The 144,179-nt window shown below is 31.4% G+C and overlaps 7 protein-coding genes, 2 long non-coding RNA genes and 2 pseudogenes across 25 annotated transcripts; 3 read left to right on the top strand and 8 right to left on the bottom strand.

Moving 5' to 3' along the window:
• The first annotated feature begins 38,591 nt into the window (after window positions 1-38,591).
• On the top strand, window positions 38,592-39,389 carry LOC145954396 (uncharacterized). Its single transcript, XR_014431608.1, has 2 exons — window positions 38,592-38,838; window positions 38,966-39,389. It is a non-coding gene; the product is annotated as an uncharacterized LOC145954396 (long non-coding RNA).
• Window positions 39,390-41,522: 2,133 nt separating this feature from the next.
• LOC145949214 (TOM1-like protein 5 pseudogene) lies at window positions 41,523-43,285 on the bottom strand (annotated as a pseudogene). The gene is made up of 3 exons (XR_014431863.1): window positions 42,706-43,285; window positions 42,542-42,627; window positions 41,523-41,688 (listed from the first exon to the last, which is right to left on the bottom strand). The product of XR_014431863.1 is annotated as a TOM1-like protein 5 pseudogene (transcript).
• A 16,675-nt stretch (window positions 43,286-59,960) lies between these two features.
• LOC145955068 (uncharacterized) lies at window positions 59,961-61,473 on the top strand (annotated as a pseudogene).
• A 9,916-nt stretch (window positions 61,474-71,389) lies between these two features.
• On the bottom strand, window positions 71,390-75,163 carry LOC109792744 (uncharacterized). 10 transcript variants are annotated; one of them, XM_083068498.1, is made up of 7 exons: window positions 74,364-75,163; window positions 74,208-74,282; window positions 73,675-73,805; window positions 73,205-73,237; window positions 73,054-73,108; window positions 72,042-72,160; window positions 71,390-71,669 (listed from the first exon to the last, which is right to left on the bottom strand). In XM_083068498.1, exons 3-7 carry the CDS (start codon window positions 73,707-73,709, stop codon window positions 71,633-71,635), a joined length of 279 nt encoding a protein of 92 aa, XP_082924624.1. In that variant the 5' UTR covers window positions 73,710-73,805; window positions 74,208-74,282; window positions 74,364-75,163; the 3' UTR covers window positions 71,390-71,632. The 10 variants fall into 10 exon arrangements, 3 of the variants coding, with proteins under 3 accessions (XP_082924624.1, XP_082924625.1, XP_082924623.1); XR_014431603.1 differs by lacking the exon at window positions 72,042-72,160 and having other exon boundaries at window positions 73,675-74,282; window positions 74,364-74,451; window positions 74,551-75,163; XR_014431602.1 differs by lacking the exons at window positions 72,042-72,160; window positions 73,205-73,237 and having other exon boundaries at window positions 74,364-74,451; window positions 74,551-75,163.
• Window positions 75,164-79,963: 4,800 nt separating this feature from the next.
• Window positions 79,964-83,733, bottom strand: LOC109811324 (mitochondrial import inner membrane translocase subunit TIM22-3). The gene is made up of 5 exons (XM_020375028.3): window positions 82,734-83,733; window positions 81,572-81,636; window positions 81,374-81,446; window positions 80,939-80,992; window positions 79,964-80,276 (listed from the first exon to the last, which is right to left on the bottom strand). The coding sequence occupies exons 1-5, from the start codon at window positions 82,894-82,896 to the stop codon at window positions 80,152-80,154; spliced, it is 480 nt and encodes a 159-aa protein (XP_020230617.1). The 5' UTR covers window positions 82,897-83,733; the 3' UTR covers window positions 79,964-80,151.
• A 134-nt stretch (window positions 83,734-83,867) lies between these two features.
• Window positions 83,868-86,831, bottom strand: LOC109811289 (V-type proton ATPase subunit e1). Of its 2 annotated transcripts, XM_020374983.3 has the most exons (4): window positions 86,681-86,831; window positions 86,382-86,523; window positions 85,404-85,451; window positions 83,868-84,270 (listed from the first exon to the last, which is right to left on the bottom strand). In XM_020374983.3, the coding sequence occupies exons 2-4, from the start codon at window positions 86,477-86,479 to the stop codon at window positions 84,204-84,206; spliced, it is 213 nt and encodes a 70-aa protein (XP_020230572.1). In that variant the 5' UTR covers window positions 86,480-86,523; window positions 86,681-86,831; the 3' UTR covers window positions 83,868-84,203. The 2 variants fall into 2 exon arrangements, with proteins under 2 accessions (XP_020230572.1, XP_020230573.1); XM_020374984.3 differs by lacking the exon at window positions 86,681-86,831 and having other exon boundaries at window positions 86,382-86,674.
• Window positions 86,832-87,411: 580 nt separating this feature from the next.
• On the bottom strand, window positions 87,412-90,684 carry LOC109811273 (cell division protein FtsZ homolog 1, chloroplastic). 4 transcript variants are annotated; one of them, XM_020374962.3, is made up of 6 exons: window positions 90,238-90,684; window positions 89,389-89,488; window positions 89,032-89,309; window positions 88,502-88,669; window positions 88,021-88,254; window positions 87,412-87,912 (listed from the first exon to the last, which is right to left on the bottom strand). In XM_020374962.3, exons 1-6 carry the CDS (start codon window positions 90,487-90,489, stop codon window positions 87,649-87,651), a joined length of 1,296 nt encoding a protein of 431 aa, XP_020230551.1. In that variant the 5' UTR covers window positions 90,490-90,684; the 3' UTR covers window positions 87,412-87,648. The 4 variants fall into 4 exon arrangements, with proteins under 4 accessions (XP_020230551.1, XP_020230553.1, XP_020230552.1 ...); XM_020374964.3 differs by having other exon boundaries at window positions 90,301-90,684; XM_020374963.3 differs by having other exon boundaries at window positions 89,032-89,261; window positions 90,238-90,683.
• A 953-nt stretch (window positions 90,685-91,637) lies between these two features.
• LOC109811285 (transcription initiation factor TFIID subunit 6) lies at window positions 91,638-98,886 on the bottom strand. The gene is made up of 12 exons (XM_020374978.3): window positions 98,469-98,886; window positions 98,058-98,144; window positions 97,711-97,812; window positions 97,507-97,615; window positions 97,121-97,212; window positions 96,905-97,042; window positions 96,703-96,798; window positions 96,301-96,425; window positions 95,372-95,504; window positions 94,732-94,857; window positions 94,524-94,635; window positions 91,638-92,216 (listed from the first exon to the last, which is right to left on the bottom strand). The coding sequence occupies exons 1-12, from the start codon at window positions 98,592-98,594 to the stop codon at window positions 91,852-91,854; spliced, it is 1,611 nt and encodes a 536-aa protein (XP_020230567.1). The 5' UTR covers window positions 98,595-98,886; the 3' UTR covers window positions 91,638-91,851.
• Window positions 98,887-103,117: 4,231 nt separating this feature from the next.
• Window positions 103,118-108,236, bottom strand: LOC109811328 (syntaxin-51). 2 transcript variants are annotated; one of them, XM_020375033.3, is made up of 6 exons: window positions 107,989-108,236; window positions 104,821-105,033; window positions 104,421-104,623; window positions 104,232-104,332; window positions 104,087-104,131; window positions 103,118-103,405 (listed from the first exon to the last, which is right to left on the bottom strand). In XM_020375033.3, the coding sequence occupies exons 2-6, from the start codon at window positions 105,027-105,029 to the stop codon at window positions 103,274-103,276; spliced, it is 690 nt and encodes a 229-aa protein (XP_020230622.1). In that variant the 5' UTR covers window positions 105,030-105,033; window positions 107,989-108,236; the 3' UTR covers window positions 103,118-103,273. The 2 variants fall into 2 exon arrangements, with proteins under 2 accessions (XP_020230622.1, XP_020230621.1); XM_020375032.3 differs by having other exon boundaries at window positions 107,984-108,235.
• A 5,758-nt stretch (window positions 108,237-113,994) lies between these two features.
• Window positions 113,995-121,711, top strand: LOC109811327 (putative BPI/LBP family protein At1g04970). Its single transcript, XM_020375031.3, has 6 exons — window positions 113,995-114,621; window positions 115,828-115,967; window positions 117,081-117,432; window positions 118,856-119,104; window positions 119,445-119,570; window positions 121,297-121,711. Exons 1-6 carry the CDS (start codon window positions 114,214-114,216, stop codon window positions 121,498-121,500), a joined length of 1,479 nt encoding a protein of 492 aa, XP_020230620.1. The 5' UTR covers window positions 113,995-114,213; the 3' UTR covers window positions 121,501-121,711.
• A 7,542-nt stretch (window positions 121,712-129,253) lies between these two features.
• Window positions 129,254-137,200, bottom strand: LOC145954394 (uncharacterized). 2 transcript variants are annotated; one of them, XR_014431600.1, is made up of 3 exons: window positions 135,757-136,663; window positions 130,376-131,058; window positions 129,254-129,456 (listed from the first exon to the last, which is right to left on the bottom strand). It is a non-coding gene; the product is annotated as an uncharacterized LOC145954394 (long non-coding RNA). The 2 variants fall into 2 exon arrangements; XR_014431599.1 differs by lacking the exons at window positions 129,254-129,456; window positions 130,376-131,058 and adding an exon at window positions 134,643-134,845 and having other exon boundaries at window positions 135,757-137,200.
• Between the last annotated feature and the right edge of the window lie 6,979 nt (window positions 137,201-144,179).

Raw genomic sequence — 144,179 nt, 5'->3', positions numbered from 1 at the left:
TTTATTCTTCTTAATTAAATTATATTATATATGTGTTGGGGTAGTAAGGGTGTCACAGTCAGGATAAATGAGCATCATCAAAATATCAACCAATAAAAGGATATTTCACCTTAACCAACAATAGGATATTTCACCTTCATTCTTTACTCATTTAAATCCCCAAGGTCAAACCTCCAGCTACAAATAATTCAAACTTTATCTTCTATGGCCATAGAACAATATTTATCTTCATAAATACGTGAAGAAATAACAACAAAACGAGTCCAAGATATCACAACTATAACATAGTTGATTATAAATATATTTACAATAAGTATATCTGTAAAAAGAATATATTAAGAATACCAATGATATAAATAAAATGACAATCATTATAAAATAATTAAACAATATAAAAGATGAACACCTTAATAATTATTATAGACAAAAATAATCAAAGGTTAAGCAAATAAATGAGGTTAGGGACACCCCACTAAATAAATATACATAAAAAAATAACATAAAAATAGTAGTAGACAAAATTTTAAAGAGATAAGGTTCTCCTCCCCCTTACCTGGATAAGTAGGAGCTAAAACTTGAGCAGAACCTCTCTAAATTTCCACTTCTGGCTGTATGATTTTTCACAGATCCCTGCCTCCTATTTATAGGCAATCTGACGCACCCGGAACGGCCCGTACTGATTTCGGAACGGCCCGTTCCGGAACGTTCAAATATGCGTAAAATTCTCAACTGGAAAGGCCCGTTCTAATATCGGAACGACCCGTTTTCAAAAAGCAGAACGGCCCGTTCTGAAACCAGAACGGCCCGTTCTCAATCTCAGCAGAACGGCCCGTTCTCCCTCCGGAACGGCCCGTTCTCCTTGTTGGAACGGCCCGTTCTGGGACCGTTCTCAACTTGAAATTTCAGTATATTTTTATTGCTTGGAACTAGGGGTGGGTAGATGGACCCGGGTCCGCGGACCGGTCCGTAAGCCCGCGGATTTCGCGGATAACGGACCCGTTTTTTTTCAAATCCGTATGATTATGTCTAATTTTTGAGCCCGGCCCGTTAAGTCCGCGGACTTGGCGGATTTAATCCGCGGGCTCGCGGGCTAGTCCGCGGACTTCACATTTAATATTTTTAAATATTATGATTTTAATATTAAGTTGTGTATTTATTTTTTTAAAATTATTATGACATTAAAATTATGTTTAGTTGGTATATATTTGTCATTTGAATGATTTTTATGACATTTTGATGTTTTTATTATTGAAAATTTGCTACTATTATTTAAGTATTTGTAATTATTTTTATTTTAATATTTTAATATTTAGTATTTTAAACCATTTTAACTATTGATAAATTTTAGTATGATAAAATTTAGCTTATAAATAAAAAATATTTTTTTCTTCTAATTTTATGTATTTTTATTTTTAAAAAATTTATTTTTTTGAACCATTATTTAGGCCCGCGGACCGGTCCGTTATCCGCGGATTTTGGCGGGCCGGATACGGACTTAAAAAATAAGTCCATTTATTTTACGGACCGGACTTATCCGGCCCGTATAAAACGCGGGTTTTACGGACCGGGCCTTAAACGGGCCGGACCGGTCCGTATACCCACCCCTACTTGGAACGGCCCGTTCCAATTTTGGAACAGCCCGTTCCAAGTTACCCTTTTACCCCTCAAACTTTAATAAAATTGCGAAAATGCCATTAATAATAAAATTACAAAAATATCCTTATTCCTTTATTAAAATTACAAAATGCCATTAATTACAAAAATACCTTTTAAAAAATTGGAGTGTTACAGCAATTATTTTGAATTACTGATAATTTAGATAATAAACAAAATTATATTTGATAAGAAGATAAAAACATTTTGTAATATATTTTTTATTAAATTTGTTTTAAAAATATTATATTTTAGTTTAAAGATATATGTGATAAATAAAAAATTAATCATATTTTAAATTTCTTTATTTTATAGCATATGTAAAAATTTGGATTAATTAATTATTTTTTAAGTAACATTTGTTTTTTAATTTTAACCTTTTTTTATTTAACAAATTATATGAAAATTTTTAAAATTTCAGCTTTCACCAAATTCATTACGATATTTTTAAATAAAAAATTTGTTATATGTCAGTTAAAAGAAATTACTAGAATATTAACGAAGTTTTTAATTTCTTTTTCTATTGAACATAATCCTAATATAAACAGCTCCAATAAACCATAAAATTTAAATTTCAAAACCGTAATATTTTTTTAATTTATCAAATTATATAAAAATTTTCATATTTCAAATAATATAGTTAAAAAATTACCATAATAATTATAATATTCATCAAACCTGTTTTTAGTTATCAAATCAATTATAATTTTTAAATTAAATTTTTTACATTTTCTTGTTACCAAAAAAAATTATAAATCTGTTTTATCAGAACATAGTTCTAATATAAAAAAAATTCTACTAAACCTTAACTCTATAAACATTTTTATTAATTTATTAAATTATCTTAAAACTTAAATTTGAAATGTTTCGGTTACAATTTTTTTTTACCAAAATAATTACGATATTTTAAAATAAAAAATTTGTTATATGTCAATTACAAAAACAAAATCAACAACTTTACAATTATTTTTGAATTATTGATAATTTAGATAATAAACAAAATTATATTTGATAAGAAGATAAAATAATTTCTAAAATATTTTTTGTTAAATTTGTTTTAAAAATAATAAATTTTAATTTAAAGATATATGTGATAAATAAAAAATTAACCGTATTTCAAATTTCTTTATTTTACAGCATGTATAAAAATTTGGATTAATTAATTATTTTTTAAGTAACATTTGTTTTTTTTATTTAACAAATTATCTGTAAATTTTAAATATTTCAGCTTTCACCAAATTTGTTACGATATCTTTAAATAAAAAATTTGTTATATGTCAGTTAAAAAAAATTACTAGAATATCAATGAATTTTTTAATCCTTTTTTATAGAACATAATTTTAATACAAAAAAAACTGCAATAAACCCTAAAACTTAAATTTATAAACCGTAAATTTTAAATTTTTTTTAATTTATCAAATTATATAAAAAAATTTAGATCTGAAATAATATTGTTAAATAATTACGATACTAATTATAATATTCATCAAACCTATTTTTAGTTATCAAATCAGTTATAATTTTTAAATTAAATCTTTTACATTTTCTTGTTACCAAAAAATATTACTAGATAAATAAAAAATTTATAAATTATTTTTATCAGAAGATAGTTCTAATATATAAAAAAATATACTAAACTATAACCCTATAAACATTTATTTAAAATTTATTAAATTATCTTAAAATTTAAATTTCAATTGTTTCAGTTACAAAAAAAAAATTCACCAAAATAATTATGATATTTTAAAATAAAAAATTATTATACGTCAGTTCCAAAAACAAAATCAACAATTATACCATTATTTTGAATTATTGATAATTTAAATAATGAATAAAATTATATTTGATAAGGGGATAAAAATAATTTCTAAATTTTTTTTTGTTAAATTTGCTTTAAAAATATTATATTTCAATTTAAAGATATATGTGATAAATATAAAATTATCGGTATTTTGAAATTCTTTATTTTACACTGTGAGAACCGTGACTCTCTTCCCTCCCATTCAACTCTCACTTTCATTCCCACTCTCTCATTCACTTTTTCTTCTTCAAACTCTTCCTACTCACTTGCTGATTTTTCCTTCTTGGGTGAGCATAGGTGCTGTTTAGTGGTGTTTGGAGCTAGCTGTGGGCGTGGAGCTTCTCTTCTCCTCCGTTTCTACTTTTTCCCGTTCAAGCTTGTTTTCATCTCCTTCTCCGTTTCTCCTTCCCGGAAGCTCGAAACTTCTCCTCCGAGGTAAGGGAAGCTAGGATTTTGTGTTGGTTGTTGTTGAGTGAGTTAGAAACTCACGGATTGTCTGATTCTTGGAGATTGATGGCTGTGTTTGAAAGATTTTCATTTTCAGGATTTCGTGATTTGATGAAAATTTGGGGTTTTTGATTTCTTGATGGAAGGTTGAACATTGATGATTTTTCTTGAGTTTTGGATGCATGCATGTTGTGATTGTTGATGTTTTTGGGTTGCATGTGGTTGATAGTATTGCATTTGAGTTGTAGCATGGTTTGGGTCTCCTTGGATTGCAAGTTCATGAAGGTTTTGAGTGAAAACGAAGCTGAAATCCATGGAGTTTTTGGAAGTTCAGAAATCCACAGCTATAGCCGTGGAATCACAGCTATAGCCGTGGAAGAAAATGCACTTGTAGGAACCCACAGCTATAGCTGTGGATTTGCAGCCATAGCTGTGAGAAGGAAAAATGTGATGGCAGAGACTTGCAGCCATGGCTGTGGTTTTTGCAGCCATAGCTGTGGAAAATTAATTAGAATGGCATAAACTTGCAGCTATGGCCGTAAATTTACAGCTATGGCTGTGGAAGGGAAAACTGAACTGGGAGAGAGTTGCAGCTAAAGCGCTGGATTGAGCGCTGCATCGGTGGGCCTTGATGACCGAATTTGGTCTTAAGGTCTTCATGAAAGTTGTAGCCTTGGATCTTAGCTTTCCAATGGCGTTGGAATCACCGAAAAATGAGTTCTAGAACTCCAGATATGGCTGTTTTAGTGAAGAGGGGTCAAGCTGTCAATATTGCTTATAGATGTTGCGGTTTTTATCATTTTTAACAAGGTAGATGAAGGAATTAGGACTTGGTGTCTTCATGAGAGTTGTAGGAAATCTTTTTATCTTTCATATGAGATAAGGATGAGTATGGTAGGAGTAGTATAACTCCTGATGCGCTGTTTTCTGTGAAGGTTGCCATTCCACTTTTAGTGATTTGGTTAAGTTGAAAGTTGTTTTAGGTGCTTAGGTGTATTGGTGTTGTTTGGGTGAGTAATTTGACAAGATAGATGAGTTGTAAACAAGAGGATTGGGTCGTATTATGTGTTGAACATGTCGTACGTTGTGAAATTGTTGATCATGCTGTTTTATGTTGTTAATGATGAATGTTATTGAGCTGAATGATGATATTGATGTGCTGCGCTGAGCGCGGCCCTTGTCGCGCTGAGCGTGAGACTCCTTGGGAGTCTCTGCCTCGAGGGCGCTGGGCACAATTTGGTTTGCGCTGGGCGTGAGACCAAGGGAGGTCTCTGACTGGCCTGCGCCGGGCGCAATCGGGTATTGCGCCAGGCGCGAGAGAGCTTTGGACTCTCTGGCTAAGTCTCGCCGGGCGCAGGCACGCTCGCGCCGGGTGCGCTGGCCCTGGAGCCCTCTGGTTGTGCCACGCCGGGCGCGACCATGAGTGCGCCGGGCGCGTATAAGGATGTGAAGTTATATGCTGAATTTGTTGATAATATTGTTTCATGCTGAACTAAGCCAAAATTGATGATGTTGAGCTGTGTTAGGTGTATGTTGCTGTAAGATGCTTAGATGTGCTGTAAGACGCTGAGTTGTGCTATGTGATGCTAATGCTAAACTTTATTGTTTGAGTCGAGCTGAATTATATGCTGATAATTGTTGAATTTTGCTGTGATTGCTGAGCTGAGATGTAATTGATAAATATATTGTGCTGACTAGATGTAAATGCTGAAAAATGATGTTAAGCTGTAATAGATGTATCTCGCTATGCTGAGCTGGGCTGTTATTGATAATTTTAAATACTGATTTATAATATGGCTGTGCTCTAGAATGATGAGCTAAGTTATGAGTAGTAAGCTGTGTTGAATACTACTTAGTTGTGCTGTATGCTGATTTTGCTGTGCTGTTTATTGCTGAGCTGTATGCTGTGTTTAGCCACTATTGTGGTGCTGTTATAGCCGCTATGTCGGTGCTGTTAGCCACTATTATGGTGCTGTTATAGCCGCTAAGTTGGTGCTGTGCTCCGTGCTGATAGGAGCTGTTGTAGGCCGTAAGGCTGAGCCGTTGTAGGAGATCTCCAAGCTGATATGCGTGACGACGCATTGTGTGTTTACTACTATCTATCGATGTGTAGTGCTGTTATTGTTGAATGATGTGAGATGTGTGTTGTTATATATATATATATATATATATAGCTGATGTTGTTAAGCTAATTGATGTTCTGATAGTTGTAGCTGTTTACTATTCTTAAATTTATATATATGTATGTTGTTTCTTTTCACTAGCTTACCCTTGTTGTTTCCATGTGGTTTGGACTGCGATGATCATACTATGTATGGGAGCAGAGCAGGGATAGGTTGGTGGCTTGTGGCAGGTCGGTAGCTGGCAGATAGAGCTTATTTCTTATGGATGTTTTGGTGTTTTAGCTACTTGGGGTAGTAGCTCTGGATGTATTGTTGTACATTTTGAATCTAGTCAGACTTGAACATGTATATATGTATATTCTAGACACTATATGTATACACTTTTTCTTTTCTGTCTGGTTTCAGGTGTGCGGTGTAGCGTGTAGTGACCAGCCGGGTCGTTACATACACCATGTGTACAAATTTGGATTAATTAGTTAATTTTTAAGTAACATTTGTTTTTAAATTTTAACATTTTTTATTTAATAAATTATTTGTAAATTTTAAATATTTCTGCTTTCACCAAATTTATTACCATATTTATAAATAAAAATTTGTTATATGTCAGTTAAAAAAAATTACTAGAATATTAACAAATTTTTTAATTCCTTCTTTGAAGTAAATAATTCTAATATAAAACATCTAATAAACCCTAAAATTTAAATTTCTAAACAATAAATTTTAAATGTTTTTTTAATTTATCAAATTATATAAAAAAAATTAAATTTGATTAGAATAATTATAAAATATTTAAAAAAAACTAGAGGGATTGTTTGTGTGACGTAGCAAGTTGGTGTTTTAGTAGCCCAGAACGGGTCGTTCGCAATCTGGAACAGGCCGTTCCAAGCTATTAAAATGACCTGTAAATCGTTGTTGAGAACGGACCGTTCTGGAGGGAGAACGGGCTGTTCTGGAGGGGAGTACGGGCCGTTCTGGACGGAGAATGGGCTGTTCTGGATGAGTTCCAGAACGGGCCGTTCTGATTTTAGAAAAGGTCGTTCTGCATGTGATTTTTGCACATGATGAAAGGGTGCAGAACAGGCCGTTCCGGATTCGGTACAGGCCGTTCTGGCCACTCCAGAATGTCTATAAGTAGAGGTTGTGGGCAGTTGAGGAGAGGAGGTTTTTAGAGAGAAGTTCTAGAGAGAAGGGCTCTGGACTAGAAAGCTTAGTTTTGAAGGATTGAAGTTCTAGGTTGAGCTTCGGAAAGGGAATTCTGCTTCTTGGCTATCCTGATCCAATCTTCAGGTAAGGGAAGCTAGTTCTTTTGCCGTTTTTGGTTGAGAATGAGCTTAGAAACTCATTAGCTGGTTGTGGATGAATGATTGTGGATTGAGAGTGAAGGAAAATTCATTTTTCGGGTTTTTCGGGGCTTGGGTGAAAATATGGGATTTTCATTGATTTGTGGTTGCATGTGTGAAAAGGTGATGTTTTTGAGCTGTGTTGAAAAAATGTGGACCTTTGGATGGTTTGCATGCGGGTTTTCTGGTTGTTTTTGCAGAGTTGGATAAAATTTTTGAACTTGGTGAATTGTTGCTGAGCTTCACGCTGAGCGCCGTTCTTCGCGCCGGGCGCGTGATCACCTGGGAACTCCATTTGGGCAAGCCTGCCGGGCGCAATGATGTGTGCGCCGAACGAGCTTGAGGATGGGGGTCCCTAGCTGGCTCACGCCGGGCGTGACTTGAACCGTGTTGGGCGCGATATCAGTTTATAGCAGGCTTTGGGTGTTCCGGTGTTGTGCCGGGCGCGACCACGTTTGCTCTGGACGTGAGGACTCCTTGGGAGTCTCTACCTTGGGGGCACTAGGCGCAATTTGAATTGCGCTGAGCGTGAGGCCTTGGGAGGTCTCTTCCTTCCCCGCGCCGGGCGCGTGAGACTCTTTGGAGTCTCTGCCTGGGCATGCGCTGGGCACAATCTGAATTATGCCAGGCGCGTGAGAGCCTTGGGCTCTCTAGCTGGGTCACGCCGGGCAAGCTGGCTCCTAGTACTCTCTGGTTATGCCACGCCGGGCGCGACCATGAGTGCACCGGGAGCGTATGAGGATGTGGAATCATATGCTGATAGTTGTTGAATTATGCTGAAATGGTTGATAGATGTTGTTTTATGCCGAACTAAGCTGTAATTGATGAATATGATGTGTTGCCTAGATGATAATGTTGAATAATAATGTTAAGCTGAAATAGATGTATATTGTCGTGCTGAGTTGGGCTGTTAGTGATGATTTTAAATGCTGAATAGTAATATTGCTATACTATAGACTGTTGAACTGAGTTGTGAGTAGTAAGTTGTGTGGTATACTACTTAGTTGTGTTGTATGCTGATATTGTTGTGTTGTGCTGTGCTGTAAGTTGTTTAGTTGTGTTGTTCTGTGCTGTAAGTTGTTTAGTTGTGTTGTGCTATGTTGTGAGTTGTGTTAGCTGGGCTATGAGTTGTTTGGTTGTGTTGTATATTGCTGAGCTGTATGTTGGTTATAGCTGCTAAGTCGGTGCTGTTATAGGCACTATGTGGTGCTGTTATTGCCGCTATGCGGTGCTGTTATTGCTGTTATGTAGTGTTGTGCTCCGTGCTGTTAGGAACTATTGTAGGCCGAAAGGCTGAGCTGTTGATCACTAAGACTAGAGGAGTTGTTTTCAAAATTCTCATCCCATTGTGTGGATTGAGTAGTTATGGTGCTCTTAGAGCCCAAATTTGTTGAAAACCCTCCCTAGAAAGCTGACCCTTGGAGTGGTAACTTGTTGTTCTCCTCTAAGTTTTTAGTGGTCCCGTGTGTGGGCAAGGTCGAGGCACACGTGTACAAAGCGACCACGGTATAGGGGCCAGGTTGAGCTATACCAATTACAAGCGACCAATACTAACTTATATGCGTGACGACGCATTGTGTGTGTATTATTGTTTACCGCTGTGTACTGCTGTTTACTGCTGTTATTGCCAAATGATGTGAGATGTGTGCTGTTATATATATTAAGCTGATGTTGTTAAGATGATTAATGTGCTGATTGTTGTAGCTATTTACTATTCATATATTGATATATGTATGTTGTTTCTTTTCACTAGCTTACCCTTTGTTGTTTCCATGTGGTTTGGATTGCGATGATCATACTTTGTATGGGAGCAGAGCAGGGTTAGGTTGGTGTGCTGAGGAGAGTCTGCAGCTGGCAGATGGCGTTTGTTTTTGTGGTTGTATTTAACTACTTAGTGTAGCATTGCTGAATTTATTTTGTACACGCTGACTCTAGCCAGATTTGGACCTTGTATATATATATTCTAGACACTATATGTATATACTTGTTCTTTTCTGTGTGGTGTTCTGGTGTGTTGTGCTGCGTGTAGTGACCAGTCGGGTCGTTACACTTTAGTGGTATCAGAGCAGTTCGAGTCTAGTGGATACTCTGTGGGGGTGGTTCCTTTAGGCTTTTGTTGTGCTGAGCTCTATGTTATGTTGCTTTGCTGTGTTGTTTTGTTGTGCTGATTTCTTCATTGATTGTTGTGCTGTTGATGGTTGTTTGGTTTAGTTATTGTATACTGAAGATGTTGTTACTTCTGTAGACAATGACTAGAACCAATGAGCAGATAGCCCGTGCCATGGAGATGATGGCTATGGCTATGCAACAGCAAAATACTTATTTTGCTAGGATGGACGCTGATAGAGTTGCAGCTAGTGCAGCAAAGCCCGTGGGGTCGCAAGAGAGCCGGGATCTAGCTGAGTTCCGGAAATGTCGTCCTCCATAGTTCAAGGGAGATGCAGACCTAGAGGTAGCTGACCACTGGACCTGTGAGCTGGAGAAGATCTTCACTGTTTTGGGATGTTCTCAAGAGAGGAGGCTGGCATATGCTATCTACATGATGGTTGGGGAGGCTGAGCATTGGTGGAGAGGTATTCACCATATGCTTACTGCTAGAGGAGGAGCTGTTGATTCAGCTGGTCAAGCTGAATCGTTGATGAGGGATGGAGCAGAGTGTTGTCTTCTGCTTGCTGCTATGAGTGTGGAGGCTGAGAGGGTCATTGCTGAAATTGATGTGGTGAGGGATTTTGTGGAGGTGTTCCCTGATGAGGTGCCTGGGTTACCTCCTGTTAGGGAGATGGAGTTTAGCATCGACTTGGTTCCAGGTGCAGGGCCAGTGTCGGTGGCTCCCTATAGGATGGCCCCTGCTGAGTTGGTTGAGCTGAAAGGTCAGTTGGAAGACCTACTGGAGAAGCAGTTGGTGCGGCCGAGTATTTCGCTGTGGGGTGCTCCCGTGTTGTTGGTAAAGAAGAAAGATGGAGGTAGTCGACTGTGTGTTGATTACCGACAGTTGAGCAAGTTGACCATTAAGAACAAATATCCAGTTCCTCGGATAGATGACTTAATGGATCAACTGAGGGGAGCATCGGTGTTTGTCTAAGATTAACTTGAGGTCAGGTTATCACCAGATCAGGGTGAAGGAGGGTGACATACCGAAGACTGCTTTCAGGACTAGGTATGGTCACTACGAGTATGTTGTGATGCCGTTTGGTGTGACCAACGCCCCGGCAGTGTTCATGGATTACATGAACAGGATCTTCCGACCATTCTTGGATAAATTTGTGGTGGTGTTCATTGACGACATCCTTATTTATTCAAGGACTCCAGAGGAGCATGGTGAGCACTTGAGGTTGGTGCTGGAGATTTTGAAGGCGAAGCAGCTGTACGCTAAGCTTTCAAAATGTGATTTTTGGTTGGAGGAAGTGAAGTTCTTGGGACATGTGATCTCAGCTGAGGGGATTGTTGTTGATCCGGCTAAGGTGGAGTCGGCGTTGCAGTGGGAGCGTCCAAAAACTGTCACTGATATTCGGAGCTTTGTGGGTTTAGCGGGTTACAATCGAAGGTTCATTGAGGGATTCTCCAAGATAGTAGCGCCTCTAACCCAGCTGACGAGGAAGGAGCAGCCGTTCTTTTGGACTAATGCCTGTGAGCAAAGTTTTGATGAGCTAAAGAGGAGGTTGACTACTTCTCCTGTGCTGGTGTTTCTCGACTCTAGTGAACCTTTTGATGTGTGATGCTTCTTACCAGGGTTTGGGGTGTGTGTTGATGCAAAACAGGAAAGTGGTGGCATATGCTTCAAGGCAACTGAAGAACCATGAAAGGAATTATCCTACTCATGACTTGAAGTTAGCAGCAGTTGTGTTTGCCTTGAAGATATGGAGACATTACCTTTATGGTGCTCGGTTCAGCGTCTTCAGTGATCACAAGAGTCTGAAGTACCTGTTTGATCAGAAGGAGCTGAACATGAGGCAGAGGCAGTGGATGGAATTTCTGAAGAATTATGACTTCCAGTTGATGTATCATCCTGGGAAGGCCAATGTTGTGGCTGATGCGCTGAGTACGAAATCCATTCACATGTCTAGTATGATGGTGAAAGAGTTGGAGCTGGTTGAGGAGTTCAGAGATCTGAACCTCTGTGAGGAGTTAGCTCAGGATCACATTAGTTGTGGGATGATTACCAGAACTAGTGAGTTCTTGAGGCAGGTTGGACAGGAGCAGTTGCAAGATGTTGAGTTAGTGAAACTTCTTGGGTTGCTGGGTACCGAGAAGGCTGTTGGTTTTGAGCTGGGCGGAGATGGAATCTTAAGGTACAAGGGCAGGATTTGCCTATCTCATGATGCTGAGCTGAAGAAAGCTGTGTTGGAGGATTTGCTGAGGGCTTGTGTGTTAGACCACTTGGGAAGCTGGGAGGAGGTCCTACCGCTGGTTGAGTTCACGTATAGTAATAGATTTCATGCTAGTATTGGGTTGGGGCCGTTTGAAGCCTTATATGGCAGAAGATGTAGGACTCCTCTGTGCTGGTATCAAGATGGTGAGTCAGTGGTTGTAGGACCGGAGCTAATCCTACAGACTACTGAGGAGGTGAAGCTGATTCAGGTGAGGATGAAGACTGCTCAGAGTAGGCAGAAATCGTATGCTGATAAAAGGCAAAAGCCTTTGGAGTTTGCTGAAGGGGAACGTGTGTTTCTGAAGGTGACCTCGACTTATGGTGTAGGTAGAGCGCTAAGGGCAAGGAAGTTGACACCGAGGTTTATTGGTCCCTATCAGATAATACAGCGTGTGGGTCTGATTGCTTATCAGTTGGCTTTGCCACCGTCTCTTTCAAACCTACACGATGTATTTCATGTACCCCAGCCAAGGAAGTATGTTCATGACCCTAGTCATGTGGTAGAGCTGGATGATGTATGGGTGAAGGAGAATCTGATGTATGAGAAGTTACCAGTAGCTGTGGTTGATCATAAGCTGAAGGAGTTGAGGGGCGAGTCCCTTGCTCTGGTGAAGGTGTTGTGGGATGCAGCTACTGGTGCGGCTACTTGGGAGGTTGAGCAGCAGTACAGGGAGTGGTATCCATTTCTATTCCCAAGTAAGTCTATTTTCGGGGACAAAAATTCCTATTTGTTGGGGGGTATTGTGACGTAGCAAGTTGGTGTTTTAGTAGCCTAGAACGAGTCGTTCCCAATCTAAAACGGGCCGTTCCAAGCTATTAAAATGACTTGTAAATCGTTGTTGAGAACGGGCCGTTCTAGAGGAAGAATGGGTCATTCTGGTTGGAGAACGGCCGTTTTGGGGGGAGAACGGGCCGTTCTGGAGGGGAGTACGGGCCGTTCTGGATGGAGAACAGGCCGTTCTGGATGAGTTCCAGAACGGGTCGTTCTGATTTTAGAAAGGTCCGTTCTGCATGTGATTTTTGCACATGATGAAGGGGTGCAGAACGGGCCATTCCGGATTCGGTACAGGCCGTTCTGGCCACTCCGGAATGTCTATAAATAGAGGTTGTGGGCAGTTGAGGAGAGGAGGTTTTTAGAGAGAAGTTCTAGAGAAAAGGGCTCTGGACTTGAAAGCTTATTTTTGAAGGATTGAAGTTCCAGGTTGAGCTTCGGAAAGGGAATTCTGCTTCTTGGCTATCCTAATCCAATCTTCAGGTAAGGGAAGCTAGTTCTTTTGCCGTTTTTGGTTGAGAATGAGTCTTAGAAACTCATTAGCTGGTTGTGGATGAATGATTGTGGATTGAGAGTGAAGGAAAATTCATTTTTCGGGTTTTTCGGGGCTTGGGTGAAAATATGGGATTTTCATTGATTTGTGGTTGCATGTATGAAAATGTGATGTTTTTGAGCTGTGTGGAAAAAATGTGGACCTTTGGATGGTTTGCATGCGGGTTTTCTGGTTGTTTTTGCAGGGTTGGATAAAATTTTTGAACTTGGTGAGTTGTTGCTGAGCTTCGCGTTGAGCGCCGTTCTTCCCTTTCCGAAGCTTAACCTGGAACTTCAATCCTTCAAAAATAAGCTTTCTAGTCCAGAGCCCTTCTCTCTAGAACTTCTCTCTAAAAACCTCATCTCCTCAACTGCCCACAACCTCTATTTATAGACATTCTGGAGTGGCCAGAACGGCCTGTACCGAATCCGGAACGGCCTGTTCTGCACCCTTTCATCATGTGTAAAAATCACATGCAGAACGACCCTTTCTAAAATCAGAACGGCCCGTTCTGGAACTCATCCAGAACAGCCCATTCTCCGTCCAGAACGGCCCGTACTCCCTTCCAGAACAGCCCGTTCTCCCTCCAAAACGGTCCGTTCTCAACAACGATTTACAAGTCATTTTAATAGCTTGGAACGGACTGTTCCAGATTGCGAACGACCCGTTCTGGGCTACTAAAACACCAACTTGCTACGTCACACAAACAATCCCTCTAGTTTTTTTTTAAATATTTTATAATTATTCTAATCATTTTGTTTTAGTAACTAAAAAAAGGTTTTATGAATATTATAATTATTATGGTAATTTTTTAACTATATTATTTCAAATTTAATTTTTTTATATAATTTGATAAATTAAAAAAACATTTAAAATTTATTGTTTAGAAATTTAAATTTTAGGGTTTATTAGATGTTTTATATTAGAATTATTTACTAAAAAGAAGGAATTAAAAAATTTGTTAATATTCTAGTAATTTTTTTTAACTGACATATAACAAATTTTTATTTATAAATATGGTAATAAATTTGGTGAAAGCAGAAATATTTAAAATTTACAGATAATTTATTAAATAAAAAATGTTAAAATTTAAAAACAAATGTTACTTAAAAATTAACTAATTAATCCAAATTTGTACACATGGTGTAAAATAAAGAATTTCAAAATACCGATAATTTTATATTTATCACATATATCTTTAAATTGAAATATAATAATTTTAAAGCAAATTTAACAAAAAAAAAATTAGAAATTATTTTTATCCCTTTATCAAATATAATTTTATTCATTATCTAAATTATCAATAATTCAAAATAATGGTATAGTTGTTGATTTTGTTTTTGGAACTGACATATAATAATTTTTTATTTTAAAATATCATAATTATTTTGGTGAATTTCTTTTTTGTAACTGAAACAATTGAAATTTAAATTTTAAGATAATTTAATAAATTTTAAATAAATGTTTATAGGGTTATAGTTTAGTATATATTTTTTTATATTAGAACTATCTTCTGATAAAAATAATTTATAAATTTTTTATTTATCTAGTATAAATATATTTTGGTAACAAGAAAATGTAAAAGATTTAATTTAAAAATTATAACTGATTTGATAACTAAAAATAGGTTTGATGAATATTATAATTAGTATCGTAATTATTTAACTATATTATTTCAGATCTAAATTTTTTTATATAATTTGATAAATTAAAAAAAATTTAAAATTTACGGTTTATAAATTTAAGTTTTAGGGTTTATTGCAGTTTTTTTGTATTAAAATTATGTTCTATAAAAAAGGGATTAAAAAATTCATTGATATTCTAGTAATTTTTTTTAACTCACATATAACAAATTTTTTATTTAAAAATATCGTAACAAATTTGGTGAAAGCTGAAATATTTAAAATTTACAGATAATTTGTTAAATAAAAAAAACAAATGTTACTTAAAAAATAATTAATTAATCCAAATTTTTATACATGCTGTAAAATAAAGAAATTTGAAATACGGTTAATTTTTTATTTATCACATATATCTTTAAATTAAAATTTATTATTTTTAAAACAAATTTAACAAAAAATATTTTAGAAATTGTTTTATCTTCTTATCAAATATAATTTTGTTTATTATCTAAATTATCAATAATTCAAAAATAATTGTAAAGTTGTTGATTTTGTTTTTGTAATTGACATATAACAAATTTTTTATTTTAAAATATCGTAATTATTTTGGTAAAAAAAAATTGTAACCGAAACATTTCAAATTTAAGTTTTAAGATAATTTAATAAATTAATAAAAATGTTTATAGAGTTAAGGTTTAGTAGAATTTTTTTTTATATTAGAACTATGTTCTGATAAAACAGATTTATAATTTTTTTTGGTAACAAGAAAATGTAAAAAATTTAATTTAAAAATTATAATTGATTTGATAACTAAAAACAGGTTTGATGAATATTATAATTATTATGGTAATTTTTTAACTATATTATTTGAAATATGAAAATTTTTATATAATTTGATAAATTAAAAAAAAAATTACGGTTTTGAAATTTAAATTTTAGGGTTTATTGGAGCTGTTTATATTAGGATTATGTTCAATAGAAAAAGGAATTAAAAACTTCGTTAATATTCTAGTAATTTCTTTTAACTGACATATAACAAATTTTTTATTTAAAAATATCGTAATGAATTTGGTGAAAGCTGAAATATTAAAAATTTACATATAATTTGTTAAATAAAAAAAGGTTAAAATTAAAAAACAAATGTTACTTAAAAAATAATTAATTAATCCAAATTTTTACATATGCTGTAAAATAAAGAAATTTAAAATACGATTAATTTTTTTTTTATCACATATATCTTTAAACTAAAATATAATATTTTTAACACAAATTTAATAAAAAATATATTACAAAATGTTTTTATCTTCTTATCAAATATAATTTTGTTTATTATCTAAATTATCAGTAATTCAAAATAATTGCGAAGTTGTTGGTTTATATATAGTTATTTATTAGGTATTTATTCATCATTCAAGTATGTATTCTGAGTCTAATTAAGATTATCTTAAGTTTCTATATAGAACACATTTTGTCATCAAACCTGTTTCAAAAAACGTCTACCAAAACAATGGCAAGAAGAAACAAATGTAATCGGTCAACAAACAAATCAACTAAGATACAACCAGTTGCTCGGAAGGAGATGAAGAAAACAACAAAACCGCTTCAAGAAATTGTTTATATTTCTTCCAGGTTCTTTCATTTAAAATTCGTTATTTAATTTTTTATTTTATGTGATTTTTAATTACATCTTGTAATATTTTTTTTTTTACAATTACAGTACAAGTGCTCATCAAGTATCTCAGCAAAAAAATGACAGAGATAAATATTATAATATCTCATATGCGTCATCTCCCATAAAATTTGTTGGAAGTAGGATTGATAAGGATGTGGAACAAGCTAGTGCTAAGGATCCACTAATAGATGTGAGACCCTCTTCTTTCTTCCTCCGCTCTCAACTCTCTTTCATTTTTCTACTCACTCAAATTCTCTCTTCTCCTCACAAACCCTGCTGCTTTTGGAAATTCCTTTTCTCTTCTTCAAGCTGAAGCCGTGAGTGATGGAGGAGGTGCAATTTCTCCAACTTAAAAGCCATTCGGAGCCAATCGTGTGCGGGTTCTCCTTCTCTTCTCCGTTCTTCTTCCCGGAACTCGGATTTCTCTTCACCGAGGTAAGGGAAGCTAGGTTTTGCTGGTTTGGGTTGAGAATGAGTTGAAAAACTCTTAAGTTGTTTAATTTTGGATGATTGACGAGCTGTTTTGATGAAATTTTCGTTTTCGGGTTTTCGGGGTTTTGGGGTGAAATTTTGGGGTTTTGATGATTCGTGGTTGCATGTTGAAAAAGAAGGGGTTTTTGTGTTGATTGACGAAAATGTAGTTCTTTGGAGGGTTTGCATGTGTTTGGGCTGTTGGATTGTAACGGGTTGTTGTTCAAAAATGGAGGAGGGATTGTTTGCTGTCACAAACGGCTGAGCCGTTTTGAACGGCTGAGCCCTTTGGGAGTTTCGTGACAGGGGAGAGTTTCTGGAACCAAATGGCTGAGCTGTTTTAAGGCGCTGAGCGCTTTTGAGGCAGAGAGCAAGAGGAGAATCCCTGGAGGTAAAGCGCTGAGCGCTTTGGAGGCGCTGAGCGCTTTTGTGCTTTCAGAATTGGACTTTGTAGTCTTCATGAAAGTTGTAGCCTTGGATCTTAGCTTTCCAATGGCACTAGAATCACCCAAAAAGGATTTTTAGAACTCCATATATGGCTGTTTTAGTGAAAAGGGGTCAAGCTTCCAGCTTTACTTATAGCTGTTGCGGTTTTTATCAGTTTTAACAAGGTAGATGAGGGAATTAGGACTTGGTGTCTTATTGATAGTTGTAGGAAATCTTCTTATCTTTCATATGAGATAAGGATGAGTGTGGTAGGAGTAGTATAACTCCTAATGTGCTGTTTTCTGTGAAGGTTGCCATTTCACATTTAGTGATTTAGTTAGGTTGAAAGTTGTTCTAAGTACTTAGGTTGATTGGTGTTGTTTGGGTGAGTAATTTGACAAGATAGATGAGTTGTAAATAAGAGGATTGGGTCGTATTATGTGTTGAACATGTCGTACGTTGTGGAATTGTTGATCATGCTATTTTATGTTGTTGATGATGAAATGCTACGCTGTAATGGATATATATGTATATTGTCGTGCTGAGTTGAGTTGTGTGTAGTAAGTTGTGTTGTATACTACCTAGATGTATTGGATGCTGATTTTGATGTGCTGCGTTGAGCGTGGCCCTTGTCGCGCTGGGCGTGAGACTCCTTGGGAGTCTTTGCCTTGTGGGCGCCGGGCGCAATTGGTATTGCGCCAGGCGCGAGTGAGCCTTGAACTCTCTGGCTGGGTCCCGCCGAGCGCGGGCGTGCTTGCGCTGGGCGCGCTGGCCCCCTGGTGCTCTCTGGTTGCACTGTGCTGGGCGCAACCACGAGTGCGCCGGGCGCGGAGATGTGACTTCACTAATGGATGTTAGAGGTTGTTTATGTTGAGTTCAAGTAAAAGCTGTTGATTATAATTTGATGACTTGTGGATAATGCTGCTTGTTGATGTTGAGTTGTGCCAGTTGTAAATTGTTGTAAGTTGCTATGTTGAGTTGTATCAGTTGTAAATTATTGTAAGTTGATATGTTGTGTTGTATCAGTTGTATGCTGTCGTAAGTTAATTTTGTTGAGTTGTATCAGTTGTATGCTGTTGTGAGTTGATATGTTGAGCTGTATAGTTGTGTTGTACTGTGTGTTGATATTGGATGTTGTAGGCCGAAAGGCTGAGGTGTTGTAGGCCGAAAGGCTGAGGTGTTGTAGGCCGAAAGACTGAGGTGTTGTAGGAGATCTCCGAGGTGATATGCGTGACGACGCATTGTGTGCTTATTGCTGATTATGCTGTAAAATCGATGAGTTGTATGCTGATGATGTGAGATGTGTGTTGTTATGGCTGAATGTTGTGGTATTTTTTAAACTGATTTTGTTAAGCTGATTGATGTGTGGATTTGATGTGCTGATAGGGGTATCTGTTTACTATTCATATATTTATATATATACGTATGTTATTTCTTTTCACTAGCTTACCCTTTTGTTGTTTCCATGTGGTTTGGACTGCGATGATCATACTATGTATGGGAGCAGAGCAGGGTTAGATTGGTGATAGTGGCAAGTTTGCAGCTGGCAAAGGGAGGAGTCTTGTTTGGAAGATGTTTGTTTGTTAGGCCACTATCTGGCTACTTTGGTTGTATTTTGTTTGTACACTCTAATTCTAGTCGGATTGGAACATTGTATATATTTATATTCTAGATCCTATATTTATATACTCGTTCTATTCTGTCTAGTGTTTCCAGTGTACTGTGGATTGTGAGTGTAGTGACCAGCCGGGTCGTTACAATAGACACTTTCAATAGCTTAGCCAGAATGATAGTGGATAAATATCCCAAATTGAAGTTCACGCTTTCTCCATCAGGACTTCCAATACTTATTGACAATAACTAACAAAGTTCTTCAACTAATTCACATCAAAATCCTTCAAGAGTGGATTGTCAAAATGAAAGTAGAAGGAGGTTGCTCGATCATTATGAAGCAGATAATGATTATTATATAAATTTTCAACCAATGCCTTCGTATATGATTGATGGAAGTATCGTTGGTGTACAAATACCAAAAGTAAGTTTTAATTATATATATATATATATATATATATATATATATATATTAATAATAATTACTAATTTTATTATCAATTTATTGTGTTAAATTAAATGTTGTTTACAATAACATATATTAAATATTTTTTTTTGCAGAAAATTCCTATTATATTTAGACCTCCTTCCAATATGAAACTAGACGGAGATGACATATATTTTGCAGCGTATATATTCATGCGCGACGAAGATAACGGGAATGTAATAAATTAAATTATTATTTTTAATATCAATAATTATACATGATATCTTTGGTGTAGGAACGAAATTCTTGTCAAATGCAAATCTTTTGTTGGAGATAGGAAAACATTAAAGACCCTTATGCCCAATTGTTGGTTGGATCAAGAGGTAAGACAAAACCTATAAATTATATAGCTATGATTAAATTAATTTTTTTTATGTCAAGATAATTCATATTATATTTATCAATTTTAGGTTATTAATTTGATGGCTTGTAAGCTTAGATTCTTTGAGAGCTTAACGGCCCATAAGTCAACAGTCGTGGAATATAATACTTGGTACTTGCCAACTACATTTGCGGTGAGAATACTTGTACAATATTTTAGATTTTATTATTAATTTTTTAATATATAACCTTCCGATTTTATTTCTTTTGTGTCATAATAGCAATATGCACTTAGTAAGGGTCATATGCCTACAAAAGCAATGGATTTCATCAAGGAAGAATTTATGGGAAAATTGAAGTTTATGCAAAAGGTTATTTATTATCTAACTAGTTTATATTTTATGTTTTCACATTTTATAAAATAAAATTTATAGGTGTAAATTTCTATCCCTATTAATGATGAGAAAAATTCTATTTGCATATTTTTATTCCTATCAACGACAATAACGATCATTGGTACTTACTTGTAGTTGATATATATGAAAGGAAGTTGTTAATATTATATTCCTTATCATGTGTTGAAAGAGACAAGCACAGAAAGCTACAAGTGCAGAAACTGGTATTTATAAACTATATTTTATAAACATTATATTTATCCATGTTACCTTTTCTATTCTAACAAATATTTTTATTTTTTTAAGGCAATATTCTTATATGAGATGCTTTTATCGGACAAGTTTTTTTTAAATGATGACGATATATTTGGATATCAACATGTCATATCAGACTTTCCTATCGTTGTGCCTAGAAATCTTGGTCGTCAAGAACATGGATCGTAAATCTTATTATTTGATTATATGTATTATTTATAATTAAGGTATATCATTAATCAAATAGATTAAACTTACATTAAAAAAAATTCATTGCATGTTAGTGGTGACTGTGGAGTTTGGGTTTGCAAATGGATGAAAGATTGCGGATATTCAAACGATTATCATGAAGTACAAATAAGTATATTATCTGTTGCACTATAATAAAAATTATATTTATGCTATAACATATTTTTGAAAATAATTTTTTTAATTGTCATAACTTTATTTGTATTATGTTTGATAGGTTAACCCGAGTACAAGAATGCAGATTGCAATTAATTTGGTTAATTGTTTTTATAATGATTTGAAGGAGGATATATTTCGAAAAGCAGTTCAACATTGGGATGCTAGCATGGCAAAACCTTGAAGAGTTTTTTTGGTTTTAAATGTTTTTAGGTTCTATAAATATAAAAATCAAAATCTATAAATAAAAACTAAAGAACCTAAAAACATTTAAAACCAAAAAAACTCTTCAAGGTTTTGTCATGCTAGCATCCCAATGTTGAGCTGTTTTTCGAAATATATCCTCCTTCAAATCATTATAACAACAATTAACCAAATTAATTGCAATCTACATTCTTGTACTCGGGTTAACCTATCACAAACATAATACAAATAAAGTTATGACAATTAAAAAAGTTATTTTCAAAAATATGTTATAGCATAAATATAATTTTTATTATAATGCAACAGATAATATACTTATTTGTACTTCATGATAATCGTTTGAATATCCGCAATCTTTCATCCATTTGCAAACCCAAACTCCACAGTCACCAATAACATGCAATGAATTTTTTTTAATGTAAGTTTAATCTATTTGATTAATGATATACCTTAATTATAAATAATATATAATCAAATAATAAGACTTACGATTCATATTTTTGACGACCAAGATTTCTAGGCACAACGATAGGAAAGTCTGATATGACATGTTGATATCCAAATATATCGTCATCATTTAAAAATAACTTGTCCGATAAAATCATCTCATATAAGAATATTGCCTTAAAAAAATAAAAATATTTGTTAGAATAGAAAAGGTAACATGGATAAATATAATGTTTATAAAATATAGTTTATAAATACCAGTTTCTGCACTTGTAGCTTTCTGTGCTTGTCTCTTTCAACACATGGTAAGGAATATAATATTAACAACTTCCTTTCATATATGTCAACTACAAGTAGGTACCAATGATCGTTATTGTCGTTGATAGGAATAAAAATATGCAAATAGAATTTTTCTCATCATTAATAGGGATAGAAATTTACACCTATAAATTTTATTTTATAAAATGTGAAAACATAAAATATAAACTAGTTAGATAATAAATAACCTTTTGCATAAACTTCAATTTTCCCATAAATTCTTCCTTGATGAAATCCATTGCTTTTGTAGGCATATGACCCTTACTAAGTGCATATTGCTATTATGACACAAAAGAAATAAAATTGGAAGGTTATATATTAAAAAATTAATAATAAAATCTAAAATATTGTACAAGTATTCTCACCGCAAATGTAGTTGACAAGTATCAAGTATTATATTCCACGACTGTTGACTTATGGGCCGTTAAACTCTCAAAGAATCTAAGCTTACAAGCCATCAAATTAATAACCTAAAATTGATAAATATAAAATGAATTATCTTGACATAAAAAATTTTAATTTAATCATAGCTATATAATTTATAGGTTTTGTCTTACCTCTTGATCCAACCAACAATTGGGCATAAGGGTATTTAATGTTTTCCTATCTCCAACAAAAGATTTGCATTTGACAAGAATTTTGTTCCTACACCAAAGATATCATGTATAATTATTGATATTAAAAATAATTATTAATATTAAAAATAATAATTTAATTTATTACATACCCGTGAAGATTATCTTCGTCGCGCATGAATATATACACTGCAAAATATGTGTCATCTCCGTCTAGTTTCATATTGGAAGGAGGTCTAAATATAATAGGAATTTTCTACAAAAAAAAATATTTAATATATGTTACTATAAACAACATTTGATTTAACACAATAAATTGATAATAAAATTAGTAAATATTATTAATATATATATATATATATATATATATATATATATATAAAATTAAAACTTACTTTTGGTATTTGAACACCAACAATAATATACGGAGAAAATTTATATAATAATCATTATCTGCTTCATAATGATCGAGCAACTTCCTTCTACTTTCACTTTGACAATCCACTCTTGAAGGATTTTGATGTGAATTAGTTGAAGAACTTTGTTGGTTATTGTCAATAAGTATTGGTGTGACACCCTCTACCCCATTATTAATATACAACAAATACAACAATAAAATATTTCTTTTCTTCTTTTTGGGTAAATAAAATCTTTCATAGTTGACAAATATTTCAAATATAACAAGGTAGAAGATTCACATTCGTAACTCATAAATCATAACTCCAGTGTAGAAATTATAAAAGAAAAGAAGTTAAGATTTTCAATACAATTTAGTGTAAAACAAGAAATCATATATATACAAATAATAATAAAGGAAATATAAATTAACTCCAGTAAAGGTGGCAGTGCCTCCTAGTTAGGAATCAATTTATATTTTCCAAATCATGTAATAAAATATAACAAGGATATTCATTCTGGTCTTTTATCAAGAACGTTCAAATTACAATTCTTAACATACATTTTCCTTGAATTATACATGTTATCTACGTTATCTCTTCGTTAGAAATTACAAAAGAAGAGAAACTAAAGTTATAAAAACAATAACATATTAAACTAAAATAACTATGCCCCGATGTCACATCCTATCAGAGCATGCCCAATTGAAGCCTTTAAGCCTCATCACCAACATTCTCATGATGCTGATCATCTGCAACACAATTTAAAACGTATACAAAACAACAAGGGAGTGAGAAACATCTCACTCAGTTTCAGGTGCAGAAATAACTGCTAGATAGCGCACACACACAACATATATAAGTCACATGTAAACAATACATAAATAGTCAATATCACATATATATACTCATTTATCATGCTTATGATGTCATGGACTCAACTCATAAATGCATGCATGTGGCGCCATACGGAAGATTCACAATTCATCGTTGGTGTCCCTAAGGTACACCTGGTTACATCACTGGTGACCCTAAGGTACACCTTGTTAGCATGTTACATCGTGGGTGACCCTAAGGTACACCTTGTTAGTCGTGGGTGACCATAAGGTACACCTTGTTAGCATGTTACATCGTGGGTGACCATAAGGTACACCTTGTTAGTCGTGGGTATGCGGCCTCAGCGGCACACCTGGAGTAATATATGCATATGATGCATGTCATACATTCATAATCTCATGGACTCAACATTTAACTTATTACATAATTTCATTTAGTACATCATATCATTATTTGTCATAGTATCATAATCATAGTTTGTCTCAATAATCCATTCTTAGGTCTCATGTCATTTGTCCATATTTCACATGGTCATGTCATCAATACTCCTCATAAGGTCCGCATAGGTATTCATAGAGAGCATTCTTGTTCATATTAAAACTCATTTATTATTAACATTAATTTCATACTCATTTATTACTTTCAACAAAGAACAAAGTATAATAAATAGAAAATCGGACAGAACAACGGCACCTTTAACAAAAACAGAGTAGAGTAAATAGAAAATCAAACAGAACAACGGTATCTTCAACAAAGAATAAAATAGAGTAAATAGAAAATCAGACAGAACAACAGCAAGGGATTGGGGGCCAATCCGACAAACAACTACCCAACAATTATCCCCACACCCCTGAGCGAGGTTCTCACTCCCCCCCTTACCTGGATAGGCGGAGTTGGAACTTGGGCAGGGTCTCCTCCTCTGGATCCCCTTTTTCTTCCCTCTCTTTCTTTCTTTCTTTTTTTCTCTCTCTCTCTCTTTCTCTCTCTCTCCTCTTTCTCTCTCTAAGATTTTCACTTCTTCTCCTCTGTACCAAATTTTCACCCCCTGCCCCTATTTATAGGCCTCCTGGCGCAACCGGAACGGCCGTACTGATTTCGGAACGGCCCGTTCTGGATCCTTCAAACGTGGGCAAATTTCTCAACTGGAACGGCCCGTTCCAAAATCGGAACGGCCCGTTCTCAAAAAGCAGAACGGCCCGTTCTGAAACCAGAACGGCCCGTTCTCAAACCCAGCAGAACGGCCCGTGCTCCCTCCGGAACGGCCCGTTCTCCTTGTTGGAACGGCCCGTTCTGGGCCCGTTCCCAACCTAAAATTTTAGCTTATTTTAAATGCTCAGAACGGCCCGTTCCACTTTCGGAACAGCCCGTTCCGAGTTACTCAAATACCCCTAATACCTTTATAAAATTACGAAAATGCCATCAATAATTACGAAAATGCCATTATTAATAAAAATATCCTTTTAAGGAAATTGGGGTGTTACAATTCTCCCCTCCTTTTAGAAATTTCGTCCCCGAAATTTACCTGAAAACAAAAATAGATAAGTTTCTCACGTCTTGCTTTCTAACTCCCATGTAGCACTTTCTTCAAAATTTCCTTATTGATGTACAACTCTATCAATCTCTCCAAGAAATGTCTAATGTTAATAAGTTCAAGGTGAGCAGACCTGGTAAGCCTATCCATTAATCCAAATAAGATCAAATTTCTTAAGAATATCATACATAACTACAACTAAATCCATAGATACAGAATCTTATTTTCAAATTAGAACGTCTAAAGGTTGTATTAAATCTGAAAGTTTTTGGTGTTCTACCTTAGCTTTCTAACATACTAAGCAAGCATACACAAATTCCTCCACTTCCTCCGTCATCTTAGGCCACCAAAACATCTTCTTAAGATATTGATACATCTTAGTAACTCCTAGATGAATACTAAGACTGCTCTTATGACCTTCTTCCAAGATTGCTCTCTTAAGTTCTAGCACATTTGGAATATACAACCCATCCTTAAATCTCAACACTCCATCCACTCCAAATTTAAACTTACTTTCTACACCTTGATTCAACTTCTCTACTTCTCTTTAGACCATCATGTTTCCGCTGCGCCACTCTGATACATTTCAGTAACTCTTAAATAAATGCTAAAAATATTCTTATGTCCTTTCTCTAAGATCATCTTCCTTAAATTTTGGGTTTACTAGGCACATAGATTATATCCTTGTATCCCGAAACACCATCAACTTCCACTTGTAAAAGGCTATTTATATTCCTACCAATCTTTTTCACTTGGGTCACTAAGAAAGAATCTAACTCCTGAGTCTTCTAATCTCATTATTAATCCTTTCAACATATTCAATTCAATGTTCCTAAGGGTGAGCTCACACATCATGCTTAAGTTTCTAATCTACTCAATCAAACTCAACCCTTATATCATCAAAATGATAGATAAATGTTCATCCTACTCAGGACATTTGTCACCATATTAGTTTAACTTGTATAATCTTCTCCAATGATTAGGCACCTAATTGTAAGTTCACTATGTACTCATACTCGGTCTTCAAGTCTTACCACTTTATTTATACTCCAAGAAAACTCTTATTCACTACCTTGTCCTATAATCTCACACCTGGCCACCAAAATGAATCGACTAATATGCTTATTCAATATCCTTTGAATAATCCATTCGTTAATCGAGTCATACATAGTCCCTTACTACTAGGAGTAATTTCACAAATCAAACTTAAATTCCTAACTTGAGCCAAAAGATATATCTCTTTGACCATAAAGAAAGATAAATATAGATATTTCCTATTCAAAGCATCGACTGCTATAGGTTTACCCAGATAACAACTAAGATTAAAATCTTAATCCTTACAATTTCCAACTATCTCTTCTATCTCATATTCAATTCCTTCGGATCAAACAGATATTTAAGATCCTTATAATCATTAAATATCTCAATAATGTTTCTAAAATCTCAAGCGTAACTATTACAACTTCTAATTCAAGGTAATTTCTCTCATGAATTTTCCATTTCCTATATGCTTAAAAACATAAGTTACTACCTTTGCATCAATAATCCACCCAAACATGTCTTCAAAGTCATCACTATATCCCACATAAGACTTACTAGAGTCAGGTAATATTATCACTAGTCAATCTTGCCATAAGAGTTAGAACTACTCTTATACTTACTATCTCACATAAAGACAATACCCCTCATAGTGAATGTAGTCAAAGGCAATGCTATCCTAGAAATTCTTTCAATAAATCTCCAATAGTAAGCCTCATAAAACTTTTATTCTCGCTAACTTGCTTAGATATCTCTCTGCTTAAACATAACTTCTACCTTAACTGAAATTTACAGGGACTAGAAAACTTAACATACAACCGTCTTGGATATATCTTCACCTTTAACTACAATATGATCATATCACATCCTAAGATCAATATCACTAACCATACAACATTCACCATTTGATCCCTAAGGTCTTCTATTCACATATCGACATACATGCACATCAAGTCATATTAGAATGCCTACTTTAAACCTTCATATATATCATCCATAAGCATGTACATGAACAACCTTTACCACATAGCATCATATAACCTTAAACAACCTCTCAATCTACACGAAAACACCTCAAAACATGTCAATTCTTATCCTTGCATTGCCTACTAACCCGAAAACATTATTATACAGACTAACTTCTATTTTTTAACAACTATCAAAGAAAACAACACATAAAGAGTTCTACTCATCCACGTGATATCAACCTATCACTAAGTGAATAGGCTACAACTCTTAGGGAGACATGAGATTTTAAAAAAAATCATTTCCTTAGCTAAAAATTCAAAAATCACCATAGATATATTCAATGCTTACAACTATACCTCTGATTACCAAAGCAGCTATACTGGAGTTCTAGACCTCCGTTTTACCTGATTCCAATTCCATTAGAAAGATAACATCCAAGGCTACCACTTTCCTGAAGACTAACAAAAATTCTAATTTTGTCAGTATAGCACTTGTACTGTCACAACAAAACATCTCCTACACCAGATAACAATAGTGTATCAACATCTAAAACCACAAAAATACCTCAATCCTTCCAAACTTACTCCTTTCCTCCTGAAATTCATATCAAAGTTTCCCACTACAAATCTAAACCAAATAACTCACCTATTCAGTACAAAAGGCTTAGAAAATAAAATTTTCATGCAACCATCAAACTCTAAAAATCATCAACACTTCAATCTCTCCTTAAGAATACCAAAACTCCAATTCTCAACATACCTCATCTTTGGATTCAATTGCTACAACTATAGCTTTCAAAAATTTCACCAATCATAAATTCTTAATACACTTTAAAATAAATCAATGTCTTACCCAAATCTAAGGCCTCAATAGTTCCCACAATATTAACAACACATTTCGTCTACCACTACTCGCACATATGCTTGCAACACAAGCGATATTACTCAACCACCACTTCTTACGTAAGTATCAAACAATTAAGCAATCATAAGAATGAAGAAGAAAGGTCATAATGGTATTAGCTGATACTATCATGACTATCATTCCTCTAATTAAAAAAAAAATAACTTAACAATATCAAACTTTACAATATCAACACAAGGAGAACATCATCATCATCATTATCAAAGCAAAACATCATCAAAGCAAAGCATCACCAAAGTATACGACAAACAAAACAATGTCAGAGTACACAACAGAATCTCGATAAGTCACGGCCGATTAGATCGACCTGCTCTGATACCACTAAATGTGACACCCTCTACCCCATTATTAATATACAACAAATACAACAATAAAATATTTCTTTTCTTCTTTTTGGGTAAATAAAATCTTTCATAGTTGACAAATATTTCAAATATAACAAGGTAGAAGATTCACATTCGTAACTCATAAATCATAACTCCAGTGTAGAAATTATAAAAGAAAAGAAGTTAAGATTTTCAATACAATTTAGTGTAAAACAAGAAATCATATATATACAAATAATAATAAAGGAAATATAAATTAACTCCAGTAAAGGTGGCAGTGCCTCCTAGTTAGGAATCAATTTATATTTTCCAAATCATGTAATAAAATATAACAAGGATATTCATTCTGGTCTTTTATCAAGAACGTTCAAATTACAATTCTTAACATACATTTTCCTTGAATTATACATGTTATCTACGTTATCTCTTCGTTAGAAATTACAAAAGAAGAGAAACTAAAGTTATAAAAACAATAACATATTAAACTAAAATAACTATGCCCCGATGTCACATCCTATCAGAGCATGCCCAATTGAAGCCTTTAAGCCTCATCACCAACATTCTCATGATGCTGATCATCTGCAACACAATTTAAAACGTATACAAAACAACAAGGGAGTGAGAAACATCTCACTCAGTTTCAGGTGCAGAAATAACTGCTAGATAGCACACACACACACAACATATATAAGTCACATGTAAACAATACATAAATAGTCAATATCACATATATATACTCATTTATCATGCTTATGATGTCATGGACTCAACTCATAAATGCATGCATGTGGCGCCATACGGAAGATTCACAATTCATCGTTGGTGACCCTAAGGTACACCTGGTTACATCACTGGTGACCCTAAGGTACACCTTGTTAGCATGTTACATCGTGGGTGACCCTAAGGTACACCTTGTTAGTCGTGGGTGACCATAAGGTACACCTTGTTAGCATGTTACATCGTGGGTGACCATAAGGTACACCTTGTTAGTCGTGGGTATGCGGCCTCAGCGGCACACCTGGAGTAATATATGCATATGATGCATGTCATACATTCATAATCTCATGGACTCAACATTTAACTTATTACATAATTTCATTTAGTACATCATATCATTATTTGTCATAGTATCATAATCATAGTTTGTCTCAATAATCCATTCTTAGGTCTCATGTCATTTGTCCATATTTCACATGGTCATGTCATCAATACTCCTCATAAGGTCCGCATAGGTATTCATAGAGAGCATTCTTGTTCATATTAAAACTCATTTATTATTAACATTAATTTCATACTCATTTATTACTTTCAACAAAGAACAAAGTATAATAAATAGAAAATCGGACAGAACAACGGCACCTTTAACAAAAACAGAGTAGAGTAAATAGAAAATCAAACAGAACAACGGTATCTTCAACAAAGAATAAAATAGAGTAAATAGAAAATCAGACAGAACAACAGCAAGGGATTGGGGGCCAATCCGACAAACAACTACCCAACAATTATCCCCACACCCCTGAGCGAGGTTCTGACTCCCCCCCTTACCTGGATAGGCGAAGTTGGAACTTGGGCAGGGTCTCCTCCTCTGGATCCCCTTTTTCTTCCCTCTCTTTCTTTCTTTCTTTCTTTCTCTCTCTCTCTCTTTCTCTCTCTCTCCTCTTTCTCTCTCTAAGATTTTCACTTCTTCTCCTCTGTACCAAATTTTCACCCCCTGCCCCTATTTATAGGCCTCCTGGCGCAACCGGAACGGCCGTACTGATTTCGGAACGGCCCGTTCTGGATCCTTCAAACGTGGGCAAATTTCTCAACTGGAACGGCCCGTTCCAAAATCGGAACGGCCCGTTCTCAAAAAGCAGAACGGCCCGTTCTGAAACCAGAACGGCCCGTTCTCAAACCCAGCAGAACGGCCCGTTCTCCCTCCGGAACGGCCCGTTCTCCTTGTTGGAACGGCCCGTTCTGGGCCCGTTCCCAACCTAAAATTTTAGCTTATTTTAAATGCTCAGAACGGCCCGTTCCACTTTCGGAACAGCCCGTTCCGAGTTACTCAAATACCCCTAATACCTTTATAAAATTACGAAAATGCCATCAATAATTACGAAAATGCCATTATTAATAAAAATATCCTTTTAAGGAAATTGGGGTGTTACAATTGGAAGTCCTGATGGAGAAAGCGCGAACTTCAATTTGGGATATTTATCCACTATCATTCTGGTTAAGCTATTGAAAGTGTCTATTAGTGGATCCTTGGCACTAGCTTATTCCACATCCTTATCAATCCTACTTCCAACAAATTTTATGGGAGAGGACGCATCGGAGATATTATAATATTTATCTTTGTCATTTTTTTGTTGAGATACTTGATGAGCACTTGTACTGTAATTGTAAAAAAAATATATTACAGATGTAATTAAAAATCACATAAAATAAAAAAATTAAATAATGGGTTTTAAATGAAAGAACCTGGAAGAAATATAAACAAATTTCTTGAAGCGGTTTTGTTGTTTTCTTCATCTCCTTCCGAGCAACTGGTTGTATCTTAGTTGATTTGTTTGTTGACCGATTACATTTGTTTCTTCTTGCCATTGTTTTCGTAGATGATTTTTGAAACAGGTTTGATGACAAAATGTGTTCTATATAAAAACTTAAGATAATCCTAATTAGACTTAGAATATATAAACCAACAACTTCGCAATTATTTTGAATTACTGATAATTTAGATAATAAACAAAATTATATTTGATAAGAAGATAAAAACATTTTGTAATATATTTTTTATTAAATTTGTTTTAAAAATATTATATTTTAGTTTAAAGATATATGTGATAAATAAAAAATTAATCGTATTTTAAATTTATTTATTTTACAGCATATGTAAAAATTTGGATTAATTAATTATTTTTTAAGTAACATTTGTTTTTAATTGTAACCTTTTTTATTTAACAAATTATATGTAAATTTTTAATATTTCAGCTTTCACCAAAATCATTACAATATTTTTAAATAAAAAATTTGTTATATGTCAGTTAAAAGAAATTACTAGAATATTAATGAATTTTTTAATTCCTTTTTTTATAGAACATAATTCTAATATAAACAACTCCAATAAACCCTAAAATTTAAATTTCAAAACCGTAATTTTTTTTAATTTATCAAATTATATAAAATTTTCATATTTCAAATAATATAGTTAAAAAATTACCATGATAATTATAATATTCATCAAACCTGTTTTTAGTTATCAAATCAATTATAATTTTTAAATTAAATCTTTTACATTTTCTTGATACCAAAAAAATTTATAAATCTATTTTATCAGAACATAGTTCTAATATATAAAAAAAAATCTACTAAACCTTAACTCTATAAACATTTTTATTAATTTATTAAATTATCTTAAAACTTAAATTTGAAATGTTTCGATTACAATTTTTTTTACCAAAATAATTACGATATTTTAAAATAAAAAATTTGTTATATGTCAATTACAAAATCAAAATCAACAACTTTACAATTATTTTTAAATTATTGATAATTTAGATAATAAACAAAATTATATTTGATAAGAAGATAAAACAATTTCTAAAATATTTTTTGTTAAATTAGTTTTAAAAATATTAAGTTTTAATTTAAAGATATATGTGATAAATAAAAAATTAACCGTATTTAGAATTTCTTTATTTTATAGCATGTATAAAAATTTGGATTAATTAATTATTTTTTAAGTAACATTTGTTTTTTTTATTTAACAAATTATCTATAAATTTTAAATATTTCAGCTTTCACCAAATTTATTACGATATTTTTAAATAAAAAATTTGTTATATGTCAGTTAAAAAAAATTACTAGAATATTAACGAATTTTTTAATCCTTTTTTATATAACATAATTTTAATATAAAATAACTGCAATAAACCCTAAAACTACAATTTCTACACTGTAAATTTCAAATTTTTTTAATTTATCAAATTATATAAAAAAATTTAGATCTAAAATAATATAGTTGAAAAATTACGATTGTGACACCCTCTACCCCATTATTAATATACAACAAATGTAACAATAAAATATTACTGTTCTTCTTTTTGGGTAAATAAAATTTTTCATAGTTGACAAATATTTCAAATATAACAAGGTAGAAGATTCACATTCGTAACTCATAAATCATAACTCCAGTGTAAAAATTATAAAAGAAAAGAAGTTAAGATTTTCAATACAATTTAGTGTAAAACAAGAAATCATATATATACAAATAATAATAAAGGAAATATAAATTAACTCCAGTAAAGGTGGCAGTGCCTCCTGGTTAGGAATTAATTTATACTCCCAAATCATATAATAAAATATAACAAAGATGTACGTTTTGGTCTTTTATCAAGAACGTTCAAATTACAAATCTTAACATAGAATTTCCTTGAATTATAAACTTTATCTACGATATCTCTTCGTTAGAAATTACAAAGAAGAGAAACTAAAGTTATTAAAACAATAACATATTAAACTAAAAATAACTATGCCCCGATGTCACATCCTATCAGAGCATGCCCAATTGAAGCCTTTAAGCCTCATCACCAACATCCTCATGATGCTGATCATCTGCAACACAATTTAAAACATATACAAAAAACAACAAGGGAGTGAGAAACATCTCACTCAGTTTCAGGTCAAGAATAAAGGTTAGATAGCACCCACACACACACAACAAATATAAGTCATATGTAAATAATACACATAAATAATCAATATCACATATATATACTCATTTATCATGCTTATGATGTCATGGACTCAACTCATAAATGCATGCATGTGGCGCCATACGGAAGATTCACAATTCATCGTTGGTGACCCTAAGGTACACCTGGTTACATCACTGGTGACCCTAAAGTACACCTTGTTAGCATGTTACATCGTGGGTGACCCTAAGGTACACCTTGTTAGTCGTGGGTGACCATAAGGTACACCTTGTTAGCATGTTACATCGTGGGTGACCATAAGGTACACCTTGTCAGTCGTGGGTATGCGGCCTCAGCGGCACACCTGGAGTAATATATGCATATGATGCATGTCATACATTCATAATCTCATGGACTCAACATTTAACTTATTACATAATTTCATTTAGTACATCATATCATTATTTGTCATAGTATCATAATCATAGTTTGTCTCAATAGTCCATTCTTAGGTCTCATGTCATTTGTCCATATTTCACATGGTCATGTCATCAATACTCCTCATAAGGTCCGCATAGGTATTCACAGAGATTCAGAGAACATTCTTATTCATATTAAAACTCATGTATTATTAACATTAATTTCATATTCATTTATTACTTCAACAAAGAAAAAGGTAGAGTAAATAGAAAATCAGACAGAACAACGGCACTTTCAACAAAACAAAGTAGAATAAATAGAAAATCGGACAGAACAACGGCACCTTTAACAAAAAGCAAAGTAGAGTAAATAGAAATTTAGACAGAATAACGACAAAGGATTGGGGGCCAATCCGACAAACAACTATATAACAATTATCCCCACACTCCTGAGCGAGGTTCTCACTCCCCCCCTTACCTGGATAGGCGGAGTTGGAACTTGGGCAGGGTCTCCTCCTCTGGATCCCCTTTTTCTTCCCTCTCTTTCTTTCTTTCTTTCTTTCTCTCTCTCTCTCTTTCTCTCTCTCTCCTCTTTCTCTCTCTAAGATTTTCACTTCTTCTCCTCTGTACCAAATTTTCACCCCCTGCCCCTATTTATAGGCCTCCTGGCGCAACCGGAACGACCGTACTGATTTCGGAACGGCCCGTTCTGGATCCTTCAAACGTGGGCAAATTTCTCAACTGGAACGGCCCGTTCCAAAATCGGAACGGCCCGTTCTCAAAAAGCAGAACGGCCCGTTCTGAAACCAGAACGGCCCGTTCTCAAACCCAGCAGAACGGCCCGTTCTCCCTCCGGAACGGCCCGTTCTCCTTGTTGGAACGGCCCGTTCTAGGCCCGTTCCCAACCTAAAATTTTAGCTTATTTTAAATGCTCAGAACGGCCCGTTCCACTTTCGGAACAGCCCGTTCCGAGTTACTCAAATGCCCCTAATACCTTTATAAAATTACGAAAATGCCATCAATAATTACGAAAATGCCATTACTAATAAAAATATCCTTTTTAAGGAAATTGGGGTGTTACAACGATATTAATTATAATATTCATCAAACCTATTTTTAGTTATCAAATCATTTATAATTTTTAAATTAAATCTTTTACATTTTCTTGTTACCAAAAAATATTACTAGATAAATAAAAAATTTATAAATTATTTTTATCAGAAGATAGTTCTAATATAAAAAAATATACTAAACTATAACTCTATAAACATTTCTTTAAAATTTATTAAATTAGCTTAAAATTTGAATTTGAATTGTTTTAGTTACAAAAAAAAAAAAAAAATCACCAAAATAATTATGATATTTTAAAATAAAAAATTATTATATGCCAGTTCCAAAAACAAAATCAACAACTATACCATTATTTTGAATTATTGATAATTTAGATAATAAATAAAATTATATTTGATAAGTGGATAAAAATAATTTCTAATTTTTTTTTGTTAAATTTGCTTTAAAAATATTATATTTCAATTCAAGATATATGTGATAAATATTAAATTATCGGTATTTTGAAATTCTTTATTTTACACCATGTGCACAAATTTGAATTAATTAATTAATTTTTAAGTAACATGTGTTTTTAAATTTTAACCTTTTTTATTTAATAAATTATCTGTAAATTTTAAATATTTCAGCTTTCACCAAATTTATTACCATATTTATAAATAAAAATTTGTTATATGTTAGTTAAAAAAAATTACTAGAAGATTAACAAATTTTTTAATTCCTTCTTTGTAGAACATAATTCTAATATAAAACATCTAATAAACCCTAAAACTTAAATTTCTAAACCGTAAATTTTAAATGCTTTTTTAATTTATCAAATTATATAAAAAAATTAAATTTGAAATAATATAGTTAAAAATTACCATAATAATTATAATATTCATAAAACCTTTTTTTAGTTACTAAAACAAAATGACTAGAATAATTATAAAATATTTAAAAAAATTAGAGGGATTGTTTGTGTCTTTAATAATTATACATAGACATAATATTAGAAAGTTATGTATAATTATTCAAAGATAATATAATATTTTTTTAACATCTGAGAAGTATAATGGTTCATTAAAAAGTGAAGACCAAAACCAGTTACATACCCCTATATCCCTTTTATAATAAGTATAAATAATTATAATATATATAAACAAATCTACTAAACCCTAAACTTTAAAATCTAAACAATTATTTTTTAATTTATTAAATTATTTTAAAGTTTAAATTTGAAATGATTCGGTTTAAAAAAATGACCGAAATAAATACGATATTTTAAAACTAAAAGTTGTTATATGCCAGTTTCAAAAACAAATTATCGCTACAATAATTACAAAATCTTTAAAAACATAATTATAATGTACAAAAAATCTATTAAACCCTAAACCTTAAAAATCTAAATCCTAAATTTAATACCTTTTTTAATTTATTAACTTATCTTATATTTTTTACATTTTAAATTAATTATTTATAAAAAATGATAATTATAATATTTACAAAACTTGTTTTTAATTTATCAAATTATTTAAAAATATAATATTAAATATTTTAACTAAAAAAACACTAAAATAATTACAAAAATTTATAAATCATTTTTACAGAAAGATAATTCAAATATAAAAATAATATACAAATTTAATGATTGAAGTATGTACAAATTAATTTATATTATTTTTATTATTTAATTCAATCTTTTATTTCAATGATTAACAACATCACTTAATTTTATTAATTACTATAATAAAGATGAACAAAAACTATATCTGAAGCCTTTTCATAAAATATTAGCATGCACAGTAGCATTTAAAATTGTTATAACCTGTGATTGGTGGTGAGACGATCTTCGGGCAAGATCGGTGAACCTCTTCTGCTTGACGATTTTCGGGCAAGATCGGTGAGCCTCTTCTGCTTGATACGTCGGCTGCTCGAAGATGGAGTTTGTATCTGCAAAAGAGACTTTAATGCTTAAGTTAGTTTTTGTGGGTGTGTAAGTGTCATATATATAATGCACATACCTTGATGCAGATTACAGCTTTTCCTATAAGTGATAATGAGATTGGTTACGATTTGATAAGATTATGATCTTATCAGTTTATCTTATCAGTTGGGGAGCAGTCCGACTTGATAAGCTGATGTGGTACCGATGTGGGTAGTACAAAAATAAAAGTGCAACTTAAAATTAATAACTCATAATTAAATTGTCTCAAGATAAAGAAATAATATTTATCACCCAACAATCTAAAGATGACGAAGTATATATAAACTCTTTTACATATTGTATTAAGTAACCTTATATTTTATGTTATTGTCAAAATTAAGATATATAAAACTAACATCACATATTGCTAATATTACATGTTAATAACTTAAACAAATCGTAAAAGCTTTCTTGTCGAATTTATTTTAAAAAATATTAAAGTATAATTTAAAGATAAATTTGATAAATCAAAATTGAATTACATGTTAAATTAAAAAAAAAACAACTTTAAATTTTTCTCATCAAAATTATTTAAATAATAGTAAAAATTATTTAGTAGGATATATGTGATAACTAAAATTTGAGTTACATAAGAAATTAAAATAATGTACAATTATGAAATATTATTTTATAGATAACTATCTAATTTGTAACAGATTTTTTTAAAAATTTGTTTATCCAATTTGACTTTTATTTTTTTATAATTATTTATTAATTAACCTTTACTTATTAAACACATATATCTATCTTATCTAAGAGCATCTTTAGAGACTTTTCTTCTTCGACAAAAGAATTTTTATAAAATAAATTTTTAATCTGGCCATTGTACATGCATGTTTATTATATATAATTAATAGGGAAAAAGATATTTTGTGCTTCTATATATTTATTTTTTAAAACATTTTTAAAGAATTTTTTATAAGTATAAGGGTAATAGTGTCCAATACAAAAAACATTATTTTTGAAAGAATTTTTTTTGTTAAATATATGGATAATAGTGTCTAAATCACCACAACCAATTTCTTCCTCATATGAAAAAATCAATTGTAATTACAAACAAACAACTATCTAAGAAATCAAAAGATGGATCATTATCAAATAAAAAAGTTCATTCAAGGAAAAAGATATCTATACAAATCTTTGACAAATCCTCAGATGAAGAGCCAATTCTAATTCAAAGTTTAAAGATAAAAAAAAAAAAAAAAAACAATTCAACAACCTAACACCAAAATAAAAATGACCAAATATCCATCTGAATAATGATTCGTATTTATTTTAATATCATTTTTGTTTCATTGGTGGTTTGCTATTTTATAATCAATTATTGACTTCAATAATAAATTCTTATCTTTATCTACATTCACATCAATTTCACTTTTACAAAACTAATTTTACGTAATGTTTATTTTTATACATACTTATTTTTAATGAGTTTTTAATGTAAAATTATAGACACAAATTTGTAATATAATTAATAAAAAACTAATATATAACAATTTTTATATATTTATTTCATATCTTTATATTCCAAAATAATAGTTATTATATTACAAAATTTTAATTTACATATATTAAAATATTATATAAAAAAAAATTTCAATAAATTACGCAACACACGGATCCATATCTAATTATAAAGAAAATTCGGAAACTATAATATAACCAAAAAGAGACAGACTAGATACTGAGATTTGTAAAAGGGCACATGACTAATATCATATTCGAAGCAAACAACGTAAGCAAATTCTTATAATGAATATTTTAATTACTCAAGACTTAGGATAAATCTATAAAATAAGATGAAGTGAGATAGCAATATTTGAAGTCAAATTAATCAGAACAAGACAAAACATGATCATAATAGTCAAAACATACATATAATACAACCGTTAGTTGGAAAACCCTCTCCTGATATTTCCCATGGTTGGGAAACTAATTTTTTTGTTGTAATAAGGAAAAATTATTTACAGTTTTTATTTATTAGTATTTTAAGTTTTGTTTTAAATTAATTTGATTTCTTCGACTCGTACATAAAATTTAATTAAAAATTATTTTATGAAGGATGGGACTTGTGTAATATCTGAATAGTTCTAATTTTTTATTAAAAAAAATATTTCTTAAAGTGAATTTCCATTTTACCATTAAAAAAACTATATATATACATACAACTGAGTGGATCCAAATTTGCACCATCAAAGCTGAAACCTTCTCTCGTATGAACCTATTCCACGTTCACGTACTTGTTAAATATCTTTGAAACTTTCAGCATGTTTCAGTCATATCACTTTTTGTTCTGAAATTTCTTCATTGCTATGTCTTACTTTTATGCTAACTCTTTTGCTGTAAGTTATGACGAAATCTTGACTTATATGTATACATATTTTTGTCCTACTATTGAAGTTCCTCCTACCATTGAAAATTCACCACTGTCTCCTTAAACCATCAGGTATGTATGATCATTCCTCTCTCTAACCCAGTACTGAACAATTTTATATAATACAGTATTTTTTTGCCTAGTTTTATATAATAAGATTGTGGTTGTTTAACGGTTTACATATCTTGAATGGTTGAAGTGGTTCCTCATCACATATATATATAGAGATAACGTAGAAGATGAAAGAGAAGATGGAGACAAGTACTAGTTCAGATGGAACAGAAACACCTCTATTCAGGGAAAATGATAATGGAAGAGAAAACACATGACCCCAAGTTGTGGGGTGATGGAATAAAGTGTTGGACATGGAAGAGGCCAAGCATCAACTCTTGTTTTTACTGCCAATGATTCTTACCAACTTGTTCTATTACTTAATCACTTTGGTTTCTGTCATGCTTGTTGGTCACCTTGGTGAGCTTCAGCTTGCTGGTTCTACTCTCGCAAACTCATGGTTCAGTGTCACAGGCGTTGCTGTTATGGTAATTCATTGATTCATCTCTCTCTACTATCATGTTGTTGTCATTGTAATTCTTAAAAATAAAAAATAAAATACTTTTCTCTTACCACTGTTAGGATGTTTTTAACCAAAGTCTTCTATTATTGTAGTCTCTTAATATGTGCCTAGTTCATTGGATAGACAAACTGTAGTATATATGACAATTAAACTTTTCAATATCAGTAGTTGGACTGCTACCGATCTTGCAAATCGTAATAAATGTTTGAAAAACTCACATAACCAATTGTCATTAATGCTTCACAACTCATGTAGCGGTACAAATTGTCACAGAAGACTTATGGTGTGTTTGGATGAGGAATTTATATAGGGTAATTCATTTATTTGAAGAATTTCAAATTCTTTGAGGTGAAATGCTTTGTTTGGATGAGGAATTTACAAAGAATTTGAAATCCAAGCATTTGTAAATTTCCTTAAAATAGTAGAATTTCAAATTCTCTCAAAATGAGAGAATTTGAAATTCCTCATATTTATTTTTATTATTTCACCTATATATTTTATCTTATCTCTTCATTCTTTTAATTATTGGATATTCAAAAATATTTTTAAAATTATTAAATATTATCTTATATTAATTTTTAAAATTATTAAATATTATCTAATATTAATTTTTAAAATTATTAAATATTTAAAAATGGATTAATATTTATTTTTATAAAATTTAATTTAAAAATCTCAACATATAAATATATTTTTAAAATCAATTTTACTATGATGGAATCAAATTATCATATTCAACCTAACAATTTAAAATTTAAGAAATTTGAATTGACTCATCCAAATAAAATATTTTAAGAATGATAGAAATTGAAATCAAAGTAATTCAAATACCAAGAATTTAAAATTCTTTGAATTTGTAAAACTCCTCATCCAAACACACTATTAGGTTCTGTTTTTTGTCTTCACTATGTCTAGAATTTGTACAATTGTACGTTTCTAAAACAGGAGAAAAGATGAGAATTTATAAATTGATTGGAATGTGGAAACAACATGAGAACATGAAAACATTATATCATAACAAGCATGCCTCATATACATAGTAAACATTATCTCATACCCTGTAGAGGAGATTAACAAAGATACAATTTTTTGGTTAAATGTCAATGATTGATTCCAATCTATATTTCTATACCTGAATTTATCCTTATAAAATTTAACATCATAACATTTGTCTCAAACCTGGTTCAATTGAATGCAACAAGATAAATGTTGTTACTAGATTAAATTCCTGGTTCATACCCTTATTCTTGTCTTAGGTTGGTTTGAGTGGGGCACTGGAAACACTGTGCGGGCAAGGATTTGGTGCAAAGGATTACCAAATGCTGGCAATTTACCTACAAGTCTCTTGCATCATACCTCTTATTTTCTCCTTCATTATATCAATTATTTGGTTCTATACAGAACCCATCCTAGTGTTGCTCCATCAATCTCAAGACATTGCAAGAACAGCTACTCTTTATATGAAGTTTTTTATCCCGGGATTGTTTGCATATAGCTTTTTGCAAAACATCTTTAGGTTTCTTCAGACACAATCTGCAATAATGCCATTGATTGTACTATCAGCTCTTCCATTGTTGCTTCATATTGGTATTGCATATGGCTTGGTTCAGTGGTCAGCTTCTTTGTAAAGGGCATGGTCAAAATGAGCAACATCAACACTCTCACAGGAAGCTAGGACAGATCATAATCAATTGCAGAAAGTTCAATTAAGAATGATGCATCAAAAATTGGAAACAAACTGCAATTAAATAAAAGAAAACAAAAAAACATGCGAGAGGAATTGACAGAAATAGATCGGAGAAGGGGATTTAGACAATGGGAAAAAAAAATTGGCCGCTTACATGACCCAAAAGACAACAACTCAGTCCCCAACACATGGCCCAAAAAGAATAAAAGTTCGGTCTACATATCACAAGATAGTCCAGTCCAGATTCACATTTTAGGTCAAAAGCATGTAAAATCTTCTGCAAAAAACTAAAACAAACATATTCACCAAGTAAATAAATTATTATTGAGCCAAAAATTATCATATGTAGCAATGAAACCAAATTAGCTCTCAAAAACGGAATCCTGATAAACTCATGGAAGTAGCTTTCTACTTTGTTTGAGAAACAAAATAGTTGATGGATAAAAGATCAAAATTCTCAATTCCTGAAATAAATTGAATTACAAGAACAGGTAGTCACCGTCGAACTAACTGCTCAAGTTCCTCTTCCTCCTCAGCTTCTTCGTGATCAAATCGAGGGGCAGTTGTTGTAGTTCTGCCAGCAAGAAGGTCATCATGTCTTGCAAGAACTTTCTGAAGTTGCTCATTCAATTCAATTGCTCGAGAAACTATGCTTTCATCTCTGCAAAAGACCAATGCAAAACCAGTTTAAGGAAAAAATTAACCATATAATAATAAATAGATGCATTGTCAGGTTGTACATGTGCAAAACTGAAAATACATTAATATTAGGGAAAATTACAAGAGAAGATTTCATTCTGAAAGTAAATCCAGATTAGGAATAATTAATTACTTAACTTGTTGAATATGTTCAAATATTGATTTCTGAGTAACCCTTTGTTAACTGGTTTATTCAAAATACTTGAAATGTTCTTATCATGAGTGTATCTTTGTGGTTTTCCCATAGCTTTTCTTGGGATCATGGTAGAGCTACTACGATCATACCATGCTGCTGGTGCTTTAAGAGACCAGTGAATCTCAAGTTTCAAATACTTAATAGTTCTTGTTATCCAATACTTGAATTCATCCTCTTTTAGGAAGAGGCAAACAACAAACAAGGAAACTAAATCTAAACAGAAATAAATCCAATCTAAAATATAAAAAAATAAAAATAAAAAAACTGAATAAAGGAATGAGTGAGACTAAATAACAGAAGCAAATCCGAACAGATCCTATCTAATTGTATCAGAATTGGATTCAAGTTAATTAGATACTATCTAATTATCAGCTGCTGAATCCATTATTTCCGGCCTTGGCCTCCTTCAATGTGTATCATATTGCGGGTCTAACAGAGTTTTCTTTTTGGGGCTTGCAATTTGCATAAGATGAGTATCAAAGGAAAATTCTTAGAGCTACCAACAGACTACAACCAAAGGCATTTACATTCATCCTCTGAACCATCTCAGTTCCACAAAGGATAAAGAAGGAAATTCTACAGAAAAATTTAAGTAAAGAGAAATTTAAAGCACCCTTACCTAGAAGGCATCACAAGATGCATAACCCTTTGCTTTTGAAAGGAACATTGTTCTACAAGATCAAGAGTGAATTCATCCCTTGCTCCCTAGAAAAGAAAACATTTATAAAGCAGAAGTTAGGATGTAAGTATTTACAGATTCTACAACAGACTCGCAGTAGTCACCTGAGGATTTTGAGCATCAACAGCATCAAGGACCTCTTTTAGTACTTCTAATGCGTTGCTAGCCTTTTGAATAATGCTGCAAAATATAAGTAGATGAAAATGAAGAAACATCATTTACTTGCAGTACCAATATCTAGCTAGCGCTCCTATGTTTCAAGTAAAGAACTACATGGTGGTGGTTGTTACCAACTTATCGTATAACAAAGGCCTATATAAGCTATTAAGGTACACAAAACAAAACATATTCATAGCTTGAACTCAGTCCCCAAGAGACAAGAACTCCCAAATCCCCTAACACATGACCCAAAAAGAATAAAAGTTCAGTCTACATATTACAGGATAGTCCAGTCCAGATTCATATTTTAGGTCAAAGGCATGTAAAATCTTCAGCAAAAAACTAAAACAAACATATTCACCAAGTAAATAAATTATTATTGAGCCAAAAATTATCATATGTAGCAATGAAACCAAATTAGCTCTCAAAAACGGAATCCTGATAATAAACTCATGGAAGTAGCTTTCTACTTTGTTTGAGAAACAAAATAGTTGATGAATAAAAGATCAAAATTCTCAGTTCCTGAAATAATAATCTACACACCTTGGGACAGCAAAAACACATAAATTCTGCCAATAAAAATATCAAAACAAACAAGCATCAAAACGGAAAACAATAATCTCACAGAACGCCAATAATCTTGTTAAAGCACACCCAAATCATGTCATATACAACAATACTGCAGAATCCATTCAACTAGATAACAAGGAAAAAACACTGTAATCAGGGAGTCATATCCTAACCTAATTAACATTTTTTCCCAAGACATTTTATCAATATAGTTAATCCAAACATGAAAGGGGAATAAAAAGCACATAAGAAAATCTAGAACAGAGCCCTCTTTTTTACACAAACCAAATCACAAACAGAAATAATTAAACCCTAAACTAAAAAACACTATTCTCGGGAATGTCAAACACCCGAGGACCACCACACCCGCCCCAACGCCGCCTCCGTCTCCGCCGGCGACGGGGCCACAATTAAAGTGGTCAGGCACCCCAGGGGCCGCCCTCCCGGCTCCAAAAACAAGCCCAAACCGCCACTCGTTATAACCCGGGAACCCGAGCCCGCTATGAACCCTTTTATTTTAGAAATCCTAGGCAGAAGCGACGTGGTCGAGGCCCTGGCCCGGTTCAGCCGTAGAAAGAACACGGGCCTATGCGTCCTGTACGGTTCAAAAACCGTCACCAATGTCACTCTCCGTCAACCCTCCGTCACCCCCGGCGCCACCGTCACTTTCCACGGCTACTTTGATGTCCTCTCCCTCTCCCCACGCTCCTCCTCCACGACTCGCCGGCAATCGCGCTCTCAGCCTTCGCCGTCTCACTCGCCGGCCCGCAGGGCCAGATCATGAAGCCAGAAAGATTCCGAAAAAAAAAAAACATGAATTTCGTATTAACCATTTATCTGACGTGGATCTAAATTTTAAATAAATAAAAAATTATAAATGACTTGAATTTAAAATAATGACATATAAGTAACACATCATCAACAGTACCGTAGAAATTCTCTTATTATTATACCAATGACAACATTTCATGCGTGCAATTAATGTTTGCTCAGTCGTACGTCTTTTCCTCTTGTAATTAAAATTGGTGGTGGTAATATACGGGAAATATCCAAATTTCACGTCAATCAATCAAAAATTATATAATTAAATAATATATAAATAAAAAATAATTTTTATCTTATAAATTAATTTTATAAAATTGAGTTAAGTTAAAATTTACTATTTTAAAAAAATATTTCCTCTTTCTTCCCTCTCCGCCACGCTCCTCCTCCACGACTCGCCGGCAATCGCGCTCTCAGCCTTTTGCCGTCTCGCTCGCCAGCCGGTAGGGCCAGATCGTCAGCGTTAAAAAGGGAAGAAAAAGGAAGCCAGAAAGATTCCAAAAAAAAAAATAAAAAACGTAAATTTCGTATTAACCATTTATTTGACGTGGATGTAAATTTTAAATAAATAAAAAATTATAAATGACTTGGATTTAAAATAATGACATGTAAGTGACACATTATAAACAGTACCGATACGGCTTTTTGACCCCACTAAATAAAAAAAATTAAAAATACATGAAATAATTAAAAAAAAAAAACAATTTACCAAAGTAGGTGGTTTTGGACAGCGTGGCGCCACGTGGATGAGAAAACGCATGGGGGGTGGGCGTTTTTCAGAAAAAGCCTCCCTCTCAGGCGCCTTATGTGGCTGATGTGGCAGCTGAAGAAAGAGCAGGGGGGAGGCATTTTTCAGAAAGAGCCACCCCCCAGCGCCTTCTATTTATATAATGACACGTGGCAGCTTGGAAAAGAAAGAGCAGGGGGAGGCATTTTTTAGAAGGAGCCTCCCCCCAAGGCGCCATCTGTTGCAGATGCTACACATGGCAGGTTTGTAAAAAAAGAGTAGGGGGGAGGCGTTTTCAAGAAAAAACCTCCCCCAGGTGCCATCTGTTGACGTGGTGATGCGTTGCAATGCGCCTCTCCCCCTGGCGCTATCAAATTCAAACTAGTTAAATGTAGAACGTGTTATTGGGTTTCACAAAATTCACTTCTTCCAGTGTGGTCCAGGTGTTATCATATTTTATTTGGTGGTCCAGGTAGTGCAAGTGAGTAATATATTTTATTTGTTGTAATTTTAAATTTTAATTTTTATAATATATTGTATGTTTGTATCGTTGTTTATTTCGTAAAATAGAGTGGTGTAATAATTTAAATTTTTTTTTAAAATAGAATGGTCAATATGTAAGTTTTAAACGAGGAACGGGCCGTTCTGAAAACATACGTATTCAAAACGGGCTGTTCCGGTTGGTAAAGTAAGGAGGGTTGTGTACAATAAGAACGGGTCGTTCTGAAAGCAGAACGGCCCGTTCCTATTGTACTGAAGATTTGTTATTTTTTGCTCTGGAATGACCCGTTCTCCTTTTAGAACAGGCCGTTCCAGAACTAAAATGAACATCTTATGAGCTCTCTGAGAACGGGCCGTTCTGTTTTCAGAACGGCCCGTTCTAGATCCATAGATAAGACACCACTGTTGCAATGAGAACGACCCGTTCTGAAATTAGAACGGGCCATTCCAGTGCCCCAATAAATTCTTTTTTTATTGAAAAAGTTATATAATTTGATTTTTATAATTGAATATATGTATTTATTGCAATGTTAAAAATTATGATATTATACTGAATATTTTAAATTTTAGAATTTGAAACAATATTAATAGAATATTTATTTTGATTTATATTTTATCAGGAATGTCTCGTAGAGGAATAGATTATGTACCTAATAGTGACGAAGAAGAAAACATTGTTCCATCAGATAAAGTATTGACAGATGAGCAATTTTTGTCAATAATGAGAAGTGCTATGGCAACTAAACAGGCTGAAGAAGCTAGAGAACAGGAGCCATTGTCTCCGTTGTCACCCCCTACACCAAAACTTAGGGATGATAATGACGAAGAGACATCTAGTGCACGTGACATTGGTCGTCTTATTCCTGGACCAGCTGGTTTGGTCCAAGCTACAATGAGGAACAGGGAATCTAAAAATCCCTTGCCAACACAACAGTTTTTGTCTGATCTTAACGGACCTGCGATGTTGGTGTTCAACTCTAACCCGTGGCGCTATGCTATTCATTATGTCAAATCTAGAGGTTTGTTTAGCATATTAAGTTTCATGTGTGTAAATTTAATGATGCAAATAATGTTAATTTTTTTTTTAACAATAGATCTACCTGAAGTGACAACATTGATTAATATCAACCACAATTTAGAAAGAGTCCCAACAGTTGTTGCTTTTGTGGAGTCTATGACCCCAACTGGAAAGGGAAATTATACTATTAATTTAAAGGTATGGTTAGTGAATTTGTTATACATTAAAAGAAATTGTTTTGTAATTAATTGTAAATATTTATTTCAGAACCCAACTGCAACGATTGGTGCAAGCTTACATTACAAAGTTAAGCAACACCAACAATATGGGGAAGACATTGTTGTGGGGTGTATGTTAATTCTGAAACAGGTAATATTTGTTGTATAATATTAAATTATATGTTATGTATGTGTTGAATTCAATTTGTTTTTTTTCTTCAGGTTGTCGTGTTTGCCCCCAAGCGTTTCCGTGGTCCTTACTTCCTTAATATAACTAAAAATAATGTACAACGGGTGAGTAGTGTTAGTTAAATATAATTTATTTTGTAACTAATATTGTTTAACAAATGTATGTTACATTTTTTTGTAGGTTATTCCGAAGGATATTTGATTTAGTGAGAAAAAAATATTTCTAATTTAGTTTTAGGTTTATTTCTAATTAGGATGGTTGTAATGTAATTTTTTTTGTGGATTGTAAAATTTAAATTTGGAGAATATTATTATTAAATATTGGTAAAATTATGCACTTCAGTTAATAATATGTATTTGTTGTTGTTGTTTTGTAATTCTGTAATGAAAAAAAAATTGTTAAATTATGCACTTCATATTATTTTATTATTTTAGTTAGGCTCCATCTGCCTATAAATATAAGTGTGTGTGTGTGTGTGTGTGTGTTTTATGTTCAGACAGTTGAGAAAGAATAGCCTTTGAAGTTTCTCTTCAACTTAAGATAGAAATATTGTAGTAGTGATTTTCAACAATGGGTTCAGCAACAGTGTTTGCTCTTGTGTTTCAAAATGTTCAGATATTTGAAACTCAGTACAGTCTTGATTATGCCATACAAATGCCATCTAGTGGAAGAGTTATCAAACTTAACAAAGACATGACACTTGTTGATTTGTTGAATGAGGTACATAGGAGGTTGATCAAAGGGGATAGCAAACGCATAAGTCAACTTCATTATCGTTGTCCAGTTAAATACGAAGAAGGAGGAAAACAATATACTCTATATCCTTTAACCTGTGATGAATGTGACACCCTTCTACCCCAACATTAATATACAACAAATGTAACAATAAAAAAAATTTTCTTTCTTTTTGAGTAAATAAAATCTTTCATAGTTGAAAAATGTCTCAAATATCACAAGGTAAAAGATTCATATTCATAACTCATAAATCAGAACTCCAATGTAAAAATTACAAAAGAAAAGAAGTTAAGATTTTCAATACAATTTAGTGACAACAAGAAATCATATATATATATATATATATATATATATATATATATATATATATATATATATATATATATATATATATATATATATATATAATAATACAGGAAATATAAATTAACTCCAGTAAAGGTGGCAGTGCCTCCTGGTTAGGAATTAATTTATATTTTCCAAATCATGTAATAAAAATATAACAAAGATGTTCATTCTGGTCTTTTATCAAGAACCTTCAAATTACAATTCTTAACATACATTTTCCTTGGATTATAAACTTTATCTACGTTATCTCTTCGTTAAAAATTACAAAAGAAGAGAAACTAAAGTTATTAAAACAATAACATATTAAACTAAGCTAACTATGCCCCGATGTCACATCCTATCAGAGCATGCCCAACTGAAGCCTTAAGTCTCATCACCAACATCCTCATGATGCTGATCACCTGCATCATAATTTAAACATGTACAAAAACAACAAGGGAGTGAGAAACATCTCACTTAGTTTTAGGTGAAGAAATAAAGGTTAGATAGCACATACACGCACAACAAATATAAGTCATATATAAACAATACACATAAATAATCAATATCACATATATACTCATTTATCATGTTATGATGTCATGGACTCGACTCATAAATGCATGCATGTGGCGCCATAAGGAAGTTTCACATATCATCACTGGTGACCCTAAGGTACACCTGGTTACATCACTGGTGACCCAAAGGTACACCTGGTTACATCACTGGTGACCCTAAGGTACACTTTGTTAGCAAGTTACATCACTGGTGACCCTAAAGTACACCTTGTTAGCAAGTTACATCACTAGTATGCGGCCTCAGCAGCACACCTGGAGTCATATATGCATATGATGCATGTCATACAGTCATTATTTCATTGACTCAATATTTAACTTATTACAGAATTTCATTTAGTACGTACATCATGTCATCATTTTTCATGTTCTTATAATCACAGTTTGTCTCAATAGTCCATTCTTAGGTCTCATGTCATTTGTCCATAGTTTACATGGTCATGTCATAAATACTCCTCATAAGGTCCGCATAGGAATCCACAAAGGGCATTCTTATTCATATTAAAACTTATTCATTTTTAACGTTAATGACATAATCATTTATTATTTCCAACAAGAAATAAAGTAGAGCAAATAGAAAATCAGACAGAACAATGGCAAGGGATTGGGATTACATAATCATTTATTATTTCCAACAAGAAATAAAGTAGAGCAAACAGAAAATAAGATAGAACAACGACAAGGGATTGGGATTACATAATCATTTATTATTTCTAACAAGAAATAAAGTAGAGCAAATAGAAAATAAGACAGAACAATGGCAAGGGATTGGGATTACATAATCATTTATTATTTCCAACAAGGAATAAAGTAGAACAAACAGAAAATAAGACAGAACAACGGTAAGGGATTGGGGGCCAATCCGACAAACAGACTATCCAACAATTATCCCCACACCCCTGAGCGAGGTTTCTCACTCCCCCCTTACCTGGATAAGCAGGAGTTGAAACTTGGGCAGGACCTCCTCCTCTGATTCCCTCTTTCTTTCCCTCTCTTTCTTTCTCTTTCTTTCTCTCTCTCTCTCTCTCTCTCTCTCTCTCTCTCTCTCTCTTCCTCTTTCTCTCTCTAAGATTTTCACTTATCACTCCGTTATAAAAGTTTCACCCCCTGCCTCTATTTATAGGCAACCTGGTGTACCCGGAACGGCCCATATTGAATTCGGAACGGCCCGTTCCGGATTCTTCGAATCTGTGCAAAATTTTCAACTGGAATAGCCCGTTCCAAAATCGGAATGACCTGTTTCCAAAAAGCAGAACGGACCGTTCTAAAATTAGAACGGCCCGTTCTGGGATTCACATTTACACTTATTGACCATAGTTGGAACGCCCAGTTTCTAACACAACTTTTTAGGCATTTTTAAAATCTCAGAACAACCCGTTTCCATTTGGGAACGCCCCGTTCTGGTAAAACAAAAATGGGTCTTTTTATTACTTTGGAACGGCCCGTTCCACATTTGGAACGGCCCGTTCTACTACTCGAAAAATAGTATCTTTTCTTCGTTTGGAACGGCCCGTTCCATTTTTGGAACAGCCCGTTCCAGCGTAAAAAAATATAATTTTACAAAAATTTTATAACCCTTTAATTAAATAAATTAACTATACAAAAATAAATAATAATAAACATTATATTAGTAGAAAATTCGGGGTGTTACAATTCTCCCCTCCTTTTAGAAATTTCGTCCCCGAAACTTACCTGAAAACAGAAATGGATAAGTTTCTCGCATCTTGCTTTCTAACTCCCATGTAGCACTTTCTTCAAAATTTCCTCCCCAAACGACCTTAACCAAAGGAATTTTCTTTCCTCTTAGTTGTTTCACCCTCTTGTCATCAATCCTTAAAGGAATCGTTTCATAGGTGAGATTATCCTTCAACTTAATGTTGTCGGACTCAATGATATGGGAAAGATCATGGACATATTTTCTGAGTTGGGAAACATGAAACACACTATGGAGATTTGAAAGAGATGGAGGCAAGGCAATTTGATAGGCTACTTCACCGATCTTTTTAAGAATTTGATAAGGACCAATGAAACGTGGAGTAAGCTTACGGGATTTCAGTGCTCTGCCTACTCTTGTCCAAGGAGTGACTTTAAGAAATACATGATCACCTTCTTTAAACTCAAGGTTTTTTCTCCTCTTGTCATTATAACTCTTTTGCCTACTCTGGGTTGCTCTCATTTTCTCTTGGATCATCTTAACCTGTTCAATAGTTTGTTGAACGATCTCAGGTCCTAACATGACATTCTCTCCAGGTTCTACCCAACATAAAGGTGTTCTACATCTCCTACCATACAAAGCCTCATAGGGTGTCATCCCAATACTAGAATGGTAGTTGTTATTGTAGGTAAACTCTATCAAAGGTAGGAAACTATCCCAACTACCCCCATGTTCCAAGATGCAAGCCCTCAACAAGTCTTCTAAAGATTGTATTGTTCTCTCAGTTTGGCCATCTGTTTGGGGATGGTAGGCTGAACTCAATCTAAGCTTAGTGCCTAAAGCCTTATGCAAACTCTCCCAAAATCTAGAGGTGAACCTAGGATCTCTATCAGACACTATACTATTAGGAACTCCATGCAACCTCACGATCTCACTGATGTACAACTTGGTTAACCTCTCCAAAGGATACCTAATATTAATGGGAATAAAATGGGCAGACTTAGTCAATCTATCCACAATGACCCATATAGCATCCAAGTTCTTCACAGTCTTGGGTAACCCAACTACAAAATCCATAGAGATGCTATCCCATTTCCACACAGGCACATCTAAAGGTTGCATCAGACCTGAAGGTTTTTGGTGTTCTACCTTAGTTTTCTGACATACTAAGCAAGCATACACAAATTCCTCCACTTCCCTCTTCATCTTAGGCCACCAAAACATCTTCTTAAGGTCTTGGTACATCTTAGTGGCTCCTGGATGGATACTAAGGCCACTCTTATGACCTTCTTCTAGGATTGCTCTCTTAAGCTCTGGCACATTAGGAATGCACAACCTATCCTTAAATCTCAAGACTCCATCCACTCCAATTCTAAACTCACTTTTCACACCTTGATTCAACTTCTCTACTTGACTCAATAAGAAAGGGTCCATCTTCTGACCTTCTCTAATCTCATCTATCAAGCTATTAGTCACTCTCAATGCTCCCAACTTAATACTCTTAGAGGTCAACTCACACCCTAAGCTCATATCCCTAAACTCCTCAATCATATGCAATTCCCTAATCATCAAGGAAGACACTCTCAAAGATTTTCTACTCAAAGCGTCAGCTACAACATTAGCTTTGCCAGGGTGATGATTCAATTGAAAGTCATAATCTTTAAGGAATTCTAACCATCTTCTGTGCCTCATATTCAATTCCTTTTGGTCAAACAAGTACTTAAGGCTTTTATGGTCACTAAAAACCTCAAATCTAGACCCAAACAAGTAATGTCTCCACAACTTAAGCACAAACACTATTGCAGCTAACTCAAGGTCATGGGTAGGATAGTTTTGCTCATGAATTTTAAGTTGTCTAGAAGCATAGGCTACTACCTTACCCTCCTGCATAAGCACTCCTCCTAAACCCAATTTAGAAGCATCACAAAATACCTCAAAAGTCTTAATAGGATCAGGTAACACTAACACATGAGCACTAGTTAATCTTCTCTTAAGCTCTTGAAAGCTTTCCTCACACTTAGAATCCCACACAAAAGGTTGGTCCTTCTTTGTCAGCTTAGTCAAAGGAAGAGCTAGCCTAGAGAAATTCTCTATGAACCTTCTGTAATAACCAGCTAGTCCTAGGAAACTCCTAATCTCAAATACTGATTTAGGTGTTCTCCACTCTAATACAGCTTCTACCTTAGTAGGATCTACAGCTATTCCATCCCTGGATATCACATGTCCCAGAAAGTTCACACTATCCAACCAAAATTCACATTTTGACAATTTAGCATATAATTGCTTCTCCTTAAGGGTTTGAAGAACGATCCTAAGGTGCTCAACATGCTCCTCCCTAGTCTTGGAATACACTAGGATATCATCTATAAAGACCACTACAAATCTATCCAAGTAGGGGTGAAAGATCCTATTCATGTAGTCCATAAAAACACCAGGTGCATTAGTCACACCAAAAGGCATAACTAAATACTCATAGTGCCCATAGCGGGTCCTAAAGGCAGTCTTAGGAACATCCTCAGCTCTCACTCTAATCTGATGGTATCCTGACCTTAAATCTATCTTACTGAACACACAAGCCCCAACTAGTTGATCTATAAGGTCATCTATCCTAGGCAAATGATATTTATTCTTAATGGTCACTTTATTCAGTTGCCTATAGTCTACGCACAACCTCATGCTCCCATCTTTCTTCTTAACCAATAAAACAGGCGCTCCCCAAGGCGAAACACTAGGCCTAATGAATTGTTTTCCTTGCAGTTCCTCTATTTGTTTCTTAAGCTCAACTAACTCCGTAGGGGACATCCTATAGGGTGCTATAGATATAGGTGAGGTACCTGACACTAAGTCTATGCTAAACTCAATCTCTCTCTCAGGTGGTAAAACTAGACACATCCTTAGGAAATACTTCTGGAAATTCTCTCACTAAAGGAATCTCATCTAGCTTACTATCAGTCTCAAGTGTTAAGGAAGCGAAGATCATGTACACTCTTTCATTGTCTTTTAAACAAGTTTTAATGTCGACAGCACTAAGAAATTCCGTACTCTTACATTCACCAAAGGAAATAGATTTCTCAAAGCAGTTTAAAAGGACATGGTGAGAAGATAACCAATTCATACCAAGAATTACATCTAATTGACTAAGAGGCAAAAAAATTAAGTCAACTAGAAACTGCTTATCAGAAACTGTCAAAGGACATTTCAAACACACTAGGGATGTAGTCACAGGACCATTAGTAGGGTTTCAACAACTAAATCAAAATCTAACAAAGACACAGGAAAATTTAATTTTTGGACACAAGAGATAGAAATAAAGGAATGAGTTGCACCAGAATCAAATAGTACAACAAAAGGAATCTCAACTATGAAACAAGTACTTTGTATCAAATTTTCTGACTGAGAAGCTTCAGCACCACTAAGAGCAAATACTCTCCCTATAGTCTTTGGACGCTCAGTTTGCGAACCCGATCCAATAACATGTGTTCTTCGTGGTTCAGGACATTGGGTGCTGATGTGACCTTTACCATTGCAGTTGAAGCAGGTAACTTCCCTGTCACGACACTCAGACTGATTATGACCAGCAAGTCCACACTTCTAGCATCTTACTGAAGGAGTGGATACAGACCCTCCAACACTTTCAGTAGCACTAACAATAGATCCTCTTGTAAATGACTTGCTTTTATTAGTAGCAGCTTTACTCCCTTGAAATCTAGTAATAGGAGCGGAGTAAGGCTTACTCCTACCCGAAGTACTAGAACTCACAGCACGGATAGGACCTCCAACTCCTTTATAGAAAGCAGCACGATCATAGTTGTCACGATTATAAATGCTGCATTTATTGACCAGAGTGGAAAAATGATATATCTCCTGATAGTTAATTGTAGTTTTCACTTCAGGACGCAGACCATTTACAAATTTTATACATTTAGCCCTTTCACCACCCTCACCATGGTAGTGTGTACAATAACGGACCAAAGCATCAAATTTGGCAGCATACTCTACCACTGTATTGTTCCCTTGATTCAGCTCAAGAAATTCCATTTCTTTCCGACTCCTTACATCATCCGGAAAATATTTCTCAAGAAAAGCCTTCTTGAAGTTGTCCCAATTCAAGTGCACCCCTCCATCAATCATCCTTCGAAGTGCTCCTTCCCACCAAAAGTGAGCATCAGCAGTCAACATGAAGGTCGCCAACTTCACCTTTTGAGTAAGGGGACAATCCATGACATTGAAGATCTTTTCAATCTCAGTTAGCCAATTCATCGCAGCATCTGGGTCATATCCTCCTTTAAAGGTAGGTGGGTGATTTCGTTGAAATTGCTCCAACCAGTTAGGAGCGACCTCAGCCCTATTATTATTATTCATAGCTTGTGCTAATGCTTGAAGAGCATCAGTAATCGCACGATCATTTCTACCAGCCATAGTCTAAGAAAATAATACAATTAATAAACATAATCAATCATCATACTAACATACCAACAAATTTCACAATCAGTTCAGTTCATCATTCATGTACCAAATAATCATAGTAAACCAAATAAGCATAGTAAACTCATAACTCACGGTCGATTAGATCGACCTGCTCTGGTACCACTAAATGTGACACCCTTCTATCCCAACATTAATATACAACAAATGTAACAATAAAAAAAATTCTTTCTTTTTGAGTAAATAAAATCTTTCATAGTTGACAAATGTCTCAAATATCACAAGGTAAAAGATTCATATTCATAACTCATAAATCAGAACTCCAATGTAAAAATTACAAAAGAAAAGAAGTTAAGATTTTCAATACAATTTAGTGACGACAAGAAATCATATATATATATATATATATATATATATATATATATATATAATAATAATAATAATAATAATAATAATAATACAGGAAATATAAATTAACTCCAGTAAAGGCGGCAGTGCCTCCTGGTTAGGAATTAATTTATATTTTCCAAATCATGTAATAAAAATATAACAAAGATGTTCATTCTGGTCTTTTATCAAGAACGTTCAAATTACAATTCTTAACATACATTTTCCTTGGATTATAAACTTTATCTACGTTATCTCTTCGTTAAAAATTACAAAAGAAGAGAAACTAAAGTTATTAAAACAATAACATATTAAACTAAGCTAACTATGCCCCGATGTCACATCCTATCAGAGCATGCCCAACTGAAGCCTTAAGCCTCATCACCAACATCCTCATGATGCTGATCACCTGCATCATAATTTAAACATGTATAAAAACAACAAGGGAGTGAGAAACATCTCACTTAGTTTTAGGTGAAGAAATAAAGGTTAGATAGCACACACACGCACAACAAATATAAGTCACATATAAACAATACACATAAATAATCAAAATCACATATATACTCATTTATCATGTTATGATGTCATGGACTCGACTCATAAATGCATGCATGTGGCACCATAAGGAAGTTTCACATATCATCACTGGTGACCCTAAGGTACACCTGGTTACATCACTGGTGACCTTAAGGTACACCTTGTTAGCAAGTTACATCACTGGTATGCGGCCTCAGCGGCACACCTGGAGTCATATATGCATATGATGCATGTCATACAGTCATTATTTCATTGACTCAATATTTAACTTATTATAGAATTTCATTTAGTACATCATGTCATCATTTTTCATGTTCTTATAATCACAGTTTGTCTCAATAGTCCATTCTTAGGTCTCATGTCATTTGTCCATAGTTTACATGGTCATGTCATAAATACTCCTCATAAGGTCCGCATAGGAATCCACAAAGGGCATTCTTATTCATATTAAAACTTATTCATTTTTAACGTTAATGACATAATCATTTATTATTTCCAACAAGAAATAAAGTAGAGCAAATAGAAAATCAGACAGAACAACGGCAAGGGATTGGGATTACATAATCATTTATTATTTCCAACAAGAAATAAAGTAGAGCAAACAAAAAATAAGACAGAACAACGGCAAGGGATTGGGATTACATAATCATTTATTATTTCCAACAAGAAATAAAGTAGAGCAAACAGAAAATAAGACAGAACAACGGCAAGGGATTGGGATTACATAATCATTTATTATTTCCAACAAGGAATAAAGTAGAGAAACAGAAAATAAGACAGAACAACGGTAAGGGATTGGGGGCCAATCCGACAAACAGACTATCCAACAATTATCCCCACACCCCTGAGCGAGGTTTCTCACTCTCCCCTTACCTGGATAAGCAGGAGTTGAAACTTGGGCAGGACCTCTTCCTCTGGATTCCCTCTTTCTTTCCCTCTCTTTCTTTCTCTTTCTCTCTCTCTCTCTCTCTCTCTCTCTCTCTCTCTCTCTCTCTCTCTCTCTCTTCCTCTTTCTCTCTCTAAGATTTTCACTTATCACTCCGTTATAAAAGTTTCACCCCCTGCCTCTATTTATAGGCAACCTGGTGTACCCGGAACGACCCGTATTGAATTCGGAACGGCCCATTCCGGATCCTTCGAATCTGTGCAAAATTTTCAACTGGAACGGCCCGTTCCAAAATCGGAATGGCCTGTTTCCAAAAAGCAAAACGGTCCGTTCTAAAATTAGAACGCCCCGTTCTAGGGTTCACGTTTACACTTATTGACCATAGTTGGAACGCCCAGTTTCTAACACAACTTTTTAGGCATTTTTAAAATCTCGGAACGACCCTTTTCCATTTGGGAACGCCCCGTTCTGGTAAAACAAAAATGGGTCTTTTTATTACTTTGGAACGGCCCATTCCACATTTGGAACGGCCCGTTCTGCTACTCGAAAAATAATATCTTTTCTTCTTCTGGAACGGCCCGTTCCATTTTTGGAACAGCCCGTTCCGGCGTAAAAAAATATAATTTTACAAAAATTTTATAACCCTTTAATTAACTAAAATAAATATACAAAAATAAATAATAATCAACATTATATTAGTAGAAAATTCGGGGTGTTACAATGAAGATGTGGCATTCATGTTTCACAAATTTGTAGAAGACCCAAATGAATTACTACTGAATTTGTTTGTTACTTTTGAAGATCTGGAGCCTCAACAATTGTAGATGTGGAACATGGTCAATTCATTTGAAAGACAACTAAACTTCATGTAGGTTACCGTATACGTTAACAATCAATGTTTACTTTGTTAAGCTATGATGTTTACTTTTGCAAAGGACTGTGTTGTTTGTATCGTTGTTTATTTTGTAACAGTCAGTGTTTACTTTGTTAAGTTCATGTTGTTGTTGTCGTTGTTGTTAAACAATACTTAAGTGTTTGTTGAAGTTTAAAAGTATTTTCTTAATTTGAATGTAGAACTAAAGTGTTGAAGTATGAATAATATTTACGTGTGTGATTAAGAAATGTGATAATATTTTTTTTACAATGAAAAATAACAATTGAAAATGTAAAGCATAAAGTAGGTAAAACTAACGGCTTAGATCGCACCGACAAAATCAACGGTGTAGATCATCTCGAATTTAAAACAAATATTGTTCATGGGTCAGAAGTTTTGTCTCCTAGTAACAATGGAAACAAACGGCCCTGATCGCACCGACAGAATCAACGGTGTAGATCATCTCGAATTTAAAACAAACACTATTCATGGGTCAGAAGTTTTGTCTCGTAGTAATAAGGCAAAAGAACGGCCATGATCGCATCGACAAAATCAACAGTATAGATCATCTCGAATTTAAAACAAACACTATTCATGGGTCAAAAGTGTTGTCTCCTAGTAACAGGGCAAAAGAACGGCCATGATCGCACCGACAGAATTAACGGTGTAGATCATCTCGAATTTAAAACAAACACTGTTCATGGGTCAGAAGTTTTGTCTCCTAGTAACAAGGGAAACAAACGACCCTGATCGCACCGACAGAATAAACGGTGTAGATCATCTCGAATTTAAAACAAACATTGTTCATGGGTCAGAAGTTTTGTCTCGTAGTAACAGGGAAAAAGAACGGCCATGATTGCACCAACAGAATCAAAGGTGTAGATCATCTCGAATTTAAAAAAAACATTGTTCATGGGTTAGAAGTTTTGTCTCGTAGTAACAGGGCAAAAGAAAGGCCATGATCGCATCGACAGAATCAACGGTGTAGATCATCTCAAATTTAAAACAGACACTGTTCATGGGTCAGAAGTGTTGTCTCCTAGTAACAAGGCAAAAGAACGGCCATGATCGTACCGACAAAATCAACGGTGTAGATCATCTCGAATTTAAAACAAACACTGTTCATGGGTCAGAAGTGTTGTCTCCTAGTAACAGGGGAAACGAACGACCCTGATCGCACCGACAGAATCAACGGTGTACATCATCTCGAATATAAAACAAACATTGTTCATGGGTCAGAAGTTTTGTCTCGTAGTAACAGGGCAAAAGAACGGCCTTGATCGCACCGACAGAATCAACGGTGTACATCATCTCGAATTTGCAACAAACACTGTTCATGGGTCAGAAGTTTTGTCTCCTAGTAACAGGGGAAACGAACGGCCCTGGTCGCACCGACAGAATCAACGGTGTAGATGATGTCTTTTGTAGATAGATGTACTATTCATGGGTCTATAAATATACGAATGCCATTGAAAATATTTCACCATCCAAGTTATTTGTCTTTTGTTTGTTTTGTTATGTGATTTGTTGCATAGCTGATGTGTTTGTTATTTAAATCATGTCTTTCATTTGTGTATTGTATTACAATGGTACAATTAACCAAACTGTTGAGGGTTGTTCATTCGTGGGTAGTCATAAATCAATATGTATTAGTCGTGGTGTTGATGTTGAATATTTAAAGAATAAAATTCATGCAAAGTTACATCTTAATGCTAATCAAATTATCTCCAACATACAATGTAGATATTTGCGTTCTCTTGATCTTGTATCATATAAAAGTGTTGATGTATGTGATGATGAAGATCTTGAGTGTATGTTTGATAGCTTTGAGAGACAATATATAATGAATATGATTGAATTATATGTTCATGTAGATGTGATTGTGTCATCTTCAATTCATTCTAAGGAAACTCAGGTAACCACTAGTCATCATGAATTCGAACAAACAACATCTTATCCGGCAACTAAAATCCCTAATTAACAACCCACAAATGTTCCAATCTCACCACCAAGAAATCATCCTGACTCAAACATTGATTTTGAGACAAACTTGAGTGACGATGATATCAATCTGGGACAAGGTGATGAAGCTGACGATTTGAATTCATCTGATACAGAGGATGAAGAAGATTTGAATGCAAACAACAATGTGAGGGTGCAATCACCATATGAAGTTGAACCTCCCTAGCCAACTGAATCAGGTTAATTTCAATTTCTAATATTTTGATAAATAATATGGGTACTTACTTAACATTTTTATTTTCCATGTAGGACCCTCAAATAATCCATTTTGGACAGAAACTCCACATTACAATTATATTGACTGGAGTCATCCAGATCAAGAGAGTTGGTATCGTGGTTTTGATGTCCCTAATTCTTGGAGAGTTGGCGACGAGCTGTATATTGGGCTTCGTTTTCACACAAAAAATGATGTACAGATGGATGTTAAACATTATTCTATGAATGCACATCAAACTTTTGTTGTTGTTGAGTCTGGCCAAAGAGTTTTCTCTGTCAAATGCCCTAACAGCAATGAAGGTTGTCCTTGGAAACTAAGGGCAATTATGTCTAGTAAATTGAACAACAAATGAGTCATCAAGAAATGGGGTGGGAGACACACATGTATTAACCGGATGTTATCTCAAGATCACAACAAATTGGACTCTGAGTTCATATGTTGTTGTATATTAGGTAAGTGCATATTTAACTTTGCAGTTAAAACTTATCATATCACTTTTTCTAACATGGTTAACATTTATTTGTAGGCATGGTTAGGGAAGATGCTTCCGTTTCGATTTCTCTAATTCAAGAAAGAATTAGTGGACAATTCAACTATAATGTGTCGTATCGGAAGGCATGGAAAGCCAAACAAAAGGCAATTGAGAGGGTATATGGTGACTGGAGTCACTCATATGATCTTCTACCAAGGTGGTTGGACAGGATGGTTGAATGTTGTCCTGTGTGTATAAACTTGAAACCACTAAGTACGTGTCAAACAATATAGTGGATCCAAATTTTCGTCAATTTCGTCGAGTCTTTTGGACATTTAAACCAGCATGTGATGCCTTCAACTACACTAAACCCATTATACAAATAGATGGGACATTTTTGTATGAAAAGTATCGAGGCACACTACTAATCGCTACGACACAAGATGGAAATGCTCGTGTGTTACCACTTGCATTTGCAATAGTACAAGGAGAAACACTAAGCGATTGGTCATGGTTTTTGTCTAACATTCGTCGCTATGTTACGAGAAAACAAGGTATTTGTTTAATAAGTGATCGACACCAAAGCATCAAGTCAGCAGTGGGAAATGCCCAAGGGTGGCAACCACCTCAAGCATATCATGTATATTGCATTCAACACATCGCTAGCAACTTCAACCACCGATTCAAGAATACTAAACTTAAAGAAGAATTGATTAACATAGGTACTAAAGGACTTATTGCTTTTTATATGGTGTACTGTTCAGTTTAATTTTATAAATATTAATACATAAACTTCATATATGGCAGGGTACACAACCAACAAGCATAAATTTGAAAGAAGGTTGGAAAGGTTCTGTGAGGTCAGCCCTGAAATTTGTCGTTGGATTGATGGCATTTCCCTTGAAAAATGGGCAATCGCACACGACAAAAAAGGACATCGATATGGACACATGACAACAAATTTGTCTGAGGCAGTCAACAAAGTCCTTAAGGGTGCACGAAACTTGCCTATAACTGCGTTAGTTAAATGCACATATGCTAGGTTGGTGGAGTACTTTCTTCAAAGGTTAGGTCAGGCAAACGCTGACCTTTCTCTGGGTAAACGTTACTGTCAAAAGTTAATGGATGCTATGGAAACAAATCAAGAACAAGCAAGCTCTCATTTCGTTCGCAGGTATGATCATGAGTGTACAAGATTTGAAGTTGAAGAAGTCTTCAATGCAGTAACACAAAAAGGTGGGAAGGTTTTCAATATTTTTTTAACTGAAAAAAAATGTGAGTGTGGTGCTTTTCAGGCATATAGATATCCATGTTCACATGCAATAACAGCTTGTGCACACGTTCGTATAGATCCATTAACTTTTTTTGATGCCGCATATACTAACGAATACATCAAAGCAGCATATTGTGGTCAATGGTTCCCACTTGGAAGTGATGAAAATATTGAACCTAATAATGGACCTCATATACTCCTAGATGAGACAATGATACGTGCAAAGGGACGCCCAAAATCAACCCGCATTAGAAATGAAATGGATTGGACTGAATCCTAAAGGAGACAACGATGTGGACATTGTAGGCGTGAAGGGCATAATAGAACTAATTGCCCTATGCTGGCTGAAGATGTTATCAATAACGCATGAAAAGTTTGTATTTTGTTGTTTATTTAAAGAATAAAATTCATGCAAAGTTAAATCATATGTCAATTCTGGTTCAATTAAACTGTTCTATTATACAATGAAATAATGACAACAACGTTTACATTAACTATTACACAAAAAAAAACAAATTACTTCTTCAACCTATTCTCGTAATCTTTGGAGCGTGTAACCAACGTGGTGTAACCAACGTGGTTTAGTGGCATATCAACTGTAAAAAAAATTTAATATTAGTAAACTAAACATTTAGGTAAAGAAAACAATTTAAAACGATCAATTATGTTTAAGTACTAACAACTTATTATTCAAATTACCTATTCATTTCTCCGCATGTGCTGCTCATGGGGACTTAATATACATTGTTGTTGTCTATGGCGAGCACCACGATCTGGGTTCCTCCGAACTACCTCATCACCATCTCCCTTAGGGCTTCTAGCTTTCGCTGCTAATGCTGTATTAAGATCATGCCCTAAACCTGGATGTTGGGAAGACGTACCCCCACCAAAAAATCCTCCTATCAGAACTGAGGGCTGTCCAAATCGATAATCTCGATAATCCATCAAAGGTGCTAATGGAGAGATCATGTCTGGAACATATGGAGTAGGTGTAAACTGGAACATACTACCACCCAACATACTCGGGACATAACCCATCGACGCCGATGCCGGGAAATTACCTGCACCAGACACTCTTGCTGTATCAAATCCAAAAGATGTGTCTTGTGCACTACCATACACATATTGTATGACATCTGCATCCGGGGTCAATGTAGTCGGATAATATGTCCCAGTTGGAGGCTTAGTCGGAGAAACTTGCATCTGTAAACCCTGGTGATCAACTCGCCTTCGTCAACGACTTAGCCCCTTTCCTTCTCGTCGACCCGCCCCAATGTGCTCCACTTGAACTGCGTCTGGTTGTGGTAATGTTGTAGCTGGAGCCGGTGTAAAAGGGAAACTCACCTTGCTCACCTCATCTCGCAACTGCAAGCAGTGGCCGATCCTCTCATGCATCATGGTAAAATCGAAGGAATTCCTATGTTCTTCACTGGTGCCATGATACATGTGTTCCAAAACATCGGTCTACAAATAACATAACAAATATCATCAGAACACTAAATTTCTAAATATGTCACAAGTAATTATTTAAATACATCCGTAGATTTGTACTCACCACATATCCTTCCTTTGCACTAGAAGGAGAAATCCATCGCCTTGTATGTTTCCTATACGACACCATGTATTCTGAGCTATTGCTCAAGTGTGGTGTATCACACGCAGGTTGTGTCCATATACGATGAAGTCGTGACTGCCACTCCTGCACAAATTGAACGTGCATGCGTGACCAGTCCGTGTTTTCCTTGCCTCTCAAGGAAAGATCATGCAATTTCTCTAGATGAATAGGAGGCGCAGGAATGTGTTGGACCATCCCAAATTGTCGCATGACACGATCTGCGTAATGATACTCGACGATGTGGAAATTAATCAATGAGACAGTTGACCTCCATACTTGTGAGTCCTCAAAACAGTAAGGAGGTAATGTAGGTAGTAACTCCAAGTATGGTTGCCATACAAACTGCAAAACAACATAACAAATAACTAGTTATCAATTATCATTTAGAATTACAATTTTTAAATATAAATCTTGAATAAAATATTATAAATTAAGACTTACATCCTCTGTTTTTAAACGGTCAAAATACTCTCTATATTTCACAATTTTATCTTTTGTTTCCTCTCTAGGTTTATGCAAGGCATAATTCCACCTGTTATAAAAACAAAAAAACCATTAATACTTCAACATACAAATTATTTCTAAATATATTAATTCTTAAATCGATCACAAGTAATATAGTTACTAACCTTGCCCCTAGAGGAACATGAAATGTAGATAAAGGTGGATGAGGTGGTGCAAGAAATGGAAACCGATACCATGCCCATAATTGCAGTAAAATACCTGAACCACCAATTTCCTTGTGATCATAATTTGTGCACACGCACAACTCCCTGTACATATTCGCCAGCACGCATGACCCCCAACTCATTTGACCACAAACATCCAGGTCTTCTAGGAAACTCAGGTATCTGAGGGATACATACGAGCTAGAGTGATCAGTTAGTAGATATCCCCCGATTATGCGTAAAATGAACGCTCTAGTATAGCGTTCCAACTGTTCCTGGCTATGTATATGCTCAAAAACATTAGAAAAGTGTCGGTCAATCTAGCTCATCCTCAATCGGCCGCCAGCAAGCATTGACTCAAGGGGTGTCATGCCAAGAAGGCGCTGCACAAGAGCTCCCCAATCCATTGTTGCGTATCCAGTAATGGGTGCCCCAGAGATCTTCAACCCAAGTAACATTGCAACATCCTCCAACGTGATAGTACACTCGCCGAAGGGCATGTGAAACATGTGGGTCTCTAGTCTCCATCATTCAACTAAGGCAGATATTAAATTATTGTCCACAGAAAAGTAACTGATCTGCGCCATCCCCATAAAACCATCCCTCTGTAGAAGATCCTGAATAGGAGCTGGAATCTCAACACCACGCAACTCTGATTGTGTTGCTCTCCTAACCTTCAAAACCCTATCTTCAGCTCCATTCCATATATGCTTAGATATATGGAATGGTTGAAGCCTTAATAACGAATCTTCGATAGGTCCTGCATGAATCATCTGTGTAGACATCCTGATATAATTAAACAAACAAACAAAATAAATATTAAACTCAAACAACTAATTACTTATAAATTTTATAAATGCCTAAATGCCTAATTTAATCCCTCATAATAATTCAAAATTTTCAATTGAAACCCTTCATGACAGCAATCAGAACGGCCCGTTCTGAAACCAGAACGGACCATTCTCATTGCACAAAACGTGTCTTAAATTGGGTTCTGGAACGTCCTGTTCTGAAAGCAAAACGGACCGTTCTGATCCCTTCCATTTTTCAATAAACCAAACAACCAGAACGACCCCAGAATGGCCCGTTCTAAAATCAGAACGGCCCGTTCTATTTTCAGAACGGGCCGTTCCACACCCAGAAACCATTAACGAATCAGCCCTAAACAATTTTTATTTAAATATTTATTTCTAAATTTAAATAAATAAAGTACAAATCATACCTGATAAAAACGTGCAAAAATAATTTTGTGGGCAATAAAATTTTTCAGAACGTAAGTGGTAGAAACGTTTTCTCAGAGCGTCGGGAGTACAAGCGTTTTCTAAAAAAAACATATCTGCCTCTACTCTCAGACTCACATTTAAACACAAAATGGGGGAAGCTGCGCCACGTGTCAAATGATGAACAGATGGCGCCTCCCCCCTACTCTTTCTTTTCCAACCTACCACGTGTCATCATGTAAATAGAAGGCGCCTGGGGGGAGGCTCTTTCTGAAAAACGCTTCCTCCTTGCTCTTTCTTTTCCACGTGGCTCAGCTGCCACATCAGCCACATAAGGCGCCTGGGGGGAGGCTTTTTCTGAAAAACGCCCACCCCCCATGCGTTTTCTCATCCACGTGGCTTCCCCCGTGTCAAAAACTACCTATTCCAGTAAATTGTTACTTTTTTAATTTATTTTGTGTATTTTTTTTTAAATTTAACTGGGTCAAAAAGTCGTACCGATACCCTTCTTTTATAGAGGGTACCGTAGAAATTCTCTAATAAATTTTGTCAAGAACATTACAGAATAGTAAATAAGCACCGCAATCAAGAACATAAATTCACACACATGCTATTATGACCAAGTAAAAATATAAATGAAAAAAATCAAACGAAATAAAGTTGAATTTAGTTTAGGTATCTTCCCAAGCCCATAAATCACTTCCTCACCTCTTAAAATTTGTGGAAACAAATCATTAATTTTTCTTTTCTAAAATTATCAGTTCTTGCATATTAATCAGAATTGTTTTTATGTACATTCATTACTATATTTTACTTCTTTTACATTTATTAAAATATTTATAGATCAAATGAATAAGTTATTTTATAACATTTTTTCTGAAAAATATTATTATAAATAGAGTAATATTTTTTATTTTAATATTATTTTTTTAAATTATTTTCAAAGTTAAAGTTCTACATTGAGTAAAAAAAATATCATATAAAGAGTATATTTTTTCAATCTTTAATTATTTTTTAAAATTAAAGTTTCACATCAAGTAAAGAAATAACACGTAAAAAATACATATAATCATATAATCTTTAATTGTTTTCTAATCGTTTGTGGTTTGTTATGTCAATCCTGGGGTATGTTTCTTGAATGGAACAAATGATAGAGTATGACAAGACAATAGAAAGATTAAGGAGGAATGAATTTCGTGGAGCAACAAGAAGGAAACCAAGTAATCTCAGTTTAGTGATTTAGTATAGCAGCTTTTTGGTCAATATAAATTTAAAAATAAATAAAATACAAAAAATAAAAATTTTAAAAAAACTAATCACACTAATATAGGTGAAATCTACCACGTGGTAGAAATCATTGGCACAGGGGGACAAAAGCTTTCTAATAGGACAAAAGTGTGTTCAGATGGCGCATGGGGGATACTCCATTTGAACATTGTGCATGTTGTCATGTCATTGATGAAAATGGCACAGGGGGGCCATGCTCTTTGTTGCTACCAGTTCTCTATATTTATTTATATTATGTTTGGTATATCTTTGGTATATCTAAAAAATGAATAAAGTAAATTTCAGAAATTTTGGATCTTATGGTGATAAATTTTGTCATTGGGACAAAAAAAATAGGTTAAAAATTTGTAAACACAAATTTCTTTCTTAAACTATTCTCTTCTGTAGTCGCACTTAATTTTTCCTTTCATGCAAGCAATTGTTTTTTATTATTTATTTACCGTAAGAGTTAGGTTTTTTATATATAATTTATTTATTTAATTTTGGTTTTGATTAAAATTTTGTATGATTTTGTAGGTTATAACTAATTATAATTATCTTGGTGTTGTAAGGGAGTTACAAGTAAGTATATAAATTTAATTTTTTTAAAATTTATTGTATTTTTAAAATTTTGCAAATATAATGTATGTGTTTAAATTTTAGAAATATATTGTGTTGTGTTGTAATTATTTAAAATAATTTTAGGAGTTGTTAAAATTTTAATTTTTAGAATTAATAGAATGTGTTTAAATTTTATAAATATATTGTGTATGTGTTTAGGATATAATGTGTTTAAAAATATAATGTATGTGTTTAAATTTTAGAAATATATATTGTGTTATGTTGTAATTATTTTAAATAATTTTAGGAGTTGTTAAAAATTTAATTGTTAGAATTAATTGAATGTATTACTAGTGGAAAAAAGGCTTTTAAAATCGGTTATTTTCAAATTTTAAAATCGGTTCCGTAACCAATTTTAAAAGAGTCGATTTTAAAAGTTAGACTTTCAAAATCGGTTAAATAACCGATTTTAAAAGTTGACTTTTAAGATCGGTTGTTTTATAACCGATCTTAAAAGTCTTGGTCATGAAAAAAAATTAAACTGAAACGGGCCGTTCCAAAACTGGAACGGACCGTTCCAGGTTGTTAAAAAGACTACTTGAAGAACGGACACTAGAACGACCTGTTCTCCTTTCAGTAACGGGCCGTTCTCATGAAGAACAGGTCGTTCTCCTTGTAGAACGGGCCGTTCTCCTTGCAGAACGGGCCATTCCAGAGTCGAAATTTGCTCAAAATGAACCTACAACGAAAATAGAGACAAGAGAAGAGCATCAGAAAATGAAAAGAGACACAAGAAAAGCATGAGAAGATGAAAACAAAAACGAAATTTACCTTATTGGAGACTTTAGAAAATGAGAGCATGAGAGAGTAAAAAGGAATGGAGGAATAGATTAAAGAGAATGAGAATTGAGGGAAATATAAAAGGTTTCTGACGATACTTTTAAAATAAGTTATTTAAGAACCGATTTTGTATACTACATACAAAATTGGTTATGAAATAACCGATTTTAAAAGTGGCACTTTTAAAATCGGTCATAAAATAATCGATCTTAAAAGTACTTTTAAGATCGGTTATTTTATGACCTTTTAAGATCGGTTATTTTATGACCGATCTTAAAAATTGTGTCAAACATACTTTTTAAGATCGATTATAAAATAACCGATCTTAAAAGTGTTCATATTATTTATAAAATTGTCACCGCATCACTTTTAAAATCGGTTATCTTGTAACCAATCTTTAAAACTCTGATTTTAAATCCAATTTTTCACTAGTGATTTAAAATTTAGAAATATATTGTGTATGTGTTTAGGATTGAATGTGTTTAAAAATATAGAGTTGTTAAAAATTTAATTTTTAGAATTAATAGAATGTGTTTAAATTTTAGAAATATATTGTGTATGTATTTAGGATAGAATGTGATTAAAAATATAATGTATGTGTTTAAATTTTAGAAATATATTGTGTTATGTTATAATTATTTTAAATAATTTTAGGAGTTGTTAAAAATTTAATTGTTAGAATTAATAGAATGTGTTTAAATTTTAGAAATATATTGTGTATGTGTTTAGGATATAATGTGTTTAAAAATATAATGTATGTGTTTAAAGTTTAGAAATATATTTTTTATGTTGTAATTATTTTAAATAATTTTAGGAGTTGTTAAAAATTTAATTGTTAGAACTAATAGAATGTGTTTAAATTTTAGAAATATATTTTGTATGTGTTTAGGATAGAATGTGTTTAAAAATATAATGTATGTGTTTAAATTTTATAAATATAGTGTTATGTAGTAATTATTTTAAATAATTTTAGGAGTTGTTAAAAATTTAATTTTTAGAATTAATAGAATGTGTTTAAATTTTAGAAATATATTGTGTATGTGTTTAGGATAGAATGTGTTTAAAAATATAATGTATGTGTTTAAATTTTAGAAATATATTGTTTTATGATGTAATTATTTTAAAATTTGTTGTACAATATTTTTAATAAAAATGTTTGGACTATTGAACTATTTGGATTAGTTAAATAATATAATAAGAATTTTGATAAATGTAATGTATATTATTTGGGTTTAGGGTAATTTTAATTTTTTAATAAAATTGCATATGTTTTTTTATATGATTTGAATCGTTCACGCAATATTTGTAGAAATATAGTTCATGTCTTTGGTTAAAGGTGTTTTTGGAATTTTCTCATTCCCAATGTGTACACAACATATTTGCACGTCTACGATAAATAAATAATAAAAAAAATTGATTGCATGAAATGAAAAATTAAGTGCAACTGTAGAGGATAATTTAAGAAATATATTTGTGTTTACAAATTTCTAGCCTATTTTTCTTTATCCTAACGACAAAATTTATCATCATAAAACCTAATAATTTCTGGAATTCACTTTATTCAGTTTTTAGATATATAAAACATAATATAAATAAATATAGACAATTGTCAGGTGCATGGTCAACAAGGAGCATGACCCCCCTACGCCATCTACACTGCTAGATGCATAGTGAATAAGGAGCATGGTCCCCCTACGCCATCTTCATCCATGACGTGACAACATGCACAGAGTGTTCAGATGGAGCATCTTCCCATGCACCATTTGAACACACTTTTGTCCTATTAGAAAGCTTTTGTCCCTCCTGCGCCAAGTGTGATTTCTGCCATATGACAGAAATCACCTATATTAGTAATTAGTTTTTTAAAAATAATTTATTTTTTGTATTTTATTTATTTTTTAATTTATATTGGCCAAAAAGCCTAGTATAGCAGTAGACGAGTTTTAACATTTTGGAAAATATTTGTAATTGTAGATTCTACATTCAACTCGTTTTCAATCACATTCCACAACAACCCACAGATCTTTCCCCACCAGATAGTTTTTCATTATAGTCTTCCATCTTTTGTACTTGTCTTTTCTTAGTACTTCTTGAACTATTCCACTCCATGCCACAATATTTCTGCCTCAGTCTTCCATTATCTCAAATTATCATGCAATTCCTCTATTGCTAGTGTTGCTTAAATACACTCTACTTTTTTGCAGCTCTTCCAATAACTGTCGCTAATTAAACTTTCTCCAACCAACATATCAAATCAAACTAATATCACAGTTTTTCATTATTCTAACATATCCACTTTTTCACCTTATATTCAAATAGCTAACAAAATATCTAAGATTTAAATAAATTTTTAATCTTTACAAATTAATTTTTTTATATAATTTTTTTTTTCATTGTTGTCTCTATTATTAGATTGAACCGTTAAGTCTAATGAAAAAAGTTAAAAATAATTATAAAGACTCAAATAGAAAAATGAGAAAATTATACATCAAATTTTAACGATCTAACCGTTGAATTTAAAATTCTTAATGCATAGGTTAAATTTGCAAATTTTAAAAGAATTTAAAAACCATTTGATAATTTATTTCATTAATTCAAATCAATGTATAAAATGATTTTATAATTATCCGTCAATTTGAATTAATGAAATGAAGTGCAAATAATTTTCAATTTTTTATTATTATTTATCCTATGGACAATATAACTACATGCATTAATTTAGGGGATCAAACTTCCTCTTGCAAACATCAGATAAATATTAGATGTGTAAATCAATTGTTTAAAAACAATTGATTTCTTTTATTGATTATCATAACATTTGATTTTAAACTATAATAATAATGTCATTTTATCATTAGGGTCATGGTAGGATACTACATCAACTCAAGTGTTCAAACTTGAAGAAAAAGATGCATTGAGTCTCTCCTAAAATAAGTTATTTTAATTCTAGCAATGATATTTTTGAAAGTATTTTTGTTTTGAATTATCATTATTATTGAAATTGATTTAATATTCACAAATAATATGGTGTGCTGAAATAATTTTTACAATTTTGAATGTTTTTAGTTTAACTTCTCATTTTATTATATATTTAGTGAATTATTAGTAATTATTATTCTAATTTTCCTTAACAGATATTTATGGCACTACAAAAAAAGAAGATTTTAGCGACCACAAAAATCGGTCGCTAAATTACTTAAATCGGTCGCTATTTACTTTCGCGACCGAATTAGCGACCGATTTGAAGTAGTTGCAAAAACCCTGGTCGCAAAGTTGTTTAGCGACCGAAATACTGGTGGTCGCTAATTAGCGACCGAAATTTTCGGTCGCTAATTGGTCACTACAATTATGGTCGCCATAGTATATGGGGACCAAATTAGCGACCGAAAAAAAGGTCGCTAAATCGGTCGCTAAAATGTGTTATTTATTTTTAAATTTTTAAATAATGATTTTCTTTTCCGTCGCTAAGTCGGTCGCTAACAATTTTTAAAATAAAAAATTATTTTTAATTTCGGTCACTAAATCGGTCGCTAAATTTTATTATTTTAAAAAAAATAATTTTCATTTCGGTCACTAAATCGGTCACTAAGTATTTTTTTTTATTTTTTTTTAAATAATTTCTGATTCAGTCGCTAAATCGATCACTAAATTTTATTATTTTTAAAATTAATTTTCAATTCAGTTGCTAAATCAGTCGCTAAATTTTATTATAATAAAAATTAATTTTTTTTTCAGTCGCTAAATCAATCATTAAACATAATTTTATTTTTGAAAAAAAAAACTGATTTTTTTTTGTTGCTAGGCTTACTTTATTTTTAGACATGATCGCTAATTTTATACCTTAAACACTATATATTTTATTTTTATTTTCATTTTGAACCTGTTTAACAATGAAACAATAACACTCGTACCAAAATAAAAAATAAAACAAGTTCCTTTGCTACAAAAAAAATTGATCCATATTTTACTCCAAACAAAGATAAACGTAAACTAAATTGCAAACCATTAAAAGAAATAATCCTCTAGTATGCAAGATGCACTCTTGAATTTAAAAGAAAAATAAAAAGGACAAGTATACAAACCACAATATTTTAACATATAAAAAGATGGTGCTTTACTACATCAAAAAGAATATTGATAAGTCTTGGTTTGTCAAGTTACAAAGTAGACCAACACAACCCAGCAGCTCAAATTGTTGCTCCTCTAATGCCATAATTCTTCTAATATAGACCCAGCAAAACGCAAAAACATATATACAAAGTAGTGTAGTTAAGAAGACAAACATGAAGAAGAACCGGTAGTTACGCTGCATAACAATCATGCAAGCAATTAGGATATACATACATATTCAAGAATGACACGTAGCAAATGATAACTGAAAAGTAATCAGAACAAAAGAAATAATGAAAATGAAGAATTCATCAAGAATGAACAAAAATTCAAGCTGCAAACTGAAAAGAAAACTAAGCCCCCTATATTAAGGAATCAACTTTATAGCTAGATTATATGATGCATTACCAACTATAATAACTTAAAAGCAAAATATAACACTTAAAACTAAAAAAAGCTGGACTAAATTTATTTATGTAAATCAAGAACTGCATTATTTGTAAAGTCGGCATTTGGTCCACTATTATTGCTTAATTAAAACATTAAATTTACCCCTCTTCTGACCAACCTGGTAAATTTTGTTTGAGGGAACAAGACCAACATGAACACAAAGGGGGTGAGGAAATACGGCAAGGGGAGGAGGAAATACGGCAACTGGAGGAGAAGTAATGAGCCTTTTGTGAGCCCCTATATGATACATTATAATAGTTGTTAGAATATTAGGATTCTTATTCTTTTAGGAGACTTATTGTTTAGTAGTCTTATTTAGCTGGGCTAGTAATAAAATTCACAACAGTACTATTTGGCCTATAATATTATTATTATTATAATTAATTTTAAATTTTATTTTGCAAGAATTTAATTATAGTAAGAAATTAATACTGCTTTTTTACAAATTATTGAAATTTAAAATTGTAGTAAGAAATTTCAATTCTAAGCCAAAAGTAAAATAAACAAGATATTTGAAATTAGAAAACCCAATTCAAACAGTAAGCTTTATTACTTGCTCAATTTCATGCCCCAATTAATGAAGAGATTTTTAAATTCTTCTACAAAAAATGCTTTCCCATTTTCTGACCAGCCAATTGATTAATCAACACATGATATTTGAAAGTTGACAAGTTGAATCAGGAAAAAAAAACTACCTCTTAGTTGTTTGCTTAATGGAAATACACTCTTACTATTCTGTTTATATGATATGATACCACTAAATACCAGAAAAAAGCATGTTACAAAATCTTGAACCAACCAAGAAAAATGCAGGAAATGTTGATCTAGAAATGAAGATTAGAGAGAACTACCCATTTCTTGTTCATTCAAACCAAGAAGTATTTTTTAAATGCACAGAGTAGGTACCTCCAAAATATTTAATCTGAATATAATAATGAACATATGACAGATTAAGCCATAATAAACATGGGTTGCAACCACACACAAAAATTGCAGTAAAAAGGAAATATAAGATTAATGCCTATTCCAAATTGAATGACTCAATACCAACTATTGTCTCAGCATTATTAATTATTTCTACATATTGTCATTGTGAAAATGGAATTGAGTTAATGGTCAAGCTTACTCACTGCATATTTACATGCTCGGCAAAGAGATTCCATTGTTCTCATGTCCCAAGCACGACTGGCACCAAGATCAGTATAAACATGTTTTAGATAAACATGCTTCAAAAAATAAAAGAAATGATAGACGTCACATAAGCAATTAAAGACTACTTACATATCAAAAATAATCTTAAAATTTTCTGGCAGTCTGAAATCAGAACAAAATCATATTGAATAATGATTGATGTATCAGATAATAAAAACTTTAAAAATTGCCAACTTGCCTCCTCAGGCAAGAGCCCTTTAGGCCTGAGGCACTTCTATTTAAAAGAATGAGGACAGTGATGATTGAATTCTCGACCACATGGTCATAGGGACTCTGATGTTATGTCAAGAATCAACTATCACCAAAAGGCTTAAATTGATGGTTGAAGGCTTACAAAAGGCTTTATATCAAACAAGAATCATATAAAATCTAAAGTTAAAATTAATAATTTGATCCATCAAATATTCTGTCTCAGTTAACAGGCCACAACAAAAATAATGGAAATAAATTATTTCCATTATGAATCAAATAAACACACCATAGACAAGAGTAGTATGAAATGAAACATTCAAACAAAAGTGGCATGATGGAGTGCTCACCCATCAATTGCAGCCACAAGAAGCCAACCAAACATCCCAACAATACCATTTCCATGCCCTTTCACTCTCCGCGCAGCTGCAATGGCCACAGCCTTGTTCTTGAAAACTTGATAGAAATAATAGTAAATGCCCTGATAACATTTAAAATAAGCATTTAGATAACAACCCCACAGAAAAGCACATCACGTATCACATTTTAGACATGTTTTGATAAACTTTTCATACACTTATATACCAGGGGAAAATAAAAAGATGAAATGAATAAAAATTTTCTCATTAAGTTATAATACAACTTATACATAAACTAATTTATAGAAATTCTCTCATTTAGCTTATACAAAAGTTGATTTTAACTAGTGGATAAATTAATTTTAACTTGTAAGATAAACTTAATCCATTTTAACTTGTATTTATTAAAAAAAATTATTCAAATAGGGCCTTAAGCCTTGAACTTTGCATCTTTATGAATGGTGAATACTGAATAATGGGCAAAGGCTATTATGGGGTATGGTTAAAAACTGAAACTTGATAACCTGAGAAGCAACAGTTCCAAGAAGAGAAGGCTTGAGGCCACTATAGAGTCCACCCCAACCCTCACTTCCGATGACCTGAAAAAGGGTCAAATATTCAATCAAGACACCATCTAAACAGAACCAACCAAAAGAGAAAAAATTGAGCAAAGTTAGAACCTGAAAGATCTGAAGAAGAGTGCCAGGAGTACCCAATCAACTTCACCAGATTAGGATGCCTAAGCTGCCCTAGAAAATTCACCTCCGTCTGCACCACAAAAACACACACACAAAAAAATTAACCAGACAAACTAAAATAAAAAAAGATGCAAAACGCAAAACGCAAAATGCAAGACGCAAAATGCACGAGCCACTCGCAATGTCCCTGCAGTCCCTCCTTGTTCAACACTTTGACTGCTACAGGTAGCCATTTGAGTCCCACTCTCACGTTCTCATCAATGTAGCCTTTGTAAACGGTTCGAACCCTCCCTCGCCGAGGATGTAGTCGCCGCGGAAGCTCTTCGTTATGGTCTCCAACTCGTACAGCGTGAACGCGATCACGTGCGTGTAGAGCAGCGTGAACGGTCGATTCGGCGTTTTCTAGGGTTTGGAGAAAGAGATTCGGTGCGGGAGGAGCATCCACCGGCTCCCCTGCGGCGTCAGCGGGCGAAGGCAGTGAGAGACACATTGAATTCAGCGACAAGGTTGAAAAATTAGGCACGATTTTGGTGAGGAAAGCGCGTTGAATTGGGAGAATGAGAAAGCGTTGGGGTTTTAAATTAGGGAAAAGAAATTGGTGTGGGAGTTAGGGTTTTGAAAGAAGGAAGAAGAAGAGGGAAGGTGAAAAACGTTTAAAGAGAGAGAGAAAGGGTTTGAAATGAGAGGGAAAAAACTAAAATATATTTTGTGTGCGGAGAGTTTTGGCACCAAAACTTATTTTGAGGAAAGTGACACAATCGCGCGCTCAAACCCTATCACCAAAACTGTTACTGTACTTATTTCCCTACCCCGCCCATTTCACAACTATTTATATTAAAATCATTAATTAATTAATGACCATCACATTAAAATATTAAATGCATTTATTAAATTATATATCTATGGTAAATTGACTAGATTTATTTTGATGTAATATAAGATAGGATCCATTTTTTTAAACTTAAAAGCAAGTGTTTTTAAATAAATATTTAAAAATAACAATTCTTTAATTAGTAGATGAGAGTTATTTCTTTAAAAAAAACACAAAACTGTTTATTGAAAAAAAACAAACACATTAAAACCTAAAAAGGTACTTATTTTATTAAAATATTATAAGAATTTTTTTTTTTAAAATAGACCTATATTTTAAAAACTTAAATGCACTTTTATGTATAAAAAAATTATAATTGAAAAATTTTAGTCTTTCAAAATATTTCAATTATTATTAAACATGATATGTGAATGTTTTAACATATTTAACAATTATGGTGTGTTTGGATGAGAAATTTTACAAATTCAAAGAATTTCAAATTTTTGGTATTTGAATTATTTTGATTTCAATTTCTATCATTCTTAAAATATTTTGTTTGGATAAGTCAGTTCAAATTTCTTAAAATTTAAATTGTTTAGTTAGATATGATAATTTGATTTTATTATGATAAAATTAATTTTAAAAATATATTTTTATGTTAACATTTTTAAATTAAATTTTATAAAAATAAATATTAACTAATTTTTAAATATTTAATAATTTAAAAAAATAATATTATATAATTTTTAAAAATATTTTTTAATATTCAATAATTAAAAATATGAAGAAATAAGATAAAATATATGAGTGAAATAAGAAAAAAAAAATATGAGTAATTTCAAATTCTTACTTTTTTTGAAAATTTGAAATTTTACTATTTTAAAATTTTTTACAAATGTATGAATTTCAAATTCTTTATAATTTCTCTATCCAAACAAGGTATTTTACTTCAAAGAAGTTGAAATTATTCAAACAAATGAATTACTTAATTCGAATTTTTTATCCAAACATAGTATTAAGGTATTGAGGTAATGATTTATTTAATATTTTTAGTATTTAAAATGTTGAGAAAATTTGTCTTTTATCTCTCAAATTTATAACTGAATTTTTTTTTAGTCTTTGTAATTATGAAAATAGGTTATACATTTCACATGGTATTTCACATGGTATTTCACATGGTATCATTAAATAAAATAAAATATTTCAAAATATGGCTGTTGTTGAATCAGTTTCCCATGGTGGGATCATATTCATATACAATAATAGAATCATGTCTCCTTAAAGAAACAATATCTACCTCAAAGTAGTATGAGCATAATTGAAAATAGATGGTATAACGTATTCTAATAAATAATTGATCTCATGTGTTATTAGTGTATATATTTATATATACATTTTTTATTTTATAATTTTTATTTATTAAACTAATGGAATATTAATTATATTTTATCAATTTTAGATTTGTTTGATAAATTTTTATTAATCCTTATATAAGCCAATTATTTTTAATTTGATCGAACTAGCATGTTTATATCAATTGAACTAGATGTTTAAGTCAATTTTGAAAATAATAATTAAAATAAAATAAGATTTATGAAAAGAAGTTTATTTACCTTAACAAAATTGGAAAGAACAATAAATTATGTATTTTCATATTATCTAATAATATAATAAAATATTAAGCATGATAAAAGAGAAATAAATTTCTCAAGAGAAAAATCAATAAATTTTCTAGATAAACTATTATTTAAATTAGTCTAATTTTTTTTATAAAAAAGATTCAATTAAAAAGATTATTATTTAATTTTCTTTTATAGCATTATGTTTCTCATTTTTTAATACATCATGATATATTAATTGTCCATTTTAAATTATATATTTTTTATTATTTTAAAAAAATAATTTTATTGGGAGGATAATGATTTTTATTTCTTATCATTAATATTTTTATCATTATAAAAATAATATTATATATTTTTATATTTGCTTTCAATTAAAAGAAAAATATTTTTGAATTTTTTTAAAAAAAATTTATTTAGCGGCCAATTTTAATTTGGTCGCTAAAATTATAATAAATAATAATATTTTTATTTTTTTAGCGACCGATTTTAATTTGGTCGCTAAAGTTATTATAAATAATAATTTTTTTTATTTTTTTTAGCGACCGATTTTGAATTGGTCGCTAAAATTATTTTAAATAATAATTTTTTTTATTTTTTTAGCGACCAAATTAAAATCGGTCGCTAAAAAAATAAAAAATATTATTATTTATAATAATTTTAGCGACCAAATTAAAATCGGTCGCTAGCTATTATAAATAATAATATTTTTTATTTTTTTAGCGACCGATTTTAATTTGGTCGCTAAAATTATTATAAATAATAATTTTTTTTATTATTTTAGCGACCAAATTAAAATCGGTCGCTAAAAAAATAAAAAATATTATTATTTATAATAATTTTAGCGACCAAATTAAAATCAGTCGCTAAAAAAATAAAAAAATATTATTATTTATGATAACTTTAGCGACCGATTTTAATTTGGTCACTAAAATTATTATAAATAATATTTTTTTATTTTTTAGCGACCGATTTATAATTTGGTCGCTAAAATTATTATAAATAATAATATTTTATTCTTTTAGCGACCGAAACCGTTCCGTCGCTATTTTAACTAATAATTGTTATTTTAGCGACCAATTTAGCGACCGTTTATTGGCCACTAAAAAAATCGGTCGCTAATTCGGTCGCTAAATAAGATTTTCAACTAAATTGGATTCGGTCGCTAATTAAGTCGCTATTAGCGACGGAAAAAAATCGGTCGCTAATTTCGGTGGCTAAATTGGTTTTTTTTTGTAGTGTGGATCAATCATCATTGCCGCTAGAAGACATAAAAATCATTAGGAAGCAATGAGATACATTTTTTCTTGAGCACATTGACCAAGACCTATACTTTTTTAAATTCACACATGTTTTGTAGTTTAGGATGTATAATGTTATTTTGACATGTTTACTTATTATGTTCACAAGTATGTATTGAATGTATTTAAAACTCTTTTTGATTATATATATGATTGCCATTTAGCATTAATGTTTTACTTGTATGTAATTTAGTCTATAAAAAATGTAGATATTTTGATTTATCGAGGACTCATTAATTGACTAAATATGTATATGAATTTCTTGATATTGTTTGATTTGTAGATTTTGTTTTATTATCAAGAACTAAATTTTATAGGTAAGGGACATTTAAATTTATGCACTTATTGTATCAATTATTCAAGAAGAACAAATTGTTCATTACTTATGAAAATTAATATATCATGGTGAATTACAGTATTATTTCTTTTAGTAAAAGATGTACCGGAAAGCAAATTGGGTTTATGTCGCATCAACATTTTATGGGCATAGTTATATATTTTTTTATGAAATTTTTTATATTTAAACTTTAACTCTGCATATTTTTTAGTTTAAAATAAAGTGCATTTAAAGGGATAAAACACTCTTTTATAATATATATATATATAGAGAGAGAGAGAAATAGAGCGAGAGAGAGAGGAGAGATCCGTTTACTCTAGGAGTGAGTCTACTTAGTCTTATTCCGTTTAATAATTCGTGTACTACATCAAAGTTCAACGATCCAACTGTTGAATTTAAAGTTCTTAATGCATAGGTCAAATCTGCAAATTTTTAAAAAAGTTGAAAATCATTTGATACTTCATTTCATTAATTCAAATCAATGTATAAAATGATTGAATGATTACCCATTGATTTAAATTAATGAAATGAAGTATCAAATGATTTTCAAAAAATTAATGGGGGCATTTGCCCCTACAATATCTAACATGAGTTTGTCCTTGATAAATAATAACATAGACAGATGTTCATGTTATTAGACAATTTCTTGTTTTGCATATTATTAGATGCATAATGGACAACACAATTAAAATAATATTAAATTTATTATGATATTCTTTTTAATATTTATTATCATAAAGAATTATTACTATATTAATGGAACGATGCAGGCAACAATTGTGATAACGATAATAACAATTGTGGTGATAGATGATGAAATCATGTCCAAGGTCAAGTCCAAAAAGCACTAAGAGGAATTAGGTAAGCATAAAGGAAAAAAGCCTAAGCTCGTGTTAAGTTTTAGTTGTGATAAATTTTATGCATAAGTATGATTAAATTTATATCAAGTAGGTTTTTAATTTTTTTTTCCATATCTTATAGGTATTAAAAATAAATGAATGTGATCATAAATGTGATTAACAATGTCATGTGGTTATTAAAATATTCATTAGTAGTTATCCTTACCTCACAAATGGTCAATATTATGATGAGTTTAATGAAATATTGTATAGTAATAATAATGATGTCATCTATAATAATATATAAAGTTGATTTATTACTTTCGGTTACACAATTGATAAATGGGATTATTCTATTTGGTATTTGGACAGTTTTATTTTTATAACTATCTTTTTATAAATTTTTTTTATTCTTTTTTGTAAATTTCACTTCATAATTGAATGTATTTTTAATAATCACTCATTATTATATAATTTTTTATTATTTGTTATTTTTAAAAATAATTCATAGAGATTTGCAGCGTCTTTTATATAATAATAATAATAATAATAATAATAATAATAATAATAATAATAATAATAATAATAATAATAATAATAATAATAATCACCTACAATACAAAATTAACTATATATATACCCAGTTAACAGTATTTAGTATAGGTGGACGCCGAGTGAAAAATCTCAGATGTACCATAATCAGTACTCTATAACTTTAGATTAGCTGGTAATATTTGAAACTCAAGCAGCATATAAGAAAAGCCATGTCCTTGCTACAATGTGTCTAGAAGAAAAGCTAGAATAAAGGCAAAAGAAAGGTGCAAAATATGCTATACACCTTGTTTCCCAATGAGATGCAGGAATTATGCACTTGTTTTCTTGGAAATGGGATAAGCAATTGCTGATCGTTGCTTTTTGGTTACCCTTTCAATGATGAAAGAAAAAGCTCCAAAAGTGAGGCAGTTCTGTAGAAGTGCTTGGGGTGTACCTGGAGAAACTTAAAGGATGAGTCATAACGACTTACAAGTATATAAAATTACTTATATATAATGATAGACATTTATAAAAAGGAAAAAAAATGACTGAAATGTCTTCCAGTCTAGAGGACGACTAGGGTTTTTTGTTCTAAGCAACCCCCAAAACCTTAGTATTTGAGAGTGTAAAAATTTGTCCTTTTAGATCTAGGATTCAAGATTTTATAATTATTTATTTGTGAGTCTTATAGACCTCAAAAATATCGATATTTTTTCAGGTGATTTCAATAATATAATCTTTGATCGTTAAGATAAAATTTTATTTTATATACGACCCTCCCTATCATATTTACTCCAACTCCCTTTTAGGGAGGTAATTTGTATTAGGAAATTGGTCTGTTTTCAATCTTTTGATATCTCCTCTTGACTCGATCTTCAGTATGTCCGACCAACGATCTTGGTCAGGGTCTCTCAATAAATACATCTCAGAATTTATGCGGATGATACAAAATACATTGTGAATTATGAGTCAATGAATTTTGTTAGACCATTCAGTATAGTAATAATCCTAAACCTTTCCCACCCTTAATTTCAATTGGTTAAATCAAGAAATTAATATAAAAAAATGAGGTAAAGGATGATAATTAATCGGTTATCAAAAGAAAGGAAACCATACCAGGAAAATTTGTAGCAAGACCAGAGCAACATCCAGCTAAACCAGCATTAATGGCTGCACAAGTGAAAGTAATCACATTATCGGTTAGAAAACATAAAGAGAAAACTCTCAAACACAATCCTCTTAATACACTATATTTTATTGGTTATTAAAAGACAATCATTAAATAAAGTGTAAGAATTACCAATTTTTATATTTTTAATAAATTTCAATCAATTTAAAAGAGTATGTTTAGACAACGTGAAATGCTCTTCATGTAGTATTTGGATTGAACACACTTTATAATAATTTTTTTAATGACATTTTATAATGTCAGTTAGTATAACTGCTAATTTTATCGAATATTTTTTTAATTCAATTAACTAGTTTATTGGTTTCCAACTAATTACTTTGCTAATTTTTCCAAAAATATAATTTATGTTAAATATTTTATACCATCTTCCTTTCCTCGAAGTCTTGCCAAGATGCAGTTAACCAAACTATCAACGCCAGATAAAATTGCAAATGTCTAACGAAAAGAAAAGAGAAAAAAAATCATTAATGTGTTAAATATAATGGACATGTACAAATAAATATTAAGCTAACAAAGTAAACTGGCAGGCAGAAAATAAACAAAATTGATCTCTGATATACCTTAGCGTTAGATCCTGCTTCTTTAAAGGATCCTGTAAAGCCTTTCTTCTTAATCAATCCGGCACCTGAAATAGACCCATTAAAAAACATTCTTGAGCACAAGCAGAAATATGGACCAGCTATCAAACTAAGAATTCAAATTTCTTGAGAATAGTCCTCTGCTATAGTCTAAATACATGAATATAACCTATGATTAAATAAAGCAAAAAAAAAAAAAAAGTTAAAAAATCCATTTCTCTAGTTACTTGTTAGGAAAATATTATATAGATTCAAAAGTTTAAATGATATTACACACTTGCACTAACTCCTCTCCACCTTCACTCAAGGGTAACAGCCGAAAAGGTTTGAAAATATCCAATATGAAATTATCTACCAATAGATTCCTACATTCCTTTTCCTCTTTTAGTTTTGTAATGAGGCAAAGTTTTACTTGTACAAAACCGGAAGAATAAATCATAAAGTGCACCGTTGGGTATACAGAAAATATGAAAAAAATAAAAATAAAAATATAGAAATATGACACTGAATGATAAGCCCTAGTGAGAACATTATATAGTTGCAGATGCCTCAAAATAAACCACTAAATCACCATGTATGGTATTTCTTTCGGCATGTGCTCGACAAAAATAAATTTCATAGTCTGATATTCAGATGCATACTCATGAAAAATGGTATTGAAAGATCCAGTGATGTTTTCCTACAAAGAAAGATTATTGGCACAGACAAGAGGTGTCTTGATCATGTAAATGATATATACAAAACAGCATATATACTCAAATCCCAAACTCCGTGCAGGCTATTTGATTAAGGACAAAACTCAGATTTAGTTGCACTTCCTTAAATGCTTTTAATGTTATTGCAAACCTTTATTAGGCGAATTACCAAAAGTAAAACTTAAATTGTGATTAGAAAACTACACTAAATTAAGAGAGCCTGACTCAATTAGTTGACACAGGTGCATAAGTCGTTATAAATTCCTTAATATCAAGTTCAAGTTTGATCGATAAAAAAGACAGCATTAGAAACACCTGAAGTGTTGAGAAAGTTGGCATAGCAAACAAGAGAATGATGAAGAAAAACAGAAAAAAGAAATGTAACAGCACATAAGGAAACAAGTTGTGAATTTGTGAAAGCACATGAAGGTGCAGATTAGAGAGAGGACCATAGCCATAAAGGGAGCCGGTGAAGGCACCACAAGCAGTGTTGGCGGCAGAGAGAAGAAGGCAAACGGTGGTGGACGGAGGAGAGGAGGGGCCTACAGGAGCAGAGTTCACATCACTAACCGTTCCATCTGATGCCATCACTTTCCACGATGGGGTTACCATGCCCTTCAATTTATTCACTACCTCTTTCAGCAACGGACTACTCAACACAGATATTCACAATTATAAACTAGCCTGGTCCCATCTTGCCAAGTAAATAATAAATATATAGGAACACAGTCTCTCACCAACTAAGTTATTGTTGTAATTCCTCATTGTTATTAACGACAACCAAATTCTATAAAGTATGAAAAACATTGTTTTGTATAAAACCCGACGAAATGGGACATTATCTTTTTTCTTTTAAGAAATAAGTATTGTTTAAAGCATAGAGTAAATCGTCAAGATACACAATGTATCACCATTTTGCTTTACAAATGGCTTCTTGACCACTTTTCCATATGAGTATGCACTCGCTCTCTCTTCGAGATTTAGCCGTAGAAGAAAACTCTTACTGTCACAGTGTAGGTAAATGCTAGTTAAGTCTCAAAAAATGCAAATTCTTCAACTGCTTGTGTCCTTTGCTCTTAAATGTTAATCAACTGTTTTTGCTTTAAACATTAGAAGCCAAATGAGAAGAATAATCCCCGTGTCACTGACACCGATAGTCTTGCCTTGATCAGAACACCTCTATGGAAAGATTCAGTTTCAAGTAAAGACAAGCAAATTTTGAAACCAATACTCAATAAACTATCACGTGGTATGTAAAAATTCTTTTTATCTATTGTCATATCGTAGCTTTGCTGTTTTCAGAACTGAATACTTCTAATTGATTATATTTTGGTCGAGAATCATCCCAATGACTTCCGCTGTCAGCCTAAAAATCTGTCATGGAGGCAAAATGCTGCCCTGCTGCAGTAGGCATTATCTATGCATCTTGTGCTAAAAACACTAACAAGGAATACCAAAACTATTGATGTTCTATCAGTTGTCAGTATTGAATTAACATTTAATCCATCTGGCAGTGACCAGTGCGAGTTGTACATGAGAAGTGCCAGTGTAGCACCAACATGACCCAAGTGAAATTTTGAATCTTAGACAAAACGTACTACTCTTTTATTCACCAAAAAAACATACTACTCTTTCATCAACTTATTTTTCACCAAAATACATATTTGATACCATTATCCACGGATATCTTAAATGAATGACAGAATGAGTGTTAAATACAACATTCGTAACACGGCAAATGTCAGGTAGCAATGGAAATGCCAACTGAAATGCCATTATCCAACAAGAAATACATACAGTCCAGTTCCACCTTGAAAAAATACTGAACAAATTCATTGTAGCCAAAATCAAATTCTATCCAGCAGCCAATCTGTGATCCATTTTCTCTAACTTACACGGAGCTACATCTGTCCAGGGGCTTACTCTCCCTCATTCAGTATAGGTACAATGAGTGGTTTCATCTGTGCCAGATATACAATCGCCCACCTAAATGAACAGAGGAGAGAACAAAGTGAGCTTATGACCAAAAAGACATGCTTGATTTACAAGCTATAATTACAACTGAACCGATCACAAACATAGGAACAGAAATACTATCTAACACATTCTGTTTAACACAATCTTTACTATTGGATGAAGATTGGAAATCACAAAATTTTGTGGATGAGTCTATCTTAAATTTGTAGTTTCCAATAAATTTTAATCAATAATAGAATGTACTAGGAGTGTGTTAGAGAATGTTTTGATAATACTCTACTTAAGAATAAGCTATAAAAAAATTAAAAAATAAAAAATTCATGAAAATTCCATATAAAAGCCAACCCCTGCCTCCTACCCCCAAAATAAACAAAACAAAAACCCTTTTGGACATCAAGCAACTCATGTTCATCAAATTTTAACACAAGCTCCTTGGGAACAATGAAATGGGAATAATGTAGAACAGAAATACAAGTAAAAATGTACATAAACTATTTATAACTTCCTCTTGTAAAATCACATTTAGGGTGTTCATAAAAATGACAATGAGTAATTATAACAAAGAAAAAGAGAACCTTCACAGACTATTTATAGTTGGACACATCTTAAGTTACTATTGTCACATTAGAAGACAGTACTAAAACCCTCAAGCCATGTATGGCATGCAGTAAGTAGTTAGGTAATACTAGAAATAGTGGCATGGAAGGCTCCTTTTATTTTGCCTATAAAGCATCAAGGCTTCTATATGCTCCGGTACAATTACTTAAATAACCCCAGTTTTACTGAGATAGTTATTCTGAATCAATTACTGTTATTTTTACAAGGGCTGCTATTCAGCTTTGGTAATTTGACAATAAACACACAAAAATTCATGTGGCACTTGGCAGTATCGCGGTCTAAGAGAATGAAAGAACAGCTACAGAAATAAACAACTTCAACAAACACTAACTAGGAGTACATGTCAGCCTGTAAGTGGGGTAATCTACACGGGACGAGCCATATCATTTAGTGATTTCTTCTACTATAATCAATAAATTTTTTATCAGAGGAAATAAAAAAACATAGGTGCACAAGTTCTACATGCTCTAATTCCTATTTAAACTTTATACAAAATAAAAGAATGCCCATCAAACAACACTTACATCATCCAGCAGCAAATTGTTGCAGTAATTACCAAAGTTAAGTGAAATCTGCAACAGAATGAGAAGAGATTAGAAACACGTCAATAAGATCAATGCACACATTGACAGAGAACAACAATGAAGAACAGTGCCACATCTAATAATCATGAGAATTGCAAGTGTGGCATACTCGTGAGTCTCTATAAATTCTTCAGGGCATGCTCAAGTCACTAAATAAATCTGAATATGCCGCATTATAAAACAGAGGTTGCAATAAATAGTTGAAAACCATATCAAGTTATCAACTACTAAGTGTGTGTTTGACTGTTTGTTTTTTCGTTCTAACACTGTCCAACACAACACAACTCAATGTGAAATGGGCAAAAGGTTAGATTGGCATTCACCGGAGCTTCTATTGGAAAAATAAGCAAAGAGTAATAAGAACAATAACAGTTAAGGTGTTGAAGTCATAACCAAAGCAACAACACCACATGCCCGAATCCTACATACTCTTACCTTCTGTACTTGCAAAGAAATGGTAGACAATCAACATCTAAGAATACACTTTTTTCCCAAAATACCGGCCAATTCATATCCTTCCCAAGTGCATCAGAATGTCTAACTATAAACACCTTTATTTTAATTTTAAGCAAGAAGCCTTAATCTAATTTCACCACCCTAAATCTTCCCAAAACTTTAAAGCAGTAGCTGGATCCACAATAACTGGTAACAACAAAACAAATTTCTCCAAACAATCCTTAAATTTTCTGATCAAAATCCCACTAATTGCAGCAATAGAACTCAACTAAAACCAATCATAAGATAACCCATTCACGTAACCTAACCAAATTACAAATAACAATTCAGAAACACGTTGTACTATACTCCAATTGAGTGCAGAGTGCCCTGATTCCTAAAACGCGCACCACTCTCGAAATCAATACATTGAGAACGGAAAACAAAAAAAACAAAATGGAAAGAGAATCGGAAGGAGCATACAGATTGGTAGAAGGTCCTCTGTTGCAGCAAATTCTGGTGCAGAGGCACGCGATGATTCCGATCACAACGAAGATCAGCGTCGTCACCAAGAACCCCATGTCGATTCGTTCCCTTCCGGATCCCGATCAGAGAAAACGAATTCCTAGCGCGAATTGAAAAATAAGATAATGGAAATTGATTAATTTTGGAGCGGAAGCGGAACCCGTTTTGGGGCGTTTGGTTGCCGAGAAAATGGTGGGAAAAAAAAAGTGAAAATAGGGAAAAGGAAAAACGTTGGAATATGTAGTTTGTTGTGTTACCTCTGAACTCTGAAGCAGAGATCTCACGGTTTTCTGAATCGATCACCTTGCGCATTTAGTGAGAGAAGCCTCGTCGATTTTCTGCTTTGGAACAAACTGGGCTTGGCCTCACACAGGCCCAAAACTTGGCCTGCTATAGTCGGGTTAATGGGCTTTACATTATTTTCTTCCTAGATCATGTCCAATTGGGTACTAGTACTATGTTTAGTTTTTTTTGGTAGAAGTACTATGTTTAGTTAGTAGTATGTTATTTTAACTTGTTCGGATAAAAATGAATACTATAGAACCCTTCAAATTTATCTATTTTGTAAGGAGTTGCTTAATTTTTTTTATTTCGATAATTTCCTCTATTAATCTTGATCATGAATTTAAATTAAATCAGTAAATATTAACCATTTATTAATTGTTTATAATTTTCACATTTTTTCAATTTCTGAAAATAATATATATATATATATATATATATGTATATAATATTTTGTTGTATCATTTATATAATTTTTAGGTCTTTAAGCAACAGTTTCAACACTGTTCCTTAAGTATTGTCAACTAAGAACTAAGTACCTATGATACTATACTTAAGTTTGATACATCATGTTAGTCATACTGTACTGTCGTGTCGCATACCACTGCATCCAACCCCTGTTGATTATGCTGTTCACCAAGTATACAAGAATTTTCAACGAAAATGTACACAAGTTAACTCTAGGCGATAGAAGTTAGAACATGTATAAAGTAACCAATATATGTACCCATTCCTTTGACAAAAATGCTGTTTACGTGAGTTACAAGCAAGTTGTTTGTTACACTAACACTGACTCACAAGTCATGCAAATAGCCAACTTTTTGAAGAAAAACAAGTCTGTAAGAACAAGCTCCACATTCAGAATGATATCTCAACTAAGCTTCAAGAAAAGATGATCACAGCTGATTGGCTACAACCAAAAAAGGGTAAAAGAACTAAGCAACTAAAAGAAGAGCTTTCTTGGGGGTGCTCTAGATGCAACTGTTGATGGATAGGTTGAGGACTTATGAGATGCTGCCTTGTTTTCTTGGTCCCCAGGCACTCTATCAAGCAACTTTGCTGCCCTTGGATCTGATAGTAGTGTCTTTTGGAATGACTGTGAGAAGCCAGTTGCAATGATAGTCACATGAATCTCCCCATTGTATCGATCATCAACAACAGCACCAAATATAATATTGGCAGAAGGGTCAGCTAAACTTGTCACCACCTACAATAATAATGAAGTTTTGAATACAGGAAACAAATATTTGCAACAGATTCATAAGATCAAAAAGAATGCTGAAATATTCTTTCTGACAATAAAATTCTCAAGTACCTGAGACACTCTGTTCACTTCCTGAAGAGTTATGTCTTTTCCTCCAGTAATGTTATACACTACCCCTGTAGCTGCCTGAATTGACGAGCCAATTAAAGGAGCCAAGGTAGCCTGTTCTGCAGCTTCTTCTGCACGGTTTTTACTGGAGGAAACACCTACGCCAAGCATTGCGGTTCCAGAGTCTTTCATCACAGCCTTTACATCAGCAAAATCCACATTTACAAGCCCAGGTATCTGTAAAAAGACGCAACAGTGAATATCATCCTAATAAGCTGACACCAAAATGCACTTGACATGAATAATTGTCCAATTGTGATGGTGGAGCAATCACTCAAATGACTTGGGGCAAATGAGATGGAGAATGATTCAGGCCTTTAATGTCCCCTCTTTCTCTTCTCAAACCAATCTAGTGGGATCAACTAAGCTTTTACATGTTATAGTGACCTGTTAGGAAGTCAGAAAAAACTGCTAATCAACTCACTGTTATGATGTCCGATATTCCCTGGACTCCTTGTCGCAGAACATCATCTGCCAGACGGAATGCATCCTGAAGAGGTGTCTGTTCATCAGCCATGTCAAGCAGGCGGTCATTTGGAATCACTATAAGTGTATCCACATTTTTCTGCAGCTTTTCAATGGCTTCCAGTGCCTGAAAGAATGACATTTGAATTTAACATCTGAAAGTATCCTCAGAGAAAGACAATACAATAAACATCAAGCAATTTATGAAATACATTATCAGTTTGTCCATAACTAAGTTGATTTACTATCAACTGCAAATGGGTGTAATAATAAATAAATAAATAAACGAAATTCCAAATTTTTGATCATACAAGCAGTAATAAGTTACACTTGAAGTAGTATCTTCATAAAATGGGTATAAATTAGAAAAATTAAAAAGGAAATTCCAACTTTTTAAGCATACTAAATAGAGAATTAATAAGTTACTTGAAGTAGCATCTTCATAGCATACTAATCATATTGTCAACTACGGAAAGAAATGACACCTGCCTGTAATGATCTTTTACGTCCTTCAAAACTGAAGGGATAGGTAACAACACCCACAGTCAAGTAACCTGCCTCTTTTGCTATTCGGGCTACTACTGGGGCAGCACCAGACCCAGTTCCCCCACCCATGCCAGCAGTTACAAACACTAAATCAGATCCTTGAAGAGCATTAGCAATAGCTTCTTTTGATTCTTCTGCAGCTTGTTCCCCTACAAGTGGATTCCCACCAGTACCTGCATCTCTATCAAGCAACTCAAATCGAAGGTCACATTGGAGTGAAGCTACACACAACAGCAACATATATGCTCATTAAAATCAAGCACAAGGGAAACCCCTGGGCATAAAATGCAAGTGCCTGACCTAATCCACGAGTCAGAAGTTCTCCAATTTTGATGGGGTTCTCAGCAGCAGAATGCAGAAGTGCTTGAGCATCGGTGTTTATAGCATAAAATTCAACACCCTGATTAATCAAAAACAAAAACATGTAATAGAATACAACATTAGCAAAACCATAAAAAAATATCTTAATGAAAATTTAAACTAGGTTAAACTATTCACCTGGCCCCTATAGTTGTCCCCATTTTAATTTTTAGTCCCTACACATGCATGTCTGCCTAAGTTTTGTTCCCTGTAAGCTAAATACCACAGAAGACTTTTTGGCAGTATAAAACTGCTATAAAACTTTCTAGCAGTATTAAACCAATACAATTTACAAGAAAGAAAAAAAAACAAATACAAAAATGTGCAGAGACTAAAACTTACCTAATTAGGAACTAAAACTTTAAAAAGAGACAACAATAGAACCAAGTGAATAATTTAACCATTACACTATCTTCACCATACTGCCATGAAAAAAGAAAAAAAGCTCAATAAAAGGAGCTTATATCTAACGAGTGTTGTTGGGCTTATCAAGTTACTCGCTATGAGTTGTTATTTGTTATCAGATTTCTACATATGTTCAGTCTTACAAACGTGTTAGAAATCTCAAACTAGTGGTATTTTCAATATAGTGTATGTAATTGAAAAACAATTTTCACCCCTTATAAGCCCTTTTCATAATTCATTTCTTAAGAGAAGCAAACCCACCGTCATCACAAAGACACGTTCATAAACAACCAAACGGGCTTAAAAAAAAGAGTTAATAATAATAATTAAAAAAAAAAAAAAAAACATTATAAGTAGTTACAAATGAGGAAGGAAAAAGCCCACTTGCAATCCGCAACCAATCATGCGGTTAACGGCATTGTTGCCGCCGCCGCCGACACCGACAACCTTAATCTTGGCGCTGTCGAGCGTGGAGAATGAGCAGCAAGTGACGGGCGCGAAACGACGACGCAGGGGTTCGGAGGCGCAGGTTCTGGCTCTAGGGTTCAGCGAAACGCAGCTTCTGAGGACGAAAGAGGAAGAGGAGAGTGCATTGTGGCGAATTGGAGTGCGGTTTGAGAGGGGAAGCATGGCCATTGTAACACTCAGTGAGGGTTCTGGGATTTAGGCTTGGAAGGGAAGAATTGGGGTTTAGGGTTTAAGGAGAAGATGAGGACTGGGTTCGGTTTTCATGGTCACGTTGGTTTGGATTGGAAAAAGGATGAAGGAAGAGAAACGCAACAGAAGCTTATGCTGGAGTGGGTGTGTCAAGTGTGAAGTGTGAAGTGTGAAAAATTCTTTCATTTTTATTTTTTTTTTACTTTTTGTTTTGTTTTTCTTTTTAAAGAAAATTAATTAATTAATTAAGGCACCGGTGACATGGAAAAGATTGATACTGTGATTACTGTCGGACTGTGACATATATTTAAAACCAAATATATAAAATAAAAATAAAAATGTTTGAGAAAAAAAAATACTGTTTTCATATTGAAAATGTAAAATGCTGATGTTTAAAATATCCATTTTAAGAAAGTTTTAAATTAGTTTAATAGGTAAAACACTACTTTAATGATGAAAATATAAATTAATATTTGGTTTAATTTATGAAACATCGTTTTAATGATTGTTTATGAATGTTTCGTTGTGTTTAAGATTAATTAAAAAGGTAAGCATCAGTTAAAATAATTATAAAAGTAAATATTCTATTATTGGGTAATTAATTAAAAAGAGTAACTTGTTTTAATTTCTAATACTTGCATGAAACCTCTCTTGTCTTCTATAATGATGTACTAAAGTAATTGGTCAAATTTGTGAAAAGTTTCTCTACTAATATGAACATAGCTTTTCCACTCCTTAGTATTTCTAATATTTTCTAACTGATTTCCGTCATTTCCATTACCATAATATGTTGTCGTATGTTTTCAATTAATGAAACACTTTTTTTTTGTGTGTGAATTTTAATTAAGATTTTTACAGTACGGACTTTGAATTTGCCAAAAGCCACTAATTTGAGCATATCTTTCCCACTCTTCTATTTCAATTTAACATTGTTATTGTCCATTTGAGTACCATTATTTTTAAAATTTGTCATACCGTCCATTTTCTTTTGCATCCAAAATATTTATAAAAAAAATACTTAAATATACATTTATATTACATGCACTAGGCCAAACACGTTAATAATTAACAGGTAATTATCACTATTAATAAATAACTATGTGATTGGTCACAGACTGGAAATATAATCAAGAGTGAAAATACTATAGAATCAATGCTAAATAAATCATCGAAGACAAAACCCCAGAAGTGTTTATGGTTTTTTCCATGACTTTAAAAATCAATGAAAAATAAATACAGGTTAATTTCTATTCTAGCCTATGGTTATTTATATTCTGCAGCAAGTGATGCCACCTTGTTGCATGAAAAAACAAGTATACCTACAGTGCAGTGCAACTAGTGCTACAAAAACATACATGCTTCAGGGTTTGGAACAAATGGCAAGACACTTTCACCAAACAATTCAACCACTGATGACACCAAATTTCCTGCATCAATGTCATCCTTCCAAGCCTGAGCAAGAGTAGAAGACACCTTCCTTTGTTGGTCTCCTCCAACCTCTCTCCCCTGCGCGCTGTCGTTGGATAATTGGCGAGCCATCGACATGGAAGGAACCCCCATCATGGTGGAAAATCCACCTGTTGAACCTTGCATGTCTGACATGGAGTTCATTGGCACCACACCACCAGGGCCATCTGCTGCAAGTTTCTTCAGTGGAGGTTGCTGCTGCTGCTGCATTAGATTGTCTGCACTGGCTTTTCGTTTCCCTTCATTAATGTATAGACAGAGTATGATCATCAGAGTATGAAGTTTACATTGTAATCATAGGAAAATAAGTGCCAAAAAGAACATTTTGATGGAAACAATTTTAAAATCTATTTGAATAAACTTCTTAAAAAATACTCACAGGAGAAGAAAATTAGAAAAATTAGCTTATATATAACTTAAAAACAAGTTGTTAGAAAAGATAATATGAGAGAATTTCTATAAATTAGTTAATGTATGAACTAATATTAACTTAGGGAGAGGTTTATTTAATTTTTCCTCGTACAGTAGAAACTCTTTAAATTAATACTCGGTAAATTAATAAACTCTCTAAAATAATAAATTTGTCCGGTCCCGACTTAGGCCAATGTAAAAAATTGAAAAACTCGATAAAATAATAAGATAATAATTTTTCGAGAGATCCCTTTATAATTTTTTGTCCCAAGAAAATCATAAATTAATAATTCATAGAAACTGAAAAAAATATATTACACTCTATTGAAATATGATTCAATAGTTGTCTGTTTGCAACACCTTTTAGATGAGAAGTCATCTTGTGAAATATGGTTTGAATACTCTAACACATTCATGTAATTTATATATGCCAAACTTGTTTAAGAATACATTGAACACATTTGTTCCTCTTGTTTACATTTACTGTACTTCAAAAGTCATTATTGATTTTCAATGCATATGTACTTCAAAAGTCATTACATATTGATTTTTAATGCATATGTACTTCAAAAGTTACTAATTTACGTTGAGTCTCAAGGTTCGCTGCAACGTAATTCTAAGAGGCATAGACTAATTTGCCTTTTTTTTTTTATGTACAGTATAATTACTTAAAAACTCTTTAAATTAATAATTATTAATTTATCAATAAATTAATAACTCTCTAAATTAATAAATTTCTCCGGTCCTGACATTATTAATTTAAAGAGTTTCTACTGTATTTTCTTCTTCGACAAGTATTTCTGGAGAAGTTTATCTCTTAGTCATTTACTCATAGCATATTCAGAAACCCATGTTTTGAATGCAACTTCAATATATATATATTGGGAGTGTTTCATGTTACTGTTTGAGAAGATATAATTTTGACCATTAATGTTGCATGAAAGGTCAAAATTCATTTTAATTAGAATTAATATTCAATTGAACATCCATGTATTGTTAAGATTGTTTTACTTGAATACAATCATCATTCATCACTGCCCATTTTGTAGCAAGTTTAAAACAGTTACTCACGCTCTCTACTAATTCACTTTCTATAAGTGTACAATTTTAAATGTCATACATATATTTATAGGAGGGCGATAGGTTGCTCTGATTGACGGTCAAATCATTAATTAAGGTTAAATATTTTATTTATCAATTTAAATATATTTTTAATCCTTATAATACATCAGGACGATAGGTTGCCCCAGTTTTTGTTTTGATCTTTGTAGCATTATTTATTTTAAAATAATCCTTGTAAAATTTAATTATTTTTATTTTACTTCGTGTATTTATTTTAGTCCTCGTAATTAGATATTTTTCCGTTTTAGTCCGTGTAGTGTTTTGTTCATTTTGAGTTGATCCCTTAAAAAATGATAGGGACTAAAAGCAAGTTATTTACGTATAATAAGGTCAAAAACGAATATATTATAAGAACTAAAACAAATAATAAGGACAAAGAGAAATTTTACTAAGACCATTTTAAAAAGATAATTTTATAAAGACCAAAACAAAAAATGTGGTATATTACATGAACCAAAAGTATATTTAAGTTTTATTCATTCCAAAAAATAATCTTTTAATATAAATCATTTTTACATTTCCATTGCTTTTATATCTACCCGTTATTCTAATTAAATAGTGAAAATTAACGGTGTTTAAAATCAACCAATGTTATAATTTATATTTATAAAGTTCTTTACTAACCATGAAACAAAAGAACACCGGATTTTTCAATCCTTTTTTTAATCCCAAAAGGTGCATTACACAGAAATATTATTGATAGAAAATGTTAAAAATACATTGGTTCATAATCTGCATTCTGCAAAGCAATTAACATATTGAAATTTTATTTAGAATCATTGGTTACTACATAATTAATTTTTCATAGGGGCTTCCACAGCATTTCATTGACTAGTTTGTGTTTTTATCAAAAATAAAATGTTTTCCATTCCATTATCAGCCCTGTCCTTTTTAAGCATGTGTTTCCTGTTAGGACTAATAGTTAACTTAGAGAGAGATCATACAACTATAAATTACTCCATTCAGGATCAGGCATGTATTGCTTCATACAATTTAGAAAAATAAAGTCATACCTGACATTGCAATCATGGCTTTTCCATTGCCTCTTGAAGTAACACGAGTTGTAGGAGAGAGCAAACTGGTGAACATTTTGACCTTTTCATACGTACATTGACCTACTGCACCCTGAAAAGTTTATGACTTCAGTTAATCATCTAAGGACAGTGCAACATTTTTTTAGATTGTGTCTAAAATATTAAACACAATTAAATTACAACTCACCAGCAAGGCTCCGTAAACTCGCCAAGCTTCATTCCTCTTAATTTCATTTTTTTGCTTCTCGGGTTGCATTTCTGGCTCAAGAAGATGCAAATATGGCTCGAGATTTGGAAGTATAAGCAAGCGAATCTACTCAAAGTGAAGGAATATTATAGCATTAGTTGACACCAATACAGCTTGAGGTTCTAAATCACAATGCATAAAAGTCACCTGAGAACCCCATACAAAGAATAGAAAAGGTTGCAATCAGAATTAACAACATTTGCAAATATTTGAGAAAGTAACATCATATATAAAGGGTCTATTTGGATATATGCTTAGAAGTACTTTTGGGAACTTCTTTGTTAAAAAATCCTCTTTGTTTTCAGTAAAAAAGCTTTTAAAAACGCTTCTAACTTATATTCAAATAGATTCAAAAGGTATTAATTTTTCATTAGTCCACAAGAACTAAACAGATGGTAAAAGAATGTCATGTTTGAATTGAAAATAATTATATCTAGTCTAAAAAGGAAAAGCAGAGCTGTCTTCATTAAGTTATCATCCAGAAGAGATCATCAAATAATAAATATGAAACCAATTTGACAACCAGAAGCCATCGAACAATCTACTGGGTTGATATTAAAACATCAAAGTCAGAACATACCACTCTTGACCCAAGGGCTTCTATTCCTTTAATTGCACCATAGTGTTGGGGCAGAGCTTTTGTAGGGTCCAAGAAAGAATGAAGAAATGTCTTTGTCACACGTGACTGAAGATTGTGATAAACATGCCCAAATCTGTAAAATTCCAGACTATGAATATAAAAGCACAAAAATATAAATGATAAATACAAGCTCAGTATTCTATAGTTTTTATTTTAATGTATTTAATATAGTCACAACCAATGCAATGTCAAAGATGCAAGAAAAGATTCAACCTTATTAAACCAAAGTATGTGCAATCTTAAAATAATAATAATAATTAAAAAATAAAAAATAAATAAAATAAAATAAATTGGTATGCATAGCAAGAAGCCCATCATATCATCTACAGCTCTACAGAACATGTGTTACTCCAACCATGCAGTTAAACTATAAATATAAGAATCATTTATATGTAACTATATATATATATAGATTGAATATGGTACATTTAACAGCTTCAACAAGCATGAATTAACAATTGCGCATCAGCAATTGAAGTCTCATCAAGCATACCTTCTCATTGCTCTATTTGGTAGAATGGAATGTCAAAAATATATTATTGTAGAAATATATAATCGAAGAAATATGCACCAGTTGCCCATCTAGAAAAAGCGTAAGGGCCTAGAATTATTAAGTTACACTTAAAATATGAGGAAAATCTGAATATTATTTTCTATGATCTCCACTGTGCAATGCTGATTACAATATATACAGGCTAGGGAATTAACGTTATCCTAGGACTTGTGGGCAACAAATCTAACCCGGTTACAAGAAATAAGGGAAATCTGTCCTAAAAATGCACATGCTGCAACTGTTAACATCATAATTAAATGAACTATGCCATGGTAATTTTTAAACTCTCATTATTCAATAGAAAGAAGGTCCACACCTTTGGCATATTGAAGCAACAAGATTAGCACTGAAGTTCCTAAGCTCCCAGTGATTATCAGATAGTCTGTTTCCTATCTTTTTTGCAACAATGCAAGTAATGATAGCCGGCATCAATTGATGTAACTGGAAGATTTAACAAAATATTAGAAAGAAACTGAAACTCAGAAGATAGATTACCGTAGTAAAAACTCAAGCTTTAGTAAGATATAACTGCTCTTCAGTCTTGACTTAAGTAACCCAAACATATCTAAAACTGGCACAAAGTCATTGTTTATTTATAAAATCACACATCAACGATGAACCTCATGAGAGTTGTCATGGATAACAATGATCAAATGATCATATGAAATTGATGAATGGTATATAGATGCAAAAACATTTACAATCGTGTCATACTTACATAAAGTTCTATATGTATCTGAGAATTTTGCAAAAGGCTCCGCACAAGGCGCATCAAGGCAAACAAAACAGCAAAATTATTTAAATTTCGTGCCACCTGATATGACAAGAGAAAAATGGAAAAGAAATGAGTACTCATAGTCTATTTCACACACTAAATTAAGAAATTTAACCAAAAACATCAGATATAAACTTGTCAATACCTCATCAGCAACAAAGCATGTGAAATATGGAACTAAGGGATGGAGTCCCGAGTCTGCTGCCAAGCTAATCAATGCTCTTCTAAAAGGAATGGATCCAGGCTTATTTAAAGTTAGCTCAGTTATTTTCTCATAGTAAAGCTGTAGAAGAAATAAAGTTCATTAAAGTTGATAAAAAAAATATGGAATTTCTTTAAAAAAAATTAATAATGAGTATACCTGAAGCTCCCTTGTTATTAAATGTTTAACAGGTAATTTAACATCAATAGGACCATCTTCCTTATATTCAGATTTTCTTATCTCAGGGGGAGCTGCAAGTAACATAGGGCAAGCAAATATGTCAATGTCAAAAATATCAAACATTTTTATCATGAACCTCAAAGTAACTAAGAAGAAAGGGGAGAAAAAGAGTGAAATCGTGTGGATGATTAAAATACAAAATTCAGCATAGAAGATCATAAAGTCATAATCTTCAATACTATAGCAGGTAGGCTTGATAGACATAAATTGACCACAATATCAGACAAACAATGAGATTGATAGAAACAGTACTAAGGAAGTTAGTTCAGCTTCATTGCACTTAAATCTGGTGAAAAAAAAAATACCTTCAACTGGAGCATTTTCAGGGATTGCAGGCTGAACACCTTCAATAGCCAACCAGTGACTGGTAATTGATGTATCAAGGGGTGCTTTTGGTAAAGGAGCTTCGATTAGCTATTCAAATCAGGAAAAATGTGAGAACATCATATCAAGAAGCAACTAAAGTACTTTTATTAGAATAGCAATCTTCATGTATCTAGAAATCTTACATCTTTAATTTCCACATCTTTGTCATCAATGTAAAACAAATCCTTATGTCCAGCAGCTCTTTTGAACCGCAGAGGATCACTAGAGGTGAACCCATATATCGGCTGATTCACAAATACAAACATAAGCAAAAAGCAAACAAAAACAACACAGTCAAAGATAAAATAAAAAAAATTAACAAGCTAGGGGCAGACTGGACTTGATGATAAACATTTCAAGGTGCTCATGAACACCATTCAAACAGAGTAGTAATAGAAGACTATCCCAAGAGGAAACACAAGAGGAACATGAAGAGGATGCATTAGAAGCAGAGATACTAACACATAACTGGATAAGTAAAGCAAGTCACCTCTAAATTTCTCAATGCAAGTGCAGTATCCACATCATCTGTAGTAAGACAAGTTCTCATCGAATGGCGCATGCATTTTATCGACTCCTGTTCAATTTTAAACAAACAAACAAACCCATTCTCCATTAGCCACACTCAAGTAGTAGCAGTAGTAATAATAACAACAATATCAAATCCTACAACCCTTTTAACATGCTCAAATATTCCAACCACCCATTAGCAGAATTTCATTTTTTTCCCTCAAATATATTTTTTTTTCACGTAAAATTGAATATGGGTTTGTTTCATCACTATCCTGAATTGTGCATTCAGAGTTCGCACCATTGCAACAAAACCCACAAAGGGGGTGTGAAATCACCCGCGAAAAATTCAAAATTGCGCAAAAGGGTGGGAGAAAATCGCGAAGGGTACCTGCATGATTTCGCGAATGCGGTATTCGAGATCGGGAGCGAGAGCGAGGGCAACATCGGAGGATAAGTTGGTGATGCCAATGCTCTGTGCAATGACTTCGATTGTCTCCTTTGGCACGAAACTCATCTGGATTTCAATTTTCTCAATGGAACATGAATTGGTCTTTCAGCCACTAACAACGGTGGCTTAGGTTAACGGAGGATTGTGAAGATGGTAATGGCAAAACGACAATTTGCAGAAACAAAAGAATGGTAGTATGAATTAAGGCTGATGTTTTGAAATTGTTTTAATTGCCCTAACAAAGAGTTGCAAGGTCAAAGGGACGATGACTTGGAGAGGTTTTTCTGACGGATCAAAGGTTAAGGTAAAACTTTCTGGGATACTGAGGTTGTTTTTCTGTGTCCACACTTTGTTTCAGTGTTTATTATTCTAATTTATATCTTAACTGTTTATCTCTATACTAAATTTACAGTCTAGTTGGCTGTTCCTGTTTGAGAATTTTTAATTTTCATTTTTAAAGGTTTAATACATACTTTGTTTAGACGAAATTTATTTATTTTAAATACTTTCTGAACTATAAAAAAAAATTGTAATTGAATTCATAAATTTTATAATCAAGTCTTTTAATTAATTATCTGTTTATGCATCATTAACTTGCGCCTAAAGACCTAATACAAAAGTTAGAAAAGATTACATACATAATTTTAAAAACTCAAAATTTTTAAATATGAAATCTTGGTTTTTTTTATATTTAAATATCATACTACACTGATATTATCATTGATAATCAATAATAATAATAATAATAATAATAATAATAATAATAATAATAATAATAATAATAATAATAATAATAATAATAATAATGACCACGATGACACATAGTAATATGCAATGGGATCTTATTAATAATTTATAAAGTATTACTTCAGTAAAATGAATATATGCATGTTAATCGATCAAGCACCATTTATCTTTTCGAATTTTGAGTTGAAATTTGCTAACGAGGGTATATTAGATTAGGATTTTAAAAAAAAAAATTAGTTAAAAAAAGTCTTGTGCATTTTAAAAGACTTTGCAAGATTTTCATGATTTTTAAGATTTTGTAGGATTTCACAAGACTTTCAATCAGGATTTTAATGGATTATGCAAGACTTTTAAGTTAGGATTTTATGGGACTTTATGAACTTTGCAGAATTTCATAAATTTTTGACATAAGATAAGAATTCAAGATTTTTTCATACATTCAAATTTAAAAAGAGTCAAATATAAAAAAAAAAATAATAATGTCTGGATAAATAATAATAATTTTTTGTAATATCATGTCGTTCTAAATAGAATTCACTCACATATTCATAGTTATACTAGTCCTCCAAACATTAGTATCTTTTTGCTCTTGCTCCTGTGTTTTAATAGTAGGCTCAAAATTATGATTTTCAGCCGTCAAAGTGGGCCGGGACCCGTGGGCCAACCCGGCCCACCTTGAAAACGGGTCGGGCCGAGCCAAAAAAATTCAAGTTTTATAGTAGATGGGTATATCTCAACCCGACCCACCTGGGCTAAACCCGTGGTAGGCCGGGTAGCCCACCAACCCACCATTTTTTTTTGCAATAAAAATTTAAGTATAATTTGTAGTTAATTTTGTATGATGGGATATTAAAAATTTTTATTTTAGACTTTTATCATGATTTGTATTTAATTTTGTATGATGAATTATGACTTATGACTATTAATGATGTTAATTTTATGACTATTATGTTAATTTATAATTAATTTTAAATTTTAAATTTTGTTGATAATTTTTTATTTTTTATTTTTGGTGGACTGGTGGGCTGGCCTGTATAACCCACCAACCCGTGGTGTGCCGGGTCGGACCAAATTTTTTTTGGAAAAATTAAAAGTGGGCCGGGTTGGGTTGACTCGTTTTTAAAGTGGGTCAAGGTGGGCCGGGTTGGCCCGTTTTGACAACTCTAATTTTCATTAACCAATAATGTTAAAGATAAAGATTCGTCCATCACTTCAATTGAAAATTCATCATAATGACATTCTTTACGGAAAAAGTTATGTAGTCCCACACATGTTAAAAATTATTCTAAACAACATTTCAAAATTTTTATAATTTGTGATTTAAAATATTTTATTTATAATTTTATAAATGATTAAAAAAATAGTGGGACAACTACCCTACTCTCTTATAACTAAATATGTCCCTTCATTTTATATTAGTACTAAAGTAGAAATTTACAAACATCAATTGGGAGAAAAAAAAATATCTGAAATTTGTTACCAGTACAAAATAATTTTTTAAAATTTTTAATTGCTTTCAATTATTCACTCGTGAAGAAATATTTTTAGTATTGAATTCTAAGATATTGCAATATCTTATGTTAAATTTCTTTCTTAAAATATAAAAATATTAATTTCATAAAATAAAAATAAAAAATAAAATAAAATTCATAATAAAAAAAAAGAAATAAAATAATTGTTTAGTCATAAAAGGAGAATGATAACAATAACAAATTCAAGAGAGGGAGAGAGATCATAGTTTTTATGTTGAGAGGATTCTTCTCCCAACTAAGATCCATTCTTATCTTATTCTATTTACATAAAACCTAACTCAAATTCATCTTTTACATATATATATATATATATATATATATATATATATATATATATATATATATATATATATATTGTTCTAATAAATCTAAATTGATTACAAGGTCATGAAAATCTATAGTTGATTATAGAAATAATGATATCAATTTTAGCTTTCACCTTTCCCTTTTCTTGACGCGTGTTATAAAAAAAATTATTACTTAAAAGTTAAAATTTTAAGTGTTTTCTGTGTTATATAACTGAGGAACAATCTCAATTAAATAGACTAAAATAGAACAAGTCAATTAAAGAGAACGGAGAGAAAAATATAGCAAGTTAATGACATTATCATTTACGTATAGAAATTTTACCAAATAGGAGAATGGAATGAGAACGATAATACAGTATTATATATAAGTAGTAGTGCAGTATTATTAACAAGAGAAAAAAATGGAAAAGACATGAACATAGAGAAAAAATAGATGAAAAACCCACTTAAAAATTCTTGAAACACTTAAAAAGTCACTTCAAACAATCCTCCAAAATCTTATGGGTTTGGATGAGATTGTTTTATGAATTTGGTATTTATAGATACCACTAAAAAGTCTATCAAAATCCCTCTAATACAACAATCCTTTAAAATTCCTATATTTTTGAATACTAATGGATTGTTTTTTAGTTGTAAAAAGTCTCAAATGAATACCAATATATTTTAATGGACTCTTTAAAAAAAATTTTAAATCTTGATTAAATATCACTGAATTATTTTTAAGTGACATAAATTCTTGATTGAATACGAATGAACTTTTTTATTAAAAAAATAAAACTTTTAAAATCTTATAAAATCATAAACTAATACACCCCTAAGTTTAACTTTTTATTCTTTTTCGCCGGAGTTAATTCTATTGTGTTAGTGTATTTGAGACTAATTTAAAAGGTCTAAGTTTCACGTTGTTTAGTTTATTTATTTATTATTATTATTTTCAAGTGTTCATATATTAACCTTTGTTTACAGCTTTCAAATGCATTTGAGATTGAAACGATTATAAGCGTAGCGCAGTGAAAATCCTCTCCTCCTCCTTCCCCCTTTTTATTTTGAATTTGAGTTTATCCTCCGAAAGTTAGAAGATAGTTATAATATGAAGGCTTAACTGAAAATGGAGTATGGAATTTAAATTATAAAAAAATATATGATAATGTTATTTTTTAGTGAAAGTAGGACATAAAGTTATTTATAAGTAAAATATAAAGACTTAAAAATTGAATCAATAAAAGAATATTTGACTGTGCCTTACTATAAATTAGGAAATATAAATATTAGTTAATAAACTAGCTAAAAGTTAAAAGGTTAATTTTTTTAACTAAAGTTGATTAGTTAATTAAAAAAAATGGTTCTCTGTGGTGAAAATGGTTCTCAGTTGATTAGTTAATTCATAAAATTAGAAGTATTTGAAAAAATTAATTATTGAATTAATTGATACATGCAAATGACACAAAAGACATGTTTAAACAACTTTTTATATATGATTTTTTTTTTCCGTTGAAAAAATACAGTTTTGAGTAATTACAGTTTTAGAATTTTTAATTATTTATAAATTCCTTTTTAATTATTTACATTTTCAATTATTTATTCACATTTTTCAGTAATTTATCTTAGTTATAATCTTTTAGTCGTCCATATTGAAATAAATTTTAAGTGAAAAACATGTAATTCATATTTTTATCACAATATTACATAATGAATGAAATTTAATAAATTATAATTTAAAGGTTAATAAATATGTAAATAAACAATTGTTTAAGTACACCCAAGAACCTACTCCTTCATTACTTCTGAGAGATACATATATTCAAAAAACCAAGTATTTTTTATCATAGCTTCTGGAATGCATAAACAATAAGGAAGAATTCCAACCCAATACTGATGAAGAATCTGATTAATTCGAAAGACAGCGCGCATGACATAAATTCTCTCACTTCCCACCCAAGTCATTAATGTAAATTTACTGATTTATACACGAACACTCAAAAAGGTAACAACACTTGAAATCTGACAATTACAAAGCACAGCCTTTCAATACCTTAGTAAATTCCATGTCATTGCCAAAGCACCATAAAAAAAAATCGAAGAAAAACACTATCATGTTTCAATGCACACATTCGAAACATGAAAAAGAGAAACTTTCATAAGCTGGATATTTTTATCTTTACAAATATTTGATCAATAGCCATATGACAACAACCAAGACCACTATACCAATCACTGATAAAAGCAAGCACAAGCAGGAGCAACCACCCTTGGTACGTTTGTTCAAAATTGCCAAGTTCTTCTGCACTCGCTGTTTTCACATCAGAAACAAAAAAGGTAAGTTGCAAGCAACGTCTGCAATATCTCAATTCAAGAGTTAATGGGGGAAATTGACAAATTGCTTTTATAAAAAATACATCAAGTAGGTATATTAACATATGTTCTCTTGGAAGGGCATCCACAAATATCATTAATTTATTTTATTATAGTTTTGTTTTATATGTCAAACATAAAATTGAAACTATCAAATTAAATGTTTGCCCTAAGCAAAGGAAATCTATACATTTGCAGAAAAATACTAAATAATGTTGTACAAAACGCATTATCTCCTGATAAAAGAATGTAAAATCATCAACAGAAATCCCCACAGGTCCATATTTGACAAGGCATATAATAAGTATATTTTAACCCAAATAAGTATATTTTTATACCTAAAAACAGTACCACGACAAAGACTAACCAAATAATTTATATATGTATTGGAAAGGTTAAATTGGTTCACTTTCAACATCTTAATTTATAGATAATGCACCTACCAGAATCAAGGAATTTACTAACTGAAAAAAATTAAGAATATTAAATTAAAGATGATATCACCCGACTTCACCAAATTGAGCATATTGTAAACTCCTCCATCTAATAGAATTTAACTTTCTTGTGCTTAAGAACAAGAGTTATGAGCCCAATATGAAAGCTATAGCAAGAGTGTTACCCTCAGCCGAGAATCTGTAACATCTACATGTTGATCCAAGTCATCCTAGCAAAAGAAGAGCAAGGATTAAATTTTGGAGATAAGAGCAAAACCTAAAATAGACGGTAAAAGGAGCAAAAAAAATTAACATATGACGGTAACATACAATGAGCCTGGTGTGTAGATCCAGCTCTTCATTCACCGCCAATGCAATATGTTTTGTACTGATTACAGTCTCCTCCAATTTCTCAAGGCCATCGTCTTGCTCTGCTTGAATAGTACGTTTCCAAATCAAGATCTAAAAGGCAGACTACAACTATTATTTTTTAATATAAAACAATTCAAATTAAGTGACCTTTCATAATTTGGCGTTGTAGACCAACTAGCCCACTGTTGTCCAGGCCTACGGTTCTGCTCATTGCATCTGGTTTTATTTCTGGGCCAAGCAAACTATCCCTATTTGCAAAGTTGGACATGTTCAATGTTGAAGCCATTTGGGTGACTTTGGTCCTCAAATTTGCAAGCATGTCCTTGCGACGGTTCATCTCCTTCTCAGTTCTGTGCATTGTTGACAAAGAAACACTTCAAATAAAAATCAAGCAACTTCTATGAAATAGATAGTCAAGATCAGGAGGTTTCATAGTGAAAAATATTAGATGACTAGTGTTATAGGTCCTCCATGAACAATTGGACATGGTCTGCTGTAATAGCATTAACTTTTTCTTAATCAACATAGGAAACAACTGAACACTAACTTTGCAGGGAACTTTGACAAAAGAGATTGCAAGCTATCAAGTCTGGTCCCTAATATCGTGATCTTCCTTCTTATAGCAGATGCATGGCGCTGAGTTTCTGGTCCAGATGCAGGGAATGAACTGCGCTCAGAAATCATGCCACTTATATCATCCGCGAGTTTCACGGCTTCATTATATTCCTTCATCCATGAGTCTGAAGAAGATGCCATTGGCCTGAAAATAAGGGGGAAAACAAAGAAATAAAAATGTGAGAACCAAGGTATGATCATTTACTCATTTAATAGATTTTACATTGAATGATAGCATATAAATAATACAAGAAATAAAAAATTCCGTATAATCAATAATATAGTATGTCGAGAAATCTTCGAGTAGTGTCCAACAAGATATAGAACTTTCCAGTTCACGTGAGTAACACAAGATAAACTTAACCAGGTTAGAGAAATTCAAAACAGAGATTTTATATAAATAGCTATGGCACAATGACTCCCACATAAGATAATTTAAAATTCTACATCTTGCTACCAAATCCAGCGCCTCAAAACAGGCACTCACAGGCATGTGATAATGCAATCTATACTATGATAATAATGATATGGGAAAATTCCACTGACCTCTCTTGAGGTCTTTTTAAATGACGCATACCTCTCTTCTAGTTTTTAAGTGATTACTAACCTCCTTTATTTATTTATTTAAGTGACACATACAACCTCTTATATAAGATAACACCAATTGTGTGCTATTAAGAAAAAAATAAATTATTAATCCAGGTGCCAACAATAGAAAGAGACTTATTCTCTTACTCAATTTTAACACCCAAATTATATCATAAATATCATATGTATAATGATTTAAAAAAATATACTAACTTCAAAAGAACAATTTCAAAGCACGGTTTGAGAAATTATTATTTTCAAAATTGATAGAGCAATGAAAATTTTCATAAAGAAGACAAAGCATTGTTTGTAATTCAAAAACAAATAATAAACGCATATATGATTGACATAATATGAATTGACTTTTACTTTTTCTCTTTCTCTCACCTTAACTAATGACGTTACTATAAGGGATGTGAGTGGTTTTTAAAAGATCTCCAAAACTGTCTCTCTCAAAAGTCAAAACTACGCTACATTTATAATCATCTCCCTCAACTAACTCCCTAAAATTGATAAAAGTAGATAAATCCTAAAGATAAGCTATGAAAACAGAATTCAAATAATATAATCCTAAAGATAAGCTATGATAATAGAATTCAAATAACATAATCCTACTCTAAATCCTAAAGATAAACTATGATAGCATAATTCAAATGACATAATCATAAACAAATTTTGCTACTCTGAGTTGGGTTCTATAAATTGGTCACAGTGAAAGTAAAATTTTAGGTCATTTTTACACTGAACTTCGTGAATTTACTCCATCCTTCCCTAGTAAGAGTGTTATATGACTTATATCATCTTTCCAACAAAAGAGAAAGAGAGATATCAATCAAAGTTACCTCTATGAATAAACCACACAATCTCGCAATCAAGTGCACAAAAGTGCAAAACTTAAAGGATTGCCAATTAGCAGCTGAACCTAACATCCCTTTTTGCTTTATATCAAAAACTATTTATTGCAGCTTTGTTCCCAACTAAGTTCCATAAGGACCATAAAACGTTTGAAAATGGAAAGGGTTTTCCCAATCAATAGAGGAAGCTATATGATCAGCTAATATTTTGAAGAAGCAGAATCTGTGGATCAACATCATTGATCTATATAGAATTAGAAGTTATACTTTTTTATTTTTGGGGTTAAATAAATTTATGAGAAAAAAATTACAAAGACCAGAGGACATGTAATTTTTTGTTTATCTGATAAAGAGTAAAGCAATCACCTGTATTGAGGGAAGAAAAACATTTTGGCTAAATAGAAACGAATGGCTGGAAAAAAAATCAAAAAATAAAAAAATGCACCCTAATTTCTTCTCCACAATTTAGACTAAAAAGAAAGAAAACAAAAGGCAAGCATATCTATTAAGACATTTACAAATTAATAGAATAGTTGTCAGGTTCTCATATACCCATATGGCTGAATCTTTCTCACTCGAGCATTTAAACAAAAACAACACAGCATTGAAAACAATGGTTTGAAATCTAAGAGAAAATAACATTTAAATAAAAACAACACAACGTTGAAACTAGTGGTTTGAAATCAAAGAGAAAAGAAGATAGAGAACATTCTCCTCCAACACAACATTGAAACTAATGGTTTGGGAAATTCTTATTTCCTGAGATAGAGTGTGTCTGGATTACAGTTTGGAGACTCCAAAACAGACGTTCGCAAATTGCAAGGGAGAAAACAATGAAGCACGTGTGTGGTTTTATTGAGCTTAACATCAGTTTGCGTTGGGATGAACTGTTTTCCAAACACACTGCTAGTTTTTGGGTTGAGTTAAGCTTAGTGCAAATTCAAGATGGTATCGGTGCCTATCATTGATCCCATATTGGATCAAAAAACCTACCAGCTTTCACAATGCAATATGAAAAAGAAAAATTTCTCTGCTCCACATGTCAATTTAACAGTGTGACGGGGTGACTTCAGATCTTCATTGACTATATATATGTCTAAAATAAAACTTATAAAGGCATAAACAACCCCCACCTCATAACCGTACCCAAATTCAAAAAACCTCATCTAAACACCATCTTTAACTATCACCCATTGAGCAACATCAGCACCAAAATAATCCTCACCAATATCCTGACCTCTTAACCCAGCAAACCAGACTAATTACTTCAACAACATATTCATTCCTCTATTCAAAATTTCAATTCTACACCACAATCGCCGCGAACCACCAAGTAAAAGACAGTGCAAAAATGTCATTCAAGCTCATCATGATCACAGAGGAAAAACAATGAAAAATTACAAAACTCCCATCCATCATGCGATGTCCACAAAATCAATCACGTTAAACATCAATCAGACACAAAACACACAACCCTCAGAAAACAACAACCACAAAAGGCAAAACAAAAAAATCAGGCACAAAAAACGCGTAATTCCGAGGAACCAAAGTTCATCGAGCAACTGCAGTCCAGAATCACAATTCACATGGAAAAATTGAAGAAGACAATTCGAACGAAACGAAAGGGAAGAAGATCGCGAAGGAGAATCGAACCTTACGCGCTAATTCCGGATAAAGTAACTTTTTGTTTTCCGAATTAGGGTTTCGAAATCAAGCGGAAGAGAGGATTTGACGAGGGTGATGGATACGACGTCGTGTGCGAGATTAGCGTAACGGCGGCACCACCAATGGGCACCGTTTTTCCGAGAGCGTCGTCGTATACGAAAGGCGAGTGGCAAGGAAAGGGTCGTTGTTGAACGCGGCGTCGTTTATGCTGTTCCTTGCGCTACGCGAGTTTTTGTTTTTAAACAGTTGGAGTTGAATTTACGAGTTTATAATCCTAGTGTATTAACTAATTGTTATTTTATCATTAGAAAAAGAAAGAAAAAAAAAACTAACTAATTGTTATTTGACTCTATCCTTTCTAGTTATAAAATTAGGATTAGGAAGTATCTTATCCACGTGTAAATATTTTAAATTTAAATGAAATTTAAAATTAGCAATTAAATTGTGTTTGAAATGGTTAAATAAATTTGTGTAATTAACTTGTGTTATGTTGTGAAATGATATCAACACAAGACTACGCCTATATGATTATTCGCTCTTTTGTGTTTGACTTACCTCTTTAAACATGAAAAGTCAACGCATCAAAGTATTAGAACTAATATATTATTTAATTCATTATATAATATACATATAAGTTTAACACATTTTCACCTGATATTTTAGTTAGAAAAATTGAGCTACTTTTTATCTAATGCTATAGAGAGATTCAATTTATGATTTCTTTTACAATCTAGGATCAATTTTTTATTATACAACCTCAACTTAACCAAGAAGGTCTAATTTTAAATTTGTTGATGTTATTTTCTATGTAATGATTCTATTTTACGAATTCAAATTATGATAAGAAAAGTCTTCTAAAATATAAAAACAATATTCATCTATTTTGTAATATTATATCTTTTATATAAATTTGAATAATTATATTAAACTAGAGTAATATTTTTAGCATCATTTTTCAATAAAAAAAACAATTTTAATTATTTTTTTAAGATACAATCAAAGTCATTAAGTCTGATTATGGATATACGGATCGATCTGATCCGTTTAAGACCCGGCTTGTAAAATTCACATTTTATATGGATCAAATAAGTCTGGCTTGCAAAATAAATGGGTTTATTTTTCTAGCTCATATCCTATCTATAAAAATTCGTGGATAAACAGACCGGTTCGCAAATCTAAATAATAATTCAAAAAATATTTTTTAAAAATAAAATGCATAAAATTATAAGAAAAAAAATCTTTTTATCTATAAGTTAAATTTCATCACATTAAAGATTATCAATAGTTGAAATGGTTTAAAATACTAAATATTAAAATGTTAGAATAAAAATATTTAGAAATACTTATATAATAGTATCAAACTTTCAATAATAAAAATATTAAAATGTCATAAAAATAATTCAAATAATAAATCCATATCAACTAAACATAAATTTAATGTCATAATAATTTAAAAGATTAAATATACAACTTAATATTAAAGTCTTAATATCTAAAAATATTAATTAGAGAAGTCTGTATATCTAGTTCACGAGCCGCAAATTTAATTTGTTAAGTTTGCGAACTTCACAAACTAGATTCAAAATTTAAACACAATTACACGAATTTAAAAAAAAAAATGGGTTTGGTAATCATAAAGTCCGCGGACTTACAAACCAATCCATCAACCTGAATCCATCTAACCATCTGTACGTATAATCCATAATTCATTTGATAACAGTAAGTAGTGGAGTGACTTCTCCTTCGTCTATATTTGGTAAGTAAAGCTTAAGGATTCAACAAGGTGACCTCTGTTGTCTCAAGCATGTTCGGAAACTGAAACTGTTGCTGTCAATGAAAAATGTTACATCCATGATACATTTGGGAAAACCAGTGGGGGAGGAGTCCATTCTATGGGGTGGCAGTGTTTTGAAGACACATTTTTTTAATGTAGCTATACAACTTACAATGACTACATTAATTTGAGAAACCGTTTGCATCATTCCAAACGGGAATCCCCACTTTCTAAGACACAAAAATAAGAAGCAATATGTGTTGCTTTTAGTTAAGTGTGGATTTGGATTAACTTCAATTTTCTACACCAATACAAACACCTTATACATCTTTGGTTGTCTTCTTTCTTAGAGGTCCATTTCTGTTCATATATGAGTCAATTTAGGATGACCTGACATTTTTGCCTTTGCATTTTTTCTTTCATCAAAATATTTTGACCAACAAACATTCTTCATTTTGCATTGAACCAAATGCTTTGTTGTACATATTTAGTATCTTTGCGAGGTTGTACATTGGATCCATATATGCATTTGTGTGTTATCAAATTTAATATTTTTTATTTAATTAAATATTTAACCATATAATTGATTAACTAATTAAGTAAATTTTATTTGTAATTAATTATTCTATTTGTTCTTTATTATAAGTAAAAAAAAAAACAATTCACACATTTTTTGTTTTTAAATATAAGCAAATTTTAACTAATACTTTTCATAAAATGTCTTTTCTTTAATGACATTTCAGTTGCACTATTTTTTTTAATATTTACTAGAGGGAGTGTGATAGACTATGGCCAAGGCCAAGGAATCCAAGAGGTGATATCTTAAAAGAACCAAGAGGAATGAGATGATCTTAAAGACCTTTTTCATATGTTTGTACATATAGTAGTTTCTTTGTATAAGTTTATTTTTGCCTTTGTATTTGTGAGACACTTTACTTGCTTTTAACTAGTGTTTGTATATTGATTTTAGGGTAGGCTACTTGGAGAGTTTAACTCCATTTAACCTCCTTTGTTGATACATTCATTTTATATTTTTTCAGTAAGAAAAAAGGGGTGACATTTAGCAATGTTTGAAAGTGTGACTAGTAATTGGGCCAGAACTGGGCCTAGGCAAAATTTTGCATATTAGACTCATTTTGTTCCTAATTTTTCATAGATTTGATTTAGCTAGGTCTCATCATCATATGATGAACCTAACTAAACCAAATCAAATCAAATATTTTTGAAATAAATCATGAAGCATTTTTGAGCCTTGGCCGCCTAGCCCATTCCTTTTGTTTTTGGCCGAAATTTCTAGCTTCTCCTACAAGCTTTGAAGCTTGCCTTCCAAGCTTCTAAACCTTAGTAGGTTTGGCTGACCTTACCATGGTTCTTAAGTGAACCATGGTCAAGGTTAGTTTCTCCTACAAGTTTTAGAAACCATGGATGGTTAGCTACACCTTACCATGGTTCCTAGTGAACCATGGTTAAGGTTAGCTTCTCCTAGAAGCTACCTCTCCCTATATATTTGTAAGTCTCTCTCTTGTAATCACTTTTGAACATTTTGAGAAATAGAAATCAGATTTATTTCTCATTCAAGAGTCTTATAAACCGTAGAGAACTCTCTCTCTAAGGTTTCTATCAAAGTTTCTTCAAACTTTGCCTTGGTTCCTCAAGCTTCCTTCACAAGCTAGGAAGTAACCGAACCTACTCCATTGCTTCTCCACCATTGGAGAATCCTCCAAGGTGATTCTGCCACCTCAAGGAGTTCAACCTCAAGAGTTTCTTCGGTCCTTTTGCATGGAAGCTTGGATGAACAACAATCTTCACCAAGTAGTTCCATCAGAGTGAGGCACTTCGTGCCTTTAATAATTATACACAGATAAATATTAGAGTTGTAGAATTTATAATTTTTTTTACATTCAAGGGTATAAAGGTCTACTAAAAATAGAGACCTAAAGGGTGATTATTAAAATGTATCCATTTTATAATAGGTATAGATAACAAAAACAATTTAAGAAGAATATCATGAAATTAATAAGATTTAATATAGATAATCAATTTTTTTAATATACATAAAACTATTTTTTTTTCTTATAATAGAGAATAGAAGGTGCACTTACTGAAAATTCAATCATGTTCTAAACACGTGCAGTAGAAATATAAGATCTATTTTATGCTAAAAACACACATGGTAATTGATAGGATATTTAAGAAAGCAAATAAAGTTTACCTGGTTGAAGTCTAAATTTTAAAAATTTTCCTTCAAAACTGTGAAGGTCCCACGTGTATCCACACCGAGACTAATCTTTGCTCATTAACCTTTTGACCGAACAATTTTTTAGCAGAGAATATAATAGAGAAAATAACTAATTTTCTTATGCTTTTTCTGTGTGATTTTTCTCCACATTAGAGCCGTATATTTATAAACATGTAAACATATCTATTCTCTCAGCAACAACATCCATATCCTATCTTCTAAAATATAGGAATTATCAAATGTTCAAAAAATTAGTTTTTATCTTTTCTTATCAAAACCGTTTTTAATTAGGTCAAAATTCAAAGCGAATCTTTCAATTTAAAATTAAAAAATTGACGTGTTTTTCTATCTTAATAAAAACAAATATTATTTATATTTTGATGTTAGTCAAAAATAAATAAATAAATAATATTTTATTTATAAGAAAAGTAATTATTTGATGAAATCAAATTCTTTAATTTAATTATCAAATAATAAATAATGGAAGGAAATTTTAAGTTAATCTTCTAAAGGTTCTTGAAAATATTATTTCATACTATCTAAATGTTAAGGAGTGTTGCTAGACGCAAAATAAATTAATGTAGTTAATTTATTACTGGTTTAATTTTGAACCTACAAGGTCACACATTAATGAGTGTTCTAATCTTTGCTTAAGAAAATTTATTATTTGATACCTCACCAAATAAATATAAATAAGAATGACTTAAAATAGACAACTAAAATAATGTAAAAATTAAAAGAGATAAAAGTCTCATCTCCATACCTTAATAGAAAAGTGAAATCGAGTAAAAGAAATTTGTTTCCCGTTTTTTCTTCATCTCGTTCTTTTTCCCTCTTCTTTCTTAATTTTCTTTCACTCTCTCACGTTCTCTTATTCATTTCTTCCTTCCCATAATCTGATGGTTCCCCACCCATGCCTATTTATAAATAACTTTGTAATGATTATCATTAGTTAAATTCTAATGATATATATTTTAATTACTTCATATTTACACGAGCTAATTACTCTACAATAAATGTTTTAGATAAGCATTAATCTTATTTTTCTAAAACAATCTTACGGTAAAAAATTTTCTATAAAATTTTATTATTATTATTATTATATTAACAGTTACTATTTTAATAGTTATATATATATATATGTTCTTATATTTGATATATTTATAAAAACAATATTAATAATTCATAACGATTAATCATTATTGATGTTCATTTATTTATTTATTTTTACAAATAAAAATTTAAAATAATTTAAAATTATTAAAATAATATGATTATATATTATTTAGATTTATTTAATCTACTAAAATGTCATATAAAAAATTGAAAATATTAAAATTATCTAATAATATTATTAACCATTGTATCGGAAATTTAGAATATCACATAAGTCCTGGAGGAATGAATTTCATAGAAGAAAAAAAAAAAAGAGCGATATAGAAGGAAATAATATTGAGAAAGTGATATTTAAGAAAATATTAAATATTTTTAGTATTATTGGAATAAAAAAATCTGCAAGAGAAATTTTGGTTTAGCTATCAAGTGCCAAGGGCACTGCTGATTAGAATCCGAAGGATTCGTGTTTAAGTGTCAGAATATACTGAAAATCCGTATCGCAACACTACAACTTGCGTGGTTCTTGAGCTCACATAGTAATCTAACAATACAAATTTTTTTATATATCAAAATTAGAATCATGGCACCAAAGTTTAAACCTATTTTCTACTTCAACCTCACTATTAAGCCGATTAACTCAACAATTAGCACAAGTAATTGTATTATTAATCGAGAATTGTGATTCCATATCTTTAAAATATAATTATAATTAAAAGTATATATCTTTATGGTAAACATATAATCGAAGGTAACACTTTATAATAGATTTGAAGTTATATCTCTTAATTAAAAAATAATAAATAATTCAACAACACATACCAAACAGTTCCTGCCACATACGTCTCCTTTATTAATCAACTAACAGTTTCTAGTTTCAACATGACAACAACCTTAACAAGAAACCCTTTATTAATCCTCCTGTTTCATCACATGGGTGTCTCAAAATTTTCATCTTTCACAGCATGAACATTACAAAGCCATGCTCTCACCATTTTCTAAGCCGGCTTTCTGTGTAATCTGTATGTGTATGCTAAGTAGCTAACTTTTTCTTTTTCCCTCAGACAAACCTCTATCTGTATCTAAAAATTCATGGCACCCTCTATTATTTTCTCTCTGCTTTCCCTTCTGTTGGTTCCAACAAGTGGTTATGTGCAGCCCCCTGAAGAGGGTTTCATCTCTGGGGTCATATCTGACAAGGGTCTTGATTATGCCAAGGAGTTGCTGATAGAGAAGGGTATTGCCTCCATTGTGATGCTTCAGCTGCCAGAGATTGAGAATTCTGCCCAAGTCCCTTTTGTTGGAAACGCTAAAGTGGTTCTTTCTGACATCACAATCAAGGATGTTCTAGTCAATTCTTCATCTGTTAAGACTGGAGAGAGTGGTGTTGTTGTAGCTGTTTCAGGTGCCACTGCCAATTTGAGTATAAGGTGGAGGTACTCTGTCAGCTCTTGGTTAATCCCAATTGGAATTTCAGATAGTGGGAATGCTTCAGTAGAGGTAAAAAAGCACAACAATTTCTCTCATTTTATGCTTGGTCTTTTATTTGTGGCTGCTGTTGTAGATTTTTATTGAATTCAAGTTCGGAAGATTTGACTTTGTGAAGCAAATAACAAATATTTTCTTGAAGTTAATTATTTGGGACATGTTTAGTTAAACTTCTCCAGAAACACTTCTAGAAGAGAAACATAAGCAGAAAAAATGAAATAAGATCTTCCATAAGTTAAAATTAGCTTAAGCAAAAACTAATTTGTAGAAGTTTTCTCTTGTTAGTTTCTACAAAATATTATTTTTATGTGTAAATTAGTTTTAACTTATGAAAAAATTTATTTCAATTTTTCTTCTAGAGAAGTTTATCTAAACATATCCTGGTCATAAATGGTTAGCCTGCTTGTCCTAGGAAATCTATAGAGAAGATTGTTTGAATGAAATTTTGCATAGTCATGCAATTGGAATTGAATCAACTTAGTAAAACACAGCCAATTCTTCTATATAACAAGTGGATTCCGAACCACAGCCGTAAAGATCATGGGACTGGTTAAAAAGTGTTTTGATTGCTGTGCACTATGCAGAATTCAATTTCAAACTTCATTATCTTGTTCGTGTAAGTTGAGCTAATTATAAGATCGAAAAAGGAAGAACAAAGAATATCTATAATTATTTCTTTAACTTTGTAAAATTTGTGGCTAAAATGAAATCATAAACAAGCAACTGCTTTTATTTATTTATAAAAAATATAGAACTCCAGGTCATAAGTCATTTGGAAGAGCTTCTATGAAGCTAGTTTAGACATATTTTTTCATATAAACATGGGCCGTCTGATTTGAGAAATTGAGAATATATTTTCTGTTTTAATGTTCTATTATTACATTTAATTACAAAAATATCACCTTAAAGAAAAACAGAAACAAAAGAAGTTAGTTTTTGATTATGCTTATAAAGTGGCCTCACATTGAAGCTTAACAAAATAGGCTTATTCAACAAGATCTTATTGAACAATCACTTAATTGTGTTTTTTTTACACCATAAACTCAAAGGAAAAAAATGTTGTATATAGATGACCAATTAAACAAATGTATTTCAGTTTCACTATCTGATAGGCAAAAACCTGTTGAAATAACAGACTTTTAGTGCCTAAAAACACACACACATGGTGTTCACTCAATAATATTCCTCACTTTAGTTGTGTTGTACTATGTTTGGAAGGTTACAGGTATGCAAGTGGGACTTACAGTAAATTTAAGGAACCAAGAAGGATCTCTAAAGTTAACTCTCTTAGATTATGGATGTTATGTGGGAGACTTATCTATAAAGTTGGATGGTGGGGCATCTTGGCTTTACCAACTGTAAGAAATCTTCTTAAGCCATGTTTCTGAAAAATGGGCAATGTTCACATATTCTTTATTTTTGAGAATTATTCTTTGCTTTTTGGTACATTCCAATGATGAGCATTTGTTAAACAACTACTATCACAAAGCTTTATTTCAATTTTATTCTCAACTGCTTTGTTCTTTTGTAAAGTGTGACTTGAAAGAAAGAGAGCAGAGAAGAGCTGCTTCAATTAATTCTGGAACAATAATTTTTCTTGGGAATTCAGAGCAAAAGTTTGTAGATTATGTGAACTTATTTTAAAAAGATACAGATAAATCTTTTGCTTACTACCGAAGAATGAAGATGCATATATTGACAAAGTTAGTTAGAATACTTTCTTCTTTAGCCTTTCTGTTTGTCATATTCCTGAAGTCTTTACCAGTACTACAATGGCCATAGGGTCCAGACAAAGTTAACATTATTAAGAACATAATTAAGGTGGAAAAAATAACTTTTATTTTGGTCTCAAGATTTAGCAGCATGATTGTGTAAGAAGTAAGACAGCTAAAGGAGATGATCCCAAATTTACTGTTCCATGGTTTAATTTTGGTTATATTTATGAGTGTAATATAGTAATCCCTATGTAGTTCCTGAGTCAAGACTTACATTCATGAAGAGAAAAGGAGAAAAAACACAAATCAGTATTTACGTAGAGATTCCAGAATTCAGGCTTTCATATTTTAGGATTAATTTGCCAATCGCAAAGTTTTGTGTTTTGTGGCTTCTTGATTCTTGAATTTGGTGAACTTGGATTAAAGAATAAGTGCATCTATTCCCCTTTATTGCTTCTAGGTGAAGTGGCTAGACTTCATATGAAGATAGGTCTGTCCTTGATTACACGATGACACAAATATGATGATTCTTAACTGAAAGTTAATAAAATCGTTTAGTTAATTTTCCTATGTGATGTTTTTATTTTTGGCGTAAGGAATCTTAGCGAGTAATATTATAAAAGTGGTTTTCCTTTTCAGACATTAGTTAATTGATAACACAAGCATTTTTTTTCTTCATGATATTATGAACTTGGGTAACATATGGTCCTATATAACTTTGATATTATGCCATTGACATCTTTATATTTGTTTCAGGCTAGTAGATGCTTTTGAAGGGAATATAGCATCTGCAGTTGAAGAGGCAATTTCAGAGAAAATAAGAGAAGGAATAGAGAATATTGACAATTTATTGCAATCTATTCCAAAGCAGATCTCACTAGACAAAACCTCTGCACTAAATGTTTCTTTTGTCGGCAATCCTGTGTTGAGTAATTCCTCTATTGCAATTGCAATTAATGGCTTATTCACAGGGAAAAATGAAGCTTCAGTACTTCAAGGTTACCAGAAAGGATTGAAGATTTCTTCTGCCTGTGGTGGTTTACCAAAGATGATAAAGCTTTCAATACATGAAAATGTGTTCAAATCTGCCTCCCTGGTTTACTACTATGTAAGTTTCTGAAAATTTAATTTCTTACTTTTCATGCCTTAGTTCAATCTATTAGTGATGTATAGTAGCTTGTTATAACCTGTATTACATGGGATCTAAGTTAGGATTTCTGTTCATAAATTTTTTACCTTTAGACTCTGACAATCAAAACATTGCAGAAGAAACAATTAGATAATTATGTGAAACCAAGAAGTGGACATTCTTGGTTGGATCAAAGCATCATCTTTTTACGGTGTGCATAATTTAGATATGCATATCAATGATGTGCATTCATTAATGAAGGTTAGGAGCTCTGATGTCGTTAGCTTCTCTCACTGAATTTGGGATAGAGGGTCACTGCTTGAGCTCAAATAGACATTAGATTGCTAAGATACATCATAATAGCTTAGAATTGAGTCCTTTATTCATTTGTTTCTATATGACATGATAGTGCTGATTCTATTTTTTAGACTAATTAAATGGCTTCTGTTGGTGCGTTGGGAACAAAAAATCTTTTCTTCTTTTCTTTATGCACAAAAATGAGAGAATACACAAAACACCAAAAAAGAAATAGGAAAAGATTACACAAAATTTATTTAACGTGGTTTCACTCTCATGCCTACATCCATAAGGATGTTCATTATCTCCAAATATATTACACGTATGTTCTTGAAAATCTTCCCTTCAAGTTTTGGGAGTGGAACTTGAAAATCCCTCATCGCAAGTTTTATGGTTGAAACTTAAAAACTCTTTCTTCACAAATTTTATGGGTGAAACTTGAAAACCCCTCCCTCAAAAGTTTTTTTGGCTAAACTTGGAAATCCTTCTTCATATAACCCCCTTGTCTAATTTAAGGTAGTGATCCCCTCTATAGGTTAGGTGATTCTTTTCATCTCAAGAGTTTCTATTTATTGACCTAATATCTTAATTTTAAAATAGGAAACAAATCCCTAAAATAAATACAATATATTTCAATTTTAAACCATATTCTGAAAAATTAATATCTTTTAAAATCTAAACAATATCTTAGAGATTTGAATTTTAAAATTTTAAATGTTTTCCCAACAGTGAACAAGTATGAATGATAGTTCCATATAAGTTAGATATGTTGAGTAACATATAAGTGAGAAGAACCTGTAGATCTATTGCCTTACGATTTTGGTTAAGATATGGTGTTCAATTCTGTTGTGTGGTTTGTTCATGATTCATTGATGAATTTTTCTCCTTTTTTTAACTTCTCCTCGTATTTTAAACAATTGATATTAGAGTCAATGATTCGACAAAGTAACGGCTTAGACAAGTATTAGGCAATAGAAGGCGGTGTATTTTCCCATATTTCCAACAGCTTCAATTAATTGTTCATACTTAAGCATTTATGTTGGATGCTTTTATAGTATTATAGATTGAAATACAGTTTTACAGTTTTTGTTGTTCTTGTGCTCAGGCAGGTAAAATGCAATTGATTATTGATGAACTGCCTGATCAGGCCATTTTGAACACTGCTGAATGGAGATTCATAGTTCCCCAATTATACAAGCGATATCCAAATGATGACATGCAGCTTAATATCTCTGTATCTGCGACACCATTTATACAAGTGACCTACCAACATGTTGCTGCAACTATTTTTGTAGATATAACAATTAATGTTTTGGAAGACGGCGAGGTCATACCTGTTGCATGCATCTCAGTGGTATGCTAAGTTAATCCAGAAAAGGAAGCTAATGTGCTTATGTTGATGGTTAAAAATTCCTAAAGCTAACAATCTTTGAAGGAGCTAAACATCATGATGTACTTCTTTTCGGCATTCAGATTAAGCTATATGAGGCATTCAAACTGTTTTTGTTTTCATATTACCATATAGAAAACAAATCAACATTTTGATCTTTTGACTGAAGTTTCAAAGTAGCTAGTAATTTTTTTCTGCCTTAGCATGTGCATGATCTCATCTATGTTAGGACTCAAGAGTGTGGCCATGATCAGTATATATTTGTCCTATCTAACAAGTTCCATTATTTTTGCTTATGCTACAGGAAATTAGTGCTTTATGTTCTGTGGAAATTGTAGGAAACAATATTTCCGGAAGGCTCAAATTACAAAATTTTTCTACATACTTGAAATGGAGCAAAATAGGGAAACTGCACATGAATCTGATCCAGGTAAATCAGACTAAAAGTATTCATATTCATATATATATATATATATATATATATATATATATATATATATATATATATATATATATATATATATATATATATATATATATATATATATATATATATATGAGGAGGGTTTAAACGACACCGGTGTAACTTTTACTAAGTGTTACACCGCTTAATAACTTTATATTAAATGTGAATTTTGAAAATCCAACTGTTAGATTGAAAGTTCATATCTCTTAGATCATATATGTCAAATTTTGTTAAAATTGAACAACAATTTAAAGGTAATCAAAGTGTTCATATTTTACTATATTTTGAAATGTATATATTACGTCAATTTTGTTTTATGAGAATGAAGTATCAAATCATCTTAGATTAATATAAAATTTAATATATATGATCTAAGAGATATGAACTTTCAATCTAACGGTTGGATTTTTCAAAATTCACATTTAATATAAAGTTATTGAGCGGTGTAACACTTAATAAAAGTTACACCGGTGTCGTTTGAACCTTCCTCTCTCTCTCTCTCTATATATATATATATATATAAAAGAGATCCACTTACTCCACTTAATAACCCACGTTTTATCATTGAATTAAAAGTTTTTAATACATAATTTTTAAAAAGATTAAAAATTATTTGATATTTTATTTCATTAATTCAAATAGACGGATAATTATAAAAGTATTTTATACGTTAATTTGAACTAATAAAATGCAGTATTAAATAATTTTTTAAATTTTTAAAAAATTTGTAGACTTAATCTACACATTAGAAACTTTTGATTCAACAGTTAGATCGTTAAAATTTGATGTAAAACGTGAATTATTGAGTGAAGTAAGTTTAGATAAATTTACTTTTGGACTATGTGAATCCCTCCTCGTATATTTAATTTAAACTTAGATGAAACAAAACTACATATGTGACCAAATGATTTCCACCTAGGCTAGCAATTCGATCCATTAGTGTTTCTGTTTTAAACTTGTAATTATACATTTTCTTACCATAAACAATATTGGTGTACATCCTTGATTTTATTAACATGAATCGATAAGATGAATCATCTGTTAACCATGTTCACTTGGTTATTGACCTTGGTTAAGAGTTTGGATAAACTTATCTCAAAACATTTCTTAGAGAAAAAAATAAGAATGAAAATCAAAATAAATTTCTCCACAAAACTAGCTTATGCATAAGTTAGAAATAAGATTTTAGAAGTTAATAAGAAAAAAACTTCTACAAATTATCAGATGCATAAGCAAATTTTAACATAAAAAAAATTATTTCATTTTTATCTTATTTTTCTCTTCTATAAATGCTTTTGAAGAAATTTACCCTAATAGACCCTAATTGTAAAATGTCCAAAGGTGCCAAGTTTATGTTGTAGTGTATTTACAGTATATCATTTCAAGTTGTCTGCATTTATGTTACAGCAGCTCAATCATTTGATTAAGGAAAAGAGAAGGGAGCACCTGTAACATTCGTTACAGGCACCTTTTCACACATTTTGCTCTTATGCTTCAATTTTCACCTTTTGGATTCATTTACAATTCTGCAAGTAGTATAGATTAGCACATCTGTAACTTCCTCTCCTAAGTACCCAAAAAAAAAAAATCTAATCTCTATTTTCAAATATTTGATTGCTAAACCTTAATCATTGTCTATCCTTCCAAGTACAAATTTAGCTCACTCTTCAACTTTTGTCAATATTTGCAGTCACTAATGTCAAGTGTCCTCAAAACCGTCATTCTTCCATACTTGAACTTCAAATTAAATAGAGGATTTCCATTACCAATTATTGATGGTTTTGGCTTTCAGAATGCAAATATCTTGTACACTCAACCATGGATTGCGGTCTGTAGTGATGTTTTCTTAGAAGATTACTACTATCTAGGTCAACACTCAGCATATGCTTCATAAAATAAAACTACAATGAAAACTTGTCTGCTGTATATTTGTGTTAGATGGTTGTAAAGTGTGAAGAAGATATATATAGAAACCCATTTTGTAAGTTACTTGTGTACATATCACAGTTAGTGTACCTTTTGGATTTAGCCTTGTAAACACGCCATCCTGCCATGAAGATTACTTGTTGAAAATTTATGCCATTATTTTTGTCATTGTATGTCAACACTACATCATTTTTTACATTACCATACTATAAACCAAGTGCATGGTTGTTTATAACTCATGCTTAGACAATAATCTTTTTCTTTTTAAAAAAAGAAAAATTTGACAAAGAAAAGTTCCAACTGGCACTAAGGTATTACTTCCAACTTATGCCTAGGCAATGAAGTGTTGGCCACGCAAGAAACAAGCATTGATGTGTTGTGGTTCATTAATCTTGACTTTTGATTAATGCATGTTTGTTGAAACCATGGCATGTCCAATTAATGTCGCTGATGAAAAGCTTATAAATTATAATACGTCTCTTCTGATAAAATTCCAAGATTAACAACTCGCAGGCACATTTAATGGCTTTATTGAAGCCATATTGATGTTATGTCACTGATGAAAAAACTTATAACACGTGCCTTCTAACAAAATTTCAAGATTAATTATGTAAAAAAAAATTAAACTAATCTAATTCCTATTGACTTTTGAAGCCATTTCTATGGTTCATAGTGAGTTCACTAGACCTAGCAGCCAATCAAAGAAATGAGTTATTATTCACAACCCTCATTTTACTATTTAAACCCCTTTTAAATAAAAATTTGTCCATTCTTCATTTCCATACTTTTCTTCCATCAATATTTAGTTTATCTTCAAGTATTGTCATTAAGCGATAATGTGATATTGATAGTCACATGATTTGTCACATCATCGACTAGTCTGAAATGACAACTTTTATGTGCAAAATTTTGGATAAATTAAGTTTTTGGTCTTTAATTTAATTGTGAAATTCACTTTTAGTATCTCAACAATTTTTTGACTGATCTTATTCTTTCATATTTTTTTTCAAGAAATTCATTTTAATTTCTTACTATTTTTTTATTAATATTATTATCTTAATTATTGTTCATTATTTTTAGTCCTTCTTATCAAAACCTTTTTGTTAAGTAATAATGCAGTAGTCATGTGACATGCCGGATGAATTATTAATTTGACATAGCTGTCACATAAAATGTTATTGGTTTAAGGTATTTTTAGTGACTCTAAGATGCTACAATTTATTTTTATTTTGTGATGTAAAGTTGGTAGAAAACAAATATAAAAATTTGAATGAAAAAAAAAACCAAAGAAAACACAATAAGTAAAGTCAACAAGTCACATTGTTCAAATGAACAATGCATTTTAAAATTCTCATGATATTGAAGTTTGTTGTGGTCATCTCACTCTCTTGCCATTATCACCACTTTGTGTTTATCATCTAAGCATGGTGGTACTCACGGAACAAAAAAGGTTTTTGGAAACAAAGTTAAAATAGAAGGTTTTATCATATGTTTGAGAAGTGAGTTTGTGGATTGGAGTTTGGAAGGTTCAAAGGTCCAAAGTTCTTTGATTTTGATGCTTGGCATCTTGATTTATGAATTTAGTGGTTTGTGATTTTGGATCATGGTTCAATGAGGTATTGATTTGCATATTGAAAGTTGTTATTTATATTAATTACTATATTTTTTTATTTCTTTCAAAATTTCAAACTCCTTTTTAGACGATTTTCAATGTTAATTTTTTTTTAACAACTTAGAAATGTCTCTAACAAGCAGCATTTCACCACATGATTATTACATCAAATTAGTATTCACATGAAAAATCACTTGTTGGTTGGTATGTGATCACTTAATAATGATACTTGATGGAAGAACCTGAAAACAATGATGAACAATAATTAAGGATTAAGATTAATTAAAAAATTGTTGAAGTACTAAAAGAATTTCATATAAAGATAATAGATTAAGATTGGTAAAAAAATTGTTAAAAAACTTAAATTTCATAAAAAGATAAAAGAAAAAAAAAAGTTTAGAAAATATTACTTGTAACTATCATGTCTCACTTAACAATGATATATACTTAACAACACAGATAACAAAATGTTGAATTGTTGAAAAGGAAAAAGTATAGAAATTAAGACTAGCCAATTTTTTATTTAGAGTCTAAAAATAAAATTCAAGAAATATTTAGTGACCAAAAATATATTTTAATCATTTTATACATTCATAATATTTTTATTGCCTATAAATTAGAAAACATTCTTAATCATGTTTGTTGTGACATGATTCATTTAAACTATTTGGTCTTAGAGAATTTTTTCATATATGGTCCAAAAATTAGGATAATTTAAAAGAAAATTAAGTGACCATGTTATTGGTACATATTAATTTTGATTATGACTATCTCCTCTAATGTCTTTAATAGTCTCTCCTTTCAAATACTAATTTTTTTTTATCTATTCGACTTGAACTCAAGACATTGCTTTCAATAATAATGATTAGTTGAGCTCTTATATGCAGAAATCATTCTTTACAATCTTTTATCATTGGAGCATTTTTACGTAGATATACAAAATAAGAATTATTCATAAATTTTTTTTAAAAAAAGGAGTTATTAATTAATTATATATATATATATATATATATATATATATATATATAGGAATTATTTTAAGAGTAAATTTACCTAATCTTAGTCTATTCAATAATTTATGTGTTGCATTAAATTTCAAGATTTGGTCTGTTCTACAAAATTAAAGTCTGAGTTTAACCTATTATCTTTTATAAGTTTGATCTACCCTTTTTAAAGTCTAACTTGATCTATTAACCTATTTAAAAAATCTATTTATATTAATAATATTGATTAGGTCAATAAAATTAGTTTTTAGAAAATCAACAAATTTATTTTTCAAATATAATTTACTCATATTATTAAAATTTAAATTTTAAAATACAAGAGAAAAAGTGAATCATTTTCTATTAAAGGGATAATTCATGCATAGTCATGTATGTTAATGTATATTTACATACAAGTCATAACCTTATAAACCTATAATAAACCTATAATGAAAAAAATAATTTGATAAAAAAGTATTTTAAATATTGATAATTTGCTTTTCTTTTATAAATTATTTGCTCATTATATTTTTAATAATATATGTATATTAATTTTTTTATTATATTATATAAATAAATTTATTTTTAAAATATTTTTTTTCAATATTATTAAAATTTAAATTTTAAAAGAAAAAATGAATATTTTATTGCAGGACAATTTATGTTTAGTCGTATGTTGATGTACACTTGACGTACACATATGCACAAGTCATAAGTTTATAAACTTATAATAAAAAATAAATAAAATGTATAAAAAAAATATTTTAAATATTGATAATGTGTTTTTATTTTATAAATTTATTTTTTATTTATATTTTTAATAATAAATTTATATTAATTTTTTATTATATTACATAAATAAATAACTTAACCTATTAGGTCTAATAAATTTTTTTATAAGCCTAACTTTAACCTTTTTTATATAAATAAATATTTTGAGAAGCCTAAACTTAACATTTTTATTAAACAAATCAGGTTAGGCTTTAAAGAGATTAAGTTATAAGTTCTTATTTAAGGTCTAACTTATTTTCATTCATAATCCAACTATTGAAATAAAATTTTTAATGTATAGAAAAGTTTCCAATTTTTTTAAAAATTTAAAAATTATTTGATGTTTTGTTTCATCAATTCAAATTGACGGATAATTAATCATAAAAGTATTTTATACGTTAATTTGAATTAATGAAACAGAATATCAAATAGTTTTCAATTCTTAAAAAAATTTGTAGGTTTAATCTATATATTAAATTAATTTAGCAGTTGAATTGTTGAAACATGGTGTAAACCTATCCATGGATAGGTAAGAGACAACCTAGTGAACCAAAACATCTTAATAGCTAGAGAAAAATAAAGTAAAAACAGTTCACATAGTAGACTAGTGATGAACAAAATGGAAGTGGTGCACATTTTTGCCTAGCAACATGACACTTGTATAACTCTCTCACAAACCGTGAAAACAAGCTTTTGGGAGAGTTATACAAGTGTCATGTTGTTAGGCAAAAATGTGGAGTGTTGCACCTAGAAGGCAAGAGTTTAGTAATTGAAAGCATCACTAGCTTATGCTTTAACCCGAGTAGCATGGGACACATGAGAGGGTGAAAAGAACCTCCATGGGGGAGTGAAATAGAACATGACTTGGTTAAGGGAAACCATCATAGTTCTAGCGAAAGCGAGTTTTCATAGGGCAATTGTTATTGCTTATGAACTTGAACTTGGGTGATCTATCCATGACCAGGATGAAGCTTGGGTGAAACTAAGTGGAGGTCCTAATCGATTGAGGTCGAAGAATTAGTAGATGGGTTGTGGTTAAGGGTGAAATGTCACTCGAACTCAAAACTAGCTAGTTCTCCCTAAAATGCATCAAGACGCAATAGTTAACTAGATATTTAGGGATAAAGCACTATTTTGGTGCCGATCGCGAGAGTAGTATTAAATCGAGCCAAACTCTAAATATTTGACATTACCTCTATATATATATATATATATATATATATATATTATTTTTTAACAAAATAAATTTAAATGAAAATATAAAATAGTGGAGTCCATTGTAAAACTTCCATAATGTGAATTAAGAACTCAAGATAGGTTTTTCCATTGAATTGAAACAAAAATTAAATAAATTGTTTATATTTTATATGACATTGAGATACTCACAAAAAAAATATATTAGAACCCAAAATAAGTTTTGCTAATAGAGATATTATAAGGAAATCAAGTTTAGTTGCATTATCATTTCATATTTTGTTTTGCTACCTTGAAACACCAAAATTATGATATGTTAGCTTTTGTATCTCTTATATTAATTTATTGATCATGACATTTTCATCAATGTCCTTGTGATCTCCCTAGCCGCGAAAGAAATTACGACACCATTTGTAATTCATAAAAGTATGGTGCAAGTTAAAATTCACTGCGGTTCAGCCTCTGAAATTTCACACTATAATATAAAATTCTTTGGAATCTTGAGGTCTAATTTAAGTCTATCCATTAGCCCCTCTCCATCTTTTGAACTCCTTTTACGTCCAAACCACTGTGTGATAATTGGCGGTTCATGTGAATCAAAGCCGGAACATTTTCTTCTTTTTTCTTATCTTTACATGTAATTACCCAACTACTCTTATAATTAATTTCTCTTTAATTTATGGCTTCTGCATTAAAATATTCTATCTTTTCACTTTTAGCCACGCAAATTTTAAAGCAATTGTCTCTTAGGCATCAACTTTGTTTTGTTATGATGGATTGTGATAGAGTGGATTTTCATATAGGAATAAACATTTGAAATCGATAGATTAATTTGTGGTTTATTTAAGATCATCACAATGGATCTATCTTAATTAATTCTATGGTAGAATTAAAATAATTGTGCTTATGTGTACGGAAAGTTATTAAATATAAGTGTCTCGATGAAGTCAGGGAGAGGAGACACTCATGAGTTCAATTTTATCTATAGAGTTCATAAATGATTGTAAAAGATGTAATAAAACTTACTTTTAGAGTAATATATATATATATAAAAGGAAAAATCTATTTATTTTAAGATGTAGTTTATTTTACTCAATAACTCAAAATTTATATTAAATTTTAACGATTTAATTATTAAATTTAAAATTTTTAATGCGTAGATTAAACTTACAATTTTTTTTAAGAAAATGAAGATTATTTAATATTTTGTTTTTTTTATTAAATTTTTTTTGATTAAAATATTTTGTTTTGTAATTTAAACTTAACTCTTAAAACACTACTAGAAAAGTGTCATTTTCTTGCAAATTTTCCTGCAAAAAAATATTCGCAGAAATTTTTTGCGAATTTTCTTACAAAAAAATATCCGCGGAAATTTTTTGCGAATTTTCCTGCAAAAAAAATATTCGCAGAAATTTTTTGCGAATTTATTTGCGAAAAATAATTTACAGATATTTCTTACAAAATTTGTTACAATTTTAATAATCATAGAAATTTTTTTCTATGGTAAAAATTTGCAGAAAATATTGTAAGAATTTTATTTTGTTTCTTGCAGATTTTCTTGCAAAAATAAATTCGTAAGTAATGTTTACTAAATGGTAGAAAAAATTTGCAGGTAACTTTTCTTGCGAATTTTCTTACAAATTTTAATCCGCAGGAAAAATAAAAAAAATATATTTAAATTTATAAGTTTAATATTTTAAAAAAACTTCAAGTCCCACATCGATTGAAAATAAAGCAATTAAAGAGTATATAAGTTGGGACAACACTTACCTTACAAGTTGATTTATATGGTTGAGTGTTACGCTTATAATCTACAATCTTAGAATTTAAAAGATTATGTATCACATGTTGGAGGCATGGAAACAAATGCTTCGGATGAATTCATTGTGAGCATTTGAAAGTTAAAAAATTATTGATAGAATTTATAGTAATTTCTTTAATTTTTTTCGTAAAAAATGTTCCTGCAAAATTTCTTTCAAAAAAATTCGCAAGAAACTTTCCTGCAAATTTTCCTACGAATTTTTTTTTGCAGGAAACTTTCTTACAAATTTTATTTTGCAGGAAACTTTCCTGCAATTTTTTTTCGCAAGAAATTTCGCAGGAAAATTTCTTGCGAATTTTAAAATTTGCAAAAAAATATTATCCACGAAAGTATTACCTGGAGATAAAATTTCGCAGGAAAATTTGCAAGAACAATGTTTCCTGCGAATTTTTATAAAAAATTTGCAAGAAAAGTCGCATGTAATAAAAGAAATTCTAGTAGTGAAATAAGTAGATCTCTATATATAGAATAATAATTTTCATTTTATAAATTCATTTTTATAAAATTAGATTAAACTCATAATTCACTTCTTTAAATGTAAAGTAGTGACATTTTTATAATTAATAACATTACTTTTAAAATCGATTGAACATTAACGGATTTTAAAAATACTTACAAAATAAATTACACAAACTAATTTTGTAAGTGATAAGTACTAAATCGTTTTTTAGGAATTGATTTTAAAAGTTCTATATTTTATTACTTTCATTCTTTCTTAATATTACTTTGTTTTTCTTGCTCTCTCACTCTTTGGCTCTCCTCTCACTCAAATACTTTTTCTCACTCTTCTGTCACCCTTTGTTGAGGAGGTTCATGACATCGTCATGATAATGAAGGAGGAGTAGCCACATCGCGTTCATATAGCGGAGCAGGAGCTAGCCGTATTACGGATCAATAATCGATTTTGTGTAGACATTTAAAATTGGTCAAAGTCCAATTTCAAAAGTCCACCTCTACAAAAAATAATCAATTTAAAAACTTATTTTCTGATGGTGAAAGCATATGTTATATTGAAATGAAGACCTAGAGAACTTTAGAGGCTAAAAAGCCATCTTCAATGCTTGCATTACACGATCATATGTACTAGCTAGTAACGATCCAATTTTATAATTCTGTTGCCTCTCTTTAACCTTTTTCTTTTGGGAACACATATATTGGCTAATTGGGTAGCTATAGTGATGGAAAGTACTAAGACATTATAAAACAGTGGGAAACAAAACTTAATTAGTAATAAGGAATTCCCACAGTTGTGACACCCTTACTACCCCAACACATATATAAAAAAAAAAAATTTTATAATACATTTAAGAAGGTTAAATTTTCTAAGTTGGTAAAAGGGTTCACATAAAAAAATTCGACAATCACATTAATAGAGATATAAAACATAAAACACAAGAGTTTTACAAATTGTTTTCAAAACAATATTACAGTGCCAAATACACATAAATATTTCATCCTAGAAATCCTCTGCCCCGATGAGAGCATTCCCAGAATTTTAACTGTTGGCATCCTAGATGCCACTCGTAGCTGGATCTTCTTCTCCTAAAATATCCACAGTTTATACGGTGAGAAAAGAAAATATCTATATGCAAAGTACATACAAACACATCACAATATAATCTCATAATAACTCATTATTTAATAAAATATTCATAAGCATTTATCTATATATATATGTGTGTGTGTGTGTGTGTGTATCATAATTTATCAACCATTCATCATATTCACATCTCAATTCACAATTACATCAATCCATCACAATCCACTTGAACATTACAATTCATTCATAATCCACACAAATTTCACTATGTCAAGGTCACGCTACCCTTTTTCCAACCTAGGGCCGTGCTCACCCCTGACATAACACTGTGCCAAGGTCACGCTACCCTTTTTAGTAGCCTAGGGCCGTGCTCACCCCTGACATAATACTGTGCCAAGGTCACGCTACCCATCAGCTTAGGGTCGTGCTCACCCCTGGTCATCAGTACCATAATCACATCTCATTCACATCTCAATCACATTCCACACTTCTCATTTCATAACTCAAATTCACATCACGTACATAATTCCACATCACATACACATCACATACACAACAGATAAGCCCAACAAAATGAGGGTTTACACACCCCTCAAGCAATTCACATCAAGATCATCCATTCTTAACGAGTAATATAGCAATAATATTCATAAATTATAATAATCAATAAGATAATCAATTTAATATAACAGTGAAACTCATAATTATTCCAAATTCTAGTTCACAGCACTTATGATTTCTTCTTTCTTCCCAGATCATTATTCCTACAATTTGGCATATCTATAGACCTCAACACATAATTTCAATAGAACTAATGATTCTTCAAATAAAATAATTATAAAATCATAATCCTAAGAAATTCTTCCTCTACCCAATTCCCTCATGTACTCTACATATAAATAATCCCCTTTTCCCCCGTACCTGGATGAATAGTAACTTGAGCAGAACCTTCTCTTCTTAGATAGGGACCAGAACTGTAAATAGACCAGAGCTTCCTCCTATGGATTCCTCTTGGTCTTCAAAGAGAAGAAGAGGAAATGAGAGAGAGTAGAAGAGAAGAGAGAATGAGAATTGAGGGATGGTTTGCAATGGAGAAGTGAAGGGCTATTTATAGCCTTCATAACACATTAAAATATAAGTAAAATGGGCTTAGTGGAGTAATATGAAATGAATTAGTGGAGTTGGTGGAGTTGGTAGAAGAATTAGTGGAGTTATTGGATGAGTTAGTGGTGCTGGTGGATGATTTAGTGGACACGTTCTTAAGCACGATGATTTAGACCTTCTAGATGGCCGAATTTGGTCAGGTGGTCTTCATGAAAGTTTTATCCGTGGCTGTTATCTTTTCAGTCGTTTTGGAATCACCGAAAAAGGAGGTGTATAACTCCAGATATGACCGTTTTAGTGAATAGGAGTCAGGCTGCCAGCGTGAGTCAAAGCTGTTGCGGTGTTTAGAATATTTAACATGGTAGATGAAGGAATTTGAAAATGGTTTCTTCATAACAGTTATACTATTTTCTCTTAGCTTTCCATTGATACAAAGTTTGCATCATTTGGACAACCACAGACCGAGTTATGCCCCAAAAACCGAGGCTTGCCAGTCAGCCCTGCGAAAACGATTTTAACAAAAAGAAAGTTTTTCAACTATTTAATTAAGTCCATTAACACACCTATCTTTCTAAAACCTACAATTAATCATAAATGGAGTGTAAATTAGCTACAATTGAAATAAAAGATAATCCTCAAATTATGACCAAATACTATGTAATAATAATAATAATAATAGTAATTACCATTTTGAAAATTGGGATGTTACAATACTTCCCCCCTTTTAAGAAATTCGTCCTCGAATTTCCGCAACGAAGAGGTTTGACTATGACTTGTTCAAGATTCTTTCTAAACTTCCTAGGAAAACCCACAACAAGGTCTAGACACATTATCTCATTTCCAAATAGGAACATCTAAAGGCTACAAAAGTCCTAAAGGCTTCTGATGTTTTGTCTCAGACTTATACTATACTAAATATGAGTACACACCATCCTCTATTCCTCTCTACACTTAAGGCCACCAAAATATCTTTTTAAGATTTTGGTACATCTTAGTGATTTCTGGATGGATACTAAGAATACTCTTATGTCCTTCTTCTAGGATTGCTTTATTAAACTCTAGCACACTATGAATGTATAACCTATCCTTAAATCTTAAAATTCCATCCACTCCAAATTTAAACTCACTCTCCATACCTTAATTCAACTTCTCTACTTCTATTCTCATCTTAGACCATCACGCTTCTGCTGCGCCACTCTGATACATTTTAGTAACTCCTAAATAAATTTGAAGAGTTCTTATGTCCTTTCAAGTTTACTTAGCATTCAAATTTGCTCCTTAAAACAATATTGATTCTACTCAGAAATGATTATACGTACTACTACCAATCTTCTCTATTTGATTCCCTAAGAAAGGATCTGACTCCTAGGCTTCTCTAATCTTATCCATTAATTTACTAGTCACTTTAAATATAATCAATTCAATGCTCCTAAGGATAATCTCAAACACCAATCATAAGTCTTAAATTCTTCAATCAAATCCAACCCTTAAATCATCAAAAGTGATATATCAAAGATCAACATAATTAAGGCGTCTGTCACGATATTAAGATTATTTCTAAAGATTAACCACCTAAGCGTAAGTTCACTACATGTACATATCAGATCTCTAATTTCACCACTCCATTTACACCCAAGTTAAACTCTTATTCATCACTTTATCTTATAGCCTCATATCTTATCACCAAATGAATCAACTAATTATGCTTTTTCCAATTTCTTTCAAGAATTCACTTGTTACTCAAGTCATACCTAGTTTCACACTACTAGGAGTAATCTAAAAAAATCCATTTCTCTAATCATAAAGGAAGATAAATATAAAGGTTTACTACTCAAAACATCGGTTGCCATAATGGCTTGGCCGAATAATCAATAAGATCAAAATCTTATTTCTCAACGAATTCTAACTATTTCTTTTGGTTAATAGATATTTAAAGCTATTATGATCGCTAAATACCTCAAGCTTAGAATCATATACGTAGTGTTTTCAAATCTTAGTATTCATATTAAAACTGCTAACTCAAAGTTATGGGTAAAGTAATTCCTCTCATGAATTTTCAGTTGCCTAGAATCATAAGCTTCTACCTTTCTTCTTGCCACAACACTCTTCCTGATCCTATCTTTAGAAGCATAACTATATACCACAAAAGTCTTTGTTAACATCTAGTAGTATTAACACTAGCCAATTCTTCCTTAATAGTTTGAAAACTACCTTCTCCTTTGTTATGCACACAAAGGCAACTTTTTCTTAGTCAATCCAGTCAAAGGTAATACTAAGCGACCTAGAGAAGTAAGCGATAAAATGTTTTAGGTACTTAAAATAAACATAGGTCCAGAAATTCCTAATATGGGTTAGCCTTTCAAACTACTGTTGAATTCATGGGTAGGCAAACGACAACTTAGTGAACTGAAACGTCTTAGTAGCTAGAGGAAAAGAAAGCAAAAGCGATTCCTGTAGTAGAGGCGAGTGAAATGAGAGTAGCCTAAACCTCTAACTGCTACCTTAGACATTTACTTAATAAATCTCCTATAAATTATCCTAAGAAAACTCTTAATTTTACTAATTGAATTAGGTATCTCTCACTTAAGAACAACTTCTACCTTAGATAGCTCTATGTTATACCTTCGCAAGAAATTACATAGCCTAGAACACTCACCTCATACAATCAAAATCATAATCTAGCTAAGTTTATCTTAGATATATCTTCACACTTAACTCTAATATGATGGTATCACATCCTAAGGTCAAAACCTCTCATTAACACACAAATATCCACTAATTGATCCATAAGGTCACATACTTGCATATCAATTCATATTAGAATACCTCTTTCACATATATCATCCCTAAATATGTATGAATTTATCACCATGAACCAATCATATCATTTGAATCAACCTTTCAGTGACCAGACCTTAAAACATCATCAAATCCATTTTTATCCTTGTTATGCCTAAAATCTCAAAAATATCATGATAGCATATATCTACCTGACACACAGAGTTATACTCATCCAAATGATCTCAAACCTATCTCAAACGAAAGGTAAATGAATAAGCTACAATTCTTATGAAGGCATAAGATTTCAAAAAGATCACCTTCCTAACTAAAAATTCAGAAATCATTTCAAGTATATTCAACTCTTATAACTAAACTTCTGATCACCAAAGTAGTCATAACTAAGGTTCTAGACCTCTGTTTTATCTTATTCTAGTTCCATTGGAAAAATAATATCCCAAGCCACAATTCTCATGAAGACCACAAAATCTGAGTCTGTCATATGATACTCATACTAGCACAACAGAATTTCAACGAAAATAATCCCCATATCATAAAGCAGTAGTGTACTAACATTTCACAAAATACCTCAACCATTTCAAATTCACTCCTTCCCACCTTAACTCATATTCAAGTTTTTCATTACAAATCCTAGACCAAAACAGCTCACAAAGGACTTAGAGAATAAAATTCACATACTACCTCAACCATAAAAGTTAACATGCAAGCACCAACACTCAAGGAACGTACCAATCTCTCATCAAAATATCAAAACTCCAATTCTCAAATACAACCTCCTTGGATTCAACCACTACTACTATAGATTCCTAACTTCCATTAACCGTAAACTATTGAAAAATCATCCAAATCTAAGGTCTCAATAATTTCTAGTTGATTATCAAGGCTTTGTCCGTACTATTGGTACATAAGCTCACCATACGAGTGATACTACTCAATCACTACTTCTTACGTAAGCAAAAAGTATCAAACAAATAAGCAATTATGAAAAGATCAATCAAAAATAGCATCATCAATTTATATCATGTCTATCAGACAAATCCTGAGAATACAATACATACAAATAAATAAATAAGAACATAATTAATCATCACATTAGCACATCAATCATCTCATCACATTATTAATCTACCAAACAAGCATAGTAGACTCATAACTCACGGCCGATTGGATCAACCAGGCTCTGATACCACTAAATGTGACACCCTTACTACCCCAACACATATATAAAAAAAAAAAATTTTATAATACATTTAAGAAGGTTAAATTTTCTAAGTTGGTAAAAGGGTTCACATAAAAAAATTCGACAATCACATTAATAGAGATATAAAACATAAAACACAAGAGTTTTACAAATTGTTTTCAAAACAATATTACAGTGCCAAATACACATAAATATTTCATCCTAGAAATCCTCTGCCCCGATGAGAGCATTCCCAGAATTTTAACTGTTGGCATCCTAGATGCCACTCGTAGCTGGATCTTCTTCTCCTAAAATATCCACAGTTTATACGGTGAGAAAAGAAAATATCTATATGCAAAGTACATACAAACTTATAATCTCATAATAACTCATTATTTAATAAAATATTCATAAGCATTTATCTATATATATATGTGTGTGTGTGTGTGTGTGTATCATAATTTATCAACCATTCATCATATTCACATCTCAATTCACAATTACATCAATCCATCACAATCCACTTGAACATTACAATTCATTCATAATCCACACAAATTTCACTATGTCAAGGTCACGCTACCCTTTTTCCAACCTAGGGCCGTGCTCACCCCTGACATAACACTGTGCCAAGGTCACGCTACCCTTTTTAGTAGCCTAGGGCCGTGCTCACCCCTGACATAATACTGTGCCAAGGTCACGCTACCCATCAGCTTAGGGTCGTGCTCACCCCTGGTCATCAGTACCATAATCACATCTCATTCACATCTCAATCACATTCCACACTTCTCATTTCATAACTCAAATTCACATCACGTACATAATTCCACATCACATACACATCACATACACAACAGATAAGCCCAACAAAATGAGGGTTTACACACCCCTCAAGCAATTCACATCAAGATCATCCATTCTTAACGAGTAATATAGCAATAATATTCATAAATTATAATAATCAATAAGATAATCAATTTAATATAACAGTGAAACTCATAATTATTCCAAATTCTAGTTCACAGCACTTATGATTTCTTCTTTCTTCCCAGATCATTATTCCTACAATTTGGCATATCTATAGACCTCAACACATAATTTCAATAGAACTAATGATTCTTCAAATAAAATAATTATAAAATCATAATCCTAAGAAATTCTTCCTCTACCCAATTCCCTCATGTACTCTACATATAAATAATCCCCTTTTCCCCCGTACCTGGATGAATAGTAACTTGAGCAGAACCTTCTCTTCTTAGATAGGGACCAGAACTGTAAATAGACCAGAGCTTCCTCCTATGGATTCCTCTTGGTCTTCAAAGAGAAGAAGAGGAAATGAGAGAGAGTAGAAGAGAAGAGAGAATGAGAATTGAGGGATGGTTTGCAATGGAGAAGTGAAGGGCTATTTATAGCCTTCATAACACATTAAAATATAAGTAAAATGGGCTTAGTGGAGTAATATGAAATGAATTAGTGGAGTTGGTGGAGTTGGTAGAAGAATTAGTGGAGTTATTGGATGAGTTAGTGGTGCTGGTGGATGATTTAGTGGACACGTTCTTAAGCACGATGATTTAGACCTTCTAGATGGCCGAATTTGGTCAGGTGGTCTTCATGAAAGTTTTATCCGTGGCTGTTATCTTTTCAGTCGTTTTGGAATCACCGAAAAAGGAGGTGTATAACTCCAGATATGACCGTTTTAGTGAATAGGAGTCAGGCTGCCAGCGTGAGTCAAAGCTGTTGCGGTGTTTAGAATATTTAACATGGTAGATGAAGGAATTTGAAAATGGTTTCTTCATAACAGTTATACTATTTTCTCTTAGCTTTCCATTGATACAAAGTTTGCATCATTTGGACAACCACAGACCGAGTTATGCCCCAAAAACCGAGGCTTGCCAGTCAGCCCTGCGAAAACGATTTTAACAAAAAGAAAGTTTTTCAACTATTTAATTAAGTCCATTAACACACCTATCTTTCTAAAACCTACAATTAATCATAAATGGAGTGTAAATTAGCTACAATTGAAATAAAAGATAATCCTCAAATTATGACCAAATACTATGTAATAATAATAATAATAATAGTAATTACCATTTTGAAAATTGGGATGTTACAACAGTCATGGGCTGTGGCTTTTCTTCTTGTCTATCTAGCCATCTACCTAGTCCTTATCTTTTTAAATGACCCCTTAAAATTTAAGCAAAAACCTTATCTGCTCATGCAAATATTAAAGGAGCACCAAATTTAAATTAAAATAAATTGACATGTAACTCTCCAAAGGATCAGTATTTATTCAAGCATGACAGACATCGGTACCAAACTTTCTAGGCAAAATGTAAACAATAGGGTTGGTATTTGTCACCACAAATAAACTGTCAAAATATGTTTTAGTTTTTCACACAAAAGGACATTTATTATTAGGTTGTATTGTATCCTTGTCCTATTATTATATCTAATATAGATAAGTGGCGGCCATTGATTTCTCTATATGGCAATCAAGGCTTTTTGTCATGCTAATTGGCTATAACAACATAGAAATTATAATAACCTCAAAGTCCCACTAAGCGGATTTTCAGATAAAATGAGTCTAAACAATAAGTAAGAGCTGATGAGATATGAGCTAAGCATCCACATGGTTAGTTAAAGTTGTGAATTCACGAATGAGTAATCTGATGATGAACATGATTGGCTATAGCACGGTGTGACGGTGGCTTAAATTCAATGATATTGGGAAGAGGAGGTGTGCATGAAATTTTGAGGGTCTACAAGATTCCTAACAAAAAAAGAAGAAGAAAAATATAGTAAAGAGTAAAAATGAAGAAATGCATAAATAGGTTGCCTTATCTCTACCATTAATGATCCTTCGATTTCCTTCGTATCTCTCTTCTCTTCTAACTCACTTGCTAGGGTAATAAATCCGTACACATGCATAGACACATATATACATAATAGGTTAACAAAGTTTTATCTCACATGTATAAAATCACCATACATTTCAACAAATAAGAGATTTATTTATTCTTATTTTAAGAATAAATTTATTTAAACTTACTTTACTCAATAACTCATGTTTTACGTCAAATTTTAACAATCCAATCGTTCAATTACAAGTTTTTAACCCGTAGATCAAGTTTGCAAAATTTTAAAAAAATTTAAACACTACTTGATACTTCATTTTATTAATTCAAATTGATAAATAGTTATAAAATAATTTTATATATTGAATTGAATTAATGAAAGGAGTATCAAATAATTTTAAAATTTTTTAAAACTTTGCAGACTTAATCTATGCAGTAATTTTTTTTAATTTAATGGTTAGATCATTGAAATTTGATATAAAATATGATTATTAAGTAAAATAAACTAGGTAAACTTACTTTAAGAATAAGACTACATAAACTTACTCTATTCAATAACTCATGTTCTTCATCAAATTTTAATGATTTAACTATTAAATTAAAAGTTCTTATATAATACATAGATTAAATCTACAAATTTTTTAAAAAAATTTAAAACTATTTGATACTCCATTTTATTAATTCAAATTGATAAATAATTATAAAAAAATATTTTACATTAATTTGAATTTATATAACAAATTATCAAATAATTTTTAATTTTTTTAAAAAATTTGTAAATGTGATATATGTATTAAGAAATTTTAATTTAACGGTTGAATAATTAAAATTTAATATAAAACATAAATTATTATGTAGAGTAAGTCTAAATAAACTTATTTTTGTAGACTTAATCTATGTATTAAAATATTTTATTTTAATAATTAAATTATTAAAATATTATATAAAATATGAGTTATTAAATAAAATAAGTCTATAAAAACTTATTCTTGAAATAAGGTGGATCCCAACTTATATATATAACTTTATTCATGTCTCTAAATTTTAAGAAAGTGGCTTATTATATATCGACTTTTAGTTTCAATCTGATACGTTATATAGACAAAGTTTTGCGGAAAAAAAAATTGATATATATTTCTAAACCTGAGACTTAAATTTAACATACTTATTTATATGATATAAATATTTTTTTTTAATATATAGATCAGTTTTAATTAAAATTAGACCTAACTTAAAAGCGTAATTATATATATATATATATATAATAATAATAATAATAATAATAATAATAATAATAATAATAATAATAATAATAAAATTCCTTGAAAGATTGCTTATATTTTTCTATTGGTGGCAATTATTTGGAACTAGTATATAACTATTACAAACAACAATATTCTCCTTGTGAATGAATTAGAAAGCATGCTTAAAGCTGGAAAGAACTTCCTTTTGTAATATAACTTGTGAATAGGATAATAAATAAATATGTTTATGAGTTAAACTTTTATTTTGTTTTCAGTTTACAAATATTTATTAAAAAAATTAATGAAGATAAATTTTCTTTCATTTTTACTATGATAATATAAATATTTGACATATAAAACAAAGATAATATTTTGTAACTAATTTTAAAATAATATATATATATATATATATTCTTCAAATAAATCGATTTCTTGATTTTTTTTTAATTGCATAGGCTTTAATAAAACCTTAACTTAAATTGATTAAGAAATAAACATGCATAAGCTAACTATATTTAATGCATGGCCAAGTTATAGATACTGGATGAACACCAGTTGGTTTATTTTATTCCCCAATTCTTGTCACATTTAATTTGTACTCTCTCAAATTTCAACCATATTCTTTAAGTTACTCCTTTTTCTTAAAAAAAAAAACATGTATTTCACATAGAGCGTGAAAGTGAGATGAGAGAGTCATTATGTCTAATGAATAAGTATTTCCCTTTCCCCCTTATAAAGTAGCATGAACTTTAATTGGATCCATAATTGATGTCTTATATGTTTTTCAACACTAATTAGCTAGTTAGGAGGTTCCTTATTATTATTTAAACTAAAATTCATTCAATTAATTAGCAAAAGTATAATTATATTTACATTTTAATTTTAAAACATAAATGAGTTTAATAACTACATGCTTGTAGTGACTAGAGACTCAAATGACGAATACTACCGAAGGGGAGAGACAATTTGCAAAGAATTAGACCTAGTCATTCCTTTATATGTATCATATTTATTCAATAATTTATTTTTTTAAGTTAAAAGATAATTTTGGATTCATCAAATTTTAGAGTTTTAATGTTAACAAATAAAATATTTTTATGAGAGAAAATATATTCTAAAACATTTTCAAAAATATCTTGGAAAAGGTTTATCTGTAAGATGATGGAAATTAGACGAAACATATACTTTGTCTCATATTCATTAAATATTTATGCTAGAAAATCATTTTGGAACTCACAAATCTGCTAAAAAGAACAAGATCATGCTTTTCATAAGGACCAATGACGAAAATCCCTAAAACTATGGGAAAAAAAAAGGAAAGTCACTATTATTGCTTTGCATTGACATTACTTCTACAAGCTTTGTTTGATATGGAAAGATGACAAGTAGCTTCCTTAATCAGATGAGATGTATCATTTGGTGAAATGAATTTAATGATTGCATTAAATAAGTTAACCGTTATCTCCCACCTCAAGAAAAAACGTTAAAGACAGACGAAACAAACTTGTGGACTGAACTCAAAGTATTGTAATGGTTATCTTCTTCAAGTTACTATATAAAAAGATTCGAAACCTAAGAAAGAAGACAAGATATAGATGCACTTGTACAAGAACATATTTTCTATAAATATTATACTTGTGTATAATTTTCATTCTTTCTCGTAAAAGCTTACTGCACTATGTTAGTTGTATAACTTCTAATTGAAAAGAACACAACATTTTTGTAACTTTCATAACCATTATTATAAGGTTAATTCTATATAGATTTGTTTATAAAATAATACTTGTTTGAGCTTGGAGAGGTTTATTATTAAAAGAATACTTGAATAATTGCTGGAAGAGGCAAGTTAAGGAATACTTAGGGTTAAGCTAGAAGTGACTTGTTAAAATAATACTTGTATTTTTGTTGAAAAATAGTAAAACTTAATATGACTGAATTAATGTAGTTTCGATGGTGGAGACAAATCAGTATATACTTATTATTCCCTCTGACTTTTCTTTACATTCCATCTAACTAGCATTACTATTTTACTACATAAAAGTGTGAATTCTTTATCAATGCACATTATTCAACCCCTTTTATAGTATTTTTTCTCATAACTTCTATTTAATTTCTACCACGTTAAAATAAAGCTCTCTACCATCAATTTTTTAATTGTGGCCTCGTTAATTAATTGTATATACTTGTATCATGATGCATTGAGCTAAGCTTCTTATATAGGGTGAAAAGGCTATGTATATATTTAAACATATAGTAGTGTAAAATATTAAAAAAAAATGTATAGCACTTATGATTTTGTACTTGTTTTGCCGATTATATAATTAATATATCACATGCAAATATTGAAGTATTAAATGGGAATGAATGCTATATAATACAAAGTACGCAACATATTTTGGCTTTTGAAAAGGTTTAGTATCCCCCGCCCCCCAACAAGTTAATTGATTACATTAATTGATTTACACACAGAAAAACTGTAGTTTTACATGACAAAATATATTTTCTGAAATTTCAAAATATGTTTAAACTTTGAATCATGAATGTCTTCCCAATTAATCTCGTGTGCTGATATATGATACAAAATCAATTCTACTTATTGAGAGTTTAGATTTCATTTACTTTAAAAATAATGATAACTTTTTTAGATTTTTTTTAAACAAAATAACTATTTCTTGAAATTTTAAACTTTCACAAAACATCACCTCCTTAATTAAGTTAATATATACTCTATCCGTTCCACAATGATTACAGTATAAGGTTTTACACATATATATTAAAAATAATAATAAATGTATTATTTTTTTATATACAATTATATTAAAATAATAAATACATTACTTTAAATTATAATAATTGAATAATTTATAAACGAGTCACTACAAATAAATGTTACATAACATATAAAAAATGTCACTGTAAATATAATATATATATATATATTATAGGTATGAATAATCTTCACTAATACTAATAAATATTATGTCATTATATATATATATATTTTTGTAGTGAGTAAATTAGAAAAAAAAATTAATACTACATAAAGTGATAATCTCATTCTTTTTGAGATATTTTTTAAATATTAAATAAGTCGTCATTGGGGGAGAGAAAGAATATTTGTGATTTTTGATGAAATTTTTTTTTTTTTTTGAAAAGAATTAGTTTTGAATAGACTATAATTAACAAAAGAAGAATTTACTAATCAGTTACTGTTTGTGGAAATGACGAATTTTGACTAGTTATGATGATTTTTTCTGTAGTTTGCTAGTCTCTAAAAAGCCTTTTTTTTTATTCCTTGAAAACAAAGAATCTGAGTTTTGAAGAAGAAAAGCAATATTAATGTTACTCTTAATGATGATAAATTCTTCAATGTGTGTTTACTTAGACTATTTGGATCCAGCACACTACTTATTATATATATACATATAAACAACATGATTTATTTTGGACCTACATATTATTACCTTTGGACCTTCATAATCTTTTTACTTTACTGCCTCTGTAATCCACACAAACTAAAATGTAGAGTATGATTACACAGAGAGATATGTTGTTACACAAACAAATTTACTTGCATATATTAACACATGTGAGAATGTTTTATTAATCTTAGCATGTTATTTTAATTAATAGAGCTTATTCCAACATTTTAATTATTTCACTTCAACATATGTATAGGTTCCTGAGAAATTTTATCATGCAACTATAATAATTTTCCATGATCATGAGAACCTTATATTTATATTTAGTTTTGTTATAGATAAGATATAAAAAAGTTACATAATACACAGACAATTCATCTATAGGTTAATTTTAAAAAAATATTTACTTACAAATACTTAATTTTTAGTATCTTTTGTCTATTTATACAATTCAATTTTCTGTTCATTTCTATAAGATCTAATTATCCAATTCATTATGATTAAACAGAATTAGTTAATTAGTTGATATTATTAAATTTGTTCTAAATTTTTTTTTTCAAAAATTTTCTTAACATCAATGAGACTCTTACTCTATCAAATACTTATTGAATTAAAAGAATAAATGACTTTAATTAAAGGTATTTCTTGTAAAAACAATTATTGTAAGAGACATTATTCTTATAAAAGTAACCAAACAACACCTTTTGATTTGGGTCTTATAAAAAAAACCAAATGAGTATGTAATAACTTGTTACTCTCTCTTATCATTATTATAAGGTATTTATAACATAATTATACATATTAATACAAATAGTTGTTTTAGTAATTTTTTTTTAAATATTAGGATATATCAATTTTATTCTTATTCCATATTATCGGTAAATTCTCATAAAAAAATAAGATATTACTTATACACGTTAATACTAATAATAATTGACTTATAAATATTGTTTTTTTTCATTATTTAATATTTAATAACAAGTATACTACTCATAATTTTTAATAAAGATAAATAATGAAAATAATGTTTTATATAAAATTGTAAAATATTTTATATAAAAAATATACCATCAAATGTTTCTCAATTGTTTCTATTATAAAGACGAAGTATAATACATTCCGCTAAACATTCTCGATTGGTGAAAGAATGCTCAATCATTCATCCTATTTCATAAACAACATTTTGAATTTGCACTCTCATCACACTTCTTGGCTAGTAGACAAATAATTAACCTAATCTTTATTATTATTATTATTATTATTATTATTATTATTATTATTATTATTATTATTATTATTATTATTGCTTACGATATCTTTCGTTCGAGAATTTGAGACTAACCCTACAATGTTTAGTTGAGTGTCAAAGTATTTACATGTTATCACTCCATAACATGCTAGTCTACACAATTCCTCAATAGAAGCACCCTATATGATTGACACCTGTAAAATTCTTTGATCCCTTATGATTGCACTAAACAATATGAATGATATGCTTTTTATTTTCATTGTTGGTCTTTCTCTAACCAATCAATAACAGTAGTTAAAGATTAAAAGATAAAAGTTATTAGTTCAGATATATATAGTCATAACATGATGATTCAAAATAATATATTAATTTCTATCACAAATAATATCTATATCGGATTTAAATCTTTTAAAATAGAGAGTTTATTTTAAAAGATAAAACATATTATTCATAATTATTAATTATAAAATTAATAATAAAAATTTGTGATAAAATCAATTTTTTATAAGATAAAATTTAAAATTAATTATAATATCAAGCATTGATTTTTTTAATCAATAATTATTATTATACTTTACTTTAATTTTTTCACATTATAGAAGAGTTAGATCCTATATATCTAAATGCATGACTTTCGGACACGTATTTAAATACAATTTTATCTTCTTTTTTTTCATTTTGAGATATAATACTTTATTTATATGGGGAAAATTCTAATACTTTTATTTATTATTTTTTATTCACAAAATTAAAACATTACTTTAAGAAATCAAAGACAAAATTAATATTTAAGTACAAGCTTGTTTATCACGGTTACTCAAAACATGGATATTGGTAGTCTCTTGGAATGTTAGAATAAAATTAATTTTAAA

Source organism: Cajanus cajan, chromosome 2 (assembly GCF_000230855.2).
Source record: "Cajanus cajan strain Asha chromosome 2, NIPB_CcT2T_4, whole genome shotgun sequence".
In the NCBI taxonomy this organism is placed as follows: Eukaryota; Viridiplantae; Streptophyta; class Magnoliopsida; order Fabales; family Fabaceae; genus Cajanus; species Cajanus cajan.
This window is presented reverse-complemented; position numbering and strand designations above follow the sequence as displayed.

Coding starts and splice junctions, on each gene's coding strand:
- LOC109811328 (XM_020375033.3), bottom strand. CDS start 105,029: ATGGCATCTTCTTCAGACTCATGGATGAAGGAATATAATGAAGCCGTG. Junction 104,624..104,820: donor TTGTCAAAGTTCCCTGCAAA/GTTAGTGTTCAG, acceptor AACAATGCACAG/AACTGAGAAGGAGATGAACC. Junction 104,333..104,420: donor ACAACGCCAAATTATGAAAG/GTCACTTAATTT, acceptor CTATTCAAGCAG/AGCAAGACGATGGCCTTGAG.
- LOC109811285 (XM_020374978.3), bottom strand. CDS start 98,594: ATGAGTTTCGTGCCAAAGGAGACAATCGAAGTCATTGCACAGAGCATT. Junction 97,213..97,506: donor TGAAAATGCTCCAGTTGAAG/GTATTTTTTTTT, acceptor TGTTACTTGCAG/CTCCCCCTGAGATAAGAAAA. Junction 96,426..96,702: donor AGATACATATAGAACTTTAT/GTAAGTATGACA, acceptor TAAATCTTCCAG/TTACATCAATTGATGCCGGC.
- LOC109811324 (XM_020375028.3), bottom strand. CDS start 82,896: ATGGTAACCCCATCGTGGAAAGTGATGGCATCAGATGGAACGGTTAGT. Junction 81,637..82,733: donor CGGCTCCCTTTATGGCTATG/GTCCTCTCTCTA, acceptor GGTCTATTTCAG/GTGCCGGATTGATTAAGAAG. Junction 80,993..81,373: donor ACTTCGAGGAAAGGAAGATG/GTATAAAATATT, acceptor TCACTTGTGCAG/CCATTAATGCTGGTTTAGCT.
- LOC109811289 (XM_020374983.3), bottom strand. CDS start 86,479: ATGGGGTTCTTGGTGACGACGCTGATCTTCGTTGTGATCGGAATCATC. Junction 85,452..86,381: donor AGAGGACCTTCTACCAATCT/GTATGCTCCTTC, acceptor ATTCTGTTGCAG/ATTTCACTTAACTTTGGTAA. Junction 84,271..85,403: donor ACAATTTGCTGCTGGATGAT/GTAAGTGTTGTT, acceptor CTGTTCATTTAG/GTGGGCGATTGTATATCTGG.
- LOC109792744 (XM_083068497.1), bottom strand. CDS start 73,709: ATGTTTGGTTGGCTTCTTGTGGCTGCAATTGATGG. Junction 73,238..73,674: donor CTTGTGGCTGCAATTGATGG/GTGAGCACTCCA, acceptor TTCTGATTTCAG/ACTGCCAGAAAATTTTAAGA. Junction 71,670..73,053: donor GCCGAGCATGTAAATATGCA/GTGAGTAAGCTT, acceptor ATTGTTATGCAG/CGTAACTACCGGTTCTTCTT.
- LOC109811327 (XM_020375031.3), top strand. CDS start 114,214: ATGGCACCCTCTATTATTTTCTCTCTGCTTTCCCTTCTGTTGGTTCCA. Junction 115,968..117,080: donor GCATCTTGGCTTTACCAACT/GTAAGAAATCTT, acceptor TATTTGTTTCAG/GCTAGTAGATGCTTTTGAAG. Junction 119,105..119,444: donor CTGTTGCATGCATCTCAGTG/GTATGCTAAGTT, acceptor CTTATGCTACAG/GAAATTAGTGCTTTATGTTC.
- LOC109811273 (XM_020374962.3), bottom strand. CDS start 90,489: ATGGCCATGCTTCCCCTCTCAAACCGCACTCCAATTCGCCACAATGCA. Junction 89,489..90,237: donor TGATTGGTTGCGGATTGCAA/GTGGGCTTTTTC, acceptor TTGATTAATCAG/GGTGTTGAATTTTATGCTAT. Junction 89,310..89,388: donor ACTTCTGACTCGTGGATTAG/GTCAGGCACTTG, acceptor TGTTGTGTGTAG/CTTCACTCCAATGTGACCTT.